Source organism: Chanodichthys erythropterus, chromosome 12, assembly GCF_024489055.1.
Source record: "Chanodichthys erythropterus isolate Z2021 chromosome 12, ASM2448905v1, whole genome shotgun sequence".
NCBI classification, from domain to species: Eukaryota; Metazoa; Chordata; class Actinopteri; order Cypriniformes; family Xenocyprididae; genus Chanodichthys; species Chanodichthys erythropterus.
This window is the reverse complement of record NC_090232.1, coordinates 8,740,172-8,862,067: the sequence shown is the minus strand read 5'-3', so window position 1 is coordinate 8,862,067 and position 121,896 is coordinate 8,740,172. Positions and strand designations below refer to the sequence as shown.

At 38.6% G+C, this 121,896-nt stretch overlaps 3 protein-coding genes across 8 annotated transcripts; all 3 read left to right on the top strand.

Moving 5' to 3' along the window:
* Positions 1-953: 953 nt before the first annotated feature.
* Positions 954-64,369, top strand: si:dkeyp-9d4.3 (caskin-1). Its single transcript, XM_067405000.1, has 22 exons — positions 954-1,348; positions 32,174-32,225; positions 34,174-34,271; positions 34,540-34,685; positions 34,843-34,938; positions 38,308-38,429; positions 40,463-40,571; positions 41,311-41,419; positions 41,542-41,636; positions 43,180-43,294; positions 51,262-51,501; positions 52,550-52,651; positions 54,358-54,557; positions 54,683-54,764; positions 55,223-55,332; positions 57,571-57,681; positions 57,997-58,098; positions 58,489-58,627; positions 59,423-60,369; positions 60,628-61,261; positions 61,552-62,386; positions 62,534-64,369. Exons 1-22 carry the CDS (start codon positions 1,255-1,257, stop codon positions 62,628-62,630), a joined length of 4,635 nt encoding a protein of 1,544 aa, XP_067261101.1. The 5' UTR covers positions 954-1,254; the 3' UTR covers positions 62,631-64,369.
* A 22,710-nt stretch (positions 64,370-87,079) lies between these two features.
* LOC137031637 (interferon-induced protein 44-like) lies at positions 87,080-91,854 on the top strand. The gene is made up of 7 exons (XM_067402739.1): positions 87,080-87,173; positions 87,294-87,327; positions 89,637-89,841; positions 90,008-90,145; positions 90,239-90,404; positions 90,723-90,823; positions 91,666-91,854. Exons 1-7 carry the CDS (start codon positions 87,080-87,082, stop codon positions 91,852-91,854), a joined length of 927 nt encoding a protein of 308 aa, XP_067258840.1.
* Positions 91,855-106,911: 15,057 nt separating this feature from the next.
* Positions 106,912-115,529, top strand: LOC137032507 (uncharacterized). 6 transcript variants are annotated; one of them, XM_067404267.1, is made up of 7 exons: positions 106,929-106,939; positions 107,628-107,695; positions 108,446-108,652; positions 108,729-108,918; positions 109,002-109,121; positions 109,562-112,266; positions 114,912-115,529. In XM_067404267.1, exons 6-7 carry the CDS (start codon positions 111,379-111,381, stop codon positions 115,173-115,175), a joined length of 1,152 nt encoding a protein of 383 aa, XP_067260368.1. In that variant the 5' UTR covers positions 106,929-106,939; positions 107,628-107,695; positions 108,446-108,652; positions 108,729-108,918; positions 109,002-109,121; positions 109,562-111,378; the 3' UTR covers positions 115,176-115,529. The 6 variants fall into 6 exon arrangements, with proteins under 6 accessions (XP_067260370.1, XP_067260368.1, XP_067260369.1 ...); XM_067404268.1 differs by lacking the exon at positions 106,929-106,939 and adding an exon at positions 106,955-107,098; XM_067404266.1 differs by lacking the exon at positions 106,929-106,939 and adding an exon at positions 107,110-107,403 and having other exon boundaries at positions 107,606-107,695.
* Positions 115,530-121,896: the final 6,367 nt, after the last annotated feature.

Genomic DNA, 121,896 nt, shown 5'->3' with positions numbered 1-121,896 from the left:
GGCCTTAACAATGCTCATCACTGGCAGAATGAGTGAGCTGGCCAATCAAATCAAAGAAGGCGGGGCTAACTGTTCACAGAAGATGAGTGCGAATTCCAATGCAACGCTTTTGTTTTAGCAGTGAAAGAGTATGTAGCTAAACATTTAATATTTGACGACCGTTTTATGATTGAAATATTCAGTGACTGACAATAATATCCAGTGATGCAAACTACTCAACACAAACACGCTATTATTTGATTAATATATGATTAACGTAATTCATAACTGAATGTGACAAGACAAGAAATGTTTTGCATTTTTTAAATATTAGACATACAAATAAGAGTGAATATATATATATATATATATATATATATATATATATATATATATATATATATATATATATATATATATATATATATATATAATTGCAAATAGTTAAAATTTTTAAAGTTTAAAGTTTAATTCCTTTTAATTAAAAAATGACCTCCTCCACCCGTTACTGCCTTGCTTCCAGCTAGCATTTTTTGTTGGTACCTAGTTGTAGTTTTACTAAGAATCTATTCAAGTTTTTCTAGTACTAATTAAATAAAGATCTACATCTATTAGAAAATAATGTTTTTATATGGTAAAACTTAAAAATATTATTCACTATTTTGTACTAGTATTAAAAAGTAGCTTGCATATAGTAACAACATTTACACCAGTGTTTTAAAGAATAAATGTTAAAACAGCTTGCCATACATACACAGATACACACACACACACACACACACACACACACACATACATGCGCACATGAGAAAGCGACAGCGGATTACAACCTCCAGCGCCCGCGCGCACATCTGCCTGGATGTTTACGTAATATATACAGTCTCTCTACGAGCTTCGGGTCAAAGAGACGCCTTCCGTTTTGATTTACACAACATCTGATATTTTTGTATCGAGCCATGTCACCGTGCGTAAATACGCGCAAGGTTTCCGCGCCGTCCCTTTAACCTGAAAACGATTGGATTCTGTCACCTCAGTACGCAATAAGACCGTTTTTCATCGTTAGCGACTGCGTGGACGGCGCTGGTCACTCCACTGGGCATGTAAACGCGTCCTGCGCGTCTCTGCGCACTCGACCTTTTTATGATGAACGGCGAGGATGTGCTGGCGTTAACGGCACCGCTATGGTCGCCTGGTCCCCTGAAGATGCGCTGGATGTAGAAGTATAGCCATGACTGCATGTGTGAGAGAGGGTGCTTGAGTGTGTGATTGAACAGGATGGGGAAAGAACAGGAACTCTTGCAGGCGGTGAAGACGGAGGATCTGATTACCGTCCAAAGGCTCCTCCAGAGACCCAAACAGGGCAAAGCGAGTGAGTATCACACCCACCGATCTTTAAATGTCTCATCACACCCTTCACACACCCCCTTGCTATTGCTTCAATGACCACTCAAGCACGGGTTTTGAATATATGCTATTATATAGCAAAACACTTCGCTTTAGCCAAATAAATAAATGTGTGGTGAAGAATTTCGTGTATTTTTAACCGATTCCCTCTTGAGAGCATGTAGAAAAATGACTTTGTAGGCCTTGTGCATGTCAGTGTCGTATACGCGTCTATGATTTGGGAACCGAGAATCGGTTCTGGTAAGGATCCGTAAGGATACATTTTAAAATGCACCGAAACTAAACGATTTTTGTGATGTTCACGTACGGTTCTCGTGCACGCACCAGGCGCGTCCAGTCCGATTTTTAAACGAACGACTCTTATGAGCACCATTCCTTTTAGTGACTAAAAATCATACAGCGCGGCCAGGGTCGTCCGAATGACTCTTGAGTGAGTCGGTTCTTTTAAGTTATTATCAGCGCAGATATCAACATTCACTGATTATAACGGAGGCGTTCCACTTTTGTCGCGTCGCTCAGTGTAGATGGACTGTCAATACTTGATGCTCGCTGTGTGTAACGGCATGAAAGTGGCGGGCCGCGCCAAATCCGCTTTGATGTCCAGATGAGCGCGCGCTCATATATGGCAGGTGGCTCAAGATCCCCAAAGATTAAAGGGATGGAGCATTGAAGGAAACATGTGCAGAAGGATATTGTCTTTTACATTTATAGTTCATTCAGTGTTACATCAGATTTTATTTCTAAGTACCTGACTGTTCTTCATATTATATAGATTTATGATGTCAATCATAAATGATACAATCTTTATTTTATATCAAAGTACCTGTTATTCCTATCAGATAGACGTTCTAATTTTATTTCCATGTACCTGTTCTTCAAACTATTTAGATAGATAGATAGATAGATAGATAGATAGAGACCATCTTGTTTGTCCTTGTTGGGAAGGCTTGGGAAGGGAAGAGGGATTATATTAGTGAAAAGCGCCAGATGTCAGAGTAATAAAGTGTGTGAGTACATGAGAGAGAGAGAGAGTGAGAGGCCACTCACTCAGCTGTTTGGGCGTCTGTCCATTATGACGTGTAAAGAGGCGTTCACGCTGACAGTGATTTTATCATTGGCAGTCGCCAGGTCATATTACTGTTGGTTGCAATAGGTAGGCCTATACTTACTGCTAGGTGCCATGATTTTATTGATGTATATGTAGCTTGTTTTAGTGAACTTTTAGTATTGCATGACCAAATGCTTTAAGTTCAGAGATGAGCTCAATGAAGCAAAGAATACATGTTGTTAACAAATGATTAGGATATATAGAAAAAATGTAGGATTGTTGATTCAGTTTTCTATCATTTGAAGTGCTCTTGAGTCATCTCTTCACTGGTGTTGGGACATCTGAAGTCCTCGCAGGAGTAAAGAGATGCATCTTTAATCTAGATTTAAAGAGTCTAAGCTCCATTATCAGGATGGCTATTCCAGAGTTTAGGAGCTAAATGTGAAAACGCTCTCCCTCCTTTAGCGGACTTAAATATCCTAGGTACTACCAGAAGCCCAGAGTTTTGTGACCTTAAAGAGCATGATGGATTGAAACCATTTATAAATGGTTTATTCAATTATAAAGAATTGCTATAAGGCATAGGTCAGTAGCAATACTTTATAATTGATACAGAACTTAATAGGTAACCAGTGTAGAGATGAAAAAATTGGTGTTATGCGATCATATTTTATCTCTAGCAGATGCATTTTGGACTAATAATTGCTTGCTTATTGAGGATGCAGGACAACCACCTGGTAATGCATTACAGTGATCTAGTCTAGAGGTCATGAATGCATGAATTAATATGATCCGTAGCTTAGCGATGTTTCTGAGGTGGAAGAAGGCAGTTTTTGTAACATATGAAATATGATTTTCAAAAGACATGTTGCTGTCTAAGGTCTTTAACTGTAGAGGATGAAGTAACAGTACATCCTTCTAAATGCACATTGTATTCTAAGAGATTCTGTGTACAGGTTTTTGGCCCAGTAAGTAATACCTTAGTCTTATCTGAATTCAACAGAATAAAATTACTGGTCATACAATATTTGATATCTTTAACACACTCTGTCAACTTGGATATATATCTCTGTCACATACTGAATATCATCAGCATAACAGTGGAAACTAATTCCATGTTTTCTTATAATATATATTGAAATAGCAGAGGGCCTAACACAGATCCTTGTGGCACTCCATAATTTACTGAAGTTATCTTCCATTTTTCTTAGTTTAAATAAACAAAACGGTAATCGTCTGATAGGTATTATCTAAACCACCTTAATGCCTGTCCTTGAATACCAGTGTAATTTTGTAGTTAGTAGCACTATGATCAAGATTTGAGCCTTAGTCAGAAGCTAAAAGTAAGTTATCTGTCATTTTAATGAGCACAGTTTCGTCATCTGTCACTTTAAATGTTCAAGTAGGATGGATTCTGATTGGCTGTCAATGTTTTTATTGTTCATCAGCTGGAAAAATAGTTTTTAAAGTGATTCCAATGATATCAATCCTCTGTGGTGTTATCGTTATATTTGTGGTGTGCACTCTGCTATTCCTTTACATTTAGAACGTTTTTTATAACTATATTGTATAATAATAACGTACAATATATTATCATCCTTGGTGTACACAGACCTTGAAACATTTTGTTATAGTTATCGTCCTTGGTGTGAACCTGCCTTAAAACAGACCGTCCTTGCTGTCTCAACCCACAATGAGGATGCAGATAGTATTTGACTATTTTGGTACAGTAGGTCACAAATAATGCTTGGTTGGAATAGCTTTCCTCTTATTTATACAATGAATCAATGAATCCTATACATACAGTCCAATACTATACATACAGTGAGTGTTGCACAAGACCAGACACACACCACACAAACATACGTGCCTATAATTGAAATGCAATTACCACTTCCAGTGCTGGGTAACATCCCAGGTGGTGAGAGATGCATCTCCTGCTATGGTAGGAGGGGCGGCCTGAAATGAAAGCAGGCCACTCTTTCTGTGTGTGTATATGTGTGTGCGTGTGTATGTGTGAGAGAGAGAGTTTTACAATAATAGCTATACTGAAGATGTCCTTCTTTTCCTTGTGTTGGTAAAGAAACATTCACTCTTTTCTCTGGTGCATTTCTAGACATAATCATCTTTAGAAAAAAGAGCACTGAATTTATATATACCTATAATTTAACAAAATTATAGAGTGTGTGTGCTGAATAAAGACATGAATGAAGACATATTTACTTTTGTAGATATTCTTTTAAGAGAGTAGTTACTGTTTTCCTCTGAAGGCATAGTAAAAGTGAGGATCAGATGGTGTGTCGGCCGGTGTGCCAGACTGCATACATCCTTTCTGTGATTGTTGCTAAACCCTTGCTAACACCTTTACGTCAATGTCCAATATGTTCTGCTGTTGGGATGTTTTCATTTGAGAAAGCTACATCATCTCTCAAGAGACTCATAAATGAAAATATATGTTTTTTTTAAGGTTTATTACATGATATCCTTGAACTTTCTCTTCATTGACCTTTGATTGATACCATCCCCCTTATGCCTCCTCTGAAAATACATCAGAAATAGTGAATATCTTAATGTAACGTGTATGAATATGAACAAACTTACTGTATTTCATTGGCTCTTGCATATGAATATTTAACCCTCTGGAGTCTGAGGCTGATTTGGGGCTTGGCGAAGTCTTGACATGCCCTGACATTTGTGCTTTTTTCAGTTGATCATAAACATATTAATGACAAAAGTGTCATTACACTGTATTCAGCACAAACTAGGCTACAATAATATGTGAGGAACATGTATGTACATGTTTGTGTTTTTGAAGGAATAACATTTATGCGTGGTTATTGAAAAAACAAAAAACTTAAGTCAATGAAATAAGGCCAAAAAAAGTATAGGGTTTAGGGTATTGGAGGTTGCAGACTAGAGTTTTTGCTTTTTGCTAAAAATTATGCTGCCTACTCCTTCATATAAAACAATATATTGATTTAGTTTTTGTAAGACACTTTTTGCCAAGAAACACAGTATGCGAGGAGGCGTGAATCACCACTGAAAATGGGCCATTAACACCTGAGAAGACAAAAGAATTGGATAGTAATGAGCTGAAATGACTTGCATATTAATGAGGCATTTCAGTCAGGTAGGCTGTGAAAAAAACCTTCTGTGTTGTCTCAAGCACATCATGATATATGAAACATACAGAAAAATATTATTACAATATAAAATAATGGTTTTATATTATACTTTAAAATATAATGTATTTCTGTGATGCAAAGAGTCTGAATATAGGCTTTTATTTTAAAAGCATGCACATTTGGAATAATATTGGATTCTCATATGTTTATGTCAATTTTCTATACAGAGGAGTTATTTTTATTTAATATTCACTGTCATTACTATGAGCGCTGGTGTTTTTAATTCATCCTTGAAGTCGGAGGGCGCTCTGTGCATTTTTAGTCCACAAATTCATCTAAAAGAAGAAGAGGTTATTCCATGAATGGAGTTTCCAATACATACTGCAGCCGGAGGGCGCTAAAGAAACAAAAACTCATCTAAACTTCATCTATAGAAGAAAAGAAAACAGGAACTAACTCAGTGCCCAAGGAAGTCGACCGCGTGCTGCCATCTTGTAGCAGAACTTCACTTGCGTTAGCATCCCCATTGACTCCCATTCATTTTGGCGTCACTTTGACAGTGAATAACTTTACATCTGAAGCGTTTAAAGACTCAATTTGTCCATTATTTATTTCCAAAGATACATGACAATGTATAAAGGGCTCCATTACCTTCTATGTTACATTATGGCAAACAGTTTTTGTAAAAATAAGCTAACGATTGCGTCATAACCACTCGACTCTCTGTCGCAAAGTAGAGATATTACCGTATAGACATGAGGAGAAGCTCGCAGACAATCGGGGAGATTATCTTAATATGGCGTACTGGAGTTACATTTTAAAATACTATACAAAATAATTAATTAGAATACTTACTCCTGCTCACTCACGCCAAAGAACTCCTCGCTCAAGCTCTCCGTCTCTGCAAGATTAACCATGGCAGTTTGCACACACAGCTACTAGAAGATTTACATCTGTCAGACAGGTTGCGGACGTCATCAAGCTTAGTTTGAGTCTGCGCGTCAGAAACGGAAGTACTAAAAATCGCTAAAAATGGGCTTCACTTGACTCAATTGAGTTCCAATAGGGTCGCTGTGTCCATTTCTTTTACTGTCTATGAACTAACTGCATGTCTTCTAGAGCTCGCTAACCATGACTTTTACATCCAGATAAACACTTTTCAAGACAATAAATACACGATTGAGACGATGAATGCATGTATTGCCTCTGAATTTGCGTCTGAATAGCGCTCCCTCCGTGGGCGTGGCCGCATTAGTGGATAATGAGCTGAATCACGGACTTCTGACATGGCTCTCTTTTCATACAGATTACATAAACACAGAAGGTTTGTTTTCGATTTGACTTACCTGATTTAAAACCTGACATCTTAACGTTTTTTTAGACATAAGTTTAATTTTTCTGTGATTAGTATTCACTAAGTTACAGTTCATTTTCTGAGAACTATCAGATTGGACTTCGTTCAGAGGGAGAGGAGAGATCACGCATCATGTTAGTTTTCTTTATTTTACAAAAAGCACAACATTTTGTTTTTACTCTGAGTGTATTCAAATAAAAGAAGATATTCTATAGTTTCAATTGATATATTACTTATGTCTCTATGACAAGAAATGACGGAGTATTTTAAGTCTGTTTTGCTGCAATGTGAAAAAAACCCTGCAAAACGTGCAGGCACGTTTTCAGACCTCAGAGTGTTAATTAGGTAGGCAGGGCAAAAAATGGAGGCTTATAAGGATTGTAAATATAGTTGATTTATTAACTAATAAGGCTAATTGTTTATAAAGGGGAGCAATTATGCTCCTTTTTACAAGGTGTAATATAAGTCTCAGGTGTACCCCAAAAAATACCCCACAGATCATTTATTATACATTTATTATTGAGCATTTACCATGTTGTAAATGCTCAGTTTTGAGTGAAAGGAAAAACATGGTGTTTTCGTGCATGTATCTTTAAATGCAAATGAATTGCTGCTCCCCGCCCCGCTTTCCAGAAGAGTGGCGGAGCCTGTACAGCTCTTGCCTAGGATACTCTACCAAAAACTAATACGTCTGTTTGGTTTTGAGTATCATCTCTATTGCAATCACGCTTATATAACACTCCAGTTCTTCATCATCATGAAAGTTTATTAGTTATAAAACCATATCAGTCTAAACTTGTGATCCCGTGAGTATCAAACTAATGCTGGGTACACACTAAAAGATTTTTGAAAACTTTTCAAAATGTGAGAGACTACAAACATGAGGACAAAAAAATCCTAGATTTAACCGTTTTGAACCTATCCGTGATGTGACAAACATAGTACACCACACGCCAACAGATTTTCAACCAGAGTCCCGACTGTGAAATCTTGCAAAATCTCTTGAGACTTCAGAGTAAACATGACGGACGATAGGCAGGAAGAAATTGCTTAAATAATGTTTGGAATGATTTTGGTATGTTTTACAGGACACGTTGTATAAACACTCGACAAGCTGATCCTCCATCTCTGCTGTCTAAATCCATTTAACTTTGTGCTGCGCCGTGACAGTGTTTATTATGCTTCTGTCTTCTGTCAGCTCACTTTCTGATTGGATATTTTTTTGTTTCACATGATAATCTCCAGAGCATGCATGTATTTTTCTCAGGGTTCCCCCCACACATCAGGATTTCGGATTGTAAATATTCAACATGTTCTGATGTGTGGGGGGAACCCTGAGGAAAACGCATGCACGCTCTGGAGATTATCACGTGAAACGAAATCGGGACACCTCCGACGTTCTTCCAAGCAGATTTAGTCACTCTTAAAGGTGCAGTATGTAATAATTTTGTCCGCTAGATGTTGCTAGAGGCCTATTCAAAACAAAGGCGTTGCTTGATGACAGCAAGTTTGAGTGTGGAATCTTGGGACATGTGGTCTCCACCTCAACAGACTTGGGAAGAAAACATGTTAATGGATGTGATTATTAACGTTACTGTAGTATGAAGCAGGGCAGGACCGAGTGTTGTAGGAGCTGAACGAGGCCGCTGGAGTGATTGCGCAACATGCCTCACGAGCAGCGGAACTTTTATTATGCCACAATCGCCGGCGCTGCTTCCGCTTTACCATATGTATCATACTGTATGTATTGACAGCACAATTTTTATTGTGAGGTTATGATGTAAAATTATGATAACTACACTGTAGCTGCTACAGTAACTAACAAAATCTATCCAATACTGCATTTCGTAAGTGTCTGAAAAAGACAATTTTCACATGCCACCATTACATATTGCGTCATGCTATATTGCAATACAATACAGCAAATATAGTTTGACAGTAAATTATCAAATTAATTGACTACTGTTTAGTCAGATGATAAATAAACGATTACCACTTGTTCAACAAATATATACACTCGTGTACATTCAAACACAATAATTGGGCATACATAGCAAATGCGAGTTCAACGATTTGCGCGAGTAGATTACATACAAAGTCAATGCAAAAACACGATCAGACTATGGATCAGACACGTCCTCGTGCGGGTTTAGAGACGCAATGCCCCGCGTTTGGCATGTATGCCCCATAATACTAATCGTGTTGATCGTTATAATGGCATACGTTTTCAGTAAAGATACAAATCAAAACAACTCACCTGTCGAGTAAAACACAAGCGAGATCGGCATCTCTTTCTAGGTGAAGTTTGTCGCGAAGCTCTCTCCATCTAGAAAATGCAACACCGATATTGATCCTTGCTCCTTCTCTCCTCTTGTCCCAAACTCTTCTTGGGTCGTTTGGTTGGCCCGTACACTTACGTTTACGGGAGCTGTCCTTGTCGACAGAACCAACGGCAGATGGTAAACAGTAATTATGTTCCATAAATAAGTAACACAATCCACCATAAAACGTGCAAGAAGTAAATAAGGAACTGTTTGAAGCAAGCTAGTGGTTTGCTGGACGCTAGACTCTACTTCCGCATTTGTCCACGGCACTGTTGTCATGTGGTTTCTACGTCAGTAAAGGCAGTAACAAAGGATAACTGACGTCATTGACAGGCGACTGCACTGCCCCGTGTCACTGTTTAGAATGGGAATTTTCTCATGATTTACAAGTAGTTGAAAACATTAGAGATATTGTTAGTAATCAGCTGGACAAAATATATAACACTAGCCTAGTGGTTTTTGGATATTTTACTGCGAATATCTCACCTTTAACACACATCACACCACAGGAAAATCTGACAAGATAATCTGTAGAACCATCAAGATAACCGGGACATTACCTAGGATTGTCGGAAGGGGAGAAATCGGCCCAAAATCAGAAATTATCTTGTGGTGTGTACCCAGCATAAGTTCTCTTTCACATGTTATTGCACTTAAACTCACTCACTGCTCTTGACTGAATAGTTTTAGTAGCTTTAATAAGAATACATTTCTTGAATGCTGCTGTTAAATGCTCTGGCGAGGAGATAAACATGGCAGACTGTGTACAGACAGTGTCAGTCAGCAGTCGTGGGCGGGGCCTATGCAATGTGATGTCACATTGCATAGAAACTGCAAACAGCTTATTCTGAGACACTGCTTATGATTTATGGGGATTAATCCAGTGGGTGGATTTTTGCCATTATAGGGTGGTTGTGTACACACACTGCTGACAGACATTTATGTGTAAAAGTGAATTTTGCATAATAGGTCCCCTTTAAAGCTCAGTTTAGTGTTACTAATGCGGTTAATTTACAGTATGCTGAAGTCTCCATTATGGGGGTTAGTGCTTCTAATCAGTCCAAACCTTGTTCACATTAGGCATTATTCTTATATTGAATGAATGGTGATTTTAAATTCATCGGCAATACTGGGTATTTTTTCTGTCCTAGATCCCTTTTAAACAACATGTGTTCCTCACCACTATCTGAACAAACTGATTTAGTAGAGCAGATGTCCAAAGATTAAATTAGTGCCTGTAAGAGTTCATTTATCTTAAGCATGTTGATTTGACACTGCTGCTTCAAGAAACTCCTTCCTCTTGTTCTAGAGCAGTTAAATGTTATTCTTGCATGGGCAGTTAAACACTGATCGTTGACACCAGGGCACTTAAAGCACCTGGTACTGTCATTAGCAGATATAGAGTGATATAGAGCAGCCTTCAGTTCCCTTTTAGCAGTTTTCCCGTTAAATTGTGATTTAATATGACTGAATTAACCTGACTACATCACATACATCAGTTCAATAGCATCAGTAGCTTCATTATGTAACAACACATAGTTGCATTTTTTGTATTTGTAATAAAGTGTAAAAATAAAAAGTCTTATTTGATTTGGAGATTGTGAAACTATTCATTACTTCTCATGTTATTCCAAATCTTTTATGAATGACAAGCCACCCACAGATTCATTCAAGCTGCTGAACAGATGGAAAGCAGGGTAAAATCAAAGCATTTCAGAAATGTTTGTTCACAGCATAAATGATTCTCAAAAATCCACACACAAGGTGGCACATTTGACCTAATTTTAGTACATTTCTGTCACTGATTTCATTTTCACATGTTTCCCAAAGGTCTTAAGAGATAAAAAAAAATCCAAGTGGACCAGATGTTTAATAATTTACCAGCTAACAGCATTTGTTATAGTTTAGTAATTTATTTTAAGAATGAACGGACGTGTAGATTTGCATATAATTGACCTGATGTAAAGTAAGTGTGGCCTAAGTAGTAATTTGACCTATTTTTTAGTATATTTCTGTCACTGATTTCAGTTTCCCAAAGGTCTTAAAAGATAAAAGAAAATCCAAGCGGAACAGATAATAATTTACCAGCTAACAGCATCTGTAATAGTTTTAAATGGTCATTTTTATATATGCTAGATTGTGGTTGCAGTTATAGTTTAGCATATAGTATTGTAATATAATTATAAAATGAAAGATGGATTGTTGCACCATAAAATACGACTGCAGAAAACGTGCTTGAGGCTAGTTTTCTTGGGTGGATTATTAGTTTTGTGGAAATGCACATTTTCTGGTTATATGCATGAGTGTCACTTTGTGATGGAGATTGAATATCAAGTATTAAACATCTGTCAAACGTGACATTTTTCAGCTGGGGTCCATGGGGTCCAATACTGTGACGTGTTCATTCCCAGAAAACAGCGTGCAATGATATAGAGAATAACTCCTTATTTAAGTGGACTTTGTGCTTTGTCACTTTGCAGAGCTCAAACAGCAACATTAAACACTAAAGACATTTGAAAATGTAAAAAAGCATAGTAGGTCCTCTTTAATACATGTTATTAGTAAGAGTTTCTTGAGTTGGAAAAGGTTGACATCCTATGGTCAAGTGTTACCACTTTGTGTATGAAGGATCTGTTTTCTAATCATTCTCTTTTAATAATCCAAACTTGCATCAGTGGATGTTTATCAGGAATCGAAACACATTTGTTTGAAATTTGTGTTGTGATTACAGTACAACAGATAGCGAGACGCAGAAAAAACGCTGATGCTTTCTGCTACTGATAACAACCTCATTGAGCAGTCAGCAAAATATTAAAAATAACAAATTCCAGCACTGACTCATTCATCATCGCATACACAAACAAAATGAAACCCATGCTCGACAATTGGAAATGCTTCTCCTCTATTAGATAAATCCCTTTCAAGGTGGAAACGGGCATTTGTGGATTCCCAAACTTGAGTGATGTTTTTGGACAACAGTTACAATTCTTACCATGAACTTACCTCATTCATGTGTAACAGTTTTTCTGCAACTGTGCCTCCTCACAGGGCCTCATCTCTTCTCAATGTGTGTGTGTGTTTCTATCCACCGTGTATGGTGTAAGCAGGACATTCCCAAACCGGCGAAAAGAAAATGCCAGAACACATCAGCTCAACCAGCCATGAACATCAATGCACTCTCAGAAAAAGAAAGAGGGAGGGAGAGACAGAGAAGGAAATACCATTTATCTCACCCTAAAGGGGAATACATGAGATCAAGCAGGACTTTTTAGACAGAACTTTTTGTAAGTGTATCTCACATTCAGGAAATATATATCATTACAGTTATTCACCTCGCTTGAGACTTGGACATTTACATCTTTTGCATTTAACTCTCCGATGCATAAAGCTAAATAAAAACTAATAAAAATGACAAAACCCACATAATACAATTACTAAAACATATTAAATAAATACTATAATAGTATATAAATAACACAAAATAACACACTGATTAATATTATTATTATTTTGTACTTTTTTAATTTAAAAATTTCTGCATCACAGGTTCCTCCATCTTGGATCTTTTCTTTGAAGCATTGACATTCCCTATAGATAATATCTGTTTTTATTAGCTTCATTATTCAGTCAGAATTGCAGTTGTAAGGCCATGGGTTATGAGTTTGCCTTGTGCATTCAAATAATTATTGTGTATTTTTACATTTTTGGTTCCTTTAATGCTGTCTGACCTTGAGAAGTAGATAAAATCAGAAGATGGAGTGAGACTGTCTAGCAGCAGTTTAATTACTTGCGTCCAGCTAGAGTTATTACAGTTTTAATCCAGCTCTTTTCATGCATTCATAACTGTCGAATCTTTAAAACCCAGTGCTAAAGTGGGTTTTACGATGGCTTCCTCAGTGCTGATTTTGTCGTTGTCATTGTCAGAGCTTCGCATTGTAAACTCAAACTGATCCGTCCGCAGTTACAGCTGACACTGATTGGTTGGGCCGTAATTTTCCCAGACAAGGAGGTTTCATTGGACTTGAGGCCAAATGTGGAGCTGAGAATGCGAACGCTGAAGATTCATCTGTATGTACAAGGCCAAGTGTGTGCGGTGCTGCAGGAGGAACCTGCACTTTAACAGGGTGACACAGATTCCTGCACAGGCTGTTTCCTTTGACCAGAGCCCTTGTGTCCTTGAGAAGTGCACTTAACCTTTTGGTTCCATTCTGTGTATCAATGTTCCTGTTAAAAGTCCTGAGTTTCTAATATCTGTATTAAATATCTATCCAAGTCATAAAAGTGAAAAAGGCAAAAGAACATCATTCAGTACAAGTTTTTTTAATCCTCCATTCCCTTGTCTAAATTGCTGATTCATAATGAATCTTGGCTAATATGAAGCATTTGGTGGCAGATGTATTTCATTCATTTGTTTTGTGCTTGCTAATAGTCAGTTCCTTCCTTCCTTCCGTCCGAACTTCCTTCTGAACGTCTGAATTTTTTAAAATTTTGAATTAGCTTTTATTTTTATATTTTTTCATTTTCATGTTTTATTTAGATTTTAGCTATTTCATTATGTCCTTTTGTTGTTTTAAAATATTGCTATGTAGGCGCCATTTATTTCATTAGTTAGTTCTACTTTTTTCTAGTTAATAATTATAGTGCTTCAAGGCAATGCCAAAACTGTAACGAGGCGGGACTCAGACAGAGATCCATTTGCAAGCTTTATTAAGAATATCGTAGTCGTACAGGCAGGGTCAATCAGGATCAGACAGGAACAGCAAGGAACAGGCAGAGTCGTGGTCAGAGTACAGGCAGTAGATCGAGGACAGGCAGATATCATTCACAGGACGGTAGACAAGGCAAGGGTCAGGACAGGCAGCAACGGGTCAATAACAGGGAACAGACAGTAACGGCAACAGACAGGCAGACAGGAATATAAACGCTCAGAAGTGATACCAGAGTAATCAAGACCTCGCGGTGAGGTGGTGTATGTGTGAGTCCTTTATAGTCCAGGTAATGCGTATCAGCTGGGTGTGGTGATTAGTGTGGAGTGTGCATGACTGTATGTGGCAACAGGTGATTGGTGGAGTGAGTGCATGTGATTGACAGGGGGGATGATGGGAAATGTAGTCCGAAACTTGACAGGGGCAGACGGTGATCGTGACAAAAACAATAAACTGAAATATTTTGTTTAGTTTTAGTTTTACAATTAATATTTATATTTTATTTTATTTCAGCTTTATTGCAATTAACAAATATTTGTAATAATTTTAGTTAACATAACAATAACTCATTAGTTAACATTAGTTAACTACTTTAGTTAAAGGATTTGTTCACTTTAAAATGAGAATTACACCAAGCTTTACTCACCCTCAAGCAATTCTAGGTGTTTATGACTTTATTCTTTCTCATGAACACAATCAGAGTTATATTAAAGGTCCTGTTTTTCATGGTTTTTTGAAGCTTTGATTGTGTTTATAGTGTGCAATATAACATGTGTTCATGTTTCGTGTGTAAAAAAAACAGTATTTTTCACATAATTTACTTACTGCTGTTTCCACTGTCATAAAAACGGCTGATGACTTCCTTGTTCTATGAAGTCCCTCCTTCAGAAATACGTAACGAGTTCTGATTGTGCCAGCGGTTCCTGTGTTGTGATTCGACAGCAGCTTAGCGCTCCTTGCCCGAAAAGGTCCTCCTCTTACCATAACGTGTGCTGCACATAGTTTTACATGTGGATTATTGTGGTGTTGTGCCGAATGAACACAAAAGACAATAATTCCCGAGAGACTGAACTCTTTAATCTCCACAAGCAGCGACAGAAAATGTACAACGTTAGCACTCACTCAGAAGAGTACCTCATACGGAAAACAGCCATATACATAAACATAGTCCCCTCTTGTGGCCATTATGTGCACTGCAGTCCAACATTAACTATTGCAGTAAGGATACCACAATTATAATTTTCGGGAACCGAGTTAAACATAAATTGTAACCATTGATCTCTAAGTACAGCATCCCTGGGAAGGCCAAACAAAGGTGATTGGACTGCGGGATGAAAATAACACCGTTTCGACGACATGGCGACAAACACACTCTACAAACGCAACTCTTGCTCTCCTCCGTGGGAGCGCAACAAGACCACGCCCCCTTTTTTGTGTATTCCTGTGGGCGGAGGTTAGTCACAAAACTGTTTTAGTGACGTTATTAAAGAAGGAAGTGGAGGGATGTAGTCCAAACTGGCCGTTCGATGTAGGCAACTTCTGTTAAGTAAAATATCTCGCTTGGCATTGAACTTTGAGCTTTAAAATTGTACAGATTTTATTTGTACTCTAACAACAACATTACACACTAACTAAAGTTTGAAACATGGGATCACGAAGAATGGGACCTTTAATAAATATTATATATATAATAAATAATAACAGCGTAAGCTTTTTGAACTGCGAAAGGCAATACACTTTCTTTGTAAGTTGAATACGGAAGGCGGAGAAGCTAGATATTTTACTTTATAACTTGTTAAACATGGATATTTTTTCTTACACAAACACATTGCTTTGCTTCAGAAGGCCTTCATTTTCCCCTGGAGTCGTGTGGAGTATGTTTATGATGGATGGATGCACTTTCTTGAGCTTCATACCCATTCATTGCCATTATAAAGCTTGGATAATTATTAATATAACTCTGATTGTGTTCATTAGAAAGAAGAAAGTCATAAACACCTAGAATGGCTTGAGGGTGAATAAAGCTTGGGGTAATTCTCATTTTAAAGTAAACTAATCCTTTAACATGAACTAAGAATGAACAATACATAATTTATTAATCTTAGTTAATGTTCAACATTTATTATGGAAAACATTAGTTAATGCACTGCCAACTATCATGAACAAACAATGAACAGCTGGATTTTTATTAACTAACATTAATAAAGATGAATAAATACTGTAACAAATGTGTTGCTCATTGTTAGTTCATGTTAGTTAATACATTACCTGATGTTAACAAATGATACCTTATTGTAAAGTGTTACCACAATAACCCTGTATAACAAATTTTGCATAATCAGATGACTTATTAAATTAGGCAATAAAATTGCTTCAGAGTTGCTTCTTCAAAAAAGTAATATACATTTTTTATTTATTTACTCACAAGTGCATTGAAAACCTCTTCTGTCCACATGTTGCCAGAAGTTAAGGTATAGGCAAACAATGCATTTCCTTGAACAGCATTGTCTAAATGGTATGCGTGTTGTCTAGCACCTGAAGCTGTTGATGTTAATGTGTAGTAAGATATTTCAGAGGTCATGGTAGGTCAGCTGGAGTCTGGACAGCACAGGTTTTTGCTGCACTGAGCTGAGCTTGACAGGTCTTGTCTTGGAGATGAAAACAGAACAAGGCAGGCCTTCAGTAAAATGACTTGTGCTGGTTCCACTTGTGTCATTTTATAAAGCTGTTGTGGGTTTATTCTGGAATCTGAAAATATGCATTTGTATTTGTTTGTATGTTGTAATGTATTTTAAGGAATAGTTCACACCAAAATAAACATTCTGTCATCATTTACTTAGCCTCATGCTATTCCAAACATGTATTTAAGTCGCTACTCACAGTACTGTAAATCTTAGCTATTTTATGGCTTCAGAAGACTTGGAATTAAGCACATATTCTTTTTATGTTGCTTCTTTGCCTGGGTAGGGTTGCATCAGACGTTTGTAAGTTTTTACTTAAATTGGGACATAAAGCCCTCACTGGGTACACAGTAACTAGCAGGTTTGTAACTGACTCATACTTAAAGTCCCACTGAAGTGCCTTGAAGCTCGCTGCTTTATTCACTGTGTTGATGTAATTTCCACTGAAACGGGAAGACAGGGCAGAGAATATCGAGCAGCTCCTCCCCTTTCTAAAAAAATAGGCAATAGTGTTTTCACAGCTTAGCCAGAGCCGTTGAGCTTGGTAAAGCCGCATTTGACAGTTTATGACAGCCAGAGACTAAGAGTCCCCCTTTTAGATTTAAAGGTGACATCGAATGGAAAATTGAATTTACCTTGGCATAGCTGAATAACAAGAGTTCATTACATGGAAATGACATACAGTGAGTCTCAAACACCATTGTTTCCTCCTTCTTATGTAAATCTCATTTGTTTAAAAGACCTCCGAAGAACAGGCGAATCTCAACATAACACCGACTGTGTACGTCCCCAATATTTGCATATGCCAGCTCATGTTCAAGACATTAGACAAGCCAGTATTAACGTCTGGATCTGTGCACAGCTGAATCATCAGACTAGGTAAGCAAGCAAGGACAACAGCAAAAAATGGCAGATGGAGCAATAATAACTGACATGATTCATGATATCATGATATTTTTAGTGATAATTGTAAATTGTCTTTCTAAATGTTTCGTTAGCATGTTTCTAATGTACTGTTAAATGTGGCTAAAGTTACCATCGTTTCTTACTGTATTCATGGAGACAAGACTGTCGCTATTTTCATTATTAAACACTTGCAGTCTGTATAATTCATAAACACAAATTCATTCATTATAAATCTCTCCAACAGTGTAGAATTAGCCGTTAGCCACGGAACACAGCCTCAAACTCATTCAGAATCAATGTAAACATCAAAATAAACACTGTACTTGCGCGATTAGACATGCTGCATGACGAACACCTTGTAAAGATCCATTTTGAGGGTTATATTAGCTGTTTGAACTTTGTTTATGCAATGATAGAGTCGAGAGCTCTGGGGGGGCGGAGAGCGCAAGCAATTAAAGGAGCCGGTGCCTGAATCTGCGCATTTCTAATTATGCCTCAAAATAGGCAGTTAAAAAAAAATTATAAAAAAAAAAAATCTATGGGGTATTTTGAGCTGAAACTTCACAGACACATTCAGGGGACACCTTAGACTTATATTACATCTTGTAAAAAAACTTTCGATGGCACCTTTAACCACTGACTCTTCATATCCTCATCCTTTGGGAGTTACAAAGAGAATTAGCTTTTGCTGAGCAGAAAACAGTGCCTTCTCGACATGAACACAACATGAACCAGCTACAGCGTTTGAGGGCGGGTCAAAGTAGATGTTGTTCGCAGACAGCCAATGAAAACCATAGGCAGGCATTAGGCAAATGTGTTACTTTGTGATGTGTGGCCAACTAGGAAGTGAGATTCGAATTCCTAACGGCTCGTTTAGGCAGTTCAGAGTCGATTCTTTCTTTTGAGAGACAATAACTTTATTGTGCACTTTTGACTTCACAACTTTGCAGATCGTTTACATTTACAGACAGCTACATTACACATTGCATGAAAGATAATATTCGAAATAGCATAATAGGGACACTTTAATGTATTAATTAACATGAACTAACCATGAGAAACACATTTGTTCATTTGTTGAAATTAACATTAACAAATAGATTAATAAATGCTGTAGAAGTGCAGTTCATTATTAGTTCATGTTAACTAATGTTATTAAATAATGTTAACTAATGAATCTTATTGTAAAGTGTTACTGTTTTATGTTTGAAAACTTCAGTGATTGTGTGTTAGTGTGAAGGAACGTTACATTTAATACTCAAGGACCTTGCAATGTTCAACATTCCAGTCAGATGCAACATTAATCTGTCAAGCTGCATGATATTGAATCTATACGCGGGATAGGGTGAACACAGAACATGACTTACTGAGCTTCAAATCCCCTGCAGGGACGAGTCTAAGACTTATCCAGCCTTATCTCTGGTTATGAAGATACAGTGAAGGATACAACACAAGTTCAATACAAAAGAGGTGACAAGAGCTGCAAACCTTTCATGGAACTGACATTGAGGTTAATATTCACAATTCAGGATTAGATTAAGGTTACACAAGTGTACTCCCCCAAGAGGAAATGGAATTTATAGTAGATGATAAGGTTCGCTCTGGAGATGTGATATGCTTTACGGGTGAATCTCACTAAACCTGTCAAGAACGTGGGTACATGTCACAACAAAATCAAAAAGAAGAAAAAAAGAACTGATATTTTGCTTAATGAAATTAAAGCCATTAAAACTTTTTGCATTGGGCCATTATTATCATTACAATGAAACATCAATTGCCAATAATGTAATTTAATTAACTATTATATAAAACTATTATTTAATTTAACTGTAATGAGAATCTAATGACAAAAGTCTTATTTTAACTCGTACAAATCTTATTCCCGTTAATGTAATGCTAAACAAATTCTATATTATTTCAGTTGTATTCATAATTAATTTAATTTAATTATTTGATTTAATTGTAATGAGAATCTAATAAGTATTATTTTAACTCTTATAAATCATATTCTCACTAATGTAAGGCTAAACAAATTTTATATTATTTCAGTTGTATATTAACTTAAATTAATTTATTTTAATTATTTATAATATTATTTATATTATTAAATTTGTAATTATACATTAATATATGATAATTTAATTTTAATTATTTTTTTAAAATTTATTTAATGAGAAAATCAACTTATTTTCTTTATGCAAAATGTAATGTAAAAATACAATCCCTCATTTTAGACTGATGTAAGATTCACCATTAAAAACACAAACTTCACTCAATGGCACAATGAGTAAATTTATTTGAGTAACCAAACATATAATTCAGAAAGCATGCATATAATAATGTCATTCCACCATGCCTTTTTTTTTTTTTTCCTTTTTTTTAAAGGAAGTAATTTAATCTCTCAGCTCTGGAGCATAATCTGGGACAAGCACAGTAATCTGAACAACACACACACAGAAAAACACACATATACACACACATATAAACACACACAAGTGCCCCCCCCCCATTCTCAGGCTCTAACCCACAGCTATAATTATAGATATTTAATGATTATCATTTTAAGATGACCTGAAAGCATGAATACTATATATAAGTGGGAAGAATGGCAAAACACATGCTGAACATATCCTGCCACATTTACCACTTTACTCCCTTTGAATTCTGCGAGTTATATTTGGTTCTTTGTGTCAAAGTAAATGTACCACGGTCTCTTCAATACCACCAAAAAAGGACTAGTGTGCACTGCATATTTACACACACTCTCACAATAGACACACACAAACCCTCAGCATCCCTCAGCATCATCTAACTCTGTTCAGTTTAAAGCAGTCATGGCCTGAAGCTTGAGCAAGCTGACTGTGAAAAGAAAATGAAAGAGAGAGAGAAACATGGAGAGAACAACAATTTTCTTCCACTAGTTTGGCCTCACATGCCGTACACGTGACTGTCTGTTTCACACTAGACTCTAAAAATACATATGAGGGAAGCCATAGAAAATAATTTTTCATTTGTGATTTTCTTTAATATCTCAACTGTTCCTCCTAGACAGTAATGAGATTAAAAGGTTAGCTCACCCAAAAATGAAATTTCTGTCATTAAATACTCACCCTCATGTCGTTCCACACCCGTAAGACCTTCGTTCATCTTTGAAACACAAATTAAGACATTTTTGATAAAATCCAAGAGGTATATGACTCATCTATAGACAGCAATTTAACCACCACTTTCAAGGTTCAGAAAGGTACTAAAGACATCGTTAAAACAGTCGACGTGACTGCAGTGGTTCAACCTTAATTTTATGAAGCGACGAGAATACTTCTTGTGCTCAAAAACAAAACAAAAATAACAGGTTTATTCAACAATATCTTCTCTTCTGTGTCATTCTCATATGTTGTTTACGTTCAGCACTTCCAGGTTCTACGTCAAAACGAAGACTAATTATTGGCCGGCTCCTGCGTCAGCGTCGTGCTGCTCACATGATCAGCTTTGGCCAATACTGAGCCGGCATTTGGATGTAAACACGCAAGCCTTCAGTGAATGTAATTTAACAACAAGAAAAGGCAGCTTCAGATCTCGAGATTTAGCAGAAACAGTGTTGTCGCGTTCCTCTGGTCATTTCTCGTCACCTCAGGGATTAGCCTACCCCACCAAAAACACACACACAGACAAAGAGCCTTAAGAGGATAAAAAAAGGATGTGTAATATGTTGATGCCCAGACACACGGCTCTAGTCTGAGCCAATACAGATGCTCAGCATTGCCACGGTCACTCAATTGACAAATAGTTTTATGCATAACAACACTTACTGTAAGCATGTACACTGTCTCCACATACACAAACACCAGTTTGCCTTAGACCTCAAATATTTCACAAGCAATTTCACAATATTTTGAGTATAAAATGTATTTGAAAAATAGTATAGGCTGCAATATAAAATATATTTACTGGAAGAACTGTTGGAAGAGCAAAGCGGCTGCTTACGTATATACCCTTTGTGTGGAGGATTATTAAACATGCTTCCAATGTTTTTGTTGATAATCTCCCTGTTATCTGAATCATATTGATAATAACCTCATTAAAGTCACTGAGTTATTTAACAGACAATCCCAGCTGAGGACAAAATTACAACCGAGTTGAAATTATGTTTGTAGGAGATTATGAAGTACTTTCATGCTGTGCTATTGTTGCCGTTTCTCCATAACAGAATCAGCTAACAGAATGTAAAACTTCTGAAGTCAGCATCAAATGGAAAAATCTCACCCATTTCTTCACCTCATGTTGTTCCAAAACTGTATGACTTTGTTTCTTACATTAAAGACAAAAGACGCAGAACGTTGACACAGATATATTCCATTTAGTTTAAGCGTATAGCAACCAGGAGCCGTTTGTGAGTGACTTAACTTAGCCTAGCTGTGACGTGAAGGGGCACCAAGTTGCTACTCCCTCCAGAATGCGATCGCAAACGGACTGAGGCGGGGCACTTCTGGTACCTCGTACTGGAACCAGAATCCCGGTGCAATAATATACATTATTTATGGAGCCTACTCACTACCTTAAGAAAAAATGGCGCAATCAAATTAAAGTCCCCATGAAATCAAAATTGAAGTTTTTTTGGGCTTTTAGCATAATTGTTATTTATAAGCTAGTATGCACCAAATCAATGACAAAATTCACATTTAGAAGATATAAGCATTCAAAACTTATAGTCTTTCACTTCCGCCAATATTCCCTATAGGTCGTTTTTCAAGACCTCATTCGCCCTCTAGCTGGCATAAAAATGAAGACAGTGTTGTGTTACGTCTGTCTTCATGAAATGATGTATGACTGTCATTACCAATCAAAATGCATGTTCATTTAAATGCAATGTTTGGACTTTTTACACCATTTGTCTAATTTCCATTTAGCAAAATTCTTCTCATCAGATTTTCTGTCCAATCACACACTCTCTAGAATCTTAAGTATCCCGCCCCCTTCACTATAAATAGACGCTGAAGCTGCGGCTGAAATTGGTCACTTTTCACATATTTACTATTTTCTATATGGTGAATGGCACATAGTGCACTATATAAGGGACAGTGAATGATTCAGACAGTGTAAATATGCTTTCCATTGAGGCGAGAGATCCAGAGACATCTTTCAATCCAGAGACATGATAGCACAGAGCGGATCATATGTACGAGTCTGCACAGACCACAAAACGTATATTCTGCACAGAATGCTATATTTTAAAGTGCTGTGTAGGAGATTAGGAGGATACACAATTAGACTCAGCATTAGAAACAGCACTGAAGAGTAGAAGAGATAACACTGGTGCCACGCACCAGCATAAATTACACATTTTTTAAACTCAGAATGATTATGATCACTGTTTTGCTTTAGTAACAGTTTCATATTAAAGGTGCCCTAGAAAGTTCTTTCACAAGATGTAATATAAGTCTAAGGTGTCCCCTGAATGTGTCTGTGAAGTTTCAGCTCAAAATACCCCATCATTTTTTTTAATTAATTCTTTTAACTGCCTATTTTGGGGCATCATTAACTATGCACCGATTCAGGCTGCTGCCCCTTTAAATCTCGCGCTCCCTGCCCCCTGAGCTCTCGACTATAATACACTGCATAATCAAAGTTCACACAGCTAATATAACCCTCAAATGAATCTTTACAAAATGTTCATCATGCATGCTGCATGCATGCTTCGGATCATGTGAGTATAGTATTTATTTAGATGTTTACATTGATTCTGAATGAGTTTGATAGTGCTCCGTGGTTAACGGCTAATTCTACACTGTTGGAGAGATTTATAAAGAATGAAGTTGTGTTTATGCATTGTACAGACTGCAAGTGTTTAAAAATGAAAATAGCGGCGGCTCTTGTCTCCGTGAATACAGCAAAAAAAACGATGGTAACTTTAACCACATTTAACAGTACATTAGCAACATGCTAACGAAACATTTAGAAAGACAATTTACAAATATCACTAAAAATATCATGTTATCATGGATCATGTCAGTTATTATTGCTCCATCTGCCATTTTTCGCTGTTGTTCTTGCTTGCTTACCTAGTCTGATGATTCAGCTGTGCACAGATCCAGACGTCCTGCCCTTGTCCAATGCCTTGAACATGAGCTGGCATATGCAAATATTGGGGGCGTGCACCCCGACTGTTACATAACAGTCAGTGTTATGTTGAGATTCGCCTTTTTTCCGGAGGTCTTTTAACCAAAGAGATTTATATAAGAAGGAGGAAACAATGGTGTTTGAGACAAACTCTATGTCATTTCCATGTACTGAACTCTTGTTATTCAACTATGCCGAGGTAAATTAAATTTTCAATTCGATGGCACCTTTAAAATTACTACAGCGATACAACAGCAGAATAACATTTTCATGATTGCTTCTCAAATATCGATGAGGTCTAAAACGCCATTAAATATAGGACAAAAGCCACCTTATTTGGACCAACTTTCTCCTCAGAATCACAACCTGTAAGTATGATTAATTATTGATGTGTATATTTTATACTGGGTGTTCAAAATACATAGTTGTATATTTTATATTTTGCTAGGTCTCCAGCTAATTTGCTAACTCATGTTATCACTGTCTTGCTGAAATACTTCTGCTAATCAGCTGTGGCCCACTGCTGGGTTGTTTCAGCCCATGTTTGCGTCAAATATGGACAAGCCCAACATTTGGTTTATAGTTGGGTTTGTCCATATTTGACTCAAACATGAGCTAAAACAACTAATAAATAAATAATATATTACTTAAAATTGTGTCCATTAATGCAGATTGTCTGTCGTTCTCAGAACACAGAGGATAGAACAAGATTTGTTTTACAAACTTTAATGTTACATCAGTCATTCATGTTTGTGCTCGCCCACGGACTGCTGGCTGAACGTCTGATGCATACGGCACATTTAACTGGAAACGCTTCAGGAATTTCGAAGTCGTCGTCTGGTTTGTTGAATTTTATTCTACAGGATGTCCGGGAGACGTGTGTATTGTGTTCTTTAACGGTCCACCTGGAAACAAATTCCGTGACGCCAATGAAGGTTCTGGTTGAATAACTAGTTCTTCCAATGTTTCATCATCGGACTTGCACTCGGATTGAAATGGTAAAATCAACGCCATCGTTACGGTCTTTACACAATCGCTGAGCTTTAGGAAGCCCTGGAGCTGAATCAGTTATGGTAATAGAGTGCCCCAGGGATGACACGTTTTTGTAGGCAAAACCCGGAAGCGAGTTAGCATTTTAGGACTTCCGGTTCCAATGCCATAAAGTCTATGGGTTTTTTGAATGGGTTTTTGCTAAATCGCCTGAAATAAGGTCTGTGGTTAACAAATCCTCTAAATACTTTCACGTTTTGATCTATGACATAAAACACACCAGTTATAACCCACTTGTGATTTTTTTAACTTTTACTGCGTCTTCAAATCGGCGGTTGCTAACAAATTGCTAAAAACTTCCTTTGGCGGGGACTTTAGACGTCATCATGACAAACAGGACATTTGGACAGCATTTCTCATGAAAAAGTGGATAAGTATTCATAACAGCACAGATCATAATCAGCGAGCGTGTTTATAAATAAAGTTGTTTTCTAAATAAAGTTTGAGGACGCTTGGTGGTGACGACGATCCGCGACCATGGTGTGCTGTAGTCCGTTTATAGCCTACTGTTAGCCTTTTATATCGACTTTATTTAGGCTTCAAAATCTATAAATGTTGTGTTAACTTGTAAAGATTATCTTGATAGACAAAACGTGTAAGTGTCATAACCCTTTGTTAAACACAGAGCTAATTTTCTGAGATTTTCCAAAAGTCTATGGGAAAAATGAATAGGCTTTCAGTCGAGGGAACCCGTGCGCCGCTAAATTCCGGGTTGGCCTACAAAAAAGCGTCATCCCTGGGGCATTCTATTGGTGTTTGTTTCTGCACGCGCTGTAAGCTGTAGACCAATCACAACAGACTGGGCCGTCTGGCCAATCAGAGCAGAGCAGGGTCGTGGAAAGGAGAGATTTAGAGAGATTGAAGCATCGGACGAGTCGTTTGAGAATCATTGAAAAATGTGATTATGTGCAATGTATATTATGAGAATATGAAAGCGGTTTTTGACCTTTGATGCATGTGAAACTGTTATAGGAAACCTCCAAAACAGAATTAAGAACCTTTAAAATAACATAATTGGGGCACTTTAACTAATGTTAACAAATGAACCTTATTGTAAAGTGTTACCCATAAAACAGCTGATTTATACCATTAGATGCACAGACAAACAAGTTATGAGCAAGTTATTAATAAGGATACCATTATTATATAATTATTTAACCTTTATAATTAATTAATCTGACAGTTTAAGGGGAAAAAAAGTAAATCATGTTTTCTATACGAATAATACCTTGAAAGCACAAAACATTTATACAATGTTGCATTTTGGTTGCAATTAGGTTACATAACACTATAGCACTTAAAACATTCTAGATAAATGTTAAATCCTTTTAAAAGAGCCCCTATTATTATTATAATATTTTTTTTGTGTGTGTTTGTGACTATAAAAGGTCTTCAAAGTTTTTATTTTTATTCCACTTTTAGTTATTTTAGTGTATCACATTAAACTAAATGAAAATATTCCCTGGCAACCAACCTAAATAAAATATTTTAAAAGGGTTTTTTTATATATTTTATTTTATTTATTTTAGTTTACATTTATTTTATTTCCTTTTTTAATGGTTTTAGTTTTAGTTAACTATAATAACACTGGCCCTTAATAACCTAAAGCGTCCTTGTACACTGATTATCATTTATCCATAATGTTCCTATTGTAAGCCACATCTGGTGAATTACAGTGAAGTATCAATATACTGATACATTACTGTCATTTGGATCTAGTTAGATCCTGCGGGCTGCGCATATGTGCTCTAGAATTGATCTGTGATTGTGGAGCTGATGTCAGTCACATACTTGTCTAGGCGTATGTGTCATAGGCTGTCAATGAATTGATTTCTTAATTAGTTACAAAATGAAGTACAATTTAAGGGCTTTAAAACTGCTGCTCTATTGCAACGATTATCCCCTTTTCTTGAGAACTAGAGACCACATTAAGCACAATAGTACTAAATGTTAACAAGGTGTGCGGTAATTTATAGGCTATCATGCAGCACTGGAGCTGGATTAGAAAGTTCAGAACAGGCTTGACAAAAACTGTGCATTTTGAAAGTGAAGTGTGTCATTTCTGTGTAACTAGCAGCACCAATTGTAAATGCAAAAATAATGGCTGTTCTTTGGATGTTGCGTGGTCATGCATGGTGCCCTTTGGGCGTGTGCCCAATTACCCATATGGTTTCTCTGGCTCAAAGCCTAACTTTGCCTAATTTAATAATAAAAAAAAGCAATACAGCTCCTTCACCATTAATAGAGGGCAATGAGGGCATCTGCATTTTATCCACTATTTGTAGCACGAAATCATGAAATTGCCATGCTACAGGTGCTTTTTGTCAAAGATGGAGCAGCCGGTGGCCTCCTATTGGCTGGATGTTTCAACTGTCTTGATTTCATGTGGTGAAGAGACTGATATTCAAATGCCAGAGAAAGTACAGATTCATGAGTAATCAGAGGATCTGAGTGCAATACTTGGATTGCTGCAGTGAGAGACTGTAGGTTTATTAGGTACTATGAGAGCACTTTTTAATGTTTCCCAGCTGTGACTTTCTGATTTATCAGTGCACTGCATAGCTAATGAACTTAACTGGTTCATGTCATGATGGCTGTCTTGCTGTAATACTTACTTAAGTCCAAAAACATTACCTTACTTGTGCGCAAAATTGGAATATCGCATAAAACTTTTGCAAATAAAGCAACATTTCCATCCCATGTGTTCAAAGAGAAAAAAATCGCCACTTCCTGAGAAATTGGCACAAAATTTTTGTAATAAAAATGGAAGTTGCTGTAGTCAGGGAAGCCACTGTGGCTCTTTTTTCCTCCATCATAAATGTCTTGTCTCTCAGAGCTCTCAGACAAAACACAATAAACTTTGTAATTAAACTAAATCATTCTGATGACAGATTTTGGCTCAGGCATTTCAGAATGACCAAACCAACATCTGAGATGCTGTGCAATTAAACATTTATTCAGTACAACATGTTTCCATCATAGTTTATGCACATGTCATCTTATCGAATAAAAAAAAAAGTATCCGCCTCAGTTAAGTGTAAATGTTTTTTATGCATTTTCACATTTTTTTTTAGCTTTTATGCACATCTTGGCATTTCCATTATAATGAAGAAAGCAGCTCAGACATTCCGCTAAACATTTCATTTTGTGCTCCATGGAAGCAAGAGTTTGTGAGTAAATGATATCAAGATTTTCATTCATGGGTGAACTAATCCTTTAAAAGGCCGTAAACTGTATGGCAATATAATGCCAGGGATTTGAGTTCTTTTTGAGCATTACTTGGGGAGAAGTCTTGTTGAGTTTCAAGGGAAAAACATGATTTCAGCATTTTGCCATGACAGATGATGGATTATATCATCTTAACCTTTAACCTTTTGTAGATTTCCAAGTCTTGCAAACACTCCAGCTGGGTCTGCTGTGAATACACTGAATGCATTATTGAAAGAAGATCCAAAGGAAGATGAGTATTAAAGAATGTTTTGTGCGCTTGTGAGCAGGAGCTGGGCAACACTGATTGTTATTGTCATGGTTAAGGTCAATGTTTCCATAGCAACAGGCACCATTGAGGTTGCAGTGATAATGGTATGAATAATTTATCACATGGAAGGATTATAACTGAGTTCCAAAACACCCCATGGAGTGTGACTGTATGTGCACCTGTTTGTATGTATGCAAAATGTATGTTTCTGCCCTTAACTTCTTCATATATCGTGATACCATCACCACCGTTACTAGAGAAACACTGCATAGCAACTCCAGGTGAGGAGTTGCCATGGTATTTCTGTCACATCCTCTAATTAGCATCACAGTGACATTGAGTCGTCATGGAAATGCTCATTTGCGTTTTCTCATTGCATTCCGTAGTGATTTCGAAGGTGCCTTAGATTGAATGTCTGGGAAGATTGAATGTCTGGGAGTGCGTTTGTCGAAAATGAGATGCTTAATTAGTTGTTGTATATTAAATGTGCACTAATTACGTATCTATTAATTTACTGTTTTCAAGAGATAATGTTGAATAGGGAAATTAATGAACTAATTCCTCATCATCACCACAGCGTAAGCATAATTGATTAGGCTGCGATCAGCCAATATGAATAATAATATAATTTATACATAATGAATAGCTTGTTAAGCATGTTTAGTAGAATAAGACTGCTATTAAGGTCAAATGAGCAGCACACACACATACAGGTTGTTTATTTCACCATTTAGTGATATTTTTTCTGCATTTTAAATTTCTCTCACTTTCTGTCTATCTCTATATTCCCATCCCCTGTCTCACCCTCTGAGAAGGCTGCCATCTGGACCACTTTCATTTAGCACGCGCACACACACACACACACACACACACACACACACACACACACACACACACACACACACACACACACACACACACACACACACACACACACACACACACACACACACACACACATACATCTGGAGATTAATATATCAAGCCATAGACATTTGATGGAAATATCACCCACAATTTAATGCAGAACTCTGGTGATTTTGATTAGGATCCTCAGTGTTTTACTGTAATATGTCATTGTTTTAATAGGTGGCTTATAACCAGCTGTGATTAAATAGTTTTGCTTGAGTTTAATGAATGGAAACTCTACCTGCTGGCTTTGGCTTAGAGGAATCCCCTCTGTGACTGATCCACTTCTCTCTTTGACCTTAGTCCTCAATATAAACATGGGGGAGGAAAGTATTTTATACCTGCTAATTAGGATCATGCTTTAAAGTTGTTAAGGGGTTGCACAAATGTGAGGAAAGGATCTATTTGAAGCAGTGTCAATATATGTTAAACACAACTCAAAATAAACAGGAACAGAACAACCGTACGATGAGAACTGACAAAGAACAGAAAGAAAATCAGGCCTAAACACACAGAACAAACCAATCAACAAAATGAACAATAGGCGTAACTGCTAATCAAACAATGAATAACTAAGGAAACCGACTGAAAACACATGAAACAGAATTAATTGCATGCAAAACTCACCCAAACAGAAACAAAACCAAATAGTTCCTTACAAAAGTATGACATAATTCATAAAGGAATTAAGAATGCCTTTTAAATTGGAATATATTCATATAACTTAAAGGAGTGTCTATTTGCAAATAGCGTCCCTTGTTGGCAAACACTATTTACACTAGCTCCGCCCACCAATGTCTCGTCTTTTAAAAAAAGACACCCAGAATTCAACATCTTCAGTGGTGCAGCAGTAGCAGAAAAGGCTCACAGATCTGGCTTTTAATGTGATCGACGCAGGTTCGAATCTGCCTTTTGTCGAGCTCACATTTATTTTCATATAATAGAGACAGAGCGACACGCGTCCTAATCTGAAGACCACGCCCACTGGGGGGGGGAAACAATCCAACCGTCTCCATTGACTTTGTATTGCGTGAGACAGAGTGCAAATGGTCATAATTACTTTAAGAAATACACAGGAGGGGGTCGTAATCGGCGACAACATATGCTAAACAAAATTATTTTTTACCAAGTCAAAGAATTATTTCACCTGTCGCTGATTACGACCCCCTCAAATGCAGTTCTTATAGTAATATGACCCGTTTCTCTCTGTCTCACTGCCTGTATCCACTTTTATGTCCTTAAACATTCATTTTTGGGGGTCGACAGCTTATAAAAACTTATTTCTGGGTTTTTTAAGTTTGTTAGCTGCACACCTTGTCACACAGCAGCTTTTAGACATTGTTCTGTTTTTTGTAATAAGTCAGAAAAGACAAGGAGGCAGCCTCACGCAATACAAACTCAATGGAGACGGTTGGATTGTTTTCCCCCCCGGTGGGCGTGGCTTTCAGATTAACATAAATGCGCTCTGTCTCTATGTTCTAAAAGAGGAAATAAACTGCGAATGAGTGTTTAATAATATTGAAAGTGTTTATTGGGTAGGGTTAAGGGAAGGGGAAGGGAGGGTTTTTATTCTCCCAATAAGGCAGCATCTATTTAATATTTTTAGTAAATATAATCATTTACACTCTATGATATTATTGCATCTAATTACTATTTACTCTTATTGCAACGAAAGAACTGATACTTTATATGGTGTAAATAGAATCTATTGCTATTTTAACCTAGTGTAAATAACATACCTGCTATTTTCACTTAGCGTAAATAGCCACTGTCATAACTTAAAGGTTCCATTGAACGTTTTTTTACAAGTTTTAATATAAGTCTAAGGTGTCCACTGAATGTGTCTGTGAAGTTTCAGCAAGTTTTTAATTAATTTTTTTAACTGCCTATTTTGGGGCATAATTAGAAATGCGCCGATTTATGCTGCGGCCCCTTTAAATGCTCGCGCTCTCCGCCCCCGGAGCTCGCGCTTGCCTTAAACAGTGCCTAAACAAAGTTTACACAGCTAATGTAACCCTCAAAATGGATCTTTACAAAGTGTTCATGATGCATACTGCATGCATGCGTTGGATTATGTGAGTAGTGTATTTATTTGGGTGTTTACATTTGATTCTGAATGAGTTTGATAGTGCTCCATGGCTAAAGCTAACATTACACACTTTTGGAGAGATTTACAAAGAATGAAGTTGTGTTTATGAATTATACAGACTGCAAGTGTTTAAAAATGAAAATAGCAACGGCTCTTGTCTCCGTGAATACAGTAAGAAACGATGGTAACTTTAACCACATTTAACAGTACATTAGCAACATGCTAACGAAACATTTAGAAAGACAATTTACAAATATCACTAAAAATATCATGATATCATGGATCATGTCAGTTATTATTGCTCCATCTGCCATTTTTCGCTGTTGTTCTTGCTTGCTTACCTAGTCTGTTGATTCAGCTGTGCACAGATCCAGACGTTAATACTGGCTGCCCTTGTGTAATGCCTCGATCATGGGCTGGCATATGCAAATATTGGGTGCGTACACCCCGACTGTTACGTAACAGTCTGTGTTATGTCGAGATTCGCCTGTTCTTCGGAGGTCTTTTAAACAAATGAGATTTATATAAGAAGGAGGAAACAATGGTGTTTGAGACTCACTGTATGTCATTTCCATGTACTGATCACTTGTTATTCAACTATGCCAATATAAATTCAATTTTTAATTTTAGGGCACCTTTAAAGTGCAATTTTATGTGTGATTTTTGTAATTTTTCAGCATTAAATACACATTAACATTTCATCTGGATTCATGAATATTGTGAATATTTCCAGAACCATTAAAAATTATCAGAGTTTGAGATGCATATTTATAAGTATTATATTTAAAACATTTTATTTTAGATGACAAGGTGGAAGAACACTTCATTAAAAAATTAATTTATACTAGTTATACAATTATTATTATTATTTAATTATTATTATTTATTAAAAGTAAACACAAAGCATTCCTATTATGATTGACTATTTGTTGTGCCATCTTTTCATATGTAATCATTGCATTATGTTTATGTCTGACCAAGAATGTTCCGTTTCCTCCTGCAGAGCTCCTGGGTGCTGCTAAGAAGGTGAATGTGAATTTCCAGGACACAGACGGGTGAGTTTCATCTATACTACAGTGACATCACATACTCACACATGATGTCCATCAACTAAATTATGTCGCGATCAGCTGATATGGGCTATTTAGTGGCCAGTGCAAAAAATACACTGTAAAAAAATAATTTTCATGATTTGTTATCATAAATTTTTTTTCCTTTTGTCAAATCAACTTAGATAATTAATTTAGTCCAGATAACATAATCATAATCACCTTCTTTGTATTAACTCAAATTTTTAAATTTCAATGAACTCAAAATTTTAAGGCAACCAGGTAACTTACTTTTTTAAGCTGAACCAACGATTCTTTTTTACAGTGTAGTTGCGTCTCATTTTGGAGGCTGCATCCAAAACTATGAGTGATCAGTACCATGCAGTCTATTTTGAGTTCATGGTTAAATTATCTAGTGGACACTCAGTTGTGATGTTAAATTAACTTTTGTATGAATTCCTACAGTCCAGATTACAGCTAAAGCAGAGGTGTGTTGTTATTAAAATGCTGCGGTGAAGTTACTAGAGTAGGAGATAGAGATGGTTGTGTGTGTGTATGTACACACGCGGTGGTTTGGGGAGAAAAATCTCTTACTCATGGAAGTAGGTCATAGCCTCCTGCTCAGTTAGACAGTGAGGGATCGGAGTAAAGTGGCAGAGTTGAGCTGCAGTGAAGACCAATTAGGGACTCTCTAAAAAGTTACGCACAAGCCTTAAAGTGCCCCGTATGAATCCATTGAAAAATTAATTATCTGTTCCCCACATAAAGTGCTTTTTTGGATATAGTAATATATAATAATAATAATATAGCTGCCTGTGAGTGTAAAAGGTCTGCAAAGTTTCAAAGATCAAAGTGCATCATGGTAAATACAATTTTTTTCAGTATGAAAATAAAATAAAACCAATTCAGACACTATGAGAAAAGAAGTGATGCTGCAATGTATATTATGAGGAAATTAAAGTGTTTTTTTTTTGTTTTTTTTTTCACCTTAGATGCATGTAAACCTATTGTAGGAAACTTCCAAAACAAATGGCAACCTTTAAAGCATAGGCGCACTTCAAACCACTTGGATTGGAAATAAGATCTGATATATTAGGATTGGGGTATTATGAGGAGGACATGTAAGCTATTTTGAAGAAGATATCTTGACCACATAATAAGAACAGGCCTGGAAATTAGTAGACACAAAGATTTACCTCAAGATTTTCTTGATGTCATTCAATCCCTGTTTCTGCTTTCAAGTTCTACACACCATGTTTTTCCTTATTTAATTGCATTTTAAATACACGTTGAATACAGGTTGTTCAACATAAAAATGTCTTTATTTTTAGCTATTCTAAATACAATCAATAGAAGTATAGTAGAGGTGATTTCGGGGACAGTTTCTCCAAATTTCAGGACACATGAAGAGTTTAAAAATGAATGACTTAAAGAGAACTTTAATCAGAAACTTTTTGAGAATCAGAAAGATTTTGAGAACTCCAGTACTTTTCTTCTGCTGCCTGAACTTCTATTGTCTTTGAATACATAGTAATATCTATCTAATCTCTAGGTTGTTGGTTTGAAGTTTACATGAATGACAGATGCTAAAAGATTTAGTACCAAATAAAGGTGAAAACTATTCAATAATATTAATAAGTATTACTTAATATTTTTAAATGCAATGATAATATCACTTTGACATAATTATTATTTACTAAAAGCATGACTTTTTCCTCCTTATGTGACAGAAATTGGCAGTGAATTTCTTACAATTGCACCCAACCACTCTTATTGTAACAATAACGTCTTGCATTAAACTTGATTCATTTAATGGTATAGTACTTTAGCCATATGATGTTTCTTATACCAAAAGATTCTTCTTACTTTAACATTTTACCATATTTAAATCTATTTCAAAGTTTTAGAAATGCATTATTAATGCATAGTTTGTTTGTGTGCTTTCGTTTTATAGGTTATCTGCCCTGCATCATGCTGCTCTTAATGGTAACGTGGAGCTGATTGCACTTTTGCTCGAGTCACAAGCCGTCGTTGACATCAAAGACCAGAATGGTACAAACACACACAGTACCTTTTTATTAGCAACTGTCTTATATGCACAATATACATAGTATTTACTAATATACTTGTTGTTGCTTGCATCCCTAGACTACCATTGAAATATTATTATCTTATTCTCACCAAGGGTGTATTTATTTGAATACGATTTAAAACAATTGTTTTCTAATTTCTATTTAAAAAGAAAAAATACTGTCCCCACACTTTTGACTAGTAGTGCATTTGTTTTTCATTCAAACTACCGTCCTTTTTTTTTCTGAAGGCATGCGGCCCTTACATTACGCTGCTTGGCAGGGCAAGTGTGAGCCCATGAAAATGCTGCTCAAGGCCGGGTCATCAGTCAACAGCCAATCAGATGAGGGACAGATCCCTTTACACCTCGCATCACAACACGGCCATTATGAAGGAGTGAGTAAATGCACATAAACAGTCAGCTGTACACACACACACACACACACACACACACACACACACACACACACACACACACACACACACACACACACACACACACACACACACATACTCACTGTACTGTACTGTACTGTACTGTGTGTGTTTGCAGAGTGAGATGCTGCTCCAACATCAGTCGAACCCCTGCCTCAGAGACCATGCTGGGAAAACCCCTCTAGACTTGGCCTGCGAATTTGGACGAGTCACGGTCAGTTACGCTGTGTTTGTGTGTCTGTCTAAATGTACGCAGGGTTTTGTGATAGATGGACGAGAAGCGGCGCTTCCCTGTGGGAACTACACCTCTTCTCACGTTCTCAGCCAAATGTAGGAAGCCCCATATGCTCTCACACCCCGGTTTCCACCGCTTACAAATGAGCACAAGAGACTATTTCTTAACAGTTAATTCAGACTTGAGATAGTCTCCTGAGATACCTTCATCTGATTCATTTTTGAAGGCAGCATAGATGTATCCTTCGCTGCCTTTGATATCCCACAATCCTATGCTTTCCATTCTGTGACAGTTGAGATAAATAATAAAGATGGCATCTAAAAGATGCAGTTGGTGCTCAGTTTGTGTGTAAATGTAAGTTTTGGCCAACATTTTCCACTTCTTCATTTCTATTGTGAAATTTCTATGCAGTAATAAGTGGGGGGAAAAAATGCCGTTACTCCCAATGCTCGGTCCGTACGTGCAACATAGAAAATAGAGAAGTACCGGCCCACTTTGAGCACCGGCAGTAATTAAATATATGTTTAGTTTTTACCAAAGTTCGCTCTGTTTTGCTGTAGATCATTAAACTGTTATGCTGTCTCAGAAGTCTGTCCGAAATCAGTTTTGTGAGGTGCCTTTGTGTGCAAACACTGCCTACAAAGTCATTGCCTGATAAGGCAGCTAGACAACAAGAAAGCTGTTTAAAGGGCTAGTTCACCCAAAAATGAAACTTCTGTCACCATTTACTCACCCTCATAGACTTTCGTTCATATTTGGAACACAAATCAAGATCTTTTTGATGAAATCTGAGAGCTTTTTGTTCCTCCATGGACAGCTACGCAACTGACACTTTGACGCTTCAAAAAGTTCATAAAGAGATCATAAAACTAATCCATATGAATTGAGCAGTTTAGTCCAAATTTTGTAAGGAGACTTGATCGCTTTATATGATGAACAGATTGAATTTAGGCTTTTATTCACATATAAACATTGGAAAGCGGACAGAAACAGAAGCTGTGTTCCAAAGATGAACGTGAGTCTTACAAGTGTGGAACGACATGAGGATGAGTCATTAATGTCAGAATTTTCATTTTCATTTTCAAGTTTTCGGACGCAGCCCAGATTTGAGAAGTGGAGCAACCAATTCACTTAGGAGATTCCACTCAAAACGATGATTCATTCACAGATTAATCACTGCTTTGCTCATAAATACTCCAAGGAAAGCTTGGGCAGATGTCTGGATCCATTGAAAAATTACTTATCCGTTCCTCACGTAAACCTATCAACTTTAGTCTATATGTGTCTATATGTGAATTACGAGTTTGTGACACTTTTATGGTGTTTGGCATCCCTTTGAAGCTTAAAATCCTTCTTTTGTGTTCCATGGAAGAAATAAATACATATGGGTTTAGAACGACATGAGGGTTCATTTTTGTTTTATTTGACACATTACATATTGTTTTGAAAGGGAAAGTGATGTGGCGTGTGTCCCATACCCGGAATTTGTGCTCTGCATTTCACCCATTCAAGTGCACATGCACAGCATTGAGTATTGAACACACACACACACCCAGAGCAGTGGGGAGCCATTTTTTGCTGCGACACCTGGGAAGCGGTTGGGGGTTATGTGCCTTGTTTAGGGCACCTCAGTTGTGGGTAATGAGAGTGGAAGAGAACGTTGTTCATTCACTCTCTCTGCTACATTTCCTGCCAATACTGAGACTCGAACCCACGACCTTCGGGTTACAAGTCAGACTCTCTAGCCATTAGGACTCAACTGCCCCTATTGTTTTATTTGTCACATTAAATAATTTCTTAGGCCATGAATTACATTTTTTTTATGTTAAGTTGCTGTAAGTGATGTTCTGTTTCGCTAACTTCCAGCCAGATTTAGAATCTGAATTAGATCACTCCCTCTCTCCAAAATATCTTGCTCCAAAAACATGTCAGCAAACCTGATGTCAGCTTACCCGAATGTTCGAAGTGACTGACAGGCAGTGAGCGCCTCAAAGTCCTCTGGCTAAACAATAGCGATCAAATTCATTTTTGCTCTTAAAGCTGTCACAGAGACAGGTGTGATGTCTCATGATACCTATTTCAGTGATATATACTGCATGCTATTCTAGCAAAAATATTTACAGCACTTTTAACTGATGTATTTTTTACAGTGTAATAATAATAATAATTAGTTTTACATTAATACAAATTAATAAAACACTGATCCTAATGCACTTTTATAGTTGAAACAATTTGCAGTTACTATAGTTTACATGCTAATACCACATATACCATAATATTCATTGAAGTACTATTTACACTACTGTTCAAAATGATCGGTAAGATTTTTAAATGTTTTTGAAAGAAGTTTCTTATGCTCACTGCATGCATTTGATCTAAAATACAGTAAAAACAGTAATATTGTAAAATATTATTACAGTTTAAAATAAGTGTTGTTATGCGGCAGCAGGGAAGAGATGGTGTGAGGATCGAATTGCAGCAGAGTTTATTCAAAAACACAAAGAAACATAATCCAAACCAGGAACAAAAATCCAAAAGGAAAAAAAAAACCACAACAGCTTCACAAATGCACGCAAAGACAAAAACCGACAACGGACTACAGAAACACGGGGTATAAATACATTGGCACACAAGGGGCTAAAGAGGAACAGGTGTGAACAATTAATCACTATGGAAATTAATGAGGGTAACTATGGAAACAAACAAGGCAGCTATGGAAACGAAGGCAAACAGGAACTAATCACAGGAAACGAAACACTGGAACAAGGGGAACAGAAAACACACTTCAAAATAAAAGTCCTAATAGCAAAACCAAGAAACACAAAACCTGGGAACATGTGTTAACTGTTTTCTATTTGAATATATTTGAAATTGTAATTTTCAGCATCATTACTCCAGTCTTCAGTGTCACATGATACTTCAGAAATCATTCTAATATGCTGATTTACTGCTCAAGAAACATTTCTTCTTATTATTATTGTCAATGTTGCAAATGTTGTGCTGCTTAATATATTTGTGGAAACCATAATACATTTTTTTCAGGAATATGATGAATAGCAGCATTTATTTTAAATGGAAATCTTTCGTAACATTATAAATGTCTTTACTGTCACTCAATCAATTGAATGCATCCTTGCTGAATAAAAGTACTAATTTCATTACAGACCCCGAACCCTTGAATCATAGTGTAAATACCATGCTGTACGAGTATGACATCATATCAAAGCAATCAGATAACATAACTTTACTATGGTATTACCACAGTCTGCTTTTTGTTCTGGGATAAGGCCTGTACACCTGTACAACTGCTGTGTGGGAATGCATGCATGTTTTCTGTGTGTTCTACAGGTGGTGCAGTTGCTCCTGAGCAGTAACATGTGTGCTGCTATGTTAGAACCGAAGCCCTCTGATCCCAATGGCATCAGCCCGCTCCATTTGGCTGCCAAGAATGGGCATATCGAGATCATCAAGTAGGTGCTTACTGGACTTCATGGCATTGCAACTATGATTGCAATGACATGCCTATGATATGCTGAAGTAATAACCACTGTAAAGATGTCATTTAGGTTATAGTAAGCCAATCTTTACTTAACTGCATGGTCTTCTTTAGCTGCCACATCATTCAAGTAAGGACATTGTTATAAAGGTGCTCATATGTTGCCGATGTCCTATAGTCAGATAAAGGCTTTGGCATGATTATATTAGAACTTTCTCAAACTATCCACTGGTTAGATTAGTTGATGAGAACACAATTATAATCTATACTTTTGAATATCATGATTGTATTTTTACATTTGGTCATGAATTTCACAAAAAATGTGAATATATGTGAAAAATGTGTAATATTTCACCCCAAAGGCCAAAGAAGAAAAATAATAAATTATATCTTGTGTAAAGACAGTGACGACTGTTTAAAGGACCATTAACTTTAAATTACACTCTAAATTAACAATAAAAAAAATATTTTCTTTACAGGTTTTGTGAGATTCACCCATTTACAGTTTGGACTCACATGACTTCTGTATATAAACACTTTCATGTATGCTAAGTCTGCAACACTGAGGCTAAGTGAGGATGTTGTGAAGTTATTTACGAGAAATTGTTTTATATTGCTTTCATTTAGCAGTAATAAATTATGTACAAGAGGACAGACATTGATGGTGCAAAATCCTGACACAGCATTTAGCTCAGTGACACAAAACTGTCTCTGTTGCATGACTGATGTGGTGAGACAGGTCAGGAGCAAAGGGATCGGAGATGATGGGAGAAATGAAAGGCACTGTGGGCTGTCCGATCAGTCCCTGGAGGCTTCATTCATTAGATTCGCACACACACACATTCAAACCCAGTGTCCTCGTTTTCCCCTTTGATGGACAGTGCCGTCACTGCCTGATGACGCACATCGTTAATTAGTGATTTCATCATTCATCACACATTTTAGGCTCCTTGTGGATCAGTATGAATGTGTTTGCTTTGACAGATGTGAAAGTCACATTTTAAATGCCCATCCTGGACATCAATTCCTACACCACGGATCCTCAACTAGCAGGCCAAAACTGAACTGTAAATCACTATTATATGGCCCTTCAAATTGATTGAATCGCTGCACAGATCTGGACCAAGCAAGCATTTTGTTCATCTACCTTAGTTTTACACAGGAATTAATATATTTTAAAGGTGTCCTATTATGTTTTTTTTACATTTTCAAATTTCTTTAGTGTGTAATGTTGCTGTTTGAGCATGAAAAAGGTCTGAAAAGTTACAAAGCACACTCCAAAGGGAGTTATTCTCTATATTAGTAACTCCCTGAAACTCCTCGACTGTAGTCTTTCTACTGGATACGAACACGTCACAATATTCCTCATTTAAATAATTCCTGCCCATATTCCCCCATACACAAAATAAAGGGGCGGGGCCTGGTTGAGTCAGTAGTGTGTCGAAATTCGTGGTTATGGTAAGGGATGTGACACTTCCCAATCACCAATCACAACACACTGGTCCAGCCAGCCAATCAGAGCAAATTGGGCTTTCCAGAAGGAGGGGCTTCATAGAGACAGGAACTAAACAGAGCATTACTGACAGACGGGGAATAGAGGTTCTGCAATAATGTAAATTATGTGTAAAATAATGTGTTTTTTGAACATTCAAGCATGAAAATATATTCTAGTAGACCCTAAAAACAAAATTAAGAATTAAAAAAAGGGCATAATAGGTCTCCTTTAAGACCTGTTGAAAAGTACATTTCATCACCTATTCTACTGGAATGAATTTTTGTTTTCATTCAGCCAGATGAATATTTGTTTCACATTTGGTGTAAAAAGACAAATACATTTTAATAATCTTTCCCTGGAAATAAGTAGAAGTAAGACTGCAAAAAGTCTCTAAGACTCTGACTTTATTTTTAATGTTCATATTGATAAACTTTGTACTCTTTAGAGCCTTTTAATGTGTTTAAATAAAATAATAATAATAATAAAAAAAATGTTTTTGTGTACATTTTCAGGTTACTGATCCAGGCTGGTATAGATATAAACCGACAGACTAAATCAGGCACAGCGCTGCATGAAGCTGCTCTCTGTGGGAAAATCGAGGCTGTACGGCTGCTGCTGGATGTGAGTATTTCATTATTAAATTCATTATATCATGTGTGGTATCCAAAATGAAATTTTTTTGCCACCAATGACATTCATTCATTTTATACACACAACAATACTCAATATATAAAATATTGCCGTTCAAATGTTTAAGGGTCAGTAAGATTGTTTGATCAATTATTTGATCACAAATACAGTAAGAACAGTAATATTGTAATATTATTACAATTTAAAATAATCTTATTATTAAACTGTAGTGTATTCTGTCACTGTCACAATGGATTTTTCCCCTCTTGCATACTAGTGACAAAAAGCGCAGGTCATTGAGTCACTCAAATCATCATGCATTGTACACCATGAGTCAGTCTCTGTGAACCTTATTGTGATAAATATTCCAAATCTGTTGCCACATGGATTTAGGCAAACTTCAGGCAATATGAGCCTTTAATCTTAATGCTCTGAGGTAAAAGTTTTTAGAAGACACAAGAATAGAAGAGTCGTAACAGATGTCTTCTAGGCTGTGTGGGTTTGATTTGAACCATATATTATTTTGCCGTCAACTGCACTTTATTTACTCGACAAAGCCGACTTTTACTTTTGCGTTTAGTGCTTGTGGAGTGTTAATTTTGGTCCCTGGTTGTGTTTGGGAGTTTGCTGGTATGTTTATGTTCATCATATATGTGAATGTGTGCATGTCTGTATTGACAGTGTATGCACTATGTACCATGTGAATGTGTGTTCTGGCTTTTCTCTTCAGAGTGGTATCAGTGCTGGAGTGAGGAACACATTCTGTCAGACAGCGCTGGATATTGTTAACCAATTCACTACTACCCAAGCCAGCAAGGAGATCAAACAGATGCTGAGAGGTACAATGGGAGGGAGTTTTTGAAAACATAAATTCACATAGAAAGGTAGGCTTTCTGAACTCACGGGTATCTCTGTGTGTGTGTGTGTGTGTGTGTGTGTGTGTGTGTGTTCCTACATACAGATGCATCGGCTGCCATGCAAGTTAGGGCTCTGAAGGATTACTGCAACAACTATGACCTTACAAGCCTCAACATTAAAGCAGGCGACATCATCACGGTAAAGAAGCAATTTTTTTTACTGCAACAATATAGAAAGTTGTGCATTTTTTGAAGCTTAACTAACCTTTAAACTCTGGAATGTCATGCACATTTTTTAATGCAGGAGTACTACTATTCAAAAATTTGGGGTCAGTACCATTTATTTGGAAAGAAATTATTACTTTTTTCTGCAAGGATGCATTAAATTGATCAAAAGTCACAGTGAAGACATTTATAATGTAAGATTTCTATTTCAAATAAATGCAGTTCTTTTGATCTTTCTATTGATCAAAGAATCCTGAAAAAAATGTATCCCAGTTTTTTGTTTTCCACAAAGATATTAAGCAGCACAACATTGATAATAATAATAATAATGATATGACACTGAAGTAATGATGGTGAAAATTCAGCTTTGGCATCACAGGAATAAATTAAATTAAAAATTAATTATAATACAAAATAGTTGTAACAATTGTAATAATATTTCATAATATTAGTGATTCACTGTATTTTTGTTCAAATAAATGCAGTCTTTGTGAGCATACAATACTTATTTAAAAAAAAAAAAAAAAAACTCACTAACCCCAATCGTTTGAACAGTAGTGTGTAAGACATGAGTAGTATAATTTTTGGAAACCTGGGTTTCACTTAATAGTCTTTATACTGCAACTTTTTTCTTTTTAGTAAGACTATGCAATAAGGTTCTACTGTATATGTTAAGATAAGTTAATGTAATAGGTATCATGAACTAAAAATGTATTACAATGTTAATGTTAATTTGCTTATTAATTAGTTCGCTTCAGAATTCAAATTTCCTGATAATTTTTATGTCATTCAAGATGTTCAGGTCTTTCTTTCTCAGGTCTCAGGTTTCTTTCTCAGGTCTTTCTCTCTTCAGTTGAAAAGAAATTAAGGTTTTTGAGGAAAATATTCCAGGATTTTAAATAAAAATGATATACTTTTTAACCACAAATACTCATCTTGTAATCACGCTGGAAAGGTCACGCATGATGTAGGCAGAAGTACCGAGCAATGTTTACAAAGTGAACATGCAAAGACTAAGTCAAACAGCCTTTACATAAAAAGGTAAAGTTTTTGAAGTTGGAGGAGAAAATGAGAGTTTTTCGCCCTACCGTGGTACATCCGCCTACGTCACGCGTGACCTTTCCAGCGTGATTACGTAATGCGTGGCGCATCGCAGAGCAGTGCAAGATAAGCAATTGTGGTTAAAAAGTATATACATTTGTGTTTTTTTAGAAGATGACTGATTGTTTCACTAGATAAGACCCTTATTCCTCGTCTGGGATTGTGTAGAGTCCTTTGAAGCTGCACTGAAACTGCAATTTGGACTTTTAACCCGTTGGTAACTGTTGGTAACTAAATGGAGAAAAATCCTGGAATGTTTTCCTTAAAAACCATAATTTCTTTTTGACTGAAGAAAGAAAGACATGAACATCTTGGATGACCCCCATGAGTAAATTGTGAAACTAATCCTTTAACAATGAACAACAGTATGTATTTATATACTATTAACTTTAATAATAAAGGCACATGCTCCTCAGGTCTTGGAGCAGCATTCTGATGGTCGATGGAAGGGCTGTATTCATGACAACCGTACAGGAAATGACCGTGTGGGTTACTTTCCGTCCAACATGGTGGAAGTCATCAAAAGGGCAGGTGTGCCATTGCATCTTCACATGAGCCTTCTAGAATGTCATGTGACACATGCATATTTTAATACACTTTAAAATCAAGGTCAATCTGAAGCTCATCTACTGTACCTGGCACTTAAATGTTCATGTATGTGTGTGTGTGTGTGTGTGTGTGTGTGTTCTGGTGAGTTTGTATCTAGTGCATGCATTTCTGCATACATACGAGTGTTTGTGCATTTATTGTTGTGTTTGTAGATTAGGGATGGGCATTTAGTTCATTTTGTCTTCTAGAGTACTCAATTGATAAATCGATCGAGTAGGGAGTACCAACGCTATCTCACGACCAATTCGTACTTATTTTACGAGGTGGCTATTTCGTATAAATTCATACGACCTCACTCGTGCGAATTCGTACGATTTGTCTAAACCCCAGTGACGGTTAGGTTTAGGGGCGGGGTTTGGGGTAGGTCATTCGTATGAATTCATACGAATTTGTCAACTCGTAAAATACATACGATTTAGCAAAAAACGTATGAATTAGTACGAGTGAGGTCGTATGAATTCATACGATTTAGCCACCTCGTAAAATACGTACGAATTGCCGTGAGATCGGGTTGGGAGTACACATCACTATTACTACTGGAACAAATCTCTAAATTTAAGTATATAGTGCATTAGTGCCCACTACCTTTTTCAGCAGTGCTGGTTGCAGAAGTATTTTTTCCATTAATTTTTCCCATAGGGATTTTTAAAAAAGTGTTCATTAAAGAGTTACAAGCCATGAACCAAGCGAATCAGCTAGGAGGTGAACACTGTTTTACGCGAGCACGCAAGTGATTTGAAGCAAAAAAAGTATTTGAAAATCGGACAAAATAAAAAATGTACAAGACTGTGTACTTAAAGGTGCCCTAGATTCAAAAATTGAATTTACCTCGGCATAGTTAAATAACAAGAGTTCAGTACATGGAAATTACATACAGTGAGTCTCAAACTCCATTGTTTCCTCCTTCTTATATAAATCTAATTTGTTTAAAAGACCTCAGAAGAACAGGCGAATCTCAACATAACACCGACTGTTACGTAACAGTCGGGGTGTACGCCCCCAATATTTGCATATGCCAGCCCATGTTCAAGGCATTACACAAGGGCAGCCAGTATTAACGTCTGGAGCTGTGCACAGCTGAATCAACAGACTAGGTAAGCAAGCAAGGACAATAGCAAAAAATGGCAGATGGAGCAATAATAACTGACATGATCCATGATAACATGATATTTTTAGTGATATTTGTAAATTGTCTTTCTAAATGTTTCGTTAGCATGTTGCTAATGTACTGTTAAATGTGGTTAAAGTTACCATCGTTTCTTACTGTATTCACGGAGACAAGAGCCGTCGCTATTTTCACTTGCAGTCTGTATAATGCATAAACACAACTTCATTCTTTATAAATCTCTCCAACAGTGTAGCATTAGCCGTTAGCCACGGAGCATAGCCTCAAACTCATTCAGAATCAATGTAAACATCAAAATAAACACTGTACTTACGCGATTAGACATGCTGCATGACGAACACTTTGTAAAGATCTATTTTGAGGGTTATATTAGCTGTGTGAACTTTTTTTATGTTGTTTAAGGCAAGCGTGAGCTCTTGGGGCGTGGAGCACCAGATTTAAAGGGCCACACACCCTGAATCGGCTCATTTCTAATGATGCCCCAAAATAGGCAGTTAAAAAAATTAATTAAAAAAAATCTATGGGGTATTTTGAGCTGAAACTTCACAGACACATTCAGGGGACACCTTAGACTCATATTACATCTTTTTAAAAAAAAGTTCTAGGGCACCTTTAACTGCTTTAGTGAGGGAAATAACTATAATCCCATTTAGCACTGCAAACATATACATATATATATATATATATATATATATATATATATATATATATATATATATATATATATATATACACACACACACACACATAAACACAAGTATTTTGAGAGTGTATAGAGATCGACTCGTCATTCGCAGTGCTTCATGGGATCGGGCAGAGCAAATAAGATCTTTTGTGTTGCTTTTTTGACTCTCTGATTGGTGTAATTTTCTGTACAGCATCATGGGTAATGTAGTTTTTCACCAGGAATTCCACTGTTAAACACAATTATTTTAAAAATAAGCTGAAATAATGCAGACTGACTTCTTCAGTAGAAGCAAATAGCATCGAGTAACAACCTCGTAGCTCACAATATCGCTGTCTTTAAAGGTTTATAAGTTACCGTTTAAAGGGGTGGTTACATGCGATTTCACTTTTTTAACTTTAGTTAGTGTGTAATGTTGCTGCTTGAGCATAAACAGTATCTGCAAAGTTACAGCGCTGAAAGTTCAATGCAAACGGAGATATTGTCTTTTAAAGTTATGGCATTTTATTGCCTACAAAAACGGGCGGTTTGGACTACAACGAGCTTCTTCCCGGGTTGGTGACATCATAAACCCTTGCTATTAACATAAACACTGCCCCCGGGATCACGCAACAAAGTGGGCGAGGCCATGTGGCGCAGTATAATGGAAGCGGAAGAGTTGTTTACACCGAACGCGAGCTGTGCGACACGACGCATCAAAAGATATAGAACCCATTATAATCTGTGATATTTTCTACACTGGATGCGGCGCTGAAGACAGCTTCCTGAATCTACACGAGTTTAATGCTGGATTTACACAAAGACTTTTACTGAGAGATGAAGCAGTTCCTACTTTAAAAGCAGAAGCTGCTGTTTATTGTCTTCAAACTGTAAGTACATTTTATTGTTTGTAACTTAACTTACATGTCTTTTAAACGTAATGTTATAGTTCTGTTGCTGTTTTTAATGCATCTAGGACATATACAAAGAGCAACTCGTTTTTGCTAGCCAGTTAGCTAAATTCTAGTGCAACAAACTTCTATGTTCATAGACAGTTGTTCATGCTATAACTTAAAAGATACCTTTACAAAAATGCTACTACTCAGGCATGTATTTACTACAGGAAAGCTTTAATCAGGATAAAACTGTATATTGAAAGCTAACAAACAGCAGTGACAGCATATCTAAACACTTTGACACAAATACTAAATGAAATACCATTCATAAACGTCCTTTAAAAGCCGCGATTGGAGAGGTTCTGCTTTATCCTCTTCATCTGGGTCTGATTCGGCTCAATTTGATACAGCAATATAGGCGCTTTTATTTACTTTCCACCTAAGCGCATAATAACGGATGGTAAGGGGTATGGCGTTTCCAAACGCTTCAGCGAATCACGATAGACTGGGCCAGTTACCAACCTGCTAACCAATCTGAGCACATTGCGTATGTCGGAGGGAGTGGCTTCATAGAAGCAGGAAGTCAGACGAGCCGTTCATATGACAGTGGAAATAGAGGTGTAGAATAAAGATAAAATATATGAAAAATACAGCATTTAAAAAAACCCGAAGCATTAAGATATGTTAAACTGTGCCCCCAAAACACAATCAAGCCTAGAAAAAAACCACGTAACCACCCCTTTACATTATTACATTTACTTTAAATTTCCCTATGGAGAAAACGAATGGAGTTTTTACTTCCGGAACCTAACTGTTGCACTAAACTTCCAAAGTACTGTTTGTGCTACTGACTTGAATGATACCTTAAATTATGAAGCTTGCTGTGATCAGATGATCGTTTCCCTGAAAGATTATAAACTTACATTGATGGAGCTGCTGTCTTCTGTGTCTTCTGTGTATTTAAATACATGAGTACTCACTACTCAAGCCCAATCCTAGTGTATGTGTGTGGATGTGTGGGTGCCTGTTCATTCGCTCTATATCAGGGTTGCCAGGTCTGCACAACAAAACCAGCCCAACTGCATTCTGGCGGGGTCCCCCGGTAAGATCACTTTCCGGGGTGTAAAAATCACAAATGGGGGGTCGCTTCAACCCACGGACTGAAAAAAACAAAACAACCTGCGGAAACAGGTAGCCCAATTCCGCAGGAAAACTGTGGACTTGGCAACACTGCTCTATATCCAACTGTCCTGCCCTTTATCACCAGTCAAGTGATTCTAATTAGAGGCGTCAGGTCGAAGACATGAAAGAGAGGGAGTGGAAAAGAGGGCAGATGAGAGTGGCTCATCTATCTGTCACTGTTCGGTCATCTCTGCGTCCACCTGTACCATCATTCCCATGCCCCCCTTCATTTCCTTTCAACTCACATCAGTGGATTCACACTTCTGCACATTCACGTACTTGCAAACAGGCTTTCACACATTTATACATGCAGATAAGTGGCGGCTGCTGCTTCTCAAGAGTGAAGAAACAACATCACTTATCGATGTCAGAATGTGTACTCAGATTTACTTTTTTCTGGTGTCTGTAATTTGCTTTTTTTTAAATATTTGAGAAGCTGAGCTTCTAGTCAAGACAAAAATTACAGTGATTAAAACGGGCTGCAAGATTAATCCAAAGAAAAACAAAATTGCGATGTGGCTTTGTGCGCTTAAGGTTGTGATTTAATTATGTAAATATATGGGCCGCATGTTACAGAGTGAGGTGCGGCACTGTGTTACACGCAAGGAGTTCAGATTAAGGATTTTTTTTTCCAGGGTAGTAAAAGCTGCTCCACACGAACTCATCTCTGCATCAAGTTTGGCTGCTTAATGTGCATTTGGGAACACAGCATGTGCCAACAATCTTCCGAATTTGAGAAGCACTTATAAACCAGCTGATGTCAACAAAAGAGAAGCTTTAAGGGTTCCTTTAAGGGACTTTTTTTTTCTAGAATACCCTTCTTTTTTTTTTTACATTGAAATATTACTGTATAATAAAAGTAATAATATTATTTCTTATTTTGTGTAATATTTATTATGTTTTTGTAGTCATATTGATATATGATCACACATTTTTTGGCCAAATTGTGCAGCCCTACTTTTTATTAATCAAAATTTAAAATACAATTGCAATTTTATGAAAAAAAAAAAATATATATATATTTTTTCACCCCTGAATCGTGCAGCCACTATTGAAATCTCATGGTCTTTTTCCAATGTACAGACCACTTATGATTCTCTCATAAACTTCTATTGAAGTCTGAGACCCAAAATAGTGTGTTTAGAGACTCTTGCTGGATGAACATCGATATTCGTATCATTTAAAATCAGTGATATACAGGTATGTGCCATAGACTCCCAGTGGGACTCTATGGGCCGTGTGTCCATAAAATCCATTGCTGTATATTACTTTATACTTTAAAAAAAAAAATGTACTTCAATATTTCAGTGGTGTAAAGAGTACATGAAAACCACTTAAGTAAAAGTAAAGATACCTTACAGTGAAAATGACCCCATTACAAGTTAGAAGTCAGCAAAACCCACACCATCTGAGTAAAAGTCTTAAGGCCCTTTCACACTGAATGCAGCGTGAAAAAACGAGGCGAAACGCGGAAGAACGGACCTTTCGCGCCAAACACTAAACGACTGATCATCTTCTGCTAATTCACACATTCTGCTAATTTGTCTTCATGTTTGTCCTCAGTCCTTCATATTTCATCTGTAGAAAAATGTTTCTCTCAATTTTATATACAGAAGAGCAGGGGATATGTTTACATGATTGACAGATCCAAAATGCACACTCACATAATCATAACACTCACGCACATGGAAGAAAATGAACAGTGATCACATAATTCAGTGGAAAATGAAGTGATATTCTGTATAAAGAACATGTGAGAATAAATCTGTTCTCAGATACAAATGATAATCTCCTCCTGAAGACTCTTCGGTGTTTGTTTAAACTAGTTTTAGAAACAGCGCCACCATGTTTGCTCTTCTGTGCAACAGCAGCTGCTCCGGGCATGTGATCTAAAGCTCAAATCTAATTGGATGGCCCGTTTCATCATGGAGCGACAGGGAAAAAAATCGACACATAGGTCGGAAAAAAAAAATCCTCACTTTTTTGTGCCCGCAAATGTTCGCGCCCAGCGTGAAAGGCTCCATAGAGAACAATTGTTTTGATTTAAGAGCATCATCGTGCCTAACATTCACACCGAACGCGAATAAAACAAACTGCATACTCTTCTTCAATGTTTGTTCACACCAGTTTTCAAAACAGCGCCACCACCCCAGCCCTTCTGTGCAACAGTAGCTGCTCCGGGCACATGATCTAAGGTGCAACTCTAATTGGATGGCCCATAGAGTGCCTCAGGGATTACGCATTTTTGTAGGCAAAACCCGGAAGCGAGTTAGCATTTTAGGACTTCCGGTTCCAACGCCGTAAAGTCTGTGGGTTTTTTGAATGGGTTTTTGCTAAATCGCCTGAAATAAGGTCTGTGGTTAACAAAGCCTCTAAATACTTTCACGTTTTGATCTATGACATAAAACACACCAGTTATAACCCACTTGTGATTTTTTAAACTTTTACTGTGTCTTAAAATCGGCGGTTACTAACAAATTGCTAAAATGGACTACTTCCTTTGGCGGGGACTTTAGACGTCATCATTAAAAACGGGACATTTGGACAGCATTTCTCATGAAAAAGTGTATAAGTATTCATAACAGCACAGATCATAATCAGCGAGCATGTTTTTAAATAACGTTGTTTTTAAAATGCAGTTTGAGGACGCTTGGTGGTGACGACGTTGATCCGCGACCATGGTGTGCTGTAGTCCGTTTATAGCCTACTGTTAGCCTTTCATATCTGACGACTTTATTTAGGCTTCAAAATCTATAAATGTTGTGTTAACTTGTAAAGATTATCTTGATAGACAAAACGTGTAAGTGTCATAACCCTTTGTTAAACACAGAGCTTATTTTCTGCGATTTTCCAAAAGTCTATGGGAAAAATGCATAGGCTTTCGATCGAGGGAACCCGTGCGCCGCTAACTTCCGGGTTGGCCTACAAAAACACGTCATCCCTGGGGTACTCTATTTCATCGTGGAGCAACGGGGGAAAAAATTGGCACACAGGTCGAAAAAAAATCCTTGCTTTTTCGTGTTGCGAATGTTCGCGCCCGGAGTGAATAGCCTCATAGGGATCTATTGTTTCGATTCAAGAGCATCATCGCGGCAAACATTAGCGCCAAATTTTGCGTTCAGCGTGAAAGCGCCTTGAAAGGCTACATAGAGAACAATTGTTTTGATTTAAGAGCGTCATTGTGCCGAAATTTCCTGAATTTTGACGTTCAGTGTGAAAGGACCTTTAGAGCATCTTTTGGGGGCCTGAAAACGCAAGCTTTTGAAAATAGGTTTCAAAGTGCACGTTTTTGAACCAGATTCAGGCTGGTCCTGTCTGAAGATGATGGCAGGGGTGGAGCCTACCACAGACGGATGGACAGGGACCAACCTGGTGGTGGTGGGGAGGATGGAGGGGAACGTCAGCATCATCAACTGCGAACGTAAAAGAGAAAGTTCAGTACTTATTTACTCCAAATGTGTCAAGCAGTGATTGGCCAGACCTAATAATTAGGAATGAATGACATGGCATTAGAGTCTTCCTGATAGAACCTACTCTAAAGCTAACATATCTTTAAAACTCAAAGTAGCCAAAAAGATACTTAAGCACAATAACCAATTGCATTTACTCAAATACATTACACCACTGCAATATTGAAATGCACCAATATTGAAATGTAACCCACACACTCCAACACACTTAAACCCCCCATTTTCTCCCTTTTCATGCATGAATGTAGTCTGCATGCACATAACATAGATCAGTTATAAATTTGGTGTTTTTTGGGAATGCATTGCAGGTATATATTTTGTGAAAATAGTATGCATGAGTATAGTTGTTTTTTTATTTATTTTTCTAAACATAAATGTACATAAGTTCATTTTCACCTTGCATGTTAACTTACAGGGTAAAGATAAGCTCACCTATAGAGTTAGATATTTTTGCTTGAACATGTTTTGTTTTGTGTTTCCTTTCCTGTTTTTTTGTTGTTGTTCTTGTTGTTGTTTGTGTTTTTTTGGTGTTGCCGTTCTGTTGTGCCTAGGTCCCTCAACCCAACAGTATCTTAAGATACAGATCCGTCCGCCAGCAATTGGTTCAGTTGTCATGGTGAACGGTGACTTCTCCCACATTTTTTCTCTGCCCCTCACTCCCCCACCCCCTCCTACCCAGCCCCTTACCCATCAGCCCCTCTTCACCTCATTTGGCTATAATATGCCTACCTGCAGCACAATTGGGTATGAACCAGCCTCCTCCGGCTCAGAGGAGCCACAAAAAGAGACAGGTATAAACACACGCATACACAGTCAGAAAAACACACATTTGCCCATCATTAACGTATCATATCATACCTGCCTTTTTTTTTTTTAACTTCATGACCATAGTAAAATGCAGTAAACAGGATGTGAATCTAAATGTCTTTGAAAAAGTTGGATGTTTAACTGGTGTAATATCAGAGATATCTGTCCAGGGCGTATTTCACCAGAAAAAAGTAAAAAATTAATACATTTCCATAAAGAAAATGGAATAATCTTTTTACCACTGACATTAATTTTTTTATGTCTGTTTAGCATATGTTCTTCCAATTCCTTATATAGTGCAAAAATGATCATAATCTGAAAGGGGACATATTTAGCATTTCATGATTATACTGTATATTATATACACTACTGTTCAATGTATTTTTTAAGAAATTAATGCTTTTATTCAGCAATGATTAATTAAATTGATCAAAAGTAACATTAAAGACTTTTATATTGATACAAAAAATGTTTTAGATACATTTCAGGAATAAATTACATTTAAAATATATTAAAATAATAAAGTTATTTTAAATTGTAATAATCTTTCCCAATATTACTGTATTATATTTTTGATCAAATAAATGCAGTCTAGGTGAGCATAAGAGACTTCTTTCAAATACATTAAAAATATTTCCGACCATAGACTTTGGAAAAGTAGTGTATTATTTGTTACACTCTCTTTTTATGCATATTAAAAAAAGAAGAAAACTTTCTGTAATACTATAGAAATTACTATATTAGAGTAATGAAAATCTTTTTTTTTTTTTTTTCCAGTGCTAGACAAAATTTCACAGCTAACAGGGGTTTGAATAATTTTTTTATTTTGGTACTGTATTCACAAACATATCATACATTTTCATCAGCAAGGATCCCAGATAACTGTTGGATATGCTACAGTCCATTTGAACTGCCCCAAATATTCCCTTTACTATCTGCTCCCTCGGTGTGGATCTGTTTTTGCCAATTAGGAGTTTGCAAAGCAATGTATTTAATTCTTACCTTACTATGTTTGTGTGTGATATTTTTCAGGTTCAAGAGGCTCCGTTTCCAGCCCTCATGGTTCTCCCACCCTCAGCGGCCAGCAGAGCGGCGCAAATGAGGATATTTGGGTACTGAGAAAACCTTTAGCTGGTAAATACACAGTTTTTCAATGGACAGTTAATGTGACGTGAGCAGTGTCCTGTAGTGTGATATACTTTATCTAAAACTATTTGAATTAATTTATGTTTATTATGTTTGCAGCTTTTATGGTCTCTTATTAATTAGGAGACTACATTAAATATTTATATGTTTAAAAATATACACTACCATTCAAAAGTTTGGAGTCAGCACAATTGTTTCTATGTTTTTGAGTCTATTATATGGTCAACAAGAATGCATTTAGTTGATCAAAAATACATTAATACAGTAATATTGTGAAATATTATTACAATTTAAAATAACTGTTATGTACGGAAGAGGATTAGGGCCAAGCAATAATAAAAAATTAAAACCATCTCGAGATTAAAGTTATTAAAGTTCGAGAAAAAACGCGTTAAATTTTGAGAAAAAAGTCAAAATAAAATGTTGAGAATAAACTTATTAAATTACGAGAAAAAACTTGTTAAATTTCAAGAAAAAGTCGATATAAAATGTTGAGAATAAACTCGTTAAATTACGAGAAAAAAAAATTGTTAAATTTCGAGAAAAAAGTCGAGATAACATGTTGAGAATAAAGTAATTAAATTACAAGAAAAAAGTCGTTAAATTATGAGAACAAATTCGTTAAATTATGAGAAAAATTTTGTTAAATTTTAAGAAAAAAGTCGAGATAAAATGTTGAGAATAATCTCTTTAAATTACGAGAAAAAAACTCGTTAAATTTCGAGAAAAAAGTCGAGATAAAATGTTGAGAATAAACTCATTAAATTCACGAAAAAAGTTGTTAAATTACGAGAACAAATTCGTTAAATTACAAGAAAAATGTTAAATTTCTAGAAAAAAGTCGATAAAATGTTGAGATTAAAGTAGTTAAATTTCGAGAAAAAAGTCATAAAATTACGAGAACAAATTCATTAAATTATGAGAAAAAACATTAAATTTCGAGAAAAAAGTCGATATAAAATGTTGAGAATAAAGTCATAATTTAATGAGTTTATTCTCAACATTTTTTCTCGACTTTTTTCTCGAAATTTAATGAGTTTTTTTCTCGTAATTTAACGAGTTTATTCTCAACATTTTATTTCGACTTTTTTCTCGAAATTTAACAACTTTAATCTCGAGATGGTTTTATTTTTTTATTATTGCTTGGCCCTAATCCTCTTCCATAGTTATGTATTTGAATATATTTTAAAATGTAATTTATTCCTGTAATCAAAGCTGAATTTTCAGCATCATTAGTTACTCCAGTCTCATGGGGTCACATGGTCCTTCAGAAATCATTCTAATATGATGATTTACTACTCAAGAAACATTTTTTTATTTCTATCAATGTTGAAAACACTGCTTACATTATTTCTACATATAAGTAACTAAGTAACACAATTAGTTACTTTTTAGGGAGTAACCTAATATTGTAATGCATTACTTTTAAAAGTAACTTTCTCCAACACTGCTTATAGTCAGTAGAATGTCTGTTGGGGACCATCAAAATAAAGTTTTAGCAGATATTAAGCAGACAGTCTGCTAATACACTTAAGACTGCTAGTTGACATGTAGTTGCAAAGTTACTTGCAATTTTAGTAATTTAGTAGCACAATGTCTAAAGTGTACTATATAAATAACGCATTATGCACAAACATGGACATAGTCAACAGTTTTTATTTCTGGTTTCTTGCATGATAACATATACCTGCCAGCAGGGGGCAGTGTTGGCAGTATGGGCAGCACAGGCAGTCTAACCAGTGGACGTTCATCTACTAGTGGACAAAGCAGTAATGCCAACGCTCACCTCACCAACTCACCAGTGCCCGTGCCGACCACCCCCACACACTCGTCGGGAGTTAACACGCATGGCCTCAATGTGCCAGGACTGCATGCTCAGGCCGAGGGCGTGAAGGTGCGGCGCACACAAAGACCATAGATGCACATGAGGACAGATGTGTAAATTCTCTCTTTGTCTGTCTTTCTCTCTATTTATCACATTACTGATCATGTATGTGTGCATTTGCGTGTGTGTTTTAGCTGTTGGCCACGGTGCTGTCCCAGTCAGCCAAAGCAAAAGAACATCTTATGGACCAATCACAGTCTTTAGATCCTAATTCAGGTACTATGATATGTATACCAACATTTTCAGAACTAACTTCACTTTTCTTGTTCAATTACTGGTGTTCAGGTGAATTTTAGGGGATGTATGAAGTCATTAAACCTGCAAAACTATTTATTTATAATTTTTTGAAGAGTGTGTTTGTGCTTTATTTCTTTAAAATAAATGCCATTTGGTTTGATATTTTGCTATAAAATGCCATAAGATCATTTTTAAGTGTGTGCAAATTCTTTTTGGGGCCATTGCGTTGTTTTTTATTTTATGCATTTAAAGCCCTATTTACATTCAAATATTAGACTGATCTTAGAATACAGGTTTGTCTCATATGTCTCATCTGTACACATCTCATATGTCCATTGTTCTATGCCTTCAGATGTTTTAATAAGCCCATACATGTATTCAAAGTCCTGGTGAGTAAAAAATCTGTTTTTAAATTTTATTTACTTTTTTTGCTACAGTGTCTTCTCAGCGCACTCAGAGTGCAACTGCTGCCCCACGTCAGCAAAAGAAGAAACCATTTGTGGATCCATTGCTGCAGAGGAAAGATGAAGCTTCAGCTGAGAGCAAGGCAAGTTTGTGTGTGGTGGTCCAGATTTGTTTATGTTAAAGGTCCCGTTTTTCGTGTTTTTTTTGAAGCTTTGATTGTGTTTATAGTGTGCAATATAACATGTGTTCATGTTTTGCGTGTAAAAAAAACACAGTATTTTTCACATAATTTACTTATCTGTATACCGCTGTTTCCACTGTCATAAAAACGGGCTGATGACTTCCTTGTTCTATGAAGTCCCTCCTTCAGAAATACGTAACGAATTCTGATTGTGCCAGCGGTTCCTGTGTTGTGATTCGACAACAGCTTAGCGCACACAGAGCCATATAGAGCGCACCTTGCCCGGAAAGGTCACGCCTCTTACCATAACGTGTGCTGCACATAGTTGTACATGTGGATTATTGTGGTGTTGTGCCGAATGAACACAAAAGACAATAATTCACGACAGAAAATGTACAACGTTAGCACTCACTCAGAAGAGTACCTCATACGGAAAACAGCCATATACATAAACATAGTCCCCTCTTGTGGCCATTATGTGCACTGCAGTCCAACATTACCTATTGCAGTAAGGATACCACAATTATAATTTTCGGGAACCGAGTTAAACATAAATTGTAACCATTGATCTCTAAGTACAGCGTCCCTGGGAAGGCCAAACAAAGGTGATTGGACTGCGGGATGAAAATAACACCGTTTCGACGACATGGCGACAAACACACTCTACAAACGCAACTCTTGCTCTCCTCCGTGGGAGCGCAACAAGACCACGCCCCCTTTTTTGTGTATTCCTGTGGGCGGAGGTTAGTCACAAAACTGTTTTAGTGACGTCATTAAAGAAGGAAGTAGAGGGATGTAGTCCAAACTGGCCGTTCGATGTAGGCGACTTCTGTTAAATAAAATATCTTGCTTGGCATTGAACTTTGAGCTTTAAAATTTTACAGATTTTATTTATACTTTAATAACAACATTACACACTAACTAAAGTTTGAAACATGGGGTCACGAAGAACAGGACCTTTAATCTTAAAGGATTAATTCACTTTAAAATGAAAATTACCCTAAGATTTACTCACCCTCAAGCCATCCTAGGTGTATATGACTTTCTTCTTTCTGATGAACACAATCGAAGTTATATTAATAAATATCCTGACGCATCCAAACTTTATAATGGCAGTGAACGAGAATAACGAGTATAAAGCTCGAGAGGTGATACACTTTCTTCGTAAGTTGAATACAGAAGGTGGTCTGGCAAAAGCTAGATTTTATTAACCCCCCGGAGACGCTTGGAGTATGTTTATGATGGATGGATGCACTTTCTTCAGCTTCATACTCGTTGCTCCCATTCACTGCTATTATGAAGCCTGGATGCGTCAGAATATATATTAATATAACTCTGATTGTGATCATCAGAAAGAAGAAAGTCATATACACCTATATGGCTTGAAGGTGAGTAAAGTTTGGGGTGATTTTCATTCAAAAGTGAACTAATCTTTTAATGTTTCTATATTTGTCTCTTGTATGGTCAGATATTTGGTGGGTTAGTCTTTTAATGAGAATGAATATTGTAAGTATGAAAGTAAAGCTTGATTAATCACTTGTAAATATATGTTCAAAAGTTTTTTGTTTGTTTGTTTTTTTTTAAATCTTTTATATTCACCAAGGCTGCATTTATTTGTTCAAAAATACAGTAAAAACAGTAATATTGTGAAATTTTGTTACAATTTAAAACAACTGTTTACTGATTGGATATATATTTTATATGTAATTTAATCCTGTGATGGCAAAGCTGAATTTCCAGCATCATTACTGTGATCAGTGTCACATGATCCTTCAGAAATCATTCTATTCTGATTTTCATTTTATTATCAATAATATTTTTTTGCGGAAATCGTAATACATTTTTTGATGAGTAGAACATTCAAAAGAACAGCACTTATATGAAATAGAAATCTTTTGTAACATCATGATTATAAATGTGAAGGTGTTTCAAAGAATACATATGTCCAAAAACCACAGTATTACTATGGCATGTTTGATTTGTGTATTCTGTATGATTTTGAAGCAAGAATATTATTTGCTGCCACACAGTGGTTATACAGTGTACTACCTGACAGACTTTTATACCAGGACTTGGAATCATGACTCTGTCAAAGCAATGTCTGAATTATTGATGCGTTTCTGTCTTTCCCTGCTATACTGTGTGTGTGTGTGTGCTTGCATGTATGTGTGTGTGTGTGTGTGTGTGTGTGTGTTGTAGAGCTCAGAGGCTGTTGTTGAATGGCTCACTGGTGCACAGCTGCAGTTCTACACAGCAAACTTTCTCACTGCTGGTTATGACCTGCAGACCATCAGCAGAATGACACCAGAGGTAACACAAACACAAAGCTAAGATAAACACTGTCAATCATCATTCCATATAGCTCTGTAAAAATTCAATATATGATTCAAAGTATCTTGAAGTAATAAAGTGATTCTATTAAAGATTGAATAAATGTTTTATTCTGTACTTATTTATTCATTTCTTTATTTATTTGTACTGTGGCCTCAAAATGTATTTTAACGCTTAAAATAAATCATATTTTGGAGAGTGACTTAAGTTTCCAAATTATTTTTGGGGGCCACTGTACATTATAATAATAGTCAGAATAATTAGTGTGTGTGTGTGTGTATGTTTGCCCTACAGGACCTCACTGCTATTGGGGTGACAAAACCAGGGCACAGGAAGAAAATGCTTTCAGAGATCGGCAAAATGAACATCCCAGACTGGATACCTCACGAGAAACCTGTAAGAGAAATAAAGTCGGGTTTTAGAAGTCTGGAACTCCTAATAAAAATTGATCTATTATTAAAAATAATAAGAAAGCTTTATTATTTTGAAAAACTATTTAATGTAAAATGAATAAGAAATATTTAAGATACTGTACTATTTCTGTTATACATGAAGCAAAAGAAGAACAAACCAATTCTGAAATTCATTTAAATTGTTTATATAAGCAGTGTTTTGCAGATTATTTCATTTCCACTAATAGTAATAATTAAAAACATCATAAAATTTGTAAAGTCAAAATTACTATTAACCTGTTTTCACTAGGTTTTAGACTTTTGGACCCCACTGTATGTAAATGTACGAATACATCTTACATATCAGTTACTAAATATCTGTGTAACCTTACAGTCCAGTCTGGCTGAGTGGCTGTCTGCAATTGGTCTGAATCAATACTACCAGACTCTGGTTCAGAACGGCTACGACAACATGGACTTCATTAGTGATATTACTCTGGAGGATCTAAAGGAGATTGGCATCACTAAACTAGGCAAGTATGCTACACATACTTATGTTTATGTTATGCATAATAAACATATTTTTTCATGATATCCCAGCTGAAAAAATTTGCATAGTTGGTCACCAGTATACTGTGTTTTGGATGGTCATCTCAAGTGAGGGATGCATAAGCTGGTGTGCCCAATCAGACATTTTAACTGATTAAACCAGCAAGACATTCTTGATCAAGCAGCTTCACCAACTACATTTTGCTTTTGAACACCATGAGGAATAAGAGGACATTTGAACACTCAGGAGTGTTTTTTTCTTTGTGTTGCTCTGTGGTGGCATGAGGACTTTCAAGAAGAAGCTGACTGACACACCTCTTCCATCAGCCCTTCACTTAAACCACAATGCACAAAAGCCCTTACTAAACTAATTGTTTTTCTCTTACTTTATGTATTTTTACTTTTGCTTTAGCTTTAGCTTTTTTTTTTTTTTTTTTTTTTTTAAATATAGCATTGTGGTTTTGTGAGTACCTTTGGCTCTTGTATGATAAACTGTTGATGTTTCTCACTTGTGAGTTGCTTTTGGATAATACTGTCTGCTAAATGTTAATGTGTATATGTTTTCTTTGTGTCTTCTTTTATACATGTTGTTTTTGTCTTATTTTACATATATCTGTTTTAATGTTTATGGTGCATTTCTGCCTGATGTCAGTGTCAGGGTACCAGGTGCCATTAATGCTGTCAAAATAGGGGAAAGTTTACAGGAAAAGGTTACAGGTTTAACCTCACAAACAAAAATAATAACTGTCCACCTCTTTTTTTTTTTCTTTCCCACCAAGGACACCAGAAGAAGTTGATGTTAGCCGTCAAACGACTGAGTGAATCTCCAGAAGCAGACATTCCCACCAAGGAAAGCCAGATAGAAGAAAGCACAGACTCAAAACAATCATTTGAAACCAGCACAGAACCAGATGTGAACTCTGCCCCCTCTGTTCGAACACGCAAAAGAACGGAAGGCCGTAGCTCTCCCCGACAGGGCACCCAAGGCAGAGGCATACAAAGAACTAATGCTCCTCCTCCTCTGAAGAAACCTAGCTCGATTGAGAGTCCCACTCCAACACCTCCACACACCCCTACTAAAGGCAGAAGCTCATCTTCTTCTTCAAATTCTCCTTCACACATCCCTTCCTCCCCGCTAAAAACACACAGCAGGGCCAGAGGGCCTTGTGACTCTCCCCGTTCGCATGCTCACGCTCGTAACGTTCCATTACTTTGCTTACCACCTGAAGGAGAAACTGAAGAGGGCAATGGTCAAACTCCATCCCAGCCAAGACGTGGACATAGTGTTCCTGATTCTGAGCATGACTTACCCTTGCCAGACTCCTCTGTGAAATACGCAACACTAGGTGGACATAAGGTCACTCCCAGCAGTTCAGCAAAGGCCTCTGGTGAAACCCTTGACATCAACAGTGTCAATCGCAGTCAGTCATTCGCTACAGCTCGGCCTCGCAGACGGACTCGTCCTCCAACTCCACCAAAACGCTCGTGCTCTTCCATTTCCACTGGTAACCTGGCTGACGAGACTGTGGCTGATGATGTAAGGTCTGGCGAAAATAGGGCTAACAATTTGCTACTCAATGTGACATATAGGGAGCGCAGACGTAGCGATTGTGGAATTGCCTCCGAAAAAACTTCATCTGGGGGCAGCGTTAGAGACATCGCTGCCATGCTTGAAATGTCTAATCTTGGAGGCAGTGGTAAAGGAAGTGGAAGTAGTTATTTGCAGGTAAAATAAAACAAACATTATGTGGGTTAACTTTAAGATTCAGAGCAATTATTGCTGATAAAATATTTTGACAAAATATTTCAATCTACCTGACATTAGAATTGTTACTATTTACTTTCTTAAAAAGTTCCTGGTATCATTTTTATTAGGTAATTAGCACTGTTTTAAGTAAATTTAAGTACTTTGAACTATGCAATGCATTTATATTTCTGACGGTGAGTATTGACGCCTAACTGAGTTTTGATGTTTTACCTCTAGGCAAGCCAAAACCTCCTGCGGCAGAACCGTGAAGTTCTGAATTCCGACGCAGATAGTCGCCGCCGCACAATCAGTGAATTTTACGACTCTCAAAAGCAGCCTGACAATGATGTACAAGAGGCTGATATGAGCCGAGCCATGCATGACCTCGAAAATCATGGACCAGCACCTTGTGAATCCCACCCAATTAAACAGGCCCCTGAGCCACGTCCACGTTCCATGATCACTCATCTGGAAGGGGGTGTTTCTTCTCTGCCACAAGAGGAGTGGTCACGGATGGATGCCACAGCAACTTTGAGAAGACGACGACCACCACATTACTCAGATGGTGAACATTTTAACCTGACAGAAACTAGCACGATAAAGCGAAGGCCCAAAGTATTGGCTCCACCACAGAGTAATGGCACTGATGGAGATGGGCCAGAGAACTTTCGGAGAAGACCTGTATCAGAAGCTTGCTTTGGAGATGGTGGTAGAGATGAAGAACTGCAACACGATGGCTTTGGCTCTCTTCCCAGACAAATACTAAAACCCCCAGTTTCACCTAAACCAGCAATGGCCCTTCGAAAACTCGATCCCCCAACTCCTACAAGGCGGGTTCCATTACCTGGACCAGAAGGTCAACATAGCCCAGGTAAGAATGTTATCTATGGGGTCATTGTGTTCCTCATATTATCTCACCCTTTGTCCTGCAAACTGGTATATCTGTAGCAAACTTGCAAGCAAGCATAAATCAGCCTAGTAAGCCAATATAGAAATGCATGCATGCATGAAATTCATGGGTATTTTTAGACAGCAGTTCAAGGAAACCAGGTCTCAACTTAGCTTGATAGCCATCGAGACCTTCCTGCTATCTGGTTGATGTAGTAAAATAAATTTTGAATAAGTTGTACAATACATGTTTTTTTTTTTTTCTCTTTATAGTGGAGGCTAAGAAAATCCCTCCTCCAGTATCTCCCAAGCCAAGTCCTCCTCCTACACTGCCCAAACCGGTAAAAATCAAGCCAATCCATACCATTGGAACTCCCGGCTCTCCTCAGGCAGATGTTCTCAGCCCATCCAGTGCCTCCTTTAGCCCTGCTTCATTTGAACAACTGGAACATCCACCACAGACTTTGAGTCCAGTCACCACAAAACCAATGGAGGGAAGCATGCTGTCTCCACGTCCAACAACTTCTCCAGCTCAGAGCCCACAGACACCCCAGACACCCCAAACCCCACAAACACCCTCTACACCAGGTTCAGGTTCAGCTCCAGTGAAGCCCCCGAGGTCTTCCATGGCTGGTCTCTCAGTGGACATCCCAAGCCCTCTAGAAGTGGAGCTGCCTGGAGTGGATATGCAAAAGAGGCTGAGAGAAGTAGAGAAACAAAGAGAGGAAGATGAAGCAAGAAAGCAAGAAAGAGTAGAGGAAGTCGGAATTGCTAGACTGGAACGGACAGGTCTGATCCAGATTGATCAAGGTGAACAAGGCCTGATTTCAGGTTCCTCGGCAGGGAGTCATTTCAGAGAGACAGGGGAGGGAGCAGAACCGGTGGTAATGAGAAGAAGGAAGGTAGGCGTAGCCAGACAGACACAAGTAGAGGGTGAAGCACAAGACGGAGATGGAAAAATAGAGGTGGAAAGCCAAGGATTATTGATAGTTGCTGAAACAGGGGGCTCTGCTTCAGGGAACATGGTGCAACTCAGACTGGAGGAGACCAGTGCGTCCCTGGCTGCTGCTCTGGAAGTAGTAGAGGAGAAGATTAAGAAGGATGACAGGTATATAAGTAGATGTTAGTGGACACTAAACTAAATTCTGTTCTTCCTACTTGGCACTAAACAGTCTCTTCATTGCATGATGATGATTTTACTCGTTGAAACTCTTCCATTCCGTTTCCCCTAATTTCTCTTTCTTTTCCTCTTCAGCTCCAATGTGGACAACAAGAGCACAGTTAACATTCTCGATGATATTGGCAGCATGTTTGATGACCTTGCAGACCAGTTGGAGGCCATGTTAGATTAAAAATGAAAAAGTATATCAGATTCTTTTGGGAGTGTGAAACAATCAAGCTTCTTGAAGTTTTTCTGAAACCAAATTGGAAACCAATTTGGATGCCTCAGCAGGATTGGAATCTCGATAGGGCAAATTAAGCTTTTATATTCTAATGTATGTAAAAGTCAAACTACAATTGAGCATCTCTGAGAAAAGCCTAAGATCTACATTTTGACTAACATCACTCCTAATCCCTTTTCATTGTCCACCAGCCTTTCGTCTAGTGGCCAGAATAGGTACTGCAAGTACATTTCCTGACCTGCAAAAACAGGCCTGCTGTCATGCTGCTTCCAGAGATAAGCACAATTTTAAGAGAGACTATGTGACAAGCTTTCTAAATATCATTAAGCAGAGAAATGCTAATATGTGTGAGTATGTGTATATGTGTGTGTATAATATGTGGGGTGAGAGTTGAATATCGATGAATATTTCTTTTAATGGCAGTGCTAAGAGCAGTAAAGGTACATCATATTCTCTTTGATGGTGTTAGAAAGCTGTATTGTTCTTTTCCAAATCTCTGCTGAGAGCTTGTCCACAAGTAAAGGGGAGCTTTGAATTTCACCTTGTGGTCTTCAGCTGGACAAGTTACTGAAAAACACTTGGTTTGGACAAAATAAATATGAAGAGCACAGTCCCATTTATGACCCTGAAATATTCTGACTTTTTTGGACTATTTCTTTGATCCCTTGAAGTATTATGAAGAAAAGCTTTGGACTTAAAGAGGTATATTGTAATCTTTATGTATGTTATTATTGTTGTTGCTGTTGTTGTTGTCAGTGTGTGTGAATGTTTGACTGTGTAGTGTAGTTTTTGCATTTACAAATCCCACCCTGCCCAAGGTGTAATACATAGATATAGACAGAATACAGAATAAGACGCTGGAAAGAGTAGTGTATATATAACATATAGGTTATAGTTATCATTGATAGTCTATAGTATGGAATGCATCAATATGGAATGCTACAGACACCTGCTCATTCCTAATGTGCTCTAATAAGTGTTTTTGTGTGTGTTTGTGTGTTTGGAGGAGAGGTCTGTTTGAGAATGAGAGAATTAGGAAGTGTGTGTTTATAGTTCTAGGAAAGAGAAAGTATATTTGTCTTCTCTTACAAAAAATGTACCATGTTTTTGGACATGGTACCATGGTATTTTTGAAATATCTTGGATGACCATGTATTGTATTTTCTACAATACATGAATATGGTAATTATACAGTACCATGGTACAATACCAGGTACTGTTGTATTACCATCTGATACCACAGTACCAGCACAGTACTTTTTTGTAAGGGCTGAGTGTGTTGATCTCTTGGACAGTGCAATTATTCCTGTTTTGTCATGCAAACAAAAAAGACTTGCTGACAGGAGGTTGCATATTCCATACAAGTGGCTAAAATTAGATAATTTAATACTGTCATTGCAAGATGTATAAGACTACAGAGCAATATTTTTTATCCATGCACCATGTTATTAATTTAGCTTTATAAGTGATACTTTAAAACCAGCCATCTGGGATTCAACAGAACTGAGCATTTTCCGACAATCGTGACATTGTTGTCCTTGATTATGACCCTGCAAAGTCAATGGAATAGATGTTGGAGTATAAAATCTTTTACAGTGTAAAACTGTGTAATAATCTGTTGTTATTTTGTGTAAATCTTCAGATGGCTAATGTGTTTGTCTGACCCTGGTGAAAAAATCATCAAAGACCTCTTCCATGTAAAAAGCATTGAGAATATGTGGAATTAATATAAATAAATTGTTATGAATAAAACTATAGTGGCATCTGAGAGTTTTGTTAAAGGGATAGTTCACCCAAAAATGTATAAAGTTTATCTGCTTATCCCGCGATGTAGGTGATTTTGTTTCTTCAGTAGAACCCAAATGATGATTTTTAACTCCAACCATTGCAGTCTGTCAGTCGTATAATGCATGTCAACGGGAACACAATCTATGAAAAAAAAAAAAAACATGCACAGACAAATCCAAATTAAACCCTGTGGCTCGTGACAACACATTGATGTCCTAGACATAAAAGTATTCTTCAAAAAGTTTACTCTGTATGTCCTACACCTTCCTTATTCAACTTACGGAATGAACGCAGCGCCAGTTCCATATTTTCCATAAGTAGTGTCTTAGGACATCAAAATGCTAAAATAATTACTGTTTCCATACAGGTCTCCCAAACACACCCACATCTTCCATTGGTTGGACAAACAGGTAGCCCCACCCCAAATGCATGCCATTGGTTAAGCCAATGGTGTCATTACAGCTGGTCCATTTTTTGTTTGTTTTTTTGTTTTCATGTTACGTCCTCCCATTTTTGTCCTGGGTAAATAGAGATCGAACAAACAAACAAAAAAAAGTGGAGAGACTTAGAGGATCACCAGACTCTAGGTTTCAATTTAAGTGGCGTGTCTGCCTTTTATTTATAAAGTATGAAGTGGTAATGTAGGGTCTGCACAGTTTCGAAAATGAGCAGATCCCGCCATAAACTGCATTTAAGCCTCAATTCAGGAAACTTTGGTTTGTAAATCTGGGTGTATCACACAAATCTGAAGTATCAGCAGAGATCGAGTCGACTAGATCATCCATTGTGAAGGCCTCATCGACACGACAGCCAATAGCACAGTTCCTCAACAAACCGTCCATACCGGCGTGATGAATACGATCCTCAACTGGATGGAACTGAAATAAATACTTTGATTGTTGCGATCCTATCAGAATTATGATAGCAACCTGATTCGTAACAAAGCACTGTTCGCCAGAGGAGAACTGCCCCCCCGACTAAGCCTGGTTTCTCCCAACGTTTTTTTTTTTCTCCATTTTAACACCTATTTGCCACTTGTTTGCCACCTGATGTCACCTGTTGGAGTTTGGGTTCCTTGCCGCTGTCGCCTTTGGCTTGCTTAGTTGGAGACACTTAACATTTGACTTGACATTTGATATTCAACAGTTTTCTTGACATTCATTCAACAGTGCTTTTATCTGCCTGCATTGACACTATTCTTGAAGAGCTGCTGTGCAGCAAAAATTATGTACCAGTTATCAATGAAAAGCTGCTTTGACACAATCTACATTGTAAAAAGCGCTATATAAATAAAGGTGACTTGACTTAAATCTCACATTGGCTCCGGCCTGGCGGACACTAATGGATCACGAGACTCTTTTTATGACTATTTCGATAGATTCCTGAACATTTCCTTTGCAACTTCAAAGGGTATGCGGACACCTCGGATCGGGTTACTACGAGCCAGGCCCGCATTCCAAACAGCAATAAAAGAGAAAATACATGCACACAGAGACAGGCACGAAGACTGTATGCACAAATATGATTGTACCTGCAAATATGAATGTATCTGCCATTGTAGTGCTTGTTGCATTTATGTGTTACTAGTGGAGAAGTTGGTTAGTTTTCATGTTAAACGATAGTATTAGAGTATAAAGTGTATCTTCTTTAAATGATGTGGATACCTGTCAAGTTTGGACTCTCCCTAAAGCTCTGGGTCCGCCTTATTCAATAATGTATGTCACATTGCTGACAAATGCATTGTTCTATTTGTTTAATGGTACTGAAGAAAGTACTATCTGATCTGATACCCATAAATTATGCAAATTCAGCCAGGAGACAAGACAAAGAAAACTTTGCCCGCCAAACATTGCCACGCATCAGTCAAAGAGGTGTGTTAGTTTGGTTTTCCATAAAAGCAATGACAGCTGTCTCTTGTTGCACAAGTTTTCCTGTCGCCAAGCTTTCGACACTCTCCCCTGGAAGATGGACTGTCTTCTTTATTTTCCGGTTATATTACTCTTCAGTTTAAACCTCGTTTGAAAACCCCGCCGGAGGAAAACCCTCTCGGAAAGGACCAAGCGATCCAAGCCGCACACTGAAACTCTACACACTGACGTGAACCTATATGCAAGTATTAATTTCTTTGAAATTCATTTAAACTGATTTCTGTGCTGGCTCAAAGGGTTAACTGTTGTAATTTGCCATTCTTCGCTTTGCCATTCTTTCGCTTTGTATATATCTGTATATATTTCTGTATATTTAGCCATATAACCTTTGTATTGTCCATTTCATATTAAACACATTGTATTCATGCTTGTTTGTTCTTTGCTCATTCAACAAAAACTAGGTCAGTTTAACGTTTTCGATCGCTTTACGCCTTAATGCTATATGTTATATCTGCATCAATATGCTATAATAACTCTTTATATTCTATTCCATTTCAGAGCATTCACGGAGAGAACAGGAGACATGACTGCACCGCTTTTGCACTGGTTTACTCGGCACACAGCAACAACAACAACCAACGGCAAGGGAGTGCCATCTAGTGGCCATCAGGTATTGTAACATCAACTCAAATACATTACATCTCCTCCCTCCTTAAATCAGTCTCTTTTCCTTTTTAACATAAAAACATCCATTCAAATTAGGGAATAAAAGTTAGGGGCCAACAATTAGTATTCACCCTTAAGCAATATCGCACTTATTCGCTTGTCAACTTAACTACTCCCCCCAAGGGTATGAAACACTAAACACATTCAACTATGCATTATGACATTCAAACACTTTACAGATCAAGTCTGCTAGGTGGTTTACGGATTCTAACAGGAAATCTTCTCACATTTGGGGAAGAAGCAATAGCTGGTTCAACAAGCTTGGTAACATTCTGGTCTAGAGCATTTGGTTTGGTGTCATTAGATGTTAAAGACAGTTCTTGTCCCTTATCATCCAGAGTTTGTGATGTACTGTTCTCTGCTGGTAGTGTTTCTGTGTTTTTTGTAATTTCTGGATGACAGTTCAACATTTGATCTGCATGTCTTTTCCAGCTTTGTGAACTGTCCACCTGAACTGTGTAGGACAGTGGTCCTGACTGAGAAGAAACAGTACCTGTTTTCCACTTATCCTCTCCCCGTCGATAATCTTTGACCAGCACCGAATCACCCACGTGGAAGTCTCTGTGTTTTGCATGGAGGAAACGGTAAGAACATTGAACTTTTTGTGCCTGCTCCACAGTCCTTTGCACACTTGGTTTCAGCAGATCCAGCCGTGTCCTCAATCTGCGACGTAAGAATAACATAGCAGGTGTTTCTTTAGTTGTGCTATGTGGGGTATTCCTGTACTGTAGCAAGAAAGAGTCTAATCTCTGCTGTAATGGTACTGGTTCTTTAGATGCTTTCAGTGAGTGTTTAAAAGTCTGCACGAAACGCTTGGCCAGACCGTTGGTGGCTGGTCGGAATGGTGCAGAGCGTACATGTTTAACACCATTTGTTTTTAGAAAACATCCAAACTCCTCCGAAGTAAATTGTGGGCCATTGTCGCTCACTAGGGTTTCAGGTATACCGTAACGACTGAATAGACCATGCAGAACTTGAATAGTCTTGGAGGAAGTTGTCGAATCCATCACATGAACTTCTGGCCATTTTGAGTGAGCGTCAACAATTACCAGAAACATTCGTCCTTCAAATGGTCCAGCGAAATCGACATGAATCCGCTGCCAAGGGGCTTCTGGCCATGGCCAGGGATGTAAAGGTGAGAGACATGGAGATTTTTGATTTTGTTGACATGACATGCAGGTCTTTGATTTTTCTTCAATTTGAGAGTCAATATTTGGCCACCAGATGTAGCTGCGTGCTAAAGCCTTCATTTTTACTACACCTGGATGTCCTGTGTGTAAATCTTCCAAAACTCGTTGTCTCAGATTCGATGGAACAATAACTCGCTGTCCCCACATCAGACAGTCCTGCATCAGTGAGAGTTCCTCTTTCCTTGTGAGATATGGTTTTAATATATTTTCTGAGTCTTTGGTAGATGGAAATGATCCAGTGGCTACCATCTCCTTCACACGACAGAGGGTCGGATCTGCTTTGGTTTCTTTCCTGATATCGCTGCTACACACTGGAAGTGCATCCATCTTTTTTTATGAGGTAAGTGTCCACTGCATCTTTTCTGTCTCTATGCTGTCCAGGCAGTGGCAAACGCGATAGCCCATCAGCGTTTCCATGATCGTTAGCACTTCTATATTGAATTGTGTAGTTGTGCGCAGCCAGCAGAAGAGCCCACCTCTGAAGTCTGGCAGCAGCCATGGATGGAGTTGCTTTGTTAGGATGAAGTATGGTGGTAAGAGGACGATGGTCTGTTATTAATGTGAAGTGACGTCCATATAGATAAGTATGAAACTTCCTTACTCCAAAAATGATCCCTAGTGCCTCCCGTTCTAGTTGCGCATAATTTTGCTCAGATTTACTCAGGGTTCGGGAAGCGAAGGCTATAGGTCTTTCATGTCCATCCGGCATCATGTGCGAAAGCACAGCTCCCACCCCGTAGGGTGAAGCATCACATGTCAAGCGAACTGGGAGTCTTGGATTATAGTGTGTGAGTACATTGGGTGTTAACAGCTGCATTTTAGCATCTTGAAAAGCTTTCTCACACTCTAGAGACCACTTCCATTTTGCATCTTTGTGTAGCATTACATTCAAGGGGTGAAGAACTGTGGCCAGATTTGGAACAAATCTTGCATAATAATTAACCAGACCCAGGAATGATCTGAGTTGGTTAACATTAACAGGAGCTGGTGCTTCGGCGATGGCACGCAGTTTGTCTGGGGACTTGTGAAGTCCTGACGCATCTATCACATGACCTAAATACTCTAGTGAAGTTTTGAAAAACTCACTCTTCTCTCTTTTAACCCGAAGTCCGAATTTCTCCAGCCGACTCAACACGGCCTCCAGGTTAGACAAATGATGGGCATTGTCTTTTCCTGTGACCAGGATATCGTCTAAAAAACAATGTATGAACGGTAGCCCTTGTAACACTTGTTCCATGACTCGTTGAAATATCGATGGAGCTGAAGTAATGCCAAAGGGTAACCTGTTATATACAAACATCCCCTTGTGAGTCGTTATGGTAAGATGTTTACGTGAATCTTCATGCTCAGGAATCTGCAGGTAAGCATGTGAAAGGTCTAGTTTGCTAAATCTTTGTCCCCCAGCCAGTGAAGCAAATAGATCTTCTATTCGGGGTAATGGATAATGTTCTGCACACAGAGCTGGGTTCACAGTTATTTTGAAGTCACCACAGATCCTAACATTGCCACCCTTTTTTATTACAGGCACAATCGGGGTTGCCCATTCACTGAATCGCACAGGTGAAATGATTCCTTGTTTCAGCAGGCGATCAATTTCTTCCTCCACCTTGGGTCTGATGGCATACGGTACCACTCGTGCTTGGAAAAATCTCGGTTGGGTTCCCGGTTTTAGGTTTAAGGTAGCTGTATACCCACTGAATGTTCCTAGATCTTCTCTGAATACTTTGGCATACCTTTTTAAAAGACTGTCCAATGTCCCTTCATTAGCATGATGCACAGCTCTTACAGTTTTGATCTCGCGCCAGTCTAGACGGATTCTGCGAAGCCATTCTCGTCCCAGCAGTGGAGCTGCGTTTCCTGTAACAACATACAAGGGTAAGCGTACGCTTTGTCTGTTTAACTTGACGCGCACCTTGATGACACCTTCTGGCGAGATTACTTCGCCTGTATACGTCTTGAGAACAACGTTCGTCTGGCGTAGTCGAACATGGCTCAGTTTATCTCTGTACAGTTTGCTAGAGATAATAGAGACCGCCGCCCCAGTGTCCACTTCCATGTCAATTGGCAATCCCTCAATTTTTGGTTGCACTTTTATTACAGATGATACTGAATCAATTTCACTTTTCACTATGTTCACCCGTGAAGAATTGCGCAGTGTTGCTGTGACTTTGTGTAGTGTCAGTTCAGCATCTGTGTCTGAATTTGTCTCTTCCTCACTCTTTTCCATATTAGCGTCCATTCTGTGAATTGGTCTTTTCTTTATCTGTCCCTTTCATTTTACATTATTTTTCCCTTTTACTGTAGTACTAGGTATTTTATCCTCTGTCTTTTTACCTTTACACATTCGTGCAATGTGGCCTTTCTTTCCACAGTTATAACATTTCTCCTTAGGCGATGCTAACGACAGGGACATGGCATTTACTTTAAATGAGTTGCTCAGATGCTGTGATTCTCTAGATACAGCCTCCATTGACATCGCTATATCCACAGCCTTTTTATACGTGAGCGCCGATTCAGTCAATAGTTTCCTCTGAATTGATTCGCTACTCAGGCCACACACGAATCTGTCTCGCAGTGCGTCATTTAAATTGTCGCCAAACTCACAGTGCTCCGCCAGTTTCTTTAATACTGCCACATATTATGCGACACTTTCCCCCTCTGCTTGATTACGTTTGTGAAATTTGAACCTCTCTGCAATCACAATGGGCCTGGGGGTAAAATGTGCTTGGAGTGCGTCCACAATCTCATCATATTTCATAGTCCCGGGCTTAATTGGTGCAATGAGACTGCGTAAAAGTCCATAAGTCGATGCCCCCATTACACTGAGAAAAACGGACACTCGTTTCTCTTCGCTAATGCCATTAGCCTCCACAAAGTGTTCAAAACGTTCTACATACGTAGTCCATTGCTCTCTTGCCTCGTCGAACGGCTCGACATGTCCGATGATCGTAGCCATCTTTTCCTCTCGACCGACGACTCAATGTTGGCTGTGGGAACTTTGTACTCGTCGCCAATTTGTGTTATATCTGCATCAATATGCTATAATAACTCTTTATATTCTATTCCATTTCAAAGCATTCACGGAGAGAACAGGAGACATGACTGCACCGCTTTTGCACTGGTTTACTCGGCACACAGCAACAACAACAACCAACGGCAAGGGAGTGCCATCTAGTGGCCATCAGGTATTGTAACATCAACTCAAATACATTACACTATAATAGGAATTTGTTCTCGTGGCCAGAGAATAACTCCTTTTATAATATTCTATGAGGAGCTAACGGTTTGCTGGACAAACTGATAGTTTCTCTAAATAATTATTAAACCAGAACTAATCATATATGTAATTGATTATTATTCGTTGTAATTAATTCACAATATATGTTTAATTCCCCCTTTGGTCGGTATATGCATCATAATGAATCATAAAGCTTTATGATTTATTATATTCATATATCTAACCAATAAATTGATTAATAACTACAGAATCGCTACAGGTATTAATGCGTAATATTAATACGTCCTTGGATGTAACACATAATAATGCTAACAATTCCTTACTTTATAATAACCTAAATGTTTTATCAGTGTCTAATTTTCTGGAGGGATTTTAAAAGAAAGGGACTTATATTCTCCCTTTAACCTCTTGTCAGGCACATTATGGCCACTGTTGTAAATTCTTGGACTGTATACTAAGGAGACTGGAATTACTGTTAAAATTAAAATGTACTTTGCTTTAATATGGCCACCTCCACAACTGTAGCTACTCTTTGGAAAGTTCACCTATCATCATTGAATTAATTGAATGTGGTGATCTGAACTGTAATGGGGTTATTTTCTCCTAAACTTTCAGAGTTATGTTCTGTTTTTCGTTTCATTGTGTTTTCAGTGTTCCTGTCATTTGACTCAGTTTTCCAAATGTGTTTGATTGTTGCATTCTGTTAAGCGAAAAAAACGTAAAATAATTATGACTCTTTTATGCTTAATTCCCTTTGTAGATAAACCCCATCCTGAACCTAAACATACCTATTTTATACAGAATGTTAAAGGAATAAAAAACAAAATGGACGGAAATGTGTAGGAAAATGACAATTTTATCAAAAATATAACATTAAAATGATATTTTGAGCCACTAATCACCTACCTACCCCTAAACATTCAGAGAAACAAGCGAAGATAATTACAATCATTTATTTATTGCGAAAATGTCAAAAGTGGAACCAAAAGTAGTTCAAATTATGATGAGTTGCAATCCTCTCTGGTGGTAATAGTTTTGGTACAGAGCAGAATTTAACTTATCCACGAAAATATAAGATTCCGTATTCTCTCCGTGAAGGCGCGCACTCATTTCAAATGTCAATCCACTGAAACACTGCATGTCGCAATCTGTGACGAAGCAGGTGAGCACCAATGAGCGTTTGATATCAGCGCCGTGTAATTCTTTGTAATCGCTTGAGGGTGCAACTTTCAAATTTGAGCACGAGCTTTGACTGTGACGGTTGCTGCTGAAAATGAAGACACAAGGGCTGGATTTGGACCTGTTCCTTACAAAAGGAGTATGGATTCTAAAAATTTGGAGCACCGCGAACATATAAAATTGATGTGATTTGTGATTTTATTATGTGTTTTGGTGTATCTAATAGTTGTAGCCTACTGTCAGTCGCTGCATAGGAGAAAATGCATTCTGTGTTGCACAGCAAACAAACAAAATATTTAAAAAATGGTTAAACAATTACAGAATTTTTTTTTTTTTTTTTCATTTTAAGGTTTCAAAGTGTAGTCTTGTTGTCACACTTGGATATGTAAATGATTTATGTTTTATTGCTGTTAAAACATTTTTATGTTTAAGTGCTATAAATACGTCAATATTTTAAGGTTTTGTGTGTATTAAAACGTAAGTAAATGTACGTGTGGTAGAACCACACTTTATGTAAAAATACACATGTATTCTCATGAGATCACGTTGGCTTTTCAGATGCAGCTTTCAGAACGGCGACTCAGTATTGGCCTACACTGTACATGTGAGCACCACGATGCATGTGTGTGATGCTGATGCAGGAGCTGGCCAATAATGAGTCATTCTGATGTAGAACCTGGAAGCGCTGCACTGTGTTTACAACATAAACAGCATAGGAGAATGACATGGAAGAGGATAATTTGTTGAATAAAGTTGTTTGTTTTTGCACACAAAAAATATTCTTGTCATTTCATAAAATTAAGGTTGAACCACTGTAGTCACATGGACTATTTTAAAGATGTCTTTACAACCTTTCTGCTATAAATTGCTTTGCTATCTATGAAGGAGTCAGAGAGTTCTTGGATTTCATCAAAAATATCTTAATTTGTGTTCCGAAGTTGATCAATGGTCTTATTGGTTTGGAACGACATAAGGGTGATTATTAATGACCGAATTTCCATTTTGGGGTGAACTAACCCTTTGAAAATATTTTTTCATAGTGTGAAAAACATTTTAAGGTTGCACTTTATTTCGATAGTCCACTTTAGATATTCTACTAAATATATAAGTAACTTTGCAACTACATGCCAACTAACTTTCATTAGATTATTAGTAGACTGTTAGATTAAAGGGTTAGTTCACCCAAAAATGAAAATCACCCTCATGTCGTTCCAAACCCGTAAAACTTTTGTTCATCTTCTGAACAAAAATGAAGATCTTTTTGGTGAAATCTGAGAGCTTTCTGTCCCTCAACAAGGAAAATAGAAATTCAGAATGAAAACCTGTGGCTGCTGGCCAATAGAGGGCACTAGAGCACTGCCTTTCCTGAGCCTCCAAGTGTTACTCACTGCAGAGTCTATAGCCAGCTTCTCCTCTCTGGGCGTCCAGTGGGGTGGAGAGATAGAATAGACCCTTTTCACAGTGACGTCAGTTAACTTCCGCCTATCCGCAAAGCAGTGTATCAGTTGTTCCGTCTTACCTTCGCGCCGGCATTTTTTTCTCGGGAAAATGCTTTAATAACTTTAAATGCGAACTGTTTATGTCAAGAATTTACACATTCGGGTTCTTCTGGTAATGATATTTATTATTTCCTTTCTGTAACTTGGTTAGGGTTTCCACGAGCAGAAACTTTAGCAATGTTGTGTCCGTGTGTCAGAGTTTTATCACAACGATTGTGTGTCCACACAAATCTGTTAGCCTATTTGGAATAACAAGAACATTGTCTTTAAAAACAAATCTTTGTTTTTAGAAATTGGTAGGCTATAATAATGGATATTGTTCTTGTGAGATTTATATATGAGTAATGGACACCTGGAAGTAACACATCCACATATAATACTCCGAAGAATTAATAGGGTGAAGATTTGAGATAATTTTACATCATACCAGTTTAAACTGAACTGCTGCAATATATTAAGAGTGTATAATCTGTAAGGAGTGTATTGAAAATACAAAACGGAAGTAGCCTATGTGTTCATTTAATGTTATTCCCTGGAGAAATAATTTGATTTCGTTCATTTAATGCTGCGATAACAATGAATAACGTTATACTATTGTAAATCCTCTGTATATTTTTGTATGCGACGATCTTGTTCTGCAATAAAGAGATGAATGATGGAAATGTTTTTTTTTTACTATGGTAAAAACCTAGCTAACACACGACGTAACAGTTACGTAATGTATTCGTACTTTTTGGTAATGTCATGACTTACTAACTGACAACGTAACTACGACGTCGCATGCCAGTAATTTCATTACCTTCAGATTACCATCTCACAACGTCGTCAGTACGTTCTCCTAACGTTATAAGATTACCAAGAACGTTCCAGATACGTCCTCTATTCGTAATATATTGGTAATTCCATGACTTATTAGTAACGTAACTACAACGTTGTATGCCCGTAATAATATTACCATCAAATTACCATATCACAACGTCGTCAGTACGTTCTCCTAACGTTACAAGATTACCAAGGACGTTCCAGATACGTCCTCTATTCGTAATATAATGGTCATTCCATGACTTACTGGCAACGTAGCAGCAACGTCATGTGCTCGTAATTTCATTACCATCATTTACACATTCTTTATATGTTATTATTACCAGAATTTGCAATATAAAACGTGTAATTAAATGTCAGACACAAGACTGAAATGTCCCTTAAGAAAAAAAATGTTTCTTTTCACCAAATCAGAGTATGGATGACTGCTTTTTATATATAGTGACGTGACATACAGCGCGCGCCTCCACAAATGGAGTGCGCGCGTGCCCACAGTATGTTGATAAGAGTGTAAAGTAAATTTTTTTGAGAGAAGAATTTATTTTTCCGAGGTGACAACGAATAAATGGCTTTTATAAAAATGTATAAAGTTAACTTTGGAAAGACGCAAAACCTTTTTTATTGTCATGTTTACGTTAGTGCAGGTGGCCGTTAGAGTTGCCATGGCAACCGGGAAAACATTCAAGCTGCTGGAGAGGACAGCGTCGACATTTCTCCGTGTTTCTCGTCAGTTTTATAGCAATAAAGTTCAACAACTGCGTCAGATTGGTTAAGTAACATTACCCACAGTCTACTTTAAGTACTTTTGTTAATATTTTTACCTCTGTGATTTCCTTGATCGTCTGAAATATATGTTAGCAAAATGTTACGTTAGCATAGCATATGTTTTTAATGATACTGAGAGCAAAACGTCTTTAATGCTTTTATTTTATGTTTCGCTGTAGGCTATATGTTTTTATTTATAGTTTGAGTGTATTTTATTATTTTTATTTGGAGTTTTGTTCATGTTCTGTGTGTTTTTAAAAATAAATTAATTGAATTCATTTCGAGTCTGCATTCATCGTTCACAGCAATAGCCTTTACATTAGTTTGGGCAAATGAGGACATAAATTAGGTTAAACTACTGCATGTCCGCCCATAGAAAAATAAATAAATATAAGAATTACCAACTGATGACCAACACACAACTATTGATACACAACGTTGCCACGACGTCGCAGTTACTAACTAGCAACGTCACAAAGTTACGTTGTGGCCATAGGCACCTTTCACTTTTCCGGTTGCCACGACGTAACTAGTTACGTCGCCACGACGAAAGTTTGGTCACCAAATTACGTTGCAGTTACGTAACAGTCACGTATTTTGGTTAGCTGGGATGCCATGTACATGAGTCAGTTTTTACATTACAGTCTTCATGTAGAAATAGTATTATATTAAACACAATTTGCATTATTATGTGTCATATTTATCGAAATAAAAGTATAAAAATAGACTTTGATATTTAAAAATAAGCTTATGTTGATCTTCATTGTACATAGGCCTGTAGGCACTGAAATAAGTAGTACATTAAGCTTTGAATGATTAGTGTTTTACTGCATGTGAATGTTGGAAACATGCGTTTATTTCACAAATAAACAGCTTCATCTGCAATAAAGACAGCAAAGTTTGCAAGATATGGGCAGCAAATTGCATGGCCTCAGTAAGTTATATAATTCAGCAGCAAAAAGTATTCTAGCCTAATTCTTGGAAGAAGAAAAAAAAGCTATGGAATGGCTTCAGATGACTTTGAATATAGTGCACGAAAACTTAATTGGTGCTACTTATTTTGCTCTATGACTCCCACTTTTGCCATATAAAGGAGCGCAATTATCAGACTGTAATCTTAATATCGTGTCATATCCGTATTCATATTTTGAGACTGGCGGGACCAATTAGAATGTGGCGGGCCGCCACAGTCTAGTCAATGTATGGGAAACACTGATCCATGGCCAGGATATAAAATGTGACATAATTTTAAAAGTGACCTATAACATCGACGATGCAATACACATTTTAATTTATTTAGTGGTAATAAAATTATTAAAACTATTTGGAGAGAGAGATGTTTAATGTAACAAAATGTCAGTCATCGTGTGATAGCAAAATATAACTAGGCCTAGACTACTTGTTCTGAGCAGGTGTCAATGAACAGGCTGTAAAACTGTTGTTTAAGTTCACACTCATGAAAAACTGAAGCTGATTATCTGATTATCTAACAGCAGTCAAGTTGTCATTGTTTGTGTCAAACAAGTTGTGAATTTGTTGTAACATTAAAACAGGAGATAATGACTTACTCTGTGCTCAAAGTGATGCTCAGAGCTCGTGTTTTCCTCTGTGGGTGAACGAGGATGATGGTGAACAATTCCAGGATATGCTTTTTTTTCATTGGTTGTTGCGTTAAATCTTACCCAGATACAATAGTGCTATTTTCTGATTGGCTATTGTGTAGCCTCTTTCTTTTTTTTTTGACTGGCTGATAAGTGGCAGGTTCGAGACCGAGACGCGCTTGATTCCTGCCCGGTTCCATAGAGAGAGCGGCGCGGCCGGATATAAGCCCCACCCATTTGCTCTGCAGAGAGCGCCTTATATCCTCTAACCCAGGGATTCCCAAAGTGTGGTACGCGAGCTGCCACCAGGGGGTGCGCGAGAGGAACAAATGTAATGGTGGTCTGTTTTTTAAGTGGGATTTTTCCATACAATAATAAAAAAAAAAAAAAAAACAGCAAACATTTCCTTTGTAATCGCTTTTATTTTAAATAAAAAAACTATAATTTATTAGTTTTTGATAGAAACGTATAAAAAGACAGCTGCTGTCTTCTTCGACACACTGCTCTTCTTTTATGCACTGCAGGCTAGGCTATGCCTGCCAACTCGTTTCATTCCATATATATATTATAAATATAGCTGGCTAAAATCAGGGAAACTGTCAAGTGGGACGTCTTATGATAAAGTTTATAGTTACGAAGGAGGAGAGAGAGTGAGGATTTGGAGGCAACAGAGATGGAGAGAATAGAGAAAGAAAATGAGCGGGAGTCAGAAGATGCACCGGAGGAAACCGAAGAGGAGGGAAGGAGATGGCAAAAAAGAGGTGATGAGGGTGATCACCAGACGGGGGAAAAAAGAAGGAAATATGATGACAATTATCTGGGTCTGGGCTTCACTTGGATCGGCGATACAGATTGCTCGAAGCCTCAGTGCGTGTTGTGCAGTGAAGTTCAAGCAAACAGCTGGTGGGGATTGGGGATGCGCCAACCCGGTTGGGACATAGAAGGGGGTGTGCAGGAAAAAAAGTATGGGAACCGATGCTCTAACCCTAACCATAAACCTACCCATCACTTTCTGCATTTTTAGATTTTCAAAAAACATCACTTAGTATGATTCATAAGCTGTTGTCCTCATGGGGACCAAAAAAATGTTACCACAAGGATTTCGGACATTGCCATCTGGATATTTTGTCACCATAACATAGGGTATACTACCTGAACCACACACACACGCACACACACACACACACACACGCACACACACACACACACACACACACACACAATATAATATAATAATAGTAATAATATTAATAATAAAGCGCCTTAACTTCCCTGATGGTCAGCTTTTCTCACAATTCACTCCTCGCTTATTGTGTATAGTGTTTGGCTCTTTTTAAGTGAAACTTCATAAATATTGCAATCTGTGTTGAGAAGAGTATGGAAACACCTTTGCATCATTTAAATGTTGACGACCATTGGATTTTATTAAAATCAACTTATGAAGAAACTATAGACAGCATTGCCCCACTAAGACCGATAAGACATAAAAGAAAGTTAAATCCTTGGCTAAATGATAATACTCGTGCCCTTAGAAGGCAATAGGCAAGCAGAGAGAAGATGGAAAAAGAGTAAATTACAAGTCCATTACAATATCCTTAGAAATTCTCTATTTAGTTATCAAAGGGCAGTAAAAAATGCAAAAAATACTTCTCTCTCTAATATTATCAGGGCAAACACTAATAATTCGAAGCTCTTATTTTCTATTATAAATTCGGTAACTCAACCTTTGAGTAATGTGTGTCAAAAGTCCTTGTTTATTTCATGTGAGGACTTTTTAAAATTTTTTTAGCCAAAAGATTGCTGATCAACGAGTGCAAATTCCTGTGGTGAAAACCGATTCATTTGACGATCCTGCTTGCAATGTTGAATTAAGGGTTTTTTAGGCTATTACTCCGATTATGCTGCAGGATATTGTACAAAAAATGAAACCAACATTCTGTGCTAACGATTCTATACCCAGTCGGTTGTTAAAGCAGACCTTTGTCTGCGTATCACCGAGTTTAGCGCATCTGATCAACAAAAGTTTATCTGTGATATGTCCACTAGAGTTCAAACATGCTGTGGTGACACCTCGGCTAAAGAGACCAAATTGAACTCAGGATGAAATGCGGAATTATAGACCAATCTCTCAATTGTGCTTAAATTTTAGAAAAAGTTGTATTGCAACAGTTACTCTCATTTCTAAACAAAAACTCTATAGGAGAAAGGTTTCAATCGGGGTTCAAATCAGCCCACAGCACTGAGACGGCATTATTGAAATAGTGTTAAATGATATCTTACTGGCCTTAGATGAAGGAGATGATGTTGTTTTGGTGTTACTCAATCTGAGTGCAGCTTTTGACATGATAGACCATAACATCCTCATCTCCCATCTTGAACATTTAGTGGGGCTAAAGGGCACAGTTCTGAAATGGTTTCAGTCCTATTTGAGCGACAGATGTTTCTCGGTTAACTATAATAATAAAATCTCAGGTAAAAAAAAAACATCTTCCTTGGGGGGTCCCGAAAGGATCTATCCTTTCTCCTATTCTTTTTTCTTTATATCTGCTCCCTTTGGGTAGCATTTTTAGAAAATATGGAGTCTCATTCCATCTTTATACCGATGACACGCAGATACCAATTAGACATTCCACAAATTCAGTTGAGTCATTTCTAGACTGTTTAAAGGACATAAAAAATTGGATGGCAAAAAAAAATGTTTAATGCTCAATGAGGAAAAGACTGAGGTTATAGTTTTTAACCATTTAAAGAACTCGACAAGAAATGTATTAGATTCGAGCCCACTGGCGCCACATTTGAAAACAGCAGTAAAAGATTTAGGTTTCCTAATTGATAATAACCTAAAATTAGATAAGCAAATTAACTCAGTGGTACGGGCATGTTTTTATGATTTGCGTCTCTTAACTAAAGTAAAACCGTTCTTAACAAACTCTGACCTTGAAAGAGTAATTTATGCCTTTATTTTATCACGGTTAGATTTCTGTAATTCTTTGTACTCTGGCATTACTGCCACATCTTTGTCCCGTCTACAATCGGTACAAAATGCTGCGGCAAGGTTACTAAAGAAGGTGAAGAAATATGAACCAATTACCCCTGTGTTAGTTTCCTTAAATTGGTTGCCGGTCCGTTTTAGAATCAAATACAAAATTGTATTGTTCGTGTTTAAATCAATCAGGCACCTTCATACTTGGCAAACTTTTAAATTCCATATCTTCCCAGAACACTACGATCAGAGAACCAAAATTTACTTGTAGTGCCTTGAACAAAGTGCCTATATAAAGGCGATCGGGCATTCGCTGTGATAGGGCCAAGACTTTGGAATGAGCTACCTCTGTCGATCAGGTCCGCCAAATCTTTGGCAATATTTAAGAAATTGTTGAAAGCACACCTAATGTTGGTAGCATATAATGACTAGATGTGGTCTTTTTATTTTGATGTGGTGTTTTATGTTGTTGATGTATGTTTTTTTTCTCCTATGTAAAGCACTTTGCCGCAACCTTGGTTGCCTTTTAAATTTTGCTATATAAATAAATAGAACAAGAACTGAGAACTGAAGAAGAGAACTGTTGGCCAATTGATGGAGTTGTCACTGTAAAGCAGACTCTTAGATTGGAAAAAAAAGTGTAAAAACTGTTAAAATGCAAGGAAAGGCAATGAAGTTAGAAATGTAACAAGTTTCATTTAGGGTTAGTTCACCCAAAAATGAAAATTCTGTCATTAATTACTCACCCTCATGTCGTCCCAAATACATAAGACCTTCGTTCATCTTCGGAACTCAAATTAAGATATTTTTTAAGAAATCTGAGAGGGATCTGACTCGTCCATATACAGCAGTGTAATCAACACTTTCAAAGTCCAGAAAGGTACTAAAGACAATGCTAAAACAGTTAACATGACTGCAGTGGTTCAACTTTAATTTTATATGACGAATTCCATGGTTTTCTTACGAGAATACTTTTTATGTTCTGAAGATGAACAAAGGTCTTACAGGTGTGGGATGACATGAGGGTGAGTAATTAATGATAGAAGTTTAGTTTCTGGGGAAATAACTCTTTAATTATGGGACTTTCTGCTGGACTTCTTCCTCCTTTTAACACCTTTGGTGAAATCTTCTTTATCTTCTATCAAATTCTCCAAATTGTTCAAATTATTTGAATTGCACTCATTCTTTTCCTCATTGCTCTGCCTCATGGCGAACTAATCACTGCATTGCTGTTTTGTTGTTTTAATTAAGTGTCGTCCACGTCAACAGAGATTAATGCCATTATGCTAAGACAATGAAGTTTAGCTAATCAAATCAAGTTTGCACTTAAGTTTGAAGAACCACAGTATAGTCAAGAATAAGCATGAGGAGATCTGTCAAAAATGAACCATACTGAAGATGTTGTTTGTTGTCTGTATGTTTTTTCCCCCCTGAATAGCCTAATTACACTGTGATTTTGCCTGAATAATTACATAGCTTGACAGTACTGCACAGGTTTACATGTGCCTAGCACATCACAGCTGACTCCATGTTTGTTATTCTCCATTTGGAGGTGTGTTCTGAGCTACCATGAGGAAATTGATTCACAAGCAGATATAGATGTTCTGATTTTGAGGGCATTAACCCCTGTGCACATGGCAAATGATGCATTGAGAGTGAAGAACAAGGAAAATAGAAATTCAGAATGAAAACCTGTGGCGGCTGGCCAATAGAGGGCGCTAGAGCACTACCTTTTCGGAGCCCCACACACGTTTTATGGGGACATTCCAGAGACATCTTGATTTTTATACTGTAGAAAATGTATTATATCACCCAACCCTAACCATAAACCTACACATCACTTTCTGCAGTTTTAGATTTAAAAAAATGTTTCATAAGCTGTTGTCCTCATTGGGACAAAAAAAAAAAAAAAAAAAAAAATGTTGCCACAAGGATTTTGGATATTGCCATCTGGATATTTTGTCACCATAACATAGGGCATACTACCTGAACCACACACTATAATATAATATAATATAATATAATATAATATAATATAATATAATATAATATAATATAATATAATATAATATAATGTAATATACAGGTGCTGGTCATATAATTAGAATAATCAAAATAGAAGAAATCAAAAAGTTGATTTATTTCACCATATTCCATTCAAAAAGTGAAACTTGTATATTATATTCATTCATTACACAGACTGATATATTTCAAATGTTTGTTTCTTTTAATTTTGATGATTATAACTGACAACTGAGGAAAATTCCAAATTCAGTATCTCAGAAAATTAGAATATTACTTAGACCAATACAAAGAAAGGATTTTTAGAAATCTTGGCCAACTGAAAAGTATGAACATGAAAAGTATGAGCATGTACAGCACTCAATACTTAGTTGGGGCTCCTTTTGCCTAAATTACAGCAGCAATGCGACATGGCATGGAGTCGATCAGTCTGGCACTGCTCAGGTGTTATGAGAGCCCAGGTTGCTCTGATAATGGCCTTCAGCTCTTTCTGGACCTTGATAGTTTTGATTATACTGCTGTCTATGGACGAGTCAGATACCTCTTGGATTTCATCAAAAAAATATCTTAATTTGTGTTCCGAAGATGAACGAAGGACTTACAGGTATGGAGCAACATGAAGGTGAGTAATTATGATAGAATTTTCATTTTTGGGTGAACTAAATGGGACTTTCCACTTAGACTTCTTCCTCATCAAGTCAAATTTTTCGTTATTAGAAATATTTTCCTCATTGCTCTGCCTCATGGTCAACTTACTGCATTGCTAGACTGGAATTCTCTGGGTTCCACTGTACTCAACTTGACGAGCTGAAGCAGTATTCAGGAAGAGCTGAAGCTGTACTCATAAGCCTGTCAAGCAGACAGTAGGAGGAGCAAGAGCAACAAAGAAAAAAAACAGACCACACACAGAAAAACAGGACCCACTTGTTTATCCACAATAATTTAAAAATATAAAAATAAGACCCTACATCCCTAAGGACATAATGGCAAGCTAAACAGTTGCCTGTAGATCCCCTTTTAGCAGCAATAACTTGAAGTAATCGTTTTCTATATGACTTTATCAATTTCTCACATCATTCTGGAGGAATTTTGGCCCATTCTTCTTTACAATGTAGCTCCAGTTTATTGAGGTTTGTGTGAATTTGTCTGTGCACAGCTCTCGCCACAGCTTTTCAGTCAGGTTGAGTTCTGGACTTCACCATTGCAACACCTTGATTCTTTTCTTTTTCAGCCATCTGTTGTAGAATTGCTGGTGATCTTCAGATCATTGTCTAATTGTATGACTCAGTTTTGGCCAAGCTTTAGCTGTCGGATGGATGTCCTCACCTTTGACTCTAGAAAAACCTTGGTATACAGATAAGTTCATGGTCCACTCAATGACTGTGAGGTGCCCAGGACCAATGGCTACAAAACAAGCCTAAAATAATCAGCCCTATACCCACATGATTGACTTTTGGTATATGAGGTGTTTGTGCTGAAATGATGTTTTTGGTTTTCATCAAACTTGACACTTTGCATTATGGCCAAACATCTCCGCTTTGGTCTTGTCTGAGAAATCTTGGCCAACTGAAAAGTATGAACATGAAAAGTATGAGCATGTACAGCACTCAATACTTAGTTGGGGCTCCTTTTGCCTGAATTACTGCAGCAATGCGGCGTGGCATGGAGTCGATCAGTCTGTGGCACTGCTCAGGTGTTATGAGAGTCCACTCTTTCCAATCTCCCCCACATTTTTGAATGGGTTTTGTTTCACAATCCTCTCCAGGGTGCAGTTATCCCTATTGCTTGTACACTTTTTTTCTACCACATCTTTTCCTTCCCTTTGCCTCTCTATTAATGTGCTTGGACACAGAGCTCTGTGAACAGCCAGCCTCTTTTGCAATGACCTTTTGTGTCTTGCTCTTCTTGTGCAAGGTGTCAGTGCACTGTAAAAAAGAAAAAGTTAGTTCAACTCAAATTTTCAAGGCAACCGACTGCACAGAATTTTTGAGTTGAAGATATCAACTTATTTTTTTAAGTTTTAAAGAACTACAATTATTAAGTTGCGTCAGCTAAGTTTTTCAAGTTCTGACAACTAAGTTTTTTAAATTCAAGTTACTGGAACTTTCAAGTCTGTAATAACTTACTATTTTGAGTTTAAATTTTGATTGGTGGCTCCCATCATGCACTGCAACATGAAGCACTTTTTTTGATTGTCACCATTGTTGAGGGTCATATGCTGATTCTTGATGTCTGTGTGTTTTTTTAAAAAAAAAAAAAAAAAACCTTCAGATTATAAAAGCTCTGTTGGATCTCAAGTGGTAACTGATTTACTATAAGAAATAATATTACATCTATATCACCAGTTAATACTGGATGTCACCAATGAATCTGGCCATTTCACAATAAGAAAACACAACCATTATGACTGTGCTTTACAAAGCATTGTAAACCTAAATTGATCTCCTTTGGCTCACAGCACTTTTGGGAAACACAGCCCAGATCATGATTTCTCTGGCCATAACAAACGTGCTTTACAAACACAAAATTGTAGCAGCCAGAGATAAATTAATATTAATTAATAGAGTCAAGAGCCCAACTAAAGGAAATGCTTTTCACCATAATGGTGACTTCAAACTAAACTTTCATTAAAACATTAACATCTAAACATCTGTTAATTCTCAATAAGAACTTTTGTTGATGTATGACAGAAATCAAATCAATCTGGTTAATAATAAGTGTAATAATGTTTAATGGCTTGAAGTCAGTTTTAGTTGTTGTGTCTCTCTCTTTTTCTCTTGTTGTTTCTTCAATGATTCTGCTTATTATCATCAGGTGTCACCAATAATTGTCAATCATCACTCAATCATCAATCAATTATCTCATTAACTTTAACACAGCTTCAGTGTTACTTTTTAACACCCAGCAAGATGGACTCATATGTACATTTTGGGTGTTAATTTAACACTGGGGATTTTGCTTTGTGGGTGTCAACTACAACTTCAAAATAAAATCAACTCAATTTATTAAATAAGATGAACTTTTCCTCAGAAATGTCTGAAAGTGAGTTCAAGTGGCTTACAACAGATAAGTTCCAACTAGCAATTTTATTGTCAGTGAATGCAAAAATTTTAGTAAGGTGAACAATTTTGAGTTGTCGTTTTTACAGTGTGGTGTCTTTTGGACTGTCAAGTCAGCAGTCTTCCCCATGATGTTTTTGGTTTTCATCAAACTTGACACTTTGCATTATGGCCAAACATATCCACTTTGGTCTTGTCTGTCCAAAGGACTTTGTTCCAGAAGTCTTGAAGTACTCTCAGACCTAAGTCGTGCTGCCATGTTTTGTTTTGTTTTTTTGAGAGGAGAGACTTTCTCCTGAAAACCCATACTTCCGTTCCATCTTTTTCTAATTGTACTGTCATGAACTTTATCATTTAACATGTTAACTGAGGCCTGTAGAGTCTGAGGTGTAGCTCTTGGGCTGTCTGGAATTTCTCTGAGCGTTACACAGTCTGATCTCGGGGTGAAATTGCTGGGATGTCCACTCAAGGGAAGATTTGTTTTGAATGTTTTCCACTTGTGAATAATCTTCCTCACTGTAAATGATGGACTTCAAATTGTTTTGAAATGGCCTTATAACTGTTCCCAGATTTATGGCAGCACCAATTGCTTGTCTTTCCTCCTTGGCATTATCAAACTGCCAGAACTTCAGCTTTTATTCGATTAGCAGTGCCTGTCTGTTACTTACCCTCTTAAATTCAAAATTACTGTTAACAGTAAAGGTGTCCTACGTTTGTCATCCATGGCTTTTCCATTTTGTCTTTCTTTTGCTAAACAAATAATGACATGGTGTGATATGTCATGTGTTGTTGTTGAGGACTTATTTTGCAAATTTTAAGACCTGCCAATGACCAGATGATTTTTTATTATGCCCTGATACAGAAAACCATGGCATTCAATAGGAGGTTCTAACTTGATGCATGACTGCACACAGTGGCATAACTTTGTTTTAAAAAAGTGGCTGGGACAGGAATGTGTATGTATGTGTGTGTGTGTGTGTGTGTGTAGTCTTGAGAGTAAATACGTGGATCCACTTTTGATAATAGATTGTCCTGATGGACTAGCAGCAGCATTTTCGCTTAGCATGCAAGAGGTTCTGGGTTCTAATCGAATCCACCACTTTCAAAAAGTGCCTATGACACAAATTGCGCCTTTGACTGTACATATGAGGAAGTAGGAACAGGGAAGGGTCATAGAAAAGTTTCAGTTTTAATCTTGTGTTTTGCCTCAGTATAAATATCAGAAATATTTCAGAGAAACCTGATGAAATGTTTGATTTTGTATGTCCTCATTTTGAAATATATGCGTGCATGAAAAGATATAAAATCAAAATTTCCATACATTTCCATTAATTTGAATGCACTAATGGTCTCTATGCATTATAAAATGTTTGCTAATGTTATTAAAGTTATTATAGATTGTCATCCAAAATCTGCAAATAGTTGTGTAGGTGGGGATTTTGGTGTGTGGTATTTAGTTTGATTTGCATATGAATGTGTGACAATGATGAACGTCAAACTGAAACTTAAAAAAAAGTATAAAACTGGAATCTTGAACATCGACAGCAGTCTTCAGAGCTGTGGTGAGTGAGAAACAAGTTGCTTTGTCTTTGTCTTTCATTTTAAGGAGATATTGCTGATTTAGATATTCATGATTTAGGAGGAAAACAAAAAAAAAAATGGGATCATCAAAGTCCTCACCTGCACCTGCACCTGCACCTGTGTACACACCAACGCGATCATATACACCACCACCACCACCACCAAACCCAGGTAAGAGGATCATTTAATTCCAGATACACAGTATAATATATTTACATAAGCTGTATTAATATTTAATTGGGAGAACATACATCACAGATTTTTTATATGATCTATGTTTTTTTCTCCTAGAACTGGACAAACCTTTTAGAAAATTTAACTGGAAGTAAGTTGGTTGTTTACTATCCTAGACTGTCATTCATGATGTTGATTATTTTCTAATAATATAATACCATGGATAATACTTATTTTAATCAAAAGTATTGACTCATTCAAATAAATTTTAATTTCAAATAACGTTTTAATTCCCAACTAAATGCTAAGATGAAATAAATTAACTCTCACATTTTAGCATATTCATCAATATACAAATATAAGAAAGAACTGATTATTAAAACAATAATAACCCAAACTTACCTAATGCACTTTCTGAATATTAAAATATAAGATATGTTTTGAAGTGCACTTAGTATTTTGGTAAGTTCTGAATATATTCAGACATAATCTTTTTTATTTTTAACTTTTATATTATTTGGATTAATTATTCATTAATTATTCAGATCGACATTTTTTAATGTAACAATCAATTTACATCACAACAGCGCACATTAAAGTACTCAGTTTGAGTCAAGGTATAAATGGATTGTCTGAATGGAATCATTCCGTATTATCCACACGTATTATCCAGGAATTATCTTTAAATTATGCCATAAATTAATTTATCAAAATTTAAGTTCATTCTGAATTGCTGGTCATATAGCCATTTAGGAAATAACAATTGTCTGTGGCACAAATTTGGCGGCGTTGTACTGATGCTGCCGTTGCACAATCCAAGTGGATGCTGCACACTGGTGGTGGTTGAGGAGAGACCCCTGATACAACTGTAAAGCACTTTGGGTGTACAGCAGTACATATGAAAGCGCTATATAAATGTCTCCATTCATTCATTCAAATCTTATTCTCAGCGGTCGGACCATGCTCTTGTCTAATTGTTTTGTGACAAGTCAAGCACGTTGCATTGTGGATTAATTTTTCTGTTCTGTGTATTCTGTTGTATGCTGTACATTTTGACACATGTATTTACTGTATATAGCACTTAAAGGGATAGTTCACCCAAAAATGAAAATTTGATGTTTATCTGCTTACCCTCAGCGCATCCAAGATGTAGGTGACTTTTTTTCTTCAGTCGAACGCAAATTATGATTTTTAACTGCAACCGCTGCCGTCTGTCAGTCAAATAATAGCAGTAGATGGGAACTTCAACTATAACAGTAAATAAAACTTGCTTAGACAAATCAAAATTAAAACCTGCGGCTCGTGACGACACATTAATGTCCTAAGACACGAAACGATCGGTTTGTGCGAGAAACCGAACATTATTTATATAATTTTTACCTCTAATACACCACTATGTCCAACTTCGTTCAGCTTCCTGTTAGTGAGGTCAAAAAACGCGTTCTGGTGACGGAAGTGATGTCTCGCCCATATACTTCAATGAGCGCGAGACATCACTTCCGTTGTCAGAGCGCGATCAGACCTCACTAGCCGGAAGTTGAACGAAGTTGGACATAGTGGTGTATTAGAGGTAAAAAATTATATAAATGAAGAGTTTCGTTGCAAAACGAGATAAATCCGTTTTTAACATTTTTGTCAAAACATGTTTATTATTATGTTATCATGTTATTATTTTGTTTTATGGTGCTACGTAGCTGTATTTTTTAAGTTATGAAGGTTTAAATCAAAACAAACCAACTGCAGTTGAATTGATATTAATTGGAATGCACAACCAAAAAACAAGATTTTTGAAAGATTAAAAAAATGGATTTATCTCATTTTGCAACGAAACTCAATACTGTTCGGTTTATCGCACAAACCGATCGTTTTGTGTCTTAGGACATCAATGTGTCGTCATGAGCCGCAGGGTTTAATTTGGATTTGTCTATGAAAGTTTTTTCGACTGTTATTGTTCAAGTTCCCAATCACTGCTATTATTTGACTGACAGACGGCAGCGGTTGCAGTTAAAAATCATAATTTGCGTTCGACTGAAGAAAAAAAGTCATCTACATCTTGGATGCCCTGGGGGTAAGCAGATAAACATCAAATTTTCATTTTTGGGTGAACTATCCCTTTAATATAATACAACTAGCGTCAAAACAGCTTTACAATGAAAATCAAACAGCTTTACAGTAAAGAATCAGCAGTAGAGTCAATTCTAACATACAACTTCAGGTACAAGTACAACAAAGCAGCTCTACAGAGGATAATATATAGTGCTTTTGAACGTAGTAGTTTCAATTACAGCTTCACCGATAAATTATACAGACTATTATTTGTTTTTGTGCATCAAATGAGCAACAGTGGCAAGATTATCTGACTATTCCATGCGTACCCTGCACAGTATTCACACGATACTATAGAAATATTATGCCAGTATTGTATTCCATGGTGCACAGAATTGTCTTTTGTTTTTATAGTCAGAAAGAAGCCCTGAAAAAGAAGCTAGAAGACTTCACTCTGGGTAATCCAGATGTAAAGAAAATCAATATCCTGGTAGCTGGACAAATTGGAGCAGGAAAGTCCAGCTTTATTAACTCCATCGATAGTGCCTTTCAAGGACGAATCACCTCTAGAGCGCTAGTTAATTCATCTGATGGTGACAGTCGTAGTTTCACACAAGATGTAGGTATTTGTCACCATATACAGTATTTTTTATTTTTTTTTAAGATACAGAAATGTCAGCTGACCTACTCTTAAGCATTATAAGAATTTTAACTAATCGTATGAAGATTTCTTGGAAATTGTTTGCAAATATTTGTGCTTCTGTATATTTGGTATTTATCTGTAGCTGAAAGGATTCACCATCAAAAGTGGGAAAAAATCTTTGCCCTTCGTCTTCAATGATATAATGGGCTTAGAACCTGATCAACTGACTGGGTCGCATATAGAAGACCTCATCAGTGCTATGTTTGGCAAGGGCTATAAAGTAATAAACCACTACATTATCATTTTAACAAAGTTTCTATGTGTGCAATAGGTTTGACGTTTAACATACTTTGCCGAATTTCCCATCTTTTAGTTCAACCAGAAGCAGACACCCACTTATAAGGATCAACATTACACCTGTGACCCTATCCTCTCCGATCAGGCTTTCTGCCTAGTTTACATTATAGCCGCAGAAACAGTCCAATTCACAGATGAACGACTTAACAAGTTGAAGCTCACAGAGAATGAGAGAGCTAAGGGTAAAACTGACACCTGAATGTTTGATAAGGATTTTTATTCTGAGTTCACATACATTACATTGCATGGGAGAGAGAAGTGGGCATAAAGTGGGTTGGGTTTGTGTCTGTTTTTTCAATGTGTAGTTGGACAAAATCCAGATATGCAGGCTGCATTGTAATGCCAATTGCAAACAGCTGAACTTTTCTGATTAATTACTTGTATGACCCAGACAATGTATGTGGATCAGTTATGTAGATATGTATTCAACAAACTGTCACAAATGTGTGGGGGGGATAACCTGTTATAGAGCCTTTACATTACTTCTGCATTTGCTGTAGGGATTCCTCAAGTGGTTATCATGACCAAAGTGGATGAAGCATGTCCGCTGGTCAAAAATGATCTAGGGAAGATCTACACTAGCAAGAAGATCAAAGAGAAGGTGTGTGATATCATCCAAAGACATACATGTGTTTATAGAGGTTGTACGACGTTAGTTTTTTTTTTTAAGTTGACATTTATTTGATAAAAGTCGAGTCGACATCAGCTAGTCGCTGATGATGTTATTAATGAGACTCAAAATAAGCCTGAGACTCAAACACAGCACAGCTATGGCAAATGACACAGCGCTGCCCACAAGGCTATTGCTCCGACATAACAGCTTATTTTTATCATTTCTTTTGTATTTGGTTTGTTATATTTCTCACAGGTTTCTGCTTGTTCTAAATCAGATACAGATAAAGTAGCACAGTAAAGATTACATTTATATGAATGCATTAGTGAGAGAGTGATTGTGTGTGTGAATTAATTCTACCTGGGAGCATCTCTCTACTAATAGTGAAACTTTTTCTAACAGTTTCTAAGCTATTTTATTGATAAATCAGAACAGTGTTGACAATACATTTCTGCGCTACTGAATGTTTCTATGTGCATGCAATCTGCACATGATGTGTTTATTAGTTCAGAACATTGATTAACTTACATGTACATTAAGCTGTTTAAAACGTGCATTCACCCAATCAATTTTAGCATCCAGATGGTAAAATAAAACAAAATCTTGTGGGGCACTCTTGGATTAAGCATTTATTTGTCATTTTAACTGTTGGAAACGGAGCATAAAAGTGGACTTCAAAGATATCTTATCCTGTTGCAATGTCGACGACAAGCTTAAAGTGTTATGGCAGAGCATTAAAGTTGACTAGTCTGTGCAACCCCTACTTACAAGTGCAGTTTTATCTAATAGCCACATCTAGTTTTCTGATCTAACATTCTGTTCCTGTCCAGATGGAGTTGTGCAGCACCAAAACAGGTGTGCCAATGACAAACATCTTCCCAGTGAAGAACTACCATGAGGAGATTGACACAGAGGATGACATTGATGTTCTCATACTAAAGGCACTTGAACAGATTGTTCAGATTGCCAATGTTAGATTGAAGGACAGCACCGATAAAAATGAATCGGCGGTGAAGTAAATTCTACAGAAAAAAGCAAATGTATTTTCTACCTGAATAATTTAGTTCAGGCAAGAATTTTTTTTTTTTTTTAAAAAAAGGAAAATTCTATAAAAGTACTCAATTTAAGCCTGTAGAAATTAAAGTGTAAATATCAATGTTATCAAATAAAGTAAAACTACTAAATGTTCTGATAATGGTGTTCCCATCATGCACTGGGCCATGACTAATTAATAAGGTTGCTTTTCACGGTTTTCCTGTATTTATGCTGTTTTATAATTGCTTTTGTTGTTAGGTTTAGCAACTTTTTGTTTTGTGCATCTGGAGTTCATTTTCTACTCAAAATGACACATTCATATTTAAATGATCCATCGAATGTTATCGTTATTGTGTACCAAGTGAGGTCTCTGTTCAGGTGGGTAACATTCTGTTATGTAGATATGTTGTCTACACAATATCTACTGTATTATTTATTTAGATGTTTTAAGTAAAGCATACACTTTAAAAGCAGGGCTTAATTCAGTGTTATATTGTTTGAGTAAAATGTACTTGAGTATTGCAAAGTAAACTTCAACTACTCCAGTAGAATTTAATCAAACTTTAATTGGCCTAGTTCCATTTCGATACTACACTCGTACTACGCAATTAAAGGTGGTACAGATAATGTTTTCGTCGACTGAGTTTTTGAAATGAGTGCATGCGGAAGAACAACCCCCCTCCTTCACAGCTCATTTCAAGTGAACGCCTCCCAAAACTTGTGCACGAGTGTTTGTTTACCACCAGCATTCGCTGTGTTATTAAGCCGGGCACACATTTTACGACTAGCTAAAACATTCTGACTGTGCTCAACATACAGCGATAGTTTCCTGCTCCTGAAGCAGATTTATATACTTTCACATGGAATTTGAACACTGACTGTAATCGCAGACTGAACTAATAACTAATAATATTCCTTTCAGTGCACCTAATAAATAGTCTTTTATCACTTAGTAAAGACAGTTTCAAGTAATATTGCAAAAATGTATAAAACAAAACATCCTCTTTACCACCTTTAAAGAAAACTCCTTTTCTCAGATTTCTGAAGCCTTTTTCAATCACACAGTGAAATTGCACTGCCATTGGTTTGTGAAGTTGAACAAAAACGAACCAATGATGACTCACTATGGTGAGCGAGCTCGTCCGTGCCCGCCAAAAGGGGCGGGGGGTATTAGGCTATATAAGTGAGCGTCTCACCTAGGCAGACAGATTCATTCTCCTTCAGCGACGATGATCACTTCTCTTCGCTGGATCTTAGGACTTGAAGCCGCCTTCACCTGCAAGCAGCCAAAAGCTTAATCAGCATAGTGAAGCCTCTCATCCATTGACATCCATTCAAAAAACAGCCTCTGGTCTCCTTCCCTGCTTACAGCCAGGGGCGGGGTGTTAGCATTAGCCATTACGCTTTTTTCGCTGAAAGTTGCAGGATTGCCTTCCAGTGGCTTTGTTTACGTCACGCTTCAAGTTACGTCAAGCATGAACTCTCAACCCTCTCATGCACGCGCAGGAGACAGTTGGTCGAAAGTTTAAAATTCTAAAATATTTGGTATTTTTCTTACAAATACGTATTGTTTCACTTCATTGATTCATCCATTGGGGTCGAATGGATTACTATAGTTATTGCTGCATGTGCTGTTTGATGCTTAAACTTTTAAAAGGAACACATGAGCTTGCATTAGTCCTATAAAGCATTCCCAGATATTACTTACTTTTCTAAAAACCTTTGTTTCTGAACAAGGGAAGTCGTATACATTTCAGATGGCATGAGGGTAAAAGATGAGTAAACGGGGAGCACATTTTTGGTTGTACTGTATTTTCTTTTAATACAGAATAGCACATGACATGGGATTCCCTCTTAAGATTCATCAGTGGAAAGAAAGAAAAAGAAGAGGAGGAGAAAGCCAAGCAAGAGAAACGAATAAGAAGTGTTGTAACTTTAAATCTGTTTTGAAATAATTTGTTTTTTAAATAAAGGTTTCCAAGTGATATCAGATTGTTTGCATTTTTTATTACTTAGCCTGTAACTACATGAAACAAAAGTATATTTCCCCATGTTTTAAAAAAGATTGCAGTTCTTTCTACTTGATTGAAACAACTTAATCAGTGCACTTTCTCGCTAAATTGCTACCAAATGTAAGATTGTTGTCTATCATAATAGCATAAGTACCCCTTAGTTCTAAAATACTTTACAGTATAAATAATTTGTTATTTTCCTGGTTGTTACCCCTTTATTCCCAAAACTTGTTAACTTGTCATCAGTCTCTCGCGTGCTCCTTTTTTCTACAAGTTCATCAAACAGCTGTGGTAAGTCAGATCAGTCTACAAACACAGTGAGTCATATCATCCTATCCTATCTCTGTTTGTCACATGTTCAGTATAGCTTTCTCTGTCAGTGTTCTCCGGACAAGTTTCCATTTTTAACGCGCCTTACTGTCGTGCAGTCTGACATTAATGACAGCTGAGATCCCACAGTGTGACATGAGGATCATGTTCGTACATTCTGAAAAGTAACCATCATAAAGGATTTTTATAAATCACACAGTGTGAACCCAGCTTTAGATACTGTTTTGGATAGGACTAGCTTAGTGAACTCTGTACATTCTTCAGTTCTGGCTGTAGAGCCCATGCAGCAGGACAATCGGGTCACCGTGAGGCGGCCTAGCCATGGAAAACACCACTCTTCCATTCCAATTAGATCATTAAAAAGGTTCTCCCCACTCAGTGACACACCCTCTAAGAATCCTGTTGAAAGTGCCCTAGTTATTGACGATTCAATTACACGGAACGTGAAAATAGAGACACCAGCGACTATAGACACACGTTTGCCAGAGCACCTGACATCAAAGCAAATTGAAGTGCTGGCTAATGCTAATCATACACTGTAAAATGTTTATTGTCAAATTAACAGTAACTTACTGGCAACAATTATCCAGTAGTTGCTGTATTATTAAATACAGTAAAATTACTGTAAAAAAACTACAGTAGTTTTACTGTACTGTACTGTAAAATAAAGTATAATGCTGTACTTTATTTTACAGTATGCCTAAAACTACTGTAGTTATTTTCACAGTTAATTTTTATTTATTTTAAGTTAACTGTTATATATTCAATAACACAAATTATTGCTTCAGATCAACTTTATTTAGGTTTCATCTTTTATATTTCTGAACTTCAATACAGAAATTTACCAGCATATTAATTTCATCAATTAACAAAATGCAATTAAATTCATACCACTAAAATCACATTAACACATTGTGCCAGTGGAAAATAAATGTTGGAAATATAAAAATAAAGTTTGAAGAGTTAAAGTACTTAATTAGTAGCAGTATACAACAATAACCAGTGAATACATATCATCTTACATCTTAAAACCACATGCCATAAAGAAAATGGTATTCTTTATTGCGACGACTCTTCCCCCTGTCTCACGATGGTTCAGCCCGTCTGCCAGCGCCACTGCAGGAAAAAAATGCTGTCAGCACGGCTTAACTGGGAAATGAGTGCCAGCAGTTTATACCTTGAAGTTGCAAACAACATTGGTACAAAACAAAAAAAGTGATTACATGCGTTTTAAAGTTGACCTACCATTTTCACGAATGCTTTTCGTCTTCATAACGACTCTTCCTGCCTGTCTCACGTTAGTTCAGCCGGTGTCTGAAAGCGCCGCTGCGGGAGGAAAAAGCTACTTAGTGCGGCTTAACAGGGAAATGAGCACCCGCTTCGATGTTCTTACGGATATTTATAAACTAAAACATATTTATACCTTGCAAACATTATTAGTACAAAACAAAAAAGGCGATTACATGCGTTTTAAAACTGACCTACCAATTTCAGGTAATAGGCTTTTCGTCTTCACGGGTCTTCCCGCCTGTCTCGCGATGGTCCAGCCGGTCTGCCAGCGCCGCTGCGGGAGGAAAATTCTAGTTAGTGCGGCTTAAATGGGAAATGCTCACCCGGTCCGATGTTTATATATTTATTAACTCAAACGTATTTATACTTTGCAAATAACATTTGTATAAAACAGATAAGGCAATTACATGTGTTTTAAAGTATACCCACCTACCAATTTCACGTAGGCTACTCCGTCCTCTGACTTTAATCTTCACCACGCTGCAGGAGGAAAATGCCAGAAAATGAACGCTTACTCATTTTTATGGAAATATATTAACTAAAACGTAGCTTTATATCTTGGAAATAACATCAGAATAAAACATAAAGTGAAAAAAAAGAAAAGTTAACCTTTTGCGGTCATTTAGTAGCCTACTGTATTTACATATACAGTAGGCTAATATTTTCCCAGAATGCATTGAAAATCTACAGTAACATACTGTACACAGCTTATACAGTTGGAAACTGTTAAGAATACAGTAACAAGCTGTGAAAACTACAAAATCTACAGTAATATGCTGTACTCAGATTCTACAGTAGGGAACTGTTGAGAACACAGTATAATACTGTGAAAACAACGGAAATCGTTTACAGTGTAAAACTCTAAAATTATAATTCACGTTGGCACTAATGATGTTCACCAGTCAGAGATCACTAAAATAAACATTAAAGAGGCAAGTACAATGTCAGAAACAGTAATTTGCTCTGGCCCTCTTCCTGTTCATCAGAGTGATGAGATAGTTAGCAGATTATCATCACTCAATGGCTGGCTGTCTAAATGGTGTTTGTGTGGTGGTTACAAAAATGCATATTAATTTTGTCTGACGATCGATTATTTGATTGCTTTTGCCTTGGGAAGAGTTCACCTGAGTGGGGAGGGGGCTCACTGCTCAAACAATACACAGACTCTGATGGTGAAGCAGCAGCAGCTCCGTGTCCTGTGTTTAATTAACATTTATTTCTCCCCTCATCAGGTATGAAACACATTAACACATTAAGAATATGTTCTTGACATATTAGAGTTACAAAAAATGTAAATGATGTTGTTTAAAGTCGTTAACAACTTATGTTTAACAGAAGTGTGAAAGTTTGTTTCAAGTTTTCTCTGTGAATTGCATGTGCTAGTCATGCATTTCATGCTAATGATGGAGACCATGCAGTCTGATAAATAGTGTGATAGTAGAGTTAATTTATGAATATAATGTGTGTTTTTGATAAATAATGCAACAGTAAAGTTTGATAAAATGTGTTTGTATTGAAAATGTATAACAAAGGAAATTTCTGCTGACATGAACATTTTCAGGGTTGTTTCAGATTGTTTAATACAGCATAATGTTATATATGTATATGTTATGAATGAATATATTATGTTATATTATTATATTATATTATATCTTTAATTGTGGACACAGAAATCAATGAGAAAAATGCATATAATTAACTCTTTTTCTTATAAATGATGCTGTCACTCATTGGAATATGAAACAAATACTTGAACTGTTTTAAATGGTTATAAAAAAAATGTTCCTCATCAGGCAGTGAGGGTACTACATCTGCAGAATAATATAGGTTTCATAGACAATTGGAAAGGTTTTTGACCTGTTGAAAAGAGATGGTATTCATCCCTCCTGAGATGGTGCTGATTTTCTCTCTATTGCTTTGCTTATCTTGTGTATGTACCCCTTATATAATGACCGCTTGAGTTTTAGTTAATTCTAACACAAGTGTACATGCTTTTCAGGAAAATGGAATATGTTGTGTTGAGTGTTCTAAAATACCGTATGTGGCCAGAAGGGGGAGTTGTAAGATAAAAGGGTTAAAAATTGTAAAATAAAGAAGATGAAGAGTTAGGCCCTGTCCCAAATAGCACACTCCGGACTTGTGGACTTCCTCAAAGTCCACACTTTGGTGACGTCATGTAGTGCAGACCTATAGGGCCCTTCACGAGAGTCCACGAGGGCGCATTGAGAGGTATTTTTGGGACAGACTCGATCGTCACGCCGGAAATAACGGTCTGGTTGTTTTTTGACAGGACCTGCAGGTTCGGGGAATATGCTGCCTATTGTTGTTGTTGTTTTTACCATTTTACCTCTCCATACAGAGCCGAATAAACTGAAAGATCATCTCATCAGTCCCTTTATTAGATAAATATCACAAATATCTTATACAAATATTATAATATTTAGCATTGAGAACAGGTTTCTTTTGTTTTGCAACATATCTCTATGTCAACTACACATCCTGCTTTTACTTAATATATACATGCTTATTTAAATAATGTATACAGTTGTAATAATACATAATGTTCCATTTGAACTAAGATTACAATTTTAACACATAATAAACATGTGCGTGAGTTTCAGATGATTTTACAGGTTTAAATATAAATACTAGGTTTACATATGACTCAGTAAAGCCCTGAAATTCAGTTCTATTAATTTAATGAATCGTAATGCGATCGTATTATTAAACGTGCTATTATTATGTTTGAGATATCAACCACTGGTCAATGACCATAATGTTTGTATAAACTGTAGGTAACAACTGTACACCTAGGTCATAAAAACCGTAATAATACCTACACTTAATTATTTTCTTCTCATCCATGGCATCAGTCTCCTCCCATCCGTTGTCTGATTGGCATTTCGCAAGGATTCCTGGGTAGTTAAAGTGCGCGGAGCCCGCATCTATGCGGGCTTCGCTGATGAACGCTTCAAGGGTACAAAGGAGGCACTGCTGAGCACACTTCAGAGCGTTAAAATGCTGAATGGGACGGCCTACGGACTCATAGACTCGGCGAGCATGCTCAATTTAAGTCCACGAGACCGAAAGTCCACATGAAGTGCACCATTTGGGACAGGGCCTAAGTAAGGCTGTGTCCAAATGTTCTTGGCTGATGTAGATAAAAATATAACAGCCAGCTGAAAAACTTCTGGTGAAAATTCACTTGTTGGTGTGGCGGTAGGCCTATTTTCAATTTTCTGAGGTAGCTTTAACAACATCAGTAGTGTAATACTTAGTTTCAAATGTAGTCAGTTAAATAGTCAGGCATAGAATATATAAGATAAAAAGAAGTTTAAATTTCAGCATATTGATTCAACGTTCAGTACACAGAGTTGTCATAAAACGATGTGACTTACCTGTCATTTTCAGGCTGCAGCTTCTTTCTGTTGTTTTTCACTGGACCATTATACAGACCCGGAGATTGGCTGAATGGATTTCGAAAATGGTAAAACTCAACTGTGTAACTTGTAACCTTTAAGGCAGAAACACACCAGGCTAATGGTCGGCCGTCGGGCAGTTTTTGTTCGTCGGCCGACTAAGTTTTCTCAGTGTGTTCCGCACTGTCGGCTGAAGTTGGTTCTCGTCAGCTTTTTTTTTTTCAGACGATTCGACATGTCGGCGTTGGCTTTGTGTGTTCCTGCCTTTATGAAAAGTTAAGGAAGGTTATCACTGTTGTTCCATAATATCTGTTTAATTTCTCTAATTATATTAGCCATCTATATTGTTAAAGGGTTAGTTCACCCAAAAAATGGAAATTCTGCCATTTATTACTTAGGCCGTGTGTCCACCAGAGCGTTTTTAGCCAGCTGAAAACGCTAGGCGCTCTGCTTAAAACGCCCGTATTTGAGCGCTTGTGAGCGCTTCTGCAGCGTAGCGTTTTTTTCCGTTGAGACGGTTTGTTGCTATGATACGGAATATCCGCGTCACTGTTACTTATAACCAGGGCTTGACATTAACACCCGCCAACCCGCCAAATGCGGGTAGATTTCAGCTGTGGCGGGTAAGACAGCCACTCCCACTAGCCACTTTGGCGGGTTGAATATAATTTCAGCCTACAGCCAAATGAAAAATAGCCAAGCTCATCGTATCACAAAATTACAATTCAGTCACAATTCTTTATCGATTAACTTGCAGTTAGTGAAGGGGGGATAGGCGGAATCGCGCTGAATGACACAACAGAAGCGCTCGCGTGCGCTCTCTCTCTGTCGCGCGCGATCAGTTCTCCTCGCGCCTGAATACACGTCAAAATGCATCTTGTGGAGTATCATGCGTGAATACAGTCGGCTATGGCTTACAGCTAAGTGGGTAAAAAATGGATGTGTCAGTATATGACGTCCATGCATTCAACAGCCCCCAAATAAATACCTGTCTGTCATTAATGTTAATCAAACATCAAAAAATGTTAAATAAATGTATACATGTATACTAAATAAACATATGTATCTGAAATATATATATATATATATATATATATATATATATATATATATATATATATATATATTAAAATTACTATTTGAAAATTCTTTGTTCTTTTTATATAGCCTAACAAAATATACATACCTGATATATGCAATGTATAGTCTTGATTTGGGTGGTCAATCTGCATTTGTAAATTTGAAAGGGTTTTAAATCTTGTAAATCAAATATTTTGTTTTTTTGGTGCTTCAAAAATATTCTCGTTGCTTTATAATATTAATATTGAACCACTGTACTCACATGAACTGATTTAAATATGTTTTTAGTACCTTTATGGATCTTGAGAGAGGAAGTGTCATTGCTCCCTATGGAGGCCTCACGGAGGTATCGGATTTCAACTAAAATATCTTAATTTGTGTTCCGAAGATTAATGAAGGTCTTACGGGTGTGGAACCCTTTAAAGAAAATATATTGATGTTAACAAGTTTTCCAAAGTGTATGTACGATTATTTTTGATAAATTGTTTTGCATTTCTGATATTTTTGCATGTTATATATGTTTCATGTGGCTGAGTATATTTTTGCATTTTATGTTGTGTTTAAGGTTTATTTGTGTATTTTATTGTTCCTATTTTGAATGCATCTAGCATTTATTTTGTCTGTTACATGTAGTTTATCTTTTATTTTTCTGAGTTTGTAAGCAATGAGCTATTGAGTTAGCTACAGATTTAACTTTGTTGTTTCCCATTATGGATTCTTGTGTATTGTAATTTTGAAGTTAATTTGAAATGAACACAGTCTTATTTCCTTTATGAAATAAAATTGTCATCCTGTTCCCTTTCGTGGGAACTATCGACGCTACGTCGGATGACGTGATGGGAACCCTCTGTATTTTGTGTTCGTGAAGCACCTCTGTATCCAACCAATGAAAAGACGCGACGTCAGAGGCGGGTGACGTCACGGATCAGGAAGCTATAAAGCACACCTGAACACAAAGCACGCCAGCTTCTGTTGTCTTCAGCAAGCGTTCTCTGTATCTTGTCTGTCTTATTTATTGTTGTCTGTCTGATATATATATACATATTCACACAGTGATCTCTTCGTCCGAGGACAAGAGTTTCAAAGCACAAAAATAAGACAAAAAGCATTATGGCGGAAAAGCAGCAACAGTTTAAAAAGTGTACTCCTCCTTGTCCACGCTACATAGTGACAGGAGATTCACACGACATGTGTGTGAAATGCCTGGGGGTTGAGCATGCACAGGCAGCTCTCGAGGGAGCCGTCTGTGTACACTGCGATCAGCTCACCCTCAGAGTGCTGCGATCTCGCCGGGCGCTCTTTGAGGAGGGCGCCGAGGCGAGTGTTCCCCGCGGGTCTGGTCCCGCTGTTGCCGAGGCACAGCGAAGGCTGCACTCGTGGGGTTCACAGATGGATCTAGCAGAGGGGGAAGAGACGGGCACTGCCCTATCGCTTCCCTTACCTGCTAGACCCAGTGTCTCTTCTTTGGTGGCGGAAGCACGCGTAGCGGTTTCTTCCCCCCGAAGAGAGGCACCGATGCTTAACATATCTTCCTCCGAGGAGGTTGATGTGGAGAGCGTCGATGAGGAACCGCCATCCTCATCCCCTGCTTATGAGGAGCTATTAGAGGTAGTGACCAGGGCAGTAGAAAAGTTAAAAATCGACTGGCCCGCGGAAAAAGCTGAAAAAAACCAAAAAGTAAGCTTGATGAAAGGTTTCTTCCCGCGCGGTCACTACCTCAGCGCCGGGGTCTGCCGTTTTTTCCCGACCTCCACACCGAGGTGTCGAGGTCGTGGAAGAGGCCAGTACAATACAGACTGTACAGCCCGCAGACGTCACTATATAGCAATATAGTTGGGCTGAAACGTCACGGCTATGGGGCGATGCCTCGGGTCGAGGAGACGCTCGCGAGCCATCTCTCACCTGAGCCCACATCGTCCCTTAAGACCCCGACGCTGCCCACCAAGCCCCTAAAGACAACTTCCAGCTTGGTGGGCAAGGCTTATTCGGCGGCAGGTCAGGCGGCGGCATGCCTTCATACCATGTCTATCTTACAGGCATACCAAGCCGACCTGCTGGGGGAAATTGATGACACTGGGGAAGCGTCCTTTGAGGCTATTCACGAGCTCAGAAAGGCAACAGATTTAGCTCTCCGGGCCACCAAGGAGACGGCCAAATCCATCGGCCGCTCTATGGCAGCCCTGGTGGCCACGGAGAGGCATCTCTGGCTCAACCTCTCAGACATCAAGGAGAGAGATAAAAATGTTCTCATGGACGCGCCGCTGTCTCCTGATGGCCTGTTAGGCGACGCAGTGTCAACTGTCGTCGACAGGTTTCAGGAGACACGAAAGCAGACAGCGGCATTTTCTAAAATTATTCCCCGCCGCTCTCATCCCCCCGAGGCTGCTGGGCGGGAGCAGCCTCGGCCGACAGCCAGCTCCTCAGCACACAGGGTGCAACAAAAAGCCAGTGTCGCCTCCCGCGCTCCCCCACAAAGATTTGGGGGGCCGGGGCGGGTGGCACAGGCGAAGCCTTCCGGAGGTAGGACGGATCTGAGGACCGTCATTATCTCCCGGAAGGCTTCAAAGAAGAGGTCCTGACCTTTATAGTGCAGGATCTCTCGAGGGCAGCCCCCTCCGGGGGGATTCGGATATCGGGTCCCTCCCGGTGCCCTCAGGGGACCGTCCTGTCAACCCTGCCACCCAGCGTGCGTCGGGGCACAGCGGTCTCCGCCGATCCTCCGAGGAGGGTTGGCCAGCACGTGATTCGCCTGTCTGCCGGTGCGCCGCGTCAGATGGACGAGCCAAGTGCTCAAAAAACACCAGAGACCAGTCTCGAGAGACTGGTTCCCTTAGTAGAATATTTGGAAGAGTGGAAAAATCTCCCGAATGTTTCGAAGTGGGTGCTGCTCATGGTAGAACAGGGCTACAGAATTCAGTTCGGTTCACGACCGCCCAAGTTCAATGGGGTGCTTCCTACGGTGGTAACCCCAGAGCAGTCTCTGGTGATGGAGCAAGAAGTAACGACGCTTTTGCAAAAAGGGGCTATAGAAAGGGTTTCCCCTCCCAGCAAAATGTCGGGCTTTTACAGCCGCTACTTCATTGTTCCGAAGAAGGATGGAGGGTTGCGTCCGATCATAGATTTACGTGTGTTAAATCGATCAGTAAGGAAGTTGAAGTTCAAAATGCTTACACTCAGACAGATCATCCCTCAGATCAGGTCCGAGGACTGGTTTGTAGCGATAGATCTGAAAGACGCATACTTTCATGTATCCATCCATCCTTCTCACAGGAAGTTCCTCAGGTTTGCTTTCAGGGGCGAAGCTTACCAATACAGGGTTCTTCCGTTCGGCCTATCCCTCTCACCCCGCACGTTCACGAAGTGCGTGGATGCAGCGCTGGCTCCGCTGAGACTCCAGGGCATCCGCGTGCTGAACTATATCGACGATTGGTTGATACTAGCTCAAACAGAACAATTGGCAGTTCAACATCGAGATGTTGTTCTGTCGCACATGAAAAGGCTTGGGCTGAGGCTCAACGCCAAAAAGAGTGTGCTGGTCCCAAGTCAGGTTGCAAACTACTTAGGTGTAATCTGGGATTCCACCACGATGCAGGCGCAGTTGTCCCCTGCTCGTGTGAGTTCCATTCTCGGGGCCGTGAAAGGGGTGAAATTAGGCCAGTCACTCACTGTAAAACAGTGTCAGAGACTGTTGGGTCTGATGGCAGCTGCGTCCAACGGCATTACTTTTGGCCTCCTGCACATGAGACCCTTACAGTGGTGGCTCAGGACCAAGGGGTTTTCCCCGAGGGGAAATCCTTTTCGCATGATCAAAGTCACGCGGCGATGCCTTCGTGCTCTGGTCATGTGGAAGAAGCCTTGGTTCCTAACCCAGGGACCCGTGCTGGGGACTTCTGGTCGTCGTGTAATGCTTACGACAGATGCTTCCCTCACGGGCTGGGGGGCGATCATGAGTGGTCGCTCGGCTCAGGGTCTTTGGGAGGACCATCAGCTCTCCTGGCACATAAATCGGCTGGAGATGATGGCGGTGTTTCTTGCACTGAAACACTTCCTCCCCGACCTGAGAGACCATCATGTGCTGGTCCGAACGGACAACACTACGGTGGTCTCGTATATCAACCATCAGGGGGGTTTGCGGTCTCGCCCATTATCAAAGTTGGCCAGTCGCATCCTCCTCTGGTCCCAGGGAAAGCTCCTCTCGCTGAGAGCAGCCTACATCCCCGGGCGGTTGAATGCGGGAGCGGACGCCCTGTCGAGGCAGGGCGCGAGACCGGGGGAATGGAAACTCCACACCGAGGTGGTGGAGTTGATATGGAAAACTTTCGGTCGAGCTCAAGTCGATCTTTTTGCCACAGAGGAGTCAGCTCAGTGCCCTCTGTGGTACTCACTTCAGCACCCAGCACCTCTAGGGCTGGATGCCATGCTACAGACGTGGCCGAGGCTACGTCTGTATGCATTTCCCCCAGTCTCAATGCTCCCGGGAGTTCTGGAAAAGGTTCGCCAGGAGAAGGTCGACCTAATATTGGTGGCCCCTTACTGGCCGACCAGAATATGGTTTTCGGACATAATGTCTCTTCTGCACGGCTCTCCCTTAGAGCTTCCCCTCAGGCAGGATCTCCTGTCTCAAGTGGGCGGCACGATTCTCCATCCCCGCCCAGAAATGTGGAAACTGTGGGCCTGGCCCCTGAGGGGGCAAGGCTCATAGGATCTGGTCTCCCAACTGAGGTTGTGGAGACCATCCTTCATTCCAGAGCTCCCTCCACGAGGAAGTTGTACTTATACAAATGGAAATTGTTCTCTGTGTGGTGTGAACAACATAATTTGGACCCGGTCCATTCTTCAGTCTCAGACGTGCTTCGGTTCCTTCAGGAAAAGTTCTCGGAAGGTTTAACCCCTTCCACGCTGAAAGTATATGTGGCCGCTATTTCGGCTCATCATATTCCTGTAGGGGGCTCCTCGCTGGGTCGAGACCCTCTAGTAGTACGCTTCCTCCGTGGTGCACTCAGGTTGAGGCCTGTGGTGCGCACAAAGACCCCGACCTGGGACCTCACTATTGTGCTCCAAGGGCTGGCTGAGGCTCCCTTCGAGCCAATAGAGGAGGTGTCAGACAAGTTCTTGACACTTAAAACTATCTTTCTCTTGGCCGTCTCTTCTTTGAAGAGAATTGGTGATTTACAAGCGCTGTCAATAGCTCCATCTTGTCTTGAGTTTGCGCCTGGTATGGTGAAAGCCTTTTTGCATACCAGGCCGGGCTATGTTCCAAAGGTTCCGACGAGGGTCCCAGGCCCCATTGTACTTGAGGCTTTCTGCCCGCCTCCTTTTGCAAACTTGGATCAGGAAAGGAAGAATCTGCTTTGCCCTGTAAGAGCATTAGATGCGTATGTCCACAGAGCTGCCCTGTGGAGAAAAACAGAACAATTGTTTGTGTGTTATGGGTCCCCTAAGAAGGGGGGCCCAGCATCTAAACAGCGGATGAGCAAGTGGGTGGTCGAGGCCATCTCACTTGCGTATGAGACGGTGGGGCGCCCGTGTCCTTTGATGGTGCGGGCTCACTCCACGAGAGGTATGGCCGCGTCCAGAGCTCTTCTATCTGGTGTCTCTATGGACGACATTTGTGGTGCGGCTGGATGGTCATCCCAGCACACCTTTATCAGATTTTACAATCTTCACCTTAATATCACTCCGGGGGCCAGGGTGCTACAAGATAGCAGCCAGGCACTTGGAGAGACGGCGTAGTTGGGATTGCGTTCCCATCACGTCATCTGACGTAGCGTCGATAGTTCCCACGAAAGGGAACGTCTCGGGTTACGAGTGTAACCCTTGTTCCCTGAGTAAGGGAACGAGACGCTACGTCACGTGGCCGTATCTCCTGCATACCTGGTGCGCTTGCTTCAGACAACCTACAGAAGCTGGCGTGCTTTGTGTTCAGGTGTGCTTTATAGCTTCCTGATCCGTGACGTCACCCGCCTCTGACGTCGCGTCTTTTCATTAGTTGGATACAGAGGTGCTTCACGAACACAAAATACAGAGGGTTCCCATCACGTCATCCGACGTAGCGTCTCGTTCCCTTACTCAGGGAACAAGGGTTACACTCGTAACCCGAGACGTTTTCCTTTGAGAGTGACTGAACTGGAAAAGAAGCCTAATAAAAGAAAGCTGCTCAGCATTGACTCTACCAGCGACTTTGGTGTCCAGCGATCTGCCATTGTTTAAAGTCCTGTAGTGTAAACTTGGCTTGACATGTCATGATGGATTTTGTCTGAGGAGAAAAAGCTAATGAAATGTTTTTACTTGGAAGAGCTTGAGAGTCAAGATAAGATCCATCTGATCTGCTGAGCTCCATCTAGATATCTCTGAACACAAGGGCTACGTTCCACTCCAGTTTTAGACACGCACTTGCGAACTTCCATAAGCACTTCCTATGGGAATCCCTGCCTGCATTTTAAAGTGCGTTCCACTTTGTGAAGTGGATGAGGGAAGTTTATATGGACAGACCCTCGCTCCCTCAATTTTGACAGAGGGAGCAAGTCTACTTCATATGTACACTTCAGGCAGCTCCATAACCCACAATGAAACACGATTGTGACGTCACCGCATATCACGTTTAATTTACCCCACCACAAACAACTCTTATGATATAATCATTATTTTTTTAATATTTAAAATAAAAAATACATACATGTAGAATGCTGCATTCAACAATTTTGTAAGGGGAAAAAAAATAATAATAAATAATCTCCATAGCGGATTCCAAGTGATCAAGGGCTTAGGACGTTCCAATTCATTGCAAAGGTTCCACCAGCAGTGGGCACTCATGCAACGTAAGCAATGATGTACATTCAAGTCAATGAGACCTAGAACATGCCTTCCTGTTTGAAAAAAAAAGTTGCTTTCTTGTGTGAAAAAAAGTTGCCTCGCACATCCTGTACTGTTTGCTCTCAGTAAGTGTGGTCTGTAGTAACAGCTGTAATTTTTTCAAACAAAGCTCCCAGTGTATTATTTATGTAAATGTTGTCTGCTTCTGATTAGTTGGATGGCAGAATGTTTGCCAGTGATTTGCTTTTGGGTTTGTTCTGAGTATCTCAGTGATTTTCCAATAAGTATGAATAACTATTTATTTTATTTTGATGTTTTTACAAATGAGGATGTCTCCAAAAGGATTTTTTTTTTTTTGAACAATTAGGACATTACATGCAGTTTTGCTTTCATTTAACGTTTAATGATTGCAGCTATTCAAATAATGCCATATAAGGAGAACAAGAAGGAACCGCACACAAACACCAGCTTCTTGCATGTCTCTTGCAAGATAACTTGAAGATAACCTTATTTATTTCCGAACTGAAACAGGATGCTGCTTGCTGAATAACACACATTGAAGAAAGTAATATATCAGTCAATTTACAGGGTGATGGAACATTTTCTCTTAACAGTGCTGTGAGACTGCAAATTGAATTTGTCATGTTATTGTTACATTTGATATTGCATTTCATTCCATGCATTTTTTACACAATATATGCATTTTAATGTGCGACAATAACAGCTTGCATAACTAAAAGTGAAATTATTCTTCAATTATTCTTCATGTCGCGCCTAACAACACCCTTCAGCTGTGATTTATTCACCATACAGCACAACCTCTCGCACTTTATTGCTTCTAAGTGTGAATGCTGAAGGATGATGGTGGCAGCATCATGCAGGTCAGTGTCGAAGGAAAGCTAAATGCTACAAAATACAGAGATAACCTTAATGAAATCCTTGTCAAGACTGCTTAGGACTTAAAACTATGTTGAATGTTCACAACAGGACAATAGGGTTTGAAGCAAAGCTCTCTGTAGTGTTTTATTTGATGTACAGTTGTCTGATTGGTTGGATGGTAGAATGGTTGTCTGGAGCTAAGAACTGGGGCACGTTCAAGCTCTGGTATGCTATGGTTTCCGGGTTGAACGACATGTTTCCTGGAAACGGTATGCAACGGTGTGCAACGGGTTTGAGATATGTTTTCTCTTGTTTGGTGGGTGTGTCAAAAATGTCGACCCAATCAGCGGCAGCATGTATATAAACCACGCGGTATTAAAGAGACAGCTCGCACAATGGTTCCTAGTAAAGTAGTTTACAAATGTGTCCGCTGCAGCTCGGTATATGGTAACAATTGAAGACATTAGAAGACATGTTTGCCGTAAGAGTTTTATAGTAAAATATAGCATATCACCATGATGATGTAGTTGTTTATATTTTTAACTTCATTCCAAGGCAAGTTTATTTATATACCAAATTTCATACACAGTGGTAATTAAGTTATTTACATAAAATGAGAATGATAATTAATACAAGGCATTAAAAAATTAACAACTAGAAATAAAATAATTTAAATTAGAATTGATTCCCAGGAGATAAAATAGATGTTTTCAGTCAGAATTTGGTAAGATGTGTGCTTTCATTTGTTTCAGCAATCCCTTTGGAACAGGCTAGTGCATCAAATGGACCTAGTCAACTTCCACTAGGCCTACACATTCCCGCTGCACCACTGCATTTGCCCCCAGCTCCTGCACCACAGAAGTTGGCTCCTGCACCACTTAATTTGTCGGTTGCTGGACCATCACCTGTCTGTGCTCCAAAGTGGGTACCAGTGTCAAACCCCCACCAAATGCATAAAGGTATATTGTTCATTCCTAGCACAATTTTTCCGTTTATATATTTTCTGTGACTTATCTATTTAAATGTGTGCTATAGATACTAAGCCATGGACGCACAATGCAACATTGCTTCTAATTTCTCTGACAAAGCAAATGGCTGAAGACTTTCAATCTCCTGTATTAAAGAAAGTAGAAGTGTGGAAAAAGGTAGCTGCACAAATGCTGGCAAAAGGATATGACTTTGGAGCAGAGGCATGTGACAATAAGTTCAGGCAGTTAAAACACAGGTTTGTTTTGATACTGGCATTTGCATAATTTTGGGAGTAGGGCCACATGAAGACATTTGCTATTTCTGGGTTTCTATTATTAGATACAAAACAATAGTGGACAGTAAGAAGAAGACTGGGAGTGGTGCCAGCAGCTGGGTTTTTTTCTCATCAATGGAGGACCTCTTGGCTGATGATTGTCTTGATCGTGTCATCTTTTGCTGGTGATAATCTTTTCTATTTTTTCTTCTTCACATCAACATGAATAAGCACATCAGATGGGTTGAGTGCATGTTATATTCATGCTTTTATAAAAATCTTATACATTATTGGATCTTATTTGTAAGTTTTAATTCAATCACCCAGTGATGTCATATAATGGCCTCACAATTGCATTCACATTGGATACAATGTAGCTCCAATGTTGTCATCTACTTTTACTGTGTAACTTGGTAGTGTTGCTAACAGCTTTATTTGACAGATGTCTATTATGTGACTCGGGTAATTAGAAGCTGGGTTAACTGGATGTTTAATGTAGCTTTGTTGGAACATGACTCTAATTTACAGTAGAACTGCAAAATGTATTTGTTGGAGGAAAGTGATGTTTGCTGCCTTAATCATTACAATTTTTAGGCCACCAAGTTTAATCTTTCTTTCCACTCAGGATCTTCATCAGATCCAGTTGGCCCAGGACCATCAACTTCAGGACCATCAACTTTACAACCTAAGCCATCAGCAGAACATGGCAAAAAGAGAAAGCACAAGTCTGAAGCACCTGAGTGGTTTGAGCAGTATGTCACTGAGCAGAGGAGGCAGATGTCAGAGCTCATGGCCCTGCAAAAGCAAGCAGTGGAAGTGGCAAGTGAACGCAACAACATCTTAAAAGAATTTGTTTCTGCTTTAACTAAGAAATTGAAACTTGTGTTTTCTCCTTTTGCCACATTCTGCTGATATTTAGGTTCTATTTTATTTGCATGCATTTCCTTCAGTATACTGTACACCATGCCATTAAACAATGTTGATCACCTCACCGTTGTGATTTTATTTATTTTTTTAATTCAATATTTTATTTCCATCCTTTTATGAAACAAAAACCTCTGAAAACTTAGGTGAATCCAAAAACATGAAACAGAAACTTTAATCACCCTCCACCAAAAATGAAGCAATATCATCCCTTTTTCTTTGACCTGAAGTATTTTCAGGGTGTCCTGCTTGACAGTCATTGTCATCGTTTCCATCCACCTCTTCACAATCCTCCATTTGGTGGCCTTCCTCCCTCAAGAGGAAATTGTGCAGAACACATGCAGCTGTGATAACTACTGGTACTTTTTCAAGGTCTTCCATGGACAAGTACTTCAGACGTCTCCATTTCCCCTTTAGAAGGCCAAATGCCCTTTCAATCACAACTCTGGTTGAGCTGTGGAGTGTGTTAAAAATGTTTTGCCTTCTTGATAAGTGCCGATTATCTCTGTATGGTGTAATGAGAGATGTGCTGAGTGGGTATGCAGAGTCTCCAAGCAGGTGGTAGTCACTTCTCATTGCATCCTGGAGATGGCCATATAATGGGCAGTTCCAAAATACCCTAGCATCATGCACAGACCCTGGCCAACCAGTGTACACATCCAGGAACATCATCTGTGATGTACACACTGCTTGGAGTTGAATACTTGCATGTCCCTTTTTGTTAATGTAACTGTTTCTGTGGAGTGTGGGTGCTGGGATGGGAATGTGTGTGCCATCGATTGCTCCAATGACTCCAGGGAAGCCAGTTTTGCCAGGCTTGCAAACTCCTCCTCTCTAGGCCATCGAATGTATTCATTTCTTAGTGTACAAAGGACCTTGCAAATGTCAGAAAAAATATAATGAAGGGTTCCTTTTGACATGTCAAACCGGTCTGCAACACCCCTGAAGCTCTCTTGGTTTGCCAACAACCAAATGGAGCACAGCAATTTTTTCGGGGTGTCCAAGGTTAAATTTATCAGGAAAGGACCAACTTTCTCACAGAGAGCCTGTAGAAAAGTATGTGCAATATTTATAGTAGAGGTTTCTACATTGCTATGATGCTGTAAATAAGCGGACACAAATCTTGCTATGTCTGTTGTATACACACTGATGCACATACTGCTATATGGGAATTTGTAAATAAATGTAATTAACAACAAAATAAATTCACAAGAGCAAGTATATTGTTTGCACATGTTTATTTAAATTAAAGGCAAAATAACTTAAATAATAAGAGCACAAGTATAGATCTGGAATTTCTTTAAGTCTGTCTAAATGTTTATTAGTAATTGCAATGTCTTCTTGTGGCGAGGGGGGCGTGGTTTCGTTGCACAGTCTTTCTGTTGAACCGTTTTGATATTCAATAATGACTCAGTCAGCAGTTGTTCGCCGTCCCTGACCTCTTCCTTCCCCCACTACGAACTTAAGTCTACTACACTGGTGCCGAAACCCGGGAAGGAAGACGGTGAGCACGTGGCCATGCAATCTTCGTCCTCCGCCACATTTGCGGACATCATCGCGTCCCTCGTGGTCCTGCACCGCGAACAACAACAGGCCCTGCTGGAGTTAAGAGGCGACCAGGAGCGGTGTTTCCAAGCCATTCTGCAGACCCAGCAGGAGGACCGCGAGGCGTTCCGGAGCTGGATTGACCAGGAGGTTCCCCGGGGGCCCACCGAACAGCCCACTGTGCCTGTCCACCTGCCCTTAAATAAGATGGGCCCACTGGATGATCCAGAAGTTTTCTTAGACCTCTTCGAGAGATCCGTGGAGGCGTGTAAATGGCCGCGGGACCAGTGGTCGATGAGGCTGGTCCTGCTCCTCTCAGGAGAAGCACAGGTGGCGGCACAGCAGCTCCCCATCCCGAACCTCCTGGTCTATGAAGACCTACGGCAGGCCATCGTCCAGCGGGTTGGTCGGACCCCAGAGCAGCACCGACAGCGCTTCCGCTCCCTCGACCAGGGTGAGTCCGGCCGGCCCTTCACGTTGGCCCAGCAGCTCCGGGACTCGTGCCGCAAATGGTTGCTGGCTGAGGGAAGCGACATGGACCTGGTCGTCGATTGCGTGGTGCTTGAGCAATTCATCATTCGGCTCCCGAAGAAGACGGCCGAGTGGGTCCAGTGCCACCGCCCCACGTCGCTGGACTCAGCCATCCAACTGGCGGAGGATCACCTGGTGGCATGCCAAGGGGGCGGAGAACCCCTTCCAGCTGCCTCTCTCTCTCCCTCTCTTTTGTCCCCCTCTCTCTCTAGACCTGTCCCTCTTCCTAGGTCTCGTCCGCCCTGCCCACCTCGTGTTCCGCCCCGAGGGCCATCTGGGGCATTGGATACAGGCCGCATGGTTGGGGTTCGGTGCGTGCACGGGGATGTGGTAAGATATCCTGTAATGTCCGTCATAATTCAATTTAGGGGACAAAAGCATAGTGTTGAGGTGGCAGTTAACCCGCACCTCCGGCATCCGATAATTTTGGGGATGGATTTGCCCACGTTTAAAGAATTATTGGGATGTTTATGCTCGGATGCCTCTTGGGGGAAAAGAACGCGGGGTGAGCAAGCGCGAGTACAGGTGGGAGAGACTGATCAGAGACTGGAGAGTTCTGCTGCAGGGGATCTGAGTGAAGCCGGGAGACTAATTCTTCTGGAACGCGATGATTTTCCCCTGGAGCAGTCTCAGGATGAGACATTAAAACATGCATTTGATAGGGTCTGTATGATTGATGGTCAGCCTCTCCAGCCTGGACGTCTGCTTGCTTACCCATATTTCGCGATTATAAAAGATAGGTTGTATCGAGTGACCCAAGACAAGAAGATACAACCCAGTTATTAGTGCCAAAGAGCCGCAGGGAAATGCTTTTCCACGCGGCTCATTCTAATCCGATGGTGGGGCATTTGGGACAGGCAGCGACACTAAATCGTCTCATGACACGGTTTTTCTGGCCGGGCATTCACGAGAATGTACGCAGGTGGTGCGCGTCTTGTCGTGAATACCAGTTGGTGAACCCACTGGCCACCCCAAAAGCGCCATTGCGCCCGCTTCCATTAATGCAGGTCCCCTTCGAGAGAATTGGTATGGACCTCATCGGGCCATTAGAACAATCAGCAAGGGGACATCGCTTTGCATTAGTCATTGTTGATTATGCAACACGATATCCTGAAGCAGTGGCTCTCCGCAACATTTCTGCTAAGAGTGTTGCGGATGCACTGTTTCGCTTAATCTCACGGGTGGGGATTCCAAAAGAAATCCTCACTGATCAAGGCACGGCGTTTATGTAACGCACGTTACGCGAACTGTACGAATTATTGGGCATTAAATCGGTTCGTACCAGCATCTTTCACCCACAAACGGACGGGCTGGTCAAACGTTTTAATCGCACGCTTAAATCCATGATTTGTAAGTTCGTTCAAGAGGATGCCAAAAATTGGGATAAGTGGTTAGAACCTCTGTTATTCGCAGTGCGAGAGGTCCCGCAAGCCTCCACGGGGTTTTCCCCCTTCGAGCTTCTCTTTGGGCGCCAGCCCCGTGGGGTGCTGGATGTCCTCAGGGAAACTTGGGAGGACGGACCATCTCAGGCCAAAAATGAAATTCAGTATGTGCTGGACTTGAGATCAAAACTCCACACTTTGGGGCAGCTATCAATGGAGAATTTGTTACAGGCCCAGCACAGACAGAGCCAACTGTATAACAGACGGTCTAACTTACGTAAATTCGCACCGGGAGAAAAAGTTCTTGTAATGCTCCCTACTTCCAGTTCGAAATTACTTGCAAAGTGGCAAGGACCCTTTGAGGTCACACGGCAAGTGGGCGAGCTCGATTACGAGGTGGTACGGTCCGACAGGAGGGGGGCATGTCAAATCTATCATCTCAACCTCCTGAAAAAATGGAATGAGGCAGAATCAGTGATGCTGGCGACGGTGATTAGCGGGGAGGATGATCTCGGACCAGAGGCGAATATGAAAACTCAATCTCTCGCTCTGGTCCCGGGGGGAGATCACCTCTCGCCCTCCTAGCTCACTGATTTATCCAAATTGCAAACAGAATTTGCAGACGTGTTCTCTCCCCTGCCGGGACGTACCAACCTCATTCAGCACCATGTCGAGACGGAGCCGGGCGTGGTTGTTCGCAGCCGGCCGTATAGGTTACCTGAACACAAAAACAAGGCAGTTCAGGACGAATTAGAGGCAATGCTGAAAATGGGAGTAATAGAAGAGTCCAGCAGTAACTGGGCGAGCCCGATAGTTTTGGTTCCCAAGACCGACGGCTCGGTTCGTTTCTGCGTGGACTATCGCAGGGTGAATGCAGTGTCGAAATTCGACGCGTATCCAATGCCGCGGGTGGACGAATTGCTTGACCGGCTAGGTGCGGCTCGATTTTATTCGACACTGGACTTAACAAAAGGGTACTGGCAGATCCCCTTGTCGCCTTTATCCAAAGAAAAGACAGCTTTCACGACGCCGTTCGGATTACACCAATTTGTTACGCTTCCGTTCGGGCTGTTCGGGGCACCGGCCACCTTTCAGCGACTCATGGATAAAATTCTCCGGCCCCATGCTGCATATGCGGCTGCCTATCTGGATGATATTATTATCTATAGTAATGAATGGCAGCGGCATATGCAGCATGTGAGAGCCGTCCTGAGATCGCTGAGAGCGGCTGGGCTCACGGCCAACCCGAAGAAGTGTGCAATTGGGCGCGTGAAAGTAAGGTATCTGGGCTTCCACTTGGGGCATGGGCAGGTGCGTCCCCAAATTGACAAGACGGCAGCGATTGCGACCTGTCCGCGCCCCAAGACCAAAAAGGAGGTTAGACAGTTCCTCGGGCTGGCGGGATATTATAGAAGGTTTGTACCTAATTATTCGGCCCTCACCAGCTCTCTGACCGATCTAACTAAAAAGGATGCTCCAGATACGGTCCAGTGGACGGAGCTGTGCCAGCAGGCTTTCATCCAGGTAAAAGCTGCTCTATGTGGCGGGCCATTGCTTCACTCTCCTGACTTTTCTCTCCCTTTTCTGTTGCAGACTGATGCGTCGGACAGGGGGCTGGGTGCTGTCCTGTCCCAGGAGATAGAGGGTGAGGAGTGGCCGGTACTGTACATTAGCCGTAAGCTCTCTAAGAGAGAAGCTAAGTACAGTACCATAGAAAAAGAGTGTTTGGCTATCAGGTGGGCCGTCCTCACCCTCCGCTATTATCTCCTGGGACGGGAATTCACTCTCTGTTCGGACCACGCTCCCCTGCAGTGGCTCCACCGCATGAAGGATACCAACGCGCGGATCACTCGTTGATATCTGGCTTTACAGCCTTTTAAGTTCAAGGTGGTCCACAGGCCGGGTGTTCGGATGGCTGTGGCCGATTTCCTCTCCGATTTCCTCTCCGCTCCCCGGCCTGAGTCATGGTGGGGGTATGTGGCGAGGGGGGCGTGGTTCAGCGAGGTCTGCAACCGGAGAGAATAGCGGGAGACGCTTGGTAAGTGAGTGGGTTGAATACAAATCACGAACACCTGTTTCTCATTCCAGTGATTGGCGCAGGATAAAACGCTGTGAGAAGCAGGAGTGTGTGAGAGAGAGGGGAACTGTTGACTGAGTCGAGTCGAGGTTCGTGGAGTGAAGCCCTCGTGGATGGTGTAAACGAAACTTGGAGAGAAGCCCTTGTGGATAGCGTATGCCGAACCTGGAGTGAAGCCCTTTGTGGATTGTTTATTTTCGTTGTTGTGCATTGCACAGTCTTTCTGTTGAACCGTTTTGATATTCAATAAAGACTCAGTCAGCAGTTGTTCGCCGTCCCTGACCTCTTCCTTCCCCCACTACGAACTTAAGTCTACTACACTTCTGGTCTATTTTCTTTCCTTAGGAAGGTGTGCTAGACACTGATTAATGTAACAAACATACTATACATTTTTATATATTTTTATAATGTATTGTGGAGTGACTTTTCATAAACTTTTCTATACTCATCTGATTATATTATGGTAAACATCACAAAAGTATAGTACAACAGTGATTGTCAATAATGATAGCCTACTCACAATAAAAATAATGAGGTCCTATAGATCATAACAGTCTCAGAGGTGAGAAGTGGATTATCCTTCACCTGAAATGTTTGTCTTTTCATCCTGAAATGTGAGGCAAATGCTGGATCACAATAATTAGGGACCACAGTTTCCACAAATCCCTTCACTCGATTGGGATGTTCTCTATCATTCTGGACGGCAAGGGCAGTGACTGTAACATCGAGGGTACTTTGCAGTATTAAACATGTATTTATATCGATATCATCAGGCTCCGAAAATTCTTAAAAAAAAACACTGAGAATTTCCTTCTCAGCTGCCATAGTTGCAACGCTTGCGTCATCACAACAGGGTGTTCAACGCGCCACCGTTTCCATTTAAAAAAACGTTATGCAACGTTTTGCAAGTATAGGTCTCTGCGGAACAAAAGAGGGGCGTATATGTGGATAACATGCGGATCAGATGTGGGCTGGATCTGGGCCGACACTTTGTTGCTGTTAGGGTTCTAACTGAGAGAGGTGTTTATAACGATCCAACCAAAAAAAGTAAGGAAGCCGGGATAGGCGTTTTTTTTAAAGTACGGAAGCCTGAAAGGTCATTCATTATTATTTTAATTTTTTGCTTGTTTTCTTATGATCACAACTACTTTTTTAATGTTTAGATCCCGAGAAACAATTATGCCGAGATAATGAAAAATAAATAAAATATTGCTGCATGCTTGACTTCCGTAACAGGGAAACTATGCGTTTTCACTAAACTGCGTGTATTGTAGTATAATATAGTTTAAAGAAAACTTACAGTACTGGGTAACGTAATTTGTTTATATCACTATAGTTGTTATATTACCACAGCAATAGCCTATAGAATTACCACAACAAATTAATTCAAGTATGGTTCAAAAACACTATAGTATTTACTATAAATTACGGTATTTTTTCACCTCTTCACCTTTTTCACCTCAAATAGTTTCTTAAGGCTAGATCGCCTTCTTGTGCTACAAGTCTTGTTTAATAATTGATGCTCTTCAATATGAATACCGCAGAAGAACACAGGCACACGATCAACAGCCTATTTATTTAATCTCTCGCATGCCAAATTTCACGTGCATAGTGTAAACCTTCGTCATAAAAGCTATATATATATATATATATATATATATATAAAATATTAAAATTGCATAACCACTGCACTATATCAACAGACGAGCAGAGAGAATACGTAGGCTAGACAGTGCTTGTAATATAATTAACTTTAATTTTAATGTAATTGTTTTTTATAGGCTATCAACCACACAGAAACACATGACTGCCTCAGCGTATATATTGTATAAGTAGCTATAAGCTTTATATGCATTAATGAGACTACTTACTGACCTTGTGTAAGCTTTAAAAAAATGTGTTAACCTGAAATGATGACTCTGAAGACTTTAAACTTTATAATCATTATATTGACCACAGACACTGTAGCCACAACCTAATGGCAAAACTAAAACAAATCAAGTGACTAACAGATACATCAAATAGAATAGCGAATGTTAGCTAATAATAGTTATCGCTAGAAGTGAGTGGAAGATTGCTTGGAGCTTTTTACAACGAGCTAGCAAGCATATTCACGCAAAAGAAACATTAAACTACTGTTAAACAACTTAAACAATACACTTACATTCATATACAATACATATTTCTTATTGTTTTTCCAGAAATCTCCCACTCGATTTTAGAAAATCAGGTAAAGAGGTTGAAAAAAACAGTCTGAAACACAGGAAAACAACTTGTTTGTCATTCCAGTGTTTAACCCTAAGAGACCTATATACTGTATGCATCACATGGAACACTCATTTGCTACTATAAGTCACTTAACCCTTTGAGCGATATGGTCCCACATATGGGATTTAGAACATTCAGCGACGTCACATAACTGCCAGATTCAAACTGTGCTTTCGCGTCATATCATAGATATATACACTAGATGTCGCCTTGGCTACGGCAGTTCATTGGAACGAATGCGTCAATAGAGCTGCCATCTTGGAACAAGGGAGCCCCTCCTCTTTAATGCATCAGAGTCAATGTAGTCAAAGGTCTAACGGAAATAAAATCACCATAAATCGTCATTAATGCGATTTTCTAGTTTTTTTTTTTTTTTTTGGTTCATTCCAACGGTCAGACGTGTATTTATCATTGAGTCCAAAGAAAATTTAAGGTTTTTTGTTAAGATAATCTACTTTTTAAAAATATAATGCATAGTGCTAGTAGGCCTAAGTTTATTAGTCGCATTCTTCCACTTGAGTAAACTTCGAATGAACTATCGCTACTTACATATAATTATTAAAGAATAAAACAGTAAAACAACATGATAGTCACCATAGTGGTACTTAATTGCGAACATGTATAACAAGAATCAGGTGAAGTTTGCAGTAAACAGTTTCATTTTATTTATTTATTTTTTTTAATTTTAAAAATATTTCTACCAACACTTAACACCTACCACGCAACCTCATGTAGATGCGCAATACATTTTAAGTATAGATGGCGTGACCTCCTTCAGGTCACGGAGCAGGCGGGTATAGCCGTGGCAAGTCGAGAGACAGGCGCATATATCTGTGACAGGTCGCGGGGCAGGCACGTTTATCCGTGGCAGGTCGACTGACAGGCGCTTTTATCCGTGGCAGCTCGCGGGGCAGGCGGGTATAGCCGTGGCAGGTCGAGTGACTGGCGCGTACTGTAACAGATCGAGTGGCAGCGGCAACAGGTCGCAGGGCACACGCATATAGCGGTGACAGGTCGAGTGACAGGTCTCAGTGGCAGCTGCTACTGCCACGCAAAGATTTTACCCTAGTGCGGTTTTCCTAACTGTCAAAAACTAATGGGTAACTAGCATATGGATTAGCTGCGGTCATTAACCAAGGACTGAAACAAACCAACGTAACCAGAAATATAATTTCGTAACATTCAATATCATAAAACACATTCTCACTTGTGAAATGTAATCCCTTGCTGTCTGGTTTTTAGATTTCTTTCGTTTGAACATCCAAACGCAGCACAAAAATCCGGGATCGTCCATGAATTCAAAGTACAGGCGTAGATAGCAGGGTTACCTAGCTACTTCCTATGTCAAGACCCCTGTTCCAAGATGGCGGCGGTTTTGACGCATGCTTAGAACCCCAAGGCGACATCTAGTGTATATATCTATGGCATCATATATCACAGCTATGCAGTGTTTTCAGCCACATAATGTTGTTTTTAAGGTTTCAGACATTTAAATACGCATAAGCACCAGTAAAACAATACATTTAGAGTTTATAAAATACACACTGATGTCAGACATCAGTGGAAGCAGCAATAACAATCCATTCAAATATAATTAGCCTACATTTATTCATATCAGATACACATAATGGGCCTAAGTAACTATAAAGTTTACTCTATTATTCTTCCAGTTCACCAGCCACTTACTTGCTTGTATTTCGGGAGAAACTGATGAATTCACCTGCTGTAAATCCAACTGACAGGACTCTGCGAACTGCAGGGCAAACTAAGATGGTGGCTCCCATCTCGCATTATAGATCAAGATAAAGATCATTTATAAAGGTTTTTAAACGACAAAACACACTCGCACACATTTGAGAATTGAAATATTACATAGTGGATGACATGGTAAGCAAGTTTGTGAATATTTTAAATAAAAAAGGAAAAACAAAATAATAGTGATCCAGCTGTCATTTGGGCTGCATCCAAAAACCTAGGTAGTTGACTTGCTGCCTTATCAAACTATGACTTGTAAAGCAGCGTTTGTGCATGAAGGCACCTCACTAAACGGATTTTGAACAGACTTCTGAGGCAGCATAAGAGTTTAATGATCTACCACAATATAGCGCAAGCTATAATACAGGTAACTTACAAAATTAAAGTTCATTGAAAGTATGTTTTTTTATACATATTTAAAGTTTGTTTCTTAGCAAAAGCAAATAACTCTTACAGCCATTTTTGGCAAAAGCATATAACTCCACATTTCAGTTAAACAAAAACAAGTAATTGCTTTGTAACTGCATTTAAAATACACTTAAACAAATGTTTGCACACAAATGCACACACACACTAACAGATTGGCACACACATACACACAGGCATGCATGTACGTGCGTGCACACACACAAATGCAAAAGAGCAAACAAGGTTTCAGCATGTAAGACATGTATGGTGTACATGAACTTGCAGGTGTCGAAATTATAAATCCTCAATTACTTTTAGTCAGCTTTGACGAAACTTCCCTTACCTAGCGTGTCTTAAGTGACTAGAAGCCTTGTCACCTGACCTGAATACTGAGCGCTGATTTGTTAAAATAGACTTATCAGTTTCTATACACAAACAACAAGGGCACTTGTCGGCTTCTGCTGTAAAATGTGAATTCACAATGCTTTGACAGTGGACAATACTGGCTTTTCTGACAAAATGGATTTATGGTTCAGAACGTACTATATGTTAAGAATAATGCACAGCAATTAGTTCATTTTTTAAAAAAGTGGCGTTTATCATTTTTTGCTTCACTTGCTATAAGGTAGTAGGCCTTAGCAGGCCTCCCTTCAGAGTGAGTCCCCACCATGTTGGGCTCAGGACATGTGCTGTCAGGTAGCTGGCCTTAGTAGGCCTCCCTGTGAACAGCCCCAGTAAATGGGTTTCTGGTTGCTATTTTGATTGCCTTCATATAGTAGGCCTTAGCAGGCCTCTCTGTGGCGAGCCCCATCAGTGTGGATGTTGTAGCAACAAGACATGCTCCCGGTAGCTGGCCTTAACAGACCTCCCAGTGAGCGAGTCCCCAGCACTTTAGGTATGTGACAGCTAGCAGAAGTTTGCTGTCAGGTAGCAGGCCTTGGCGGGCCTCCCTGTGGGCCAAACCCCTATGGTTTGGGGTTCTTAGCAGCTAGCAATTACTTGCTTTTGGATAAGTAGGCCTTAGGAGGCCTCCTTGTGAGCGAGTTCCCTATTGTGTGGGTACTTTTTAGTGTATTTAGCCACACAGACTGGTTACCAGGCAGCTGGCCTTAAAGGCTGAAGGCTAGTCCCCCAGCAGTATTGGGGATTCTGGAAGAGGTGCATGGGCTTGCTTCAGAATGTAGGCCTTAGCCTTAGCAGTTGCTGGCTTGGCTAACCTATTTCACCTTCACATTCTAGCCTATAGTCTGTGAGCATTCCCCTCATGAGGGTACTATTTTAAGAGTGCACGACCTACTTAGCGCCTTAACATAGGTGATTTGTGGGTCCTAGGATCGAGCAGATATACTCCCCAGTGGTCAATAGCACTTCGCTGAGTCCTGCTCTCCAGGACACCCATCTCTAAGATCCTTTCTGCAGTCTGTTTTTCTGGATGTCTCTTCGTGAGACTTCTGTGTCTAGAGAATCTGTTTCTGAAGAAACAGACAAGTTGTTGGCAGACTAGGTTACTAGTTCAGCTAGAAGCCTGGTCATCCTCCCTGGTTGCATTCGGGGTTGACTTCGTCCCCCTGAGAAGTGACTGACTTGGGTTCCTTTGGGCCACCTACCCACACTCCCTTAAAGGGACCCCTTCTGTTGAAGGTGTTGGTTCCAGCCCTTTTGTGCTGCCATGGCAGGCCTTCATACAGTGGTGTGAAAAAGTGCTTGCCCTTATTGTTTTTTTTTTATTATTTTTTTGCATGTTTGTCACACTTTAATGTTTCAGATCATCAAACAAATTTAAATATGAATATGATTAATTATGAAAGATAACACAAGTAAACACAACATGCAGTTTTTAAATGAAGGTTTTTATTATGAAAGGAAAACAAAATCCAAACCCAAATGTCCCTGTGTGAAAAAGTGCTTGCCCCCCGCCAGTTTATCACACCTGAGTTCAGTTTCTCTAGCCACACCCAGGCCTGATTACTGCTACACCTGTTCGCAATCAAGAAATCACTTAAATAGGACCTGCCTGACAAAGTGAAGTAGAACAAAAGATCCTCAAAAGCTACACATCATGTTGAGATC

Bases quoted from the DNA above. Each gene is read 5' to 3' on its own strand.
- si:dkeyp-9d4.3 (XM_067405000.1), top strand. From the start codon at position 1,255: ATGGGGAAAGAACAGGAACTCTTGCAGGCGGTGAAGACGGAGGATCTG. The intron at 40,572-41,310 runs GTGAGTATTTCA...TTTTCTCTTCAG, and splicing joins CTGTACGGCTGCTGCTGGAT to AGTGGTATCAGTGCTGGAGT. The intron at 57,682-57,996 runs GTAACACAAACA...TTTGCCCTACAG, and splicing joins TCAGCAGAATGACACCAGAG to GACCTCACTGCTATTGGGGT.
- LOC137031637 (XM_067402739.1), top strand. From the start codon at position 87,080: ATGGGATCATCAAAGTCCTCACCTGCACCTGCACCTGCACCTGTGTAC. The intron at 90,146-90,238 runs GTAATAAACCAC...CCCATCTTTTAG, and splicing joins TGTTTGGCAAGGGCTATAAA to TTCAACCAGAAGCAGACACC. The intron at 90,824-91,665 runs GTGTGTGATATC...GTTCCTGTCCAG, and splicing joins GCAAGAAGATCAAAGAGAAG to ATGGAGTTGTGCAGCACCAA.
- LOC137032507 (XM_067404269.1), top strand. From the start codon at position 111,379: ATGCAATCTTCGTCCTCCGCCACATTTGCGGACATCATCGCGTCCCTC. The intron at 112,267-114,911 runs GTAAGATATCCT...TTTCTGTTGCAG, and splicing joins GGTGCGTGCACGGGGATGTG to ACTGATGCGTCGGACAGGGG.